This window comes from Labrus bergylta, chromosome 15, assembly GCF_963930695.1.
Source record: "Labrus bergylta chromosome 15, fLabBer1.1, whole genome shotgun sequence".
Classification (NCBI taxonomy): Eukaryota; Metazoa; Chordata; class Actinopteri; order Labriformes; family Labridae; genus Labrus; species Labrus bergylta.
In genome coordinates, this window is record NC_089209.1 from 7166027 (window position 1) to 7306954 (window position 140928).

General features: G+C 39.2%; 10 protein-coding genes and 1 long non-coding RNA gene across 16 annotated transcripts in view; 5 read left to right on the plus strand and 6 right to left on the minus strand.

Moving 5' to 3' along the window:
- Positions 1-6443: 6443 nt before the first annotated feature.
- knl1 (kinetochore scaffold 1) lies at positions 6444-20430 on the minus strand. 2 transcript variants are annotated; one of them, XM_029278465.2, is made up of 30 exons: positions 20278-20430; positions 20019-20044; positions 19588-19624; positions 19408-19467; positions 19148-19230; positions 19005-19060; positions 18892-18913; positions 18303-18346; positions 18156-18205; positions 17232-17979; positions 17049-17101; positions 16260-16788; positions 15958-16010; positions 13083-15674; positions 12291-12417; positions 11903-11961; positions 11539-11637; positions 11334-11449; positions 10644-10734; positions 10316-10432; positions 10152-10239; positions 9954-10016; positions 9826-9865; positions 9198-9302; positions 8876-8976; positions 8429-8494; positions 7841-7950; positions 7569-7690; positions 6905-7030; positions 6444-6732 (listed from the first exon to the last, which is right to left on the minus strand). In XM_029278465.2, the coding sequence occupies exons 2-30, from the start codon at positions 20036-20038 to the stop codon at positions 6636-6638; spliced, it is 5874 nt and encodes a 1957-aa protein (XP_029134298.2). In that variant the 5' UTR covers positions 20039-20044; positions 20278-20430; the 3' UTR covers positions 6444-6635. The 2 variants fall into 2 exon arrangements, with proteins under 2 accessions (XP_029134298.2, XP_020495552.2); XM_020639896.3 differs by having other exon boundaries at positions 12291-12426; positions 20278-20429.
- Positions 20431-20675: 245 nt separating this feature from the next.
- knstrn (kinetochore localized astrin (SPAG5) binding protein) lies at positions 20676-23810 on the plus strand. Of its 2 annotated transcripts, none has more exons than XM_020639939.3 (9): positions 20676-20769; positions 21105-21169; positions 21750-21864; positions 22191-22220; positions 22307-22406; positions 22505-22619; positions 22707-22768; positions 23377-23451; positions 23565-23810. In XM_020639939.3, the coding sequence occupies exons 2-9, from the start codon at positions 21148-21150 to the stop codon at positions 23691-23693; spliced, it is 648 nt and encodes a 215-aa protein (XP_020495595.1). In that variant the 5' UTR covers positions 20676-20769; positions 21105-21147; the 3' UTR covers positions 23694-23810. The 2 variants fall into 2 exon arrangements, with proteins under 2 accessions (XP_020495595.1, XP_020495596.1); XM_020639940.2 differs by having other exon boundaries at positions 20708-20769; positions 21758-21864.
- Positions 22760-38596, minus strand: LOC109988423 (adhesion G-protein coupled receptor G5-like). Its single transcript, XM_020639917.3, has 16 exons — positions 37461-38596; positions 37168-37275; positions 36192-36404; positions 35935-35964; positions 35583-35672; positions 33710-33878; positions 32874-33036; positions 30119-30253; positions 29924-30034; positions 29787-29823; positions 28742-28842; positions 28419-28540; positions 26747-27015; positions 26558-26651; positions 25775-26058; positions 22760-24671 (listed from the first exon to the last, which is right to left on the minus strand). Exons 1-16 carry the CDS (start codon positions 37501-37503, stop codon positions 24499-24501), a joined length of 2142 nt encoding a protein of 713 aa, XP_020495573.2. The 5' UTR covers positions 37504-38596; the 3' UTR covers positions 22760-24498.
- Positions 38571-40372, plus strand: LOC109988444 (uncharacterized). The gene is made up of 3 exons (XR_002278160.2): positions 38571-38643; positions 39976-40050; positions 40164-40372. It is a non-coding gene; the product is annotated as an uncharacterized lncRNA (long non-coding RNA).
- LOC109988442 (adhesion G-protein coupled receptor G5) lies at positions 39832-52905 on the minus strand. Its single transcript, XM_020639938.3, has 17 exons — positions 52589-52905; positions 52291-52413; positions 51477-51527; positions 51232-51387; positions 51006-51035; positions 50654-50743; positions 48244-48412; positions 47376-47538; positions 46953-47087; positions 46758-46868; positions 46621-46657; positions 45371-45471; positions 45048-45169; positions 43377-43645; positions 43188-43281; positions 42371-42654; positions 39832-41242 (listed from the first exon to the last, which is right to left on the minus strand). Exons 1-17 carry the CDS (start codon positions 52629-52631, stop codon positions 41070-41072), a joined length of 2151 nt encoding a protein of 716 aa, XP_020495594.2. The 5' UTR covers positions 52632-52905; the 3' UTR covers positions 39832-41069.
- A 753-nt stretch (positions 52906-53658) lies between these two features.
- Positions 53659-58722, plus strand: mtif3 (mitochondrial translational initiation factor 3). Its single transcript, XM_020639927.3, has 4 exons — positions 53659-53774; positions 54968-55427; positions 56695-56846; positions 57789-58722. Exons 2-4 carry the CDS (start codon positions 54971-54973, stop codon positions 58026-58028), a joined length of 849 nt encoding a protein of 282 aa, XP_020495583.1. The 5' UTR covers positions 53659-53774; positions 54968-54970; the 3' UTR covers positions 58029-58722.
- Positions 58723-59705: 983 nt separating this feature from the next.
- On the minus strand, positions 59706-69645 carry heca (hdc homolog, cell cycle regulator). Of its 2 annotated transcripts, none has more exons than XM_020639929.3 (5): positions 69228-69645; positions 65180-66215; positions 63534-63700; positions 61658-61812; positions 59706-60289 (listed from the first exon to the last, which is right to left on the minus strand). In XM_020639929.3, the coding sequence occupies exons 1-5, from the start codon at positions 69367-69369 to the stop codon at positions 60125-60127; spliced, it is 1665 nt and encodes a 554-aa protein (XP_020495585.1). In that variant the 5' UTR covers positions 69370-69645; the 3' UTR covers positions 59706-60124. The 2 variants fall into 2 exon arrangements, with proteins under 2 accessions (XP_020495585.1, XP_020495586.1); XM_020639930.3 differs by lacking the exon at positions 69228-69645 and adding an exon at positions 68974-69194.
- A 695-nt stretch (positions 69646-70340) lies between these two features.
- abracl (ABRA C-terminal like) lies at positions 70341-75637 on the minus strand. The gene is made up of 3 exons (XM_020639944.3): positions 75481-75637; positions 74483-74548; positions 70341-73087 (listed from the first exon to the last, which is right to left on the minus strand). The coding sequence occupies exons 2-3, from the start codon at positions 74541-74543 to the stop codon at positions 72903-72905; spliced, it is 246 nt and encodes an 81-aa protein (XP_020495600.1). The 5' UTR covers positions 74544-74548; positions 75481-75637; the 3' UTR covers positions 70341-72902.
- Positions 75638-79684: 4047 nt separating this feature from the next.
- On the plus strand, positions 79685-103037 carry reps1 (RALBP1 associated Eps domain containing 1). Of its 2 annotated transcripts, XM_020639950.3 has the most exons (19): positions 79685-80406; positions 84051-84174; positions 87188-87417; positions 88953-89115; positions 89598-89725; positions 91655-91817; positions 91915-91978; positions 92793-92947; positions 94663-94784; positions 95214-95294; positions 96213-96300; positions 97156-97257; positions 97887-97947; positions 98238-98439; positions 98527-98721; positions 99115-99204; positions 99608-99765; positions 99897-100002; positions 100089-103037. In XM_020639950.3, exons 1-19 carry the CDS (start codon positions 80254-80256, stop codon positions 100155-100157), a joined length of 2454 nt encoding a protein of 817 aa, XP_020495606.2. In that variant the 5' UTR covers positions 79685-80253; the 3' UTR covers positions 100158-103037. The 2 variants fall into 2 exon arrangements, with proteins under 2 accessions (XP_020495606.2, XP_029134295.2); XM_029278462.2 differs by lacking the exon at positions 95214-95294.
- A 524-nt stretch (positions 103038-103561) lies between these two features.
- Positions 103562-114022, minus strand: clu (clusterin). Its single transcript, XM_020639926.3, has 10 exons — positions 113877-114022; positions 109822-109982; positions 108889-109037; positions 108373-108543; positions 107985-108155; positions 107588-107789; positions 106831-106971; positions 106469-106689; positions 105166-105356; positions 103562-104172 (listed from the first exon to the last, which is right to left on the minus strand). Exons 2-10 carry the CDS (start codon positions 109934-109936, stop codon positions 104160-104162), a joined length of 1374 nt encoding a protein of 457 aa, XP_020495582.2. The 5' UTR covers positions 109937-109982; positions 113877-114022; the 3' UTR covers positions 103562-104159.
- An 8009-nt stretch (positions 114023-122031) lies between these two features.
- The window catches only part of scara3 (scavenger receptor class A, member 3), a 21782-nt gene continuing 2885 nt past the window's right edge, over positions 122032-140928 (plus strand). Inside the window, exons 1-11 of one of the 2 annotated variants that reach the window (XM_020639947.3) lie at positions 122032-122331; positions 122415-122535; positions 132224-132259; positions 132967-133008; positions 133324-133443; positions 135902-135982; positions 136956-137074; positions 137678-137922; positions 138881-139100; positions 139317-139405; positions 140415-140607. In XM_020639947.3, coding sequence (XP_020495603.1) covers positions 122529-122535; positions 132224-132259; positions 132967-133008; positions 133324-133443; positions 135902-135982; positions 136956-137074; positions 137678-137922; positions 138881-139100; positions 139317-139405; positions 140415-140607 — 1152 coding nt within the window. In that variant the 5' untranslated portion in view covers positions 122032-122331; positions 122415-122528. Of the gene's footprint in view, positions 122536-132223; positions 132260-132966; positions 133009-133323; positions 133444-135901; positions 135983-136955; positions 137075-137677; positions 137923-138880; positions 139101-139316; positions 139406-140414; positions 140608-140928 lie in introns of both variants that reach the window. The other variant, XM_020639946.3, reaches the window with a different exon arrangement.

Consider the following 140928-nt stretch of genomic DNA (forward strand, 5'->3'; position numbering starts at 1 on the left):
CACACAGCAGTTTAAAAAAATGAATAAACCTGGTGAGGATGTTTAGTGAGGCTGCAGGGACCATTGGAGCTTGATGCTATAGGACAGCTGCTGTGGCTCCTGTGTCCTCCTGCTGAGAGGGAGCCTATTTTAACAACCAGACCTATTGTCTTTTCCCAAGAATGACCAGAGAATGTGGCAACTCATAGGGTCACAAAGCCTTTAGTTTTGTGAGAGAGAGTGTGTATGTGCGTGTGTGTGTGTGTGTGTGTGTGTGTGTGTGTGTTATTGGGGTGAGGGGTGAGACTTGGTTGTGTCCCCGTCATTCGCATCACTATGGGAGCACATGCCATCCGAGCTAATTACCTGCCTGGAAGGACCAATTAAGACGTCCTTTGATGCCCCCTCAAGAGCTGATAAACAGAGAGCTTACAGTGGGGAGGGACTAATGCGTTTCAGGACAGCAGCATGAACACTGATATTTGAAGTCAGCTGTGTGGGCACATGGCTCCCTGTGTCTATGTTTTAGGATGTGCACAAACACAAACGTTTAATCACTTTAGCCGTTTCCACATATGCACTCCTGAACATTTGTGGAAAATTTCAGGAGGACTGCCCCTGAAACCCTCCTGAGTTGGTTGTTCACATGCACCTCACAGCAGGAGACTATCCCTGCTGGACAAGGGGTGGGGGTGGGGGGGGGGGCTACCCCTGAGGCATATGTAACATAATGAAGCAGCTTCATTAAATACACAGAAATCACACCGCTATATAGGATATACATGTAGGTTTCATCACCGATTTTCTGGATATAACGTGTTACATTCACACATTGGCTCACTCTGACATCTTGTCGAAATGTTGCCGGGAGGCTGGTGAATTTCTGGACATTTTCAGGAGAGCAGTGCATGTGTGAAAGGGGCTGCAGAATAATTTAACAAGTGAAACAGGCCGAATGGAGATGTGGACCAGATGCATTTGTTAAACATGAGCTTGTAGATTTGACTAGATCCCAGGATATATATGAAGAACTGACCTTATACACGTTCACTTTAAGTTTGCATCCTTAGCCTTTTTGATACTAATCACAATTAAAACAGGCATATATCTAACACATATCTAATGAACAGGAGTCTTCAACCGCATCAGCACAACCAGACTGTTCTCATCCTCAGACTAAAACCTCTTGGTGAGAGTATTCTGCATTGTGAATGTAAAGTATTGCCTTCATGATGGATCCATTGTGTTTTGGCTTCAATACAACCATTTCCTCAGGACCGGCCGTAAGAGAAAAAAAAAAAGAACACAGCACTTTGTTTCAACTGTGCTGCCCTTATCTTTTTCTAACTGTACGAGTGAAGCTGTCGCAACACTGTGAGATAGTCGTGATAAGAAAATGTCTGAGTCGTGCTATGAATAATCATGGCCACCAAGAGGAAGGGGTCAGAACAATAGAGGTGTTTCAGTCTGTCATTATATGAACAGCTATGGTTGTTGCTTTATTGCAAATGAGCTCACTGTTGACCGCTGATCTTTTTTAAAGAGTGTGATTCAGGGAATTGTTGCTTACAAAAAAAGAAGTCATGTGGCAAATAAAAGCAAGAAGTGACCGCTGGAGTTAAAAAAAAAACAATGAAGCAAATGCCAAATGGGAAAAAAACAAAACGGAAATTACTTGAGTAGTCACTTGAGGCTGGCTCCAAAAATCAGGAAATCCCCAGATTTTAAAATGCCCATTTTTACAGTTCAAATTAGCATGCTTACAGCCTTCCACAAACACAACAAAACCTTACAACATGCTATCCCTTTCTTTTGTGTCTGCGTGAAGATAAAAACATACATAAAGAAATGAAAAATATAGATTTTTCTTTTATCATAACCACATTTCTCTTTGAAAGGCTAGTAGAAGATTGTGACCACATTTTCTAGAAGTAGAAATAAAATAAAAAAGTATTTTCCACGTGAATAAAATGCTTATGGCTCCATTCTCCTTACATTTCAATCTTAGACAAAGAGGCTTTGTGTCGGGCCAGGTTGTGCCTGACTTTAATACAAAGGGAACCATTTTCAGAAAACGAATTCTCCCACCTTAAATGTCCCTCCCTGTCGATGTTGGGACATGTGTAAGACAGTGATGAGGTTACTGAGCTGAAATACTGCTCCTGGATGTGTGGATAACCAGATTTTAATCAGGTTGCTCCGGGCCAAATGTTCCCCTTTTACAGAATTAGACATGTGGAGTGTTGACAGTATGCTGCCCTCTAACTCTAAATCCCAATAACTGCTGTACATTTGTCACTTGGAAAGGAGATTTATGGCTCTTCATATATGTAATGCTGCATTTATTGTCAAGTAAGAAAGAACCATAGCATTTTTTACCTCTATTTGATGTTGTACCATTGTATATTTCATACATTTAATGCAATAAATCATGTTTTAATTGTAAGGGTTTTGGATCCAACTTCTTAATTAAAAATGACCAATGCTCTTATCTAGGTAATACACTTTTTTAATATAATGTATGGTTTTCCTTCTGTTTTATAACATCAAGTAATTATTTCAAAGGATAAAGATTTTTTTAGATTTTTAATCACATAGCAGGACAGGTTTGACTAAATAAAAATGGGTCTATCTCTTTGGTCCTGACTGAAACACCTACCATGGATAGATGGTGCAGACATTTATTTTGCTTTATTAACAAATTAGACCGACTTGTTTCAGCTTGTGTCCTTTATCAGGGTTGTCCATGTTGGATCATCATCATTTGGATGACCCCGATGAAGGGCACAAGCCGAAACGCGTCAGTCTAATTTGTTAATAAAGTTTATCTTCTTAAGTGTTGCTGGAGCATTTTGATTTCTTCAAGCCTTTCACTTTTCATGCACCTTGCTAGGTGGTGAAGTTGTGCCAGAAAATCCCACTTTGCAGACATTTATTTTCCCTACAGGATGACTAATGCTGCCTTTGGTTATCCCCTGACATTTCCCAAAGCTCCTTTATGAGGCAAACATTTGTGGGCTTTTAGTGTCTTGACAACTAGCCTATTGCATGGACCACAACAGAATCATATTGTTTTGTAAAACTGGATGCAAATGACTTGAAATAACTTTTGAAACTCCCTCATTTTCAACCAGACGCATTTTCAACTCCAAAATTTGTCAAATTTGGTCCTACAAACACACATTACTGGCAAATATATCTTGTAAAATTCCAATCAGGTTCACATGCTTTAGCGTCAATCAGAAAATGGAAGCTTCTAAAATGGTGAATTTGGCAAAGGTAAACATCATGAATTCTTTTTGCAGCCAACAAAGCATCAAATATTTTGGCTTCTTCTGAGACATGTTCTGGCAAGTGAAATTTTCTGGTTTTATCAAAATTTGCCTTCTTGTAAAACCAAGTGTTATCCTAGATTGTTTATACACTCTGTAATTTGTCTTCTAAATGTTCAATGGGTTTTAATGTTCCTCACAATGATCCTTTCATTGTGCTGTTAAGGTCATCTATTTAACAGGCATATTATGAGCATCAACTTTTACAATCTAAGTTTCATCTTTGGCTGTTTGTATGTGTTGAAATATTTCCTCTAATAGGATTAATAAAGATAAATCAAAGTCAGCATGTTAGCATGTTGATGTTAGCATTTAGCTAACATTTCAAACTTTAATAGAGCGGCTAAGAAGGCTAGCATAACTGCTGTACTTGTTTAAAATATGCAGTTGCGTAACAAAGGCAGCACCCACTGATTTGGCAATTTCATGTGGTTTAATCAACATTAAATTGCTCTTCAGTCCAATTAGCCAAAATGCTAGTTTGACATTTACTTCTCTGAGGAGTCGACTCTGAAATTATAGTGATTACAAATGTAGAAAATTGCCACCGTTATAAACAAAGCTCACTTTATAAGGCGGTGTCTCAAAACATGTTTATTACCTGGGCCAGGCTAGGTTCATTTAGCATGATATCTTGTTGTCTGCACACCCTACAGAGGTTAAAAACCAAACCAAAACCAATATCAATACAATTAACGGCATTAGGATCTGGCTTTTTTCGGAACGAATGATAAAGCGTTTCTTAAATGGGGAAGATAATTGATCGGCCATGTTGTAGGTTATTTGCTCAGAAACATGAATTAAATCAGAAACCGAGAACGACACATGAAATCACTTTATATTTACTTAACTGGAGTAGAAAACCTAATAGCTATTTGTCTAGTTGTATTACGGTCTAATGAGAGATTCAGTTTCCCATGTGAGAATAATGAAAAACCCTTCAATAGATCGATTGAAATGAAATTGAGTTGATCTCACGGCTGAGGTCAGCAGACCCAAATGTGGCTTCGGCCAAACTTAACCCCTGCCCGGACCTCTGGGTGTCCTCTATCTGCTTTGACAGCAGCCGTTGTTTCTGGGGGAGGGACGGAGGAACTCGTGTCCCCCGACGGCTCACTCGAGGGTGACGGTTTGGAAAGTCCACTTTGACCTTTGACGTCAGGGGCTTCAGGAGCGGACAGTCGGTGCCTCCCCCTCTCCGCCATCCTCTCAGAGGCTTGTCTCTGGTTGTTTGACCCTTCAAACGACCTCTGGACACTGTCCATGTCAGTCATGTCCTGGCTGTTGGCAGTGGGCTTTAAAGAGCAAACACTAACACCGGCTTTAACAAAAGAGAGCCTAAGCAGAAGACTTTCTTTGTTTAATATTGTGATGTATCTGCTTTATGGTCAGTGATGACAACATTTTTGATTTTGAAGTTGTTTTCATATGTAGAACTTTTCTTGACGAGCTTCTCATGCTCTTAAACAATCCAGTGGATCCCAACCTCAGGACCAGGACCCAGGAAAGGGTCCCAAATTAATCTGAGGGGTCACAATGTGATTAAAAAAATGTTTATATTTTCTAACCGTTTGTTAACTTTTCTTTTTCCTATAAATAAAACCGGTCTCATAGTGACCACAGATTTGAACGCACTAATAAACTCTGAAAGGATCAGACAAATATATAAACATATAACTGTCAGGAAAAAAACTGCTGACTAATTAGAAGCTTGTCATGCATTGAAAATAACACATTAGTAATACTTTGTGATGAGACAAGGCTGCACTAAAAGGCTTATAGCGCCCTCCGAAGCCTTAACACAGTACGGCAGGAACAGTATACTGAGGTTCACACAATGACAGCTGATGTTTGATTTTTTGAATCTCCCTTAAAGATAATGTTCATGTGATCACAAATACTCATGTTTGGGTTTAATTATATGTCGGTGCGGTACCATAAGTGTCAAACTGTTTGCTGTTTGTTTGGTTTCATCTTTTGTCACAGGATAAAGATTCAAAACCAGAAACTACCAAAATAATTCAAGTCATAAGCTATATGTAGGATTGGTTATTATCTCAGGAAAGAGTAGCAGAAAACTAATGACATGGGGAAAAAAAGGAAAGGAGACCAAAAGAATGTGTTTTGAAGGAGTTGGGAGTGACAGATGACAATGTTTGACGTCTCAGCTGTTCAAATTTTCTTGCCAAACACAAACACACCAACGTACAGAAACCCTAAGCAGACCCTAAGCATCCATACACTTTATTAACTCCAATTTTCCAGGGCGCCAGAAGGCCTAGTGGTTATGTTACGTGCTGCATGTATGTGCATGGTCCTCAGCACAGCGGCCGTGGTTTCGAATCCCCCCCCTCCCTCTCCTCCCAACATTTCCTGTCTCTCCTCAGCTGTCCTATCTGATGAAGACAAAGAGGCCCAAAAAATAACTTCAGCCTATCAAGTTAATGAGTAAGCAAAGATAACAAGTCACTCAATTGAAATAACTCTCTTGAATACTTGATTTTTTTTGTTGCTGATCAACCATATATGCATTGAAATATCACATGTATTCTTTAAATCTTTACCATAAATACTTTTTTTTCCAATCTGTCTGCTGTTGTATGCAAGCAGGTCGAGCCTGAGACTACATCAGTGTGCAGTAAGCTTCACAGAAGACGATGTGCAAAGACAATGCATCCAAGCAACAAATATCACAATCATGAGGACTTTGAAATAAACACAGAGGCACTGCTCGTCAACAGGCAACACAGGAGACTGCTTTGGGCCCCTGGCATGGGAGCCCCTTAACAGTTTTTAAAAAGCACACACACACACTAGAGTGAACTCAAGCCATGCTCGCCATCTGGAGGAGACTCTGGGAAATACACAGGAGTCACTGCAAGAATTAAACTTCAAATGGCTGATGTAATCACAAGGAAAATATAATCTAAAGAAGAAATGACAAAAGTATGTATTGTATATTGAAGTACTTTTCTTAAAAACTAAAATGTCAGTGATTGTATTTTTCTGATTAGAAAAGGGCTGCTGCAGTTAGGACTGATCCATTTTCATGTTTAAGCAGTTCGATCACTGATGTCGTCCTTTTCTCGGTGTGTTGCCAAAGTTGGAAAACCAAACAAAACACAACAACTGTTTTTTTACAAAATGATTAAAATTGTTTATTTGTTTACAGGCTGAAGGAAGGAAACAAAATATGAAAACTATTTACATACAAGGTGAGAAAAACAAAAATTTGTACACTACATCTTTTTTTTTTTTTTCAAAATAAAAGCCCATTAATATATTGTTTTTTTTTCCTGAACATTTTTATTTTACATCCTAGTCTCAGCAGAGCAGATTTTCATGAATCTTTTTGACAATCTTTGTCAAGAGTTTCCTGGTTGGACTGAACGATGCCACAATCTCTTCAATCTGTTCAATCCTGCAAGTTAAAGAAAACATTTAATTTGATTATTTTGAAGGAGTCTCTGAAAAGTAATGACTGAGAATATCAACGAGCTACCTTTACGAAACATTTTCTCATTCATTTTAAAGTTTTATATCACAACACCGACAGCCCCAAAAAACAGAGTGCCATCTGAAGAGGAACTTACGTCGTGCTTCCGATCAGGTTTTTAAAGCTCTGCACTCCAAGGACACAGAGTTGGTTGCTCAGGCTGACGGAGAAGATCACCTCAAACTTGGAAAACTTCTTGAGACTGCTGAAGACAATGTGCACTCTAGAAGATGGAGGAAAGAAATGTTTATTATATAATGTAGCTCAGTTATTTAAAAGAAAAAGATGTTCTGGTTAGGGTATATAAGCCTCTTGTGATGCGTTTAAAGTCAATTAATTCAATACCAGTGAGTAAAGCTTTGAGGGCCTTATGACCTCCTAATAACCATTTGAAGGAGTTTATGTTGTTTGCCTTTAATGCATCATTTCAGGTCACTTGTTTGGCTTCATACAGGAAACATTAGGGAGCCTGTTGTGTCATGGAGGGAAGGGTATGTTGGTGCTTTAAATGAAGATGTACATTCAGATCTTATTGCAGTTTCACGTCCTTTATAATCAAACTGATATGTATGCTTTAGAAAAGCTAAATACATTTAAAAACTCAAAACCGATCTGTTTGTTCTTAAAGCAAAGAGCTGTTGAGGGATAGACCGATGCTTTGCGTCTATCAGAATCAAATATTTCACAAAGCGGTGTCATTAAAAAATTGTAAAATGTTGGGCTACAATCAACTCTGACAAGCTGTGTTCAGGAGTACTTACTGAGTGTCCACACAGCTGATGTCAAGAATATCAAGCCTCAGACCCCCCCACATTTTGAGCAGACGCAGCTCCTCCCCCAGCAGGCGACAGTGACTCACAACGTGACTCACATCGTGGAGCAGCTACACACAAGTGGAAACACAAAACATTGGTTAAAAGGTTCGGTGTAACCGGAAAAGGTTATCTCAAACTATGAACAGAGTGTACGGTAATTTAATAACAAAATATTCTAAGATAGTGAAAGAACTGCTGGTGTCTCTCTCCACACCAACCTTTGGAACGTGTTTGCTCGTCGGATACTTCTCCACCCAGGAAGTTTCTCCTTCGATGTACCCAGAGAGCAGTTTGTGGACGAGGCGAGCGTGGTCATGGGACTTCTCATCTAGTTGGAGAAAAATGGTAAGAGGTTATTTTTAAAAGATACGAGTATAGAGAATGTCCCTCATGCTCAAAGAGAATAAATGGCCTGTATTAAGTAGAACTCACAGCTACAGAGGAAGCACCATAGATTATAGTAACTCATTTCACATGTCATGTAATATAATGGGGCGGCTGTGGCTCATTGTTTGAATCAGTTCTCTTAACTGGAAGGTCAGGGGTTCGATTCCGAGCTCCTGTAGCCACATGTGCGATGTGTCCTTGGGGAAGACACTTAACCCCAAGTTGCTCCCGCTGCTTCGGTGCGGCGTATGAATGGGATTAGTTATTTCTGACAGTAACCTCTGCCATCAGCGTGTGAATATAATGAAGTAGATTAGAAACAACTTTGAACCCGAAGAAACAATGTGAAAAATAAATATTCCAATCGACCAAAGTGAAACACCATCATTCCATCATCTCCACTTGCTGTGTCCTCTTACCATCGAGGTGAAGGTTGAACACGATGTGGGATATCTTCCTCTCCGATTGATTTTGAGCTTCATCTTCTTCAAAAACGATAGAAAAGGAAATTCATTATTAAATGAAAGACATCGCTTCTTCACAAAAAAAAAAAGGAGCTCAAGTTGTGCTCTTATATAAATAGATAAGATAAGTGGGCAAATACACTTTTACCCACTGACTGATGGGCACACAGACAAAAACCTCTAAAGATCGGGTGTCGTTTGGTCTTAAATGCAAAACAGATTCTAACATTACTGAAGCCAGAAGTGCTACAAGTCTCAAATATGAGCCGTGTCAAGCAGCAAGTCAAAGTGGATAGACAGCTCCATTTAAGACAAAGAGAATACAGTAGAAGGTAGAGGGGCTGTCAACAATGTAAAGCATTATTTCTGAAAAAAGAACCAACACCCTGCTGACAGTCTTACCGTTGGATTTGTCATACAGCAGCTCGAGATGGAAGGTGTCATGAAGAAACGTGAAGACTGTATAATCGTCTCTCCTCTCTCCAAACTTCCATTCATTCAACCTGAACAAAGGATGTAAACTTTAATACATTTGTAGGCAAACGCCATTAACTGTCAAGACCAATTAAAAAGCAAACAAATGGACAAAACTGTAGTGAATCAAATAACACCTACAAACAGTACATGAGCGAGTCAGAGTGCAGGTGTTTTGTTAATGACTTCCTACTGGCAGTGAAAGTAACAGTACAGAAGAAGTGAAAACACATTGAAATGATATACTGACGTCTTCAGAGCGTCCACGTGGCTCTCAAGGTTCCTCGTCTCAGCGATCAGCCTGTTCAGTTTACTTGAGTTCTGCGTGTTCTGCATCTCCAGCTCTGATATTAGTCTGTGGCAGAAAGAGAGAAGGAGGATGAGACACTGGAAAGAAGTCCGAGAGGATGAAATGTTTTAATCATTCAAGCCATCATCGAATTACAATCCTGATCGGAGATACACACTGACTGTTTAAAAGAAAGCAGGATGAATTTAAAAACAAACTTACAGAAAACACTAATTGCACACATCTGAGACATTGTTTTAAACGGCCTACTACTGTACATACTACTACTAAACATAGTAAGCCGTATGTACTGCATATTATGTTTGACTGTAGTATGACTGCCAGTCGGTGGTTACACAAACCAAAGGTTCCTCACAGGAGCTGAAATGAATCCAGTATTTATTTATTTGAATGTTTTTTGTAGCTGGTTCGATGTGCCTATTTGTTCTATGTTTAATTTTTTGCCTAGCTCCAAAAACACATTCCCCCCATGGAGAGAATAAAAGCTGAAGTTGAAGAAAACACTGTAAGTGCATAAACCTGAATATGATTATTATGTCTGTTCTGTTTATTTATATTTAAGACTCACCTATCTTTATCTGCCATCGTGTCAGTGACAACCTGCAGCTCTGTAAAAAAAGAAAAAGTAAATAAATACAAATGAATAAATCATTCAATTTAAAATGAATAACACATTCATTCAATATAACAACTAACCTTCCTGGATTGACCTCAAACTTGGTGTGTCTTCCGTTCCCTTTTCTTCGACTGCAGACATTTCTGAAGAAGGGAAACAGAAGATTTTACAGCAATGACTTGAATAACACATCCACACTGACCCTATTTGTGTTGGCATTGCCCTCAGTCTATTTTATCAGAGAGCCCTGCATAATAATCAGCCCATAGCAGACTTACCTGTTTCTAACTCATGAATGCAGTCATCCAGACTTTGTATCATCTCGTCTGCTTTCTCGATCCGTCCTCTCAACTTCTGCTGCTCCTCCTGAAAACAAGAACCCTGTTATTGGCCTTCCATGATCTTAGGTTGTAAATTAGAGTATCACTGTGAAAGCTCTTACCAGATTTGCCTGCACAAGTTGCGAGTACAAGACCTCCTTCATCTCATGTGACTTGGCTTTGCTCGTCTTTCTGAACAGGTTGTTTCTCTCTTTCAGTTTGGCACCAAAAGATTTGAGCTTTGAATTAAAAAAGGACGCACACCAAGTGTAAGAATTCATTCATTTTACAACTACAATAATGGACATCAATTAAAACTAAATAACAGATAAATTCATACTTTTAATAAACAGATCATTCTAATTAAAAAGATTAGTTAGAGTTCAGTCAGAAAAAGAGATATCTGCATTAAAGAAGAGCAGTTTGAAATTAAAAGGTATCCAGTCATACCTCCTTCTCTGAAACGTTTCTCATTGCTTCCCATAAAGCTTCATTAACGATCCGCAGTGGTTTGTCCAGGTCCCGCATTCGCCCCTTCAACCTGGAGACCCGACAAAAGTTGTTTCATCAGAATTATTTAAAGACACTTATTTAGAGCTTCTCATAAAAATATTTATCTCTGACATCTCCTATGTATTCTGTAATTCAGTGGTTCTCAACTCGTCCAGGTTCAGGAGGATCCACCATCAATTACTCACTGAAAAATTGCCACCCACAATTCTGATAACTTTAATCCAATCAGATTTATTTCATGAAAAATTGTGCAGTTTGCGGCTTCTGCCAGATGTTTTGTACCTCTGACGGAAACTGAACAAATCTAACGTGTTTAAAAAAGCACTTCACAGACTCTTTGACACCAGGTTTTTTCCAGGCACATGCTCTGATAACACTTCGACGACCCACTTTTGGGTCCCGAACCCACCAGTTGAGAAGCCCTGCTCTAATTCATGACCAACTTTCAAACAATTGCGAGCTTTTACAAAACTCCTCTTGAGTGTTTTTTTTTTTAAGATGTTCTAAGATGTTTCCTTAAACCAAGTTTAAATGATACTCTAAATATGGAAGGTTAAATGTGACAGAATACTGCAGGTATACAATCTTCTAATAAACGAATGTGTTATCAGCATTAACTGTACTTACTCTTCCACTTTTCCTGTTAGTTCAAGGACGTTGGTCTCGTACACACTCTGTTTAGGACGGTTGATATGCCTGTCTTTGAGTAAATCAATCGGTGTGCGATCTGTGTCTGTCAAAAGCTGAAAAACAAAAGAAAAAGCTTCATCACTTCTTCTGCCGTTAACTCCAGAGATTTTGATCTCAAATATGTTGATGAGGGTTGACCTACTCTGCCAGGGAGGACACTTTGCCGAGGATTATGGATGACAAAGTCGATGTTGAAGAGTTTGAAGAACTCTAACACCGTTATGGAGCCATCATCGAACTTCTGTAAACAGAGCATTAAAATCAATAAACAACAAGCTTCAAAATATTAGGATGTTATATCAAATGTATGTACTTAAATTTAAAAGTATAGAATAGAATAGAATTACTTTATTGATCCCAAACTGGGAAATTATGGATTCCCAGTTTGGGATCAATAAAGTAATTCTATTCTATTCTATTCTTTTACATTTAAGTACATACATTTTATATCACATACATTACAACATTAAATTTAAAAGTGCCACTGAAATACTAAAAGAAGATACCCTCTGTACATCGTTGGCGTAGTCTTCAAGCTGTGATTCAAACATGCTGTGTTTGAAAGCTGAAAAGAAATACAAAAAACAGTTGATGTCCAGAATAAAGAGAAATCAGACTCTTTAAAAGCATCACCACTTCATGACTCATATCAATAATGCTACACACTGTGTGTGTTTTTAATAATAATTATAACTATTTCCACAAGTGGAAGTGTACATGTTCTATTATTCTATTATTGTATTTTTTCTCCCTTTATTTAACTGATGTACATATGTTTGATTTTGAACTTCTTGTTATTTTGATAATTATATTCCTGTTTCTTGAGCTGTTATCTATAAATAACAACAAGAAAACAGGGATCTTTACGACAGTATGTTATGGAAAACCTCTTACTTGATTCAAAAGTAGCTTCACATCTGCTGGCTGTGTGACTGCTGTTGGAGAAATCCGTGTGCTGTGTTGTCATGCTTGGAGCTGTAGTCATGTTACCGTCACTCTCTGCAGCTACGTCTACATGAGACTGATATACCTGGCAACAAAGAAAAAAAAGGGTCAAAACAGAAAATTGAATAAAGAAACACTGAAAGAACCAAAACAAAATACTGGTATCTCATTTTATAATCAGATCAAATAATGGTGATTGTTAGGCTCAGTGGTCGAGGTAGTCGTCCAACGTGATTCTTTAATAATGATGGGTATTTAACATAAGCATCCTCTGCCATCAGTGCTTGAATGTGACATGTTGAGTAAAAGCACTATGATGATTTTGAAGACTAGAAAAGAGTTATATAAGTACAGTCCATTTACTATTTTACCAGTCACATACGGTATCAAATTATGAAAGAAAGGCAGTATTCAGCATCATGTATTTCCATAGTCACCAAACTGCTGCAATGAGTTTCTCTTTTTCAGTATAAATACAGTTTTTTCCATCAGGCGGATATTGGGCAGCCCTACTTTTCAACAGAACTAGCAGCAGAGTAGTAATTCTGAAAAGACTGAGGTTTTGTACTAAGGGATTTCAGTGTTGTAAAAATGTACGTTATTATGGAAAAATGATAATGCCAGGTAATCATGGAGGCAGTGTTAAAATGTCAGGATCAGTAATGCCTCTTACTTAAATATGAACTAGTTTTCTACTAGTTAATAAATGTTAAGATAAAGGCCGACAGTATTTTCACCTACCTCTTCAACATCAGCGAGCGTCTCAGTGGATGCTTTCATCCTCTTCTCATACTCCTCCGCATTATTCTCATCTACTGGCAAAGGTCGCTTGTTTCCACAGACGGGACTAATAGAGTCTTGTTCGAACACATCATCCTCTAAAGGTTCCTCCATGTTTGACTTCTGAGAGAAACTGCCTTTTTCGGTGACTTTCTGAGGAGTCCTTGTGTCGATCATTTCTGACATGTCTTCGCAGCTACCAAGTTCCTCATCGTTGATGTCACTCACATCAGCGTCGAAGTTGCTCAGTTGATTAGTGACATTTACGGTCATTGTCCTCGTATGCTCTTCAACAGAATTGACCTTCTTTGATTCATCAGGTTTGGTTCTTTGGGGGAGTTTCGCCTTAAAGCCTCCGACTGAGAGTCTTGACATGAGTTGTTTAGTCTTCAGGTTGAATGGAGTTGCAGCAGAAGAGGGCTGTTCTTGCAGAAGACGCTGAGCTTGTGTATTTTCATCTGCATTTATCAGATCACATTCCAGTTCAGACTCCATAACCTCTAGGGATTTTGTTTTGTCTTTTGGGCTTTGTTCCAAGCTGTGCTCTGGCAAAGGCAAAGGGGCAGTAGAGCTTTCCATGGTAACAGCATCAGGATTTGTATTTATCAAATGGCTCAAACGTCTTAGTTTTGATTGAAGATCAGCTATGCTCCTCCTTCTAGACTTTCGTGAAGGCGCTGCATCAACATCATGGTCAATAGCAGCAGGCGAACTTTCAATCTTCTCTGACAAAGAGCAAGTTTGATTTCTTGGTTCATCTTCTTTCCATGTGTCACTTTCATTGGAATCAAGAGGAGTTGGACGGTTTGTGATGTTCACACTATCAGCGTTGGATGATCCTGGTGCGTCATTGGTCTGGAAAGTCATTTCTGTTTTCCTGAAATGGTCAGAGTCAGGGTTAAAGTCCTGAGTGGATGAAAAGCCTGGAGGTGATTCATCTGTACATGTTTGTCTTAGAATGTTGCCTGTTTGAGCCTCAGTCATATCCATGTTTCCATCTTCTTCTCTCATGGTTTCATTTACTTGCTTCTCAATAGTAACTGAATTAAAAGCCACTATTTCTGTACCCACATCATTTTTCTGGGTTTTGCATTGGTGTGGGAAACCATCTGGGGTCTCAGTTTCTTGAGAGGCCACCTTGGTTATGTCAGTATAAGCTGAGGAGCCCCTGGTTTTGGACAGGGACTTTTTAAATCCTTGATCCAAAGTGTGTGTTGTTAGAGAACTCTTTCTGCGCTGCTGACATGGTTCAATTTCATTACTCTTAAAGTCCTTGTTTTCCTGAGTGGAAACAATGTTGGATTCTTTGTTTAAAAGAACTGGATGTGGAAGTGAAATGCTTGCAATATTTCCGGTAATGCACTGGGTTACATCCATGGCTGCATCGTCTGCGGCAAACGTCAGTGTTTTCTCTCCAAAATTTGGCAAAACATCCACATATTGGTGGGACTGTGTTTCAAAACTGGTGGCAATATTTGCTGTGTGGCATTGTGTGACATCCATGGTTGCATCAGTTTCAAACCGCAATGTATTCTCTCCAGAAGTCGGTAAGAAGCCCACTTTTTGTTGTAGTTGTGGTTCCACATTGGTGGAAATATTTACAGTGAGGCACTTGGTTACATCCATGGCTGCATCATACGCAGAGAACCTCAATGTCTTCTCATCAGAAGGTAAGATGTCCACTTTTTGTTGGAGTTCTGGTTCCGAATTGGTGGCAAAATTGACTGTGTGGCTTCTTCTTACATTCATTGCCGCTTCATTAGCAGGCAACCTCAGTGTCATCTTTCCAGAAGAACGTAAGAGGTCAACTTTTTGTTGAAGGTACGGTTCCAGATTGGCAGCGATATTTACAGTGTGACTTCTCGTCACATCCATAGCTGCATCGTCTGCAGTAAACCTCAACGTCTTCTCCCCACAAGTAGGTAAGAAGTCTGCTTTTTGTTGTTGTTCTGGTTGCAAATTAGCTGCAATATTTACAGTGTGGCTTCTTGTTTCATCCATGGCCGCATCATTTGCAGTAAACCTCAATGTCTTCTCTCCACAATTAGGTAAGGAGTCCACTCTTTTGTGCGGTTCCAAACTAGCTGCAATATTTACAGTGTGGCTTCTTGTTTCATCCATGGCCGCATCATTTGCAGTAAACCTCAATGTCTTCTCTCCACAATTAGGTAAGGAGTCCACTCTTTTGTGCGGTTCCAAACTAGCTGCAATATTTACAGTGTGGCTTCTTGTTTCATCCATGGCCGCATCATTTGCAGTAAACCTCAATGTCTTCTCTCCACAATTAGGTAAGGAGTCCACTCTTTTGTGCAGTTCCAAACTAGCTGCAATATTTACAGTGTGGCTTCTTGTCTCATCCATGGCTGCTTCATTAGCAGTGAACCTTACTGTTTTCTCTCCACAGGCAGGTGAATAGTCCACATGTTGGTGTGGTTGCTGGATAACATCATTGGCAATGTTCACTGTGTGACTTCTTGTCACATCCATAGCTGCATCATCAGCAGTAAACCTCACTGTTTTCTCCCCGCCGTCATCTTCAAAATCCACTCTGACCTGTGGAAGGGAAAATCCAGAAAGTTAAATTAGCATTACTATGATTATTATTATAACATTTAAAAACTTTAGAGGCACCTTAGAAAGAGCGTATGTTAGAAATTTGTAAGACAGAAATACAATCGGTACAAGCTTGTTAAATGCTTTTTTCAGTTGAATAGATACGTTACATGGCAGTGCAGAGTAAGTACAGCTCTAAAAGTTTAATAATTGTAGTTTATAGTGCTAGAAGAAAAAATGTGAATCTTCAAATAATAATAATGATGATCATTTTTATGCTTACCTGATTTCTTTGACCCTTTGTCTTTAAAGATGGCTCCAATGAAGTACCCATACCTAATGTGTAGAGAGGGAATAAAATATGAAAGTCATTAGCAAAAGCATACAGATCCAAATTTCTCCCATTTAAAACTTAATTTATTGAAATAAACCTGAGGTCTGCATTGTTGTTTAACATGTTCGTTCATACATCACTTTTTACAATATAGTTTTTATTCAAGCCTTATTATGGGAGATTTTAGATATTGACCTTCTTTTTTTATACATGGGAAACAAACTTGTAACAAGAGTTTGTGTTTGCCATACCTGCATGATTAAATGATCCTTGTACTTTACTGTTCTTCCGTCCTGAGGTCATCTTTGCACTATGCAGACTGTCACTGTTCGGCTGCATGTCTTTAGTGGGTAAAAGAAATTGAAAAGGGTCATCTGAGTCCACCGGTCCCATGATGGGGCTGGTCTGAACTTCCATTCCACGGATTGCATCTCCTCTAAATGTTTCTCCAAAGCTCTTGGAGGCTGCTGCCGTAGGAGGAACCATCCTGGCGTTCACAGGGTTGGCACTGGCGCCGCTTGGTTTGGAGAGACTTGCTAGGAAGCTTTTAAGTCCTACGTCCACACCATTGGTTGACGAGCCGTCAGTTTTTCTCTCCTTCAGTGATAAAGAATGGTCTACTTTTCTACCAGTCTGAAGCACGACCACATTTTTATTCTGCGGGGGAAATGAACCACTGGCGATGTTTACAGTCTGACTCTGAGTCATGTCCATAAAGTCATCACCTGCAGTGAACACAATGGTTTTCTCTCTGTGTTCATCTTTTGAGTCAAGGTTGACCTGAGGAAGAAAAAACAGTGAGTTATGACACAGTCACTAAAAATATAACTGTGTGCAATCTTTAGCTAGCATTTTAAGGCAACGTATGGAAATAGTGACGCTAACAGCAACTCATTCTTGAACTATTTTCCGAGCACATTATGTGACATACATCTCGTTCTCATCATGCCGTTATTAGTTCACTTGTCAACTTAGTATAATGGGATGTCAGAGTTAGGAAAAGATGAAAATAGCAAAGTAAAACCAATTATAAAACTCACCCGTTGCCCTGGAAGAGAAGCACGTAGAGAAGAATTCCTCAGGGACGTCATATCTTAATTTGAAAAATAAATGCAATCAAATTTACTTAAAACTGTAATCAATCATAAGACCATCTTCATAAAAACACAAAGTTAAACATCTAGTCTAAAAATCTAATTGTTTGCTATCAGAATTTTCACTACCTGTAGAGTTGGATGATGGCAGTGTTTTCCTGCTCTGCTGTTGTTTACTCTTCACTGTCGTCTGTGACGCTCTGTTGTCAAGGTGGGAGTACATTTCTTGTGAGGGAAAAAGGCACTGGAATGGATCATCATCATCATCAGTGAAAGCCTGAATACGGCCTGTCTGAGCTCCCGTCATATCCATGCTCACGTCATCCTCTGGATAGAGTACACTGGGCATATTTAACGTCTTCTCCATAACCGCTGAAACAGAAGAAGGAACTTGGTTTTCTTTATCCACATCAGATTGCTGTGTGTTGATCCGGGAAAGGGAGATGTTCGACTGTCCAGAAGATGCTCCAGCTGGAGGCGCTGTTCTGGTAATTGCAGGGTTTACGATGGGGCGACTTGGCTTGGAGAGATTTGCAAGGAAGTTTTCAAATTCAGGATCCACAGAAGGCACAGCTGATGATGTGTTTTTCTTCTCTGCTCTTGTATCCACGTTTCTGCTGGTGGGCAGAGTTGCTGAGCCACTTGGCATGTTAACTGGATGATTTACGGTCATATCCATGGATCCACCGTTCACAGATATCACCGTCTTCTCTCCTCCGGTTGGTAAAATATGGTAGTTTTGCAGGGAGATATCTGCAAGTAAGTCCTCATCCCTGGCTATGTTTATAGTGTGACTGTGGGTCATGTCCATGAGTGCATCATCCGTAGAAAACAACACCGTTTTCTCCCCAAATCCAAGCCCAGCATCAAAGTTGACCTAGTGACGATAAGTAGCTTCATGTTAGTGAATGATCTTATATCTACGTATTTCTTATACAGATTATGTAGAAGCATAATTATGATACCATAATTAATACAATTAAATCAAATGCATCTAATTATTGGTTACTGTGACAGTAGTTAGGATAGAAAACATTCATTCATAAAGCTCACCGTATCCCTTTGTCGAGTATGTAGAGGAGCATTCAACAGGGTGTCCATTCCTAGATGTGAAGACTTTCATTAAATCTCTTATCGTTTGACAGACAATAAAAGCACTTTTCAAAAGGAGGCTGAATTTAGAAAAGATTCTACCCATACCTGTGATTTGTTGAATCCCATCTTCTGTGACAACATACTGGACCCTTTGAAAGAAAAACAACACTTATTTTAAGACAAAAAAAATCTCCTGGTGTGGTAAGTAGTGAGTTTTGGTGGTGGTCTGAGAGGAATGCTGCATTCATGTGCTGCTCGGTCCGTCCAAGTTTCCGAGTTGGGAAGTCGTGCTTACGACTTCGGTGTGTTCACGTGATTTCAGTTCGGAAAAGTTGTCGTGAAATGTTGTAACAAGAGCAAAAAACAGCATTGATGATGCTACAAAAAGGATCTGTGGAATGTCTCTGTTACAAGTTATATTTGAGCAAAAAGTTGATGTACATTGTGTGAATTAATAAAAAAAAGTATGTGAACATTAACAAAACATGTTTTTTCCCCCATGTGATGAGAATTCTGACATCAAGTAGGGATGTCGGGCACCTAATTCTTTTCAGAGTTGTTGTTTTGACTTGAGCAGGTGTACATGTGCATTTTACAACTCGGAAACTCGTTTTTCCGATGTGTCCGACACCACATGAATGCATCATCACATCTGAAATGCAGGTAAATGGGCAGAGATGGAAGGTCACCTTACCTATTTTGTGTGTCTGCCGCTGCTGTTGGAATAACACATAACAAATTAAACTAAGTGACTTCAAATGTATGTAAAAAAAAAAAGCATGTAACTATACATCATTACATACGAACCTGTTGTCATTAAGTCTTGTAAAGGACTTCGAGCAGGAGAGACATTTTTTACATCCCTGTAAAAAAAGAAAAATAGTTAAGTTAGGTTGAAGTGTCAGCATCATTGTGGAAAAAGAAGCCGGGCCTTGATTGTAGTTTCTCACTTTGAAAACAGAAGAACATCGTTCGCAGGGGCAAAACTGACTCTTCTTGAATTTCTCTTTTCCACAGGTTTGGCACACTCCACCTTGGTCAAATAAAAATAATAAAGTAAGTCAAATAAAAAAACAAATGATAAAACTGATACTGATATTCCTGCTATGGTGAGATTGTATATTTCATTTATATATATTTTTTGGCTTTAGTGCCAATTAATCAAATCAGAATACGTCTGAGGAGATATTAAAGCAGGCCATCTTTTTACCACATTTTTCTGTTGCTCTGGGTCAGGTAACCTAATCGATTTACGAGGCGCCTTTAAAATCTGAAAAATGAAAAAACAACAGACAATACGAGTCAGTCAATAATTTACTCACAAAAAAAAAAAAAAGGAAAAGCATAACATAAACTTCTTTCATGAAACGTATTGTAGTAGGCTGCTGACCGAGGAAATGCGCCGCTTGGAGAATCCACTGCTTCCCCTGCAACCAAATAGACACAACAGTGTGGAGATGGTTATTATTTGTGAATAAAACTGCTGTCAGCTGTTAATCAGAATCAAAAACAATACTTTATTAATCCCAGAGGGAAATTCGGTCGTTACAGTTGCTCCAAAAATATACAATATAGCAGTAGAAATATAGTAATACAAATGTTAATCAAATAGAATAGGAATAAAAGTAAAGCTTCACCTTACGAATAACAGTAAGGTGGAATATATACACACATGTTCAAGATTATTGCACTGTGTTATTATGAACATATTATTATTATTATTATATTGCAGTTTTAATGAAGCTGGCCTTTATGTAATGTGTAGACTTGTGTATAGATAGCACAATTACTGCTTTTATTAAAATAATAGTTTTCACTCACTCAGGATCTGAAGGCTCCATTTTGTACTACAAGAAAATGACAACAAACAGAGCTTGAAACACACACATTGATTAGACATTACCTTTTTAATGACGTGATACATTTACCTGAGCTTTTATTACTTAAATAAATTGGATTATCCCCGTTAGGAAAAACATTAAACAACTAAACATGTGATCTTTTACAACAACGCTCCTCTGGTGGTGATTAATGAATGAACTGATGAAAAGAAAAGTCAAAGAAATGGTGCAGCGCATACCTTGTAGTTGTGATGATTATTCCCCACGGTTACAACAGGTATGTGTAGTTAACACCTGTAGACTGAATCAGTTTTCATATCGCTTATTTTTTTTTTGTCTCGGTCGTTGTGCAAAACTGCAAAACAGCAGCTAACGTCAACGAGCCCTGACGCTAACGTCTTCAGTTTTGAATTTAGCCGCCTAAACGCATGCGCAGTGGAGTCTAGCCATCGGGTAGTGTCTTCACTCGATTTATCCGCTTATTTTTTTTAAAATTTTTAATAAACTAAAAAAAAATAAGCTTGTTAACAATATTTTTGCACCGCCTTTGGGTGTGATAAATCGTGAAATACAAACATTTTGACTGAGATAATTGTCAGAATGCTGTTTTTAATTCTCACAGGAAATAGCGTAAACAAACCGGAAATGACGACAGAGGACGAGACGTTTTTGAATTTGTGTGGTTTTGTATTTTGATTGTTGACTGGTCTGATATCCATCGCATCTAAAAGGTAGGACGAAAAGGCATGGTTTTTTTTTTTGTTTGTTTTTTTTAAATCTGTAGCACACTTTGTTGTGTTTCGGGAGTGTTGAATGCTTGACCTAATGACCTAACGACACGATTGTTATGCCACTGTTCTGTCCTCCTGAGAAATTACACAAACAGATACTCAATGATTTGGTTTTATGTAAGCAAAATGCTTGTGGTAGAATTTCAAGTATTTAATCTCTGGAAGAAACTCTTTACTTGAAAGGTGTCGTTTTGGGTAAATTATAGCTTATACACTGTTGCCATGAAATGTTCATACAGTTAATGTGCTAATCACATCTTTACAAATCCATCCAGGTGCTTCTGTTGTACAGGCATCCCATTTATTGCAGACGTAACCATGGCTTCCAAAATACCAAGAGGTGAGCAGTTGTTTTGGGATTTGGTTGGTTACTTCAAAAATGTAGGCTGTATCTTTACTGTATTATGACAACAACAAAAAACAGATGTCTTATTTACTATATCTATATATCTGCACCTTTAAGAAAAAGCTAAAGACCCAGCTCTTTCATGAATACCTACTAACTTAATGATGATGGTCTCTATATCATTGATGATGATGATGATGGTTGTAACGATGATTTTTGTTTGATAACGATGACTTATAAGATGGTTTCTATACTGATTAGAGCTCTCAAGAACTGCCCTCAATGTTGTGCTTTGCCTCTGGTCACTTCCTGTCAGCACCTGTGTGTCCAATCAGACTCAAAGCTGATCGTTTGCTCTTACTGACGTGGTTCCCTTTTTTCTAGATCCTTGCTTGTGTTGTTCTTACTCTCTGATATTGTCTAATATCTAATGAATGATGATTGTCCTGATGACGGTATTTATTCGCTTTTTGACTTCTGTCCCCTGTTCTTGAAAAGCAGCAGATTCCTTTTTCCTTTTTTGATCCGCTTCAGCTTTTTTTTTCTTCTGTTATCTCTATTGTTTTTTTTTAAGGCGCACAGGTACAAGCTGAAATGAAGAAGACCGGTCATAAGGTTGATACCGCAACAACAAATGCCAACCATAAAGCAGATGGTGTCCTTAAGGCTCAGAAAGAAAACCTGCCAAGGTAAAAATAATAATAATAATAGTTATAATCAACAGGCGGAAAAAAAATGACTGCGCTTATTACATATAAGAAGAATAAGGTCAACTGTGGGAGATACTCCTTACAAAAACAAGATAGGCATTTTTAACATCCTACAACGCACTCCCTGACATGGATTGAATGAATTGAAGGGAAATTTCAGTCAGGAGGCTATACAAATCATTGACAAATCCTTTAAGTCTTTACCCTTTCTTACAACCCCTTCATGTTTATCTATATTATATACCAAGCTCTATTTATTTGCTCCACAGACACTAAGTTCAGTTCTCTTCACTCTTGTCTTACAGGAAAAATGTTGCTCCCAAAATTCACAAAGGGTAGGTCAAATGTCATTCTGCATACCCAAGACACTGGGATTCTGCCTTTTTTTATCCCCTTAACTTCATGATGTACCTCTCCATAGGATTTCCACCAGGTATGGGCAACAGGCAGAGCTCAAGGAGCAAAATCAGCAGTTGATCGCGACCAATGAGGAGCTGCAGAAAAACCTTGTGGAGACACAGGTACAGAAGTGTAGCAGCTTTACATTATTAAGGCTCCTGGTAGACTACATGTGGGTTTGTTTTCTTATGCCATTAGAATTGTCCTTGTTTTATTGCAGCAAAGAGTAGCTGAGTTAGAGCTGCAGTTCTACAACCTTGAAAAGGAAAATTCAGAGGTGCAGAGAAACCTGAAGGACTGTCATGTGCTCCTTGTTGCTGCTGAAATAGATCCAGGTAACTATGCATCTTAACTTTTCAAAATGGTCTTAGTCAACCTCTTCTTTGTCGCTTGGTGAAAACAACAAACTCTTTGCGTTTTAGTTTTAGGAGAACGGGTCGGAGAAGCTGCACAACAAAAGGAAGATCAAAGAAAAGAAGTTATGGTATGTATTTTATTTGAGTTTGAAACATGTTTATATGCACATTTTTGTTTTTATCTGCTATGCGTGTGATCAGAACAAGCGCATATTGATCTTACAGTGCTTTCTCACACATGCACAAAACTCCTGAAAACTTCTGGAAAATCCTGGATGAGCTGCATATGTGACCTCAGACAGTCCAATTTTACACTCAAACTGTACTATGACTTTTTCCGGCCAGTACATTTTTGATGTGAAATCGAGCTCAGCAGGGTGTATACAGGAAAATAAGAGAAATCACCACGGGTGGGAGGCGGCAATGACTTTAAAATCTTGCTCACAAGCATAGACTGTGCTCACGTCTGGTGAAATCTCCAGGCATGCAATGAAACTACTTTAGTATCTTTTCTTGATACTGTTAATATGTGGAACCCTTTTTACTCTTCTGAATTTTCTGTAAATTTTCAGGAGTGCATGTGAAACGCAAGTAATCACAAACTGGAAATTTAGTAAAGAATAAATAGAAATATGCACTTTAAACATGACAGAAATACACCTGTTTGTTTAAACTTAAGTCTTAGACCACACTTATACTGAACACATGAAAAACATCTTTATTGCCTGCTTATCAGAGCGTCTCCGCTGACCTGCTGCATGAATTAAAAGCATTTGGAGACATTGCATCCCAGCAACAGGCTCAACTAGAGGTGAGTTAAACTCTTCCGAGTCCTTTTATTGACTTTTTTTTTCTAATATTGTTGTAGTTGAACTAAGGGCTGATTAACGTTTACTGAAATTCTTTCATGTTTTTAACACTCAGGAAATCCAAACGACAATGACAGACCTGGCTAAAGCACGGGAACATATGATGCAGGAGAGGGAAAACTTCTCCCTGGAGGCCGCTGAAATGGAACAAGCTCTCAAGGAAGCAGAAGCTCTCTTGTTGTAAATGTGTCAAATCATTTCCCACCTTCAAACATTGAAAATAAAAGATAATATTAATGTATTTTTTTTAATGTGAGTGTGACTGAAACTGAATAAAAGATTCAATATTTCAATATTTCAATATTTGAATGTTGCAAAATATTTTTGACACTTTATCCACAGCTGGGACATTTTATCTGTGCCCATATGCTGCCAGTGACTTTTTTATTTGTGAGCCAACATGCATGCAAATTAGTCGCTTTTTGGCGACTCTCGATTTTTTAACATTAACTTAGATGACTTGTGCAATTCTTGGAGAGCCAAGCGTACTAGCACAGGCCTTCGTCAGATGGTAGATTAGACTGTTTTTGTTTTTTTTTGTCATTTTTTTACTTCGGATATCTCTCTTTTTTTGTGTTTCCATCCCTGAGCCAAGAATAATTACATTTCATAGTTACATATAAACATTTCATAGTTACATATAAACATTTCATAGTTACATATAAGTCATTAACTGCAGGAACCCTTCACCCTCTCTGATTCTCACTAAAAGAAGTTGTGCAAACCAAAAGAACAAACTTATTATAAACTAAACAACTCTTGTGGAAAAGATAAATAATGAAGACAAGATGGTCACTCAAATGGAAAGTCACTGCACACGTATGTCACTAAAGTAGCCGATATGATAGTCACTGGATATGCTATTATTGACTGTTTTTTTTTCACACATATCTATGTTTTGAAAACGCCTGTAACATTATACTTCTTTACAGTTTTCAGTTATTTCTTTGTACTTTCTTGTAGTCTGCACTTCAGTCCCACACTGACGCCTACTTTATACTTTCCTGTCCTTGAATCTTCGCAGGGTTTATCTTTTGTCCGTAGGGGTTCTCCCAGGGGACCAGTGTGCCTAGAGTGCTGCTGCTGTCGGTGGAACTGCTCGAGTCAGCGTTTGTGTTTCCTACTTGGCTGGTTTTGTAGTAGTAGATGAACAGGAAAAAACCTGCAAGACAAAGAAAGACAGGAAGAGTCTTGTGTTGTTGTTGTTGTTTCTTTTAGTTTATCCCTTCTTTAAACTCATTGCTTGTCATACATAAGGTACGGTCACATAATTAAAGGAGAAAGGGTTGGAGACGATAAAAAGGAATGTTAATATTTTAATAACCGCTGAAAGAAAAGCAGCAAAATCTTACATTTAAGAGGCAGGAACCAACAATTATTTTACAATCATTATTATTTGCTTGCACGATTAAGTTGTTTGTCATGGAGTTGGCAATTAATTGTCTTTAAATCTGAAAAATAACTCTTTTACTTTTTCAAGCATTTGTTGGCATTTGGCCTAATGGACCAAAGACTGTATAAAACATGGACGTAGGCTCAGGGAGCCACCTATTGGTTTCTGGAGAGACAACATGAAGCTCATGGATGATGCTCGCCATGTTTGAAATGCTATCTTAGACTCATTGTTGGTCAATCAAAGAGGTGGAGCTGAGGTGGGTCTTAAGTCTCTTGGCAAACAGCTAAAACACGCCCACCTGTAAGTCAACTCACTCACGCCCCTAAACTTTGCAAGTGTATAAATAACTCTCGGGCTTTATAAAATAAAACAGACGATTTGCACACAAACATTACGTTGAGTACCAATTAAGAGAAGACGGTACAGAGGACATTCAGTACATTCAGATAAAAGGCGAAACGACAGTCCGAATAGAACTTAGTTAATGGCGCTTCCTCAGTTTTAGCAGCCAGCCTCTAGTGGACACTGGGGGAACTGCAGTTCTGTGCAGTTCTGCATTGGCTTTATTTTTCAAGTTGAGTTTTCCACTTTTAATAGACCTACTTTTTTCACAATGTTTTGACCACATGGTTAAATCAGGAAAAATAATCTGCAGAGTCATCAACAATGGGAAAAAACCTCCAGTTACAACCCAAGCCTTGACCCCTTTTCACATGAAACATAGGTTATTCATCACGTGTTGTAAAATCAACAATCAAGGACATATTTGAAAACAACATGAGCTGACAGTGTAAAAAATATGATGAAGGTAAATTATTTCAAATGTCACAAAGGGATACATATTACAACCCAGATCATATTCAGGATACCTTGAAAAGAATTGAGGACTGTGAAGATGTAGTAAGAGGGGATCAGGAGGGCGCCATAGGCGAAGAAGGCAAAGCCCCACGTGATACCCAGCATGGAGCACAGTCCCAGGATGATTAAAATATTTCTGCCACTTGTTCCAGTTGGGCTGTTTCCTGATTTGGGCCTCCTGAGACAACAAAGCCAGGACAGTATGATGACGAAGGTGGTGAAGGTGAAGACGAAGACCAACGCGTAATAGCCTATGTTGACGATGTAGTGGGCTTCACTGTCTGTTATCCAGCACCTTGGAACAGAAAGAGTAAAGAGTCAGTAAAGTGAAGACAGAATTAAGCTTCCTTGAGCTATTCTGCAACCTCATTTAACACTCTAAGATCTTTGTTATGTTCTCTTTTGAACCACTTCTGTGATAAAGCGTAAAAACAGGTAACCCTGTTCTTTTCTTGGAGACTGTGTATGGTGACTTACTGGTTTTAAAGCAGCCCTCTAAAATATTTAGAGGGCAAAACTAAGCCATGCAAGGCTTAAAGGATAATCTCTCTCCTGGTAAGTATTTCTAAATATCATGGGAGTATTTCTAAATATCATGGGTTAGCCTTTCAGCTAACTCGGGAACATTTACATCCTTCTGAATGTTGATTAATGTGCACTGTCCCTTTTCAAGTAAAGAAAGAAAGAAAGAAAGGGATATACTTCAGCAACAATCATTTAAAGGAAAGGTTAAGATTATTGCTTTTAATATTTGATCAATTATTTTTGACCTTCAAAAATAACTGCAAACTCACATGGCAACGTTTTCTTCTGGGTCGTTGGTGTAGATGACTTGTTCACCATATTTCCCTTTGATAAGCAGGACAATCCCAGGGAAACTTGGTAGAACTGGAAAAAGAGAAAGAACACCAATGTGGCATGCACAAGTCCAGTCCACTGTCAGGTCAAACAGCAGAATATATAAAGACGTTTAGTGTGCTTACCCCAGCTGATGATAGAGACTTTGAGTATGTAGTGACTGATGACTATTTTGCCCCCCATGTACAGCTGCAAACAAAGATGGAAGGCCTTCACTGCAAACCATGTGAACGTAGCTAACATGAAGTAGTGCATGGCAGCTGCCATGATCACACAGCCCACTGAGCTGTTGAGTTTTGCTATGTAGTGGTTGGTCAGGAACGTGAGGTTGAGCAGGAACATGGCCGACACAAGGTGGATGAGAATCCTTGTGGATGTGCTGGCCTTTGTTCTCCTGTGATGAGACATGAACAGAACATGTCAGAAGCCTTGAGCAGACGTGCATCCATACATTTTATTGACTGCCTTTCCATTGATAAGGACTTTTTTTTTTCTCAAGATATTGACTTATTCTTCTTATATCCCCAGTTATAAACTGGGGATTTAAGGCAACAGGCTTAACTTACCTCACTAGTGTTGACAATGGCTGCTTGGCATACTATGGTCTGGTCATTCACAACAACCAGCCTAATGCTTTGATTTTCAGATTGCCAGAAAATGATCTGGTTATCATGAGAAACAATTTTTGTCTTGAAATATTGAGATAAATAAATAAGTTAAAACAGGAAAAAAATTGGCATTGTTATCTCGTGATAACAAGACATATAGGAAAAGGAATAAATGGAAATAAGTTGTTACTACAGGAAATTGGAGTAAATCAAATGTATGAATGAATGTCCCCTCAGGGCCTCCATAGAAAACTCTGGCCATGAAATCTATTCAAAATATGAATTATATCGGTGATATATTTTCATTTGATGTAACATAGGCTTTTTTTCCATTATTTTGGTCGTCATACAAAGGGAGGAAATGGAAAAATATTTGGTAGGTATCCCAGTTGTTTCCAAAGCACCACCACAGTGACACGTCTTTTCAACAGTCTAATTTCCCTACTGCAAACATATTCAAATAATCTCAAAAGTACAGCATTGTGCTGTTCAGTAAAGCCGGACATATTTAAATAAACATTCACCTTAGCAGCCCATCTATCAGGGTTTCTTTTATGTACTTAATGTTTTCCACATTTGCACTCTTTTATGCTTGTTTTTTTCACCTTATAACGAGTAATGATAAATAATTAGGCACCTGTGTCAGGAAATTAGATCTTTTGCTTGACTTTGCAATGAGAAAACTCAGCAGGCAAAGCAGTGATATGCGGATATGTCTGCATGACCTCAGCGATGTTTAAATAATCATTTTTAAGAACCTGGATGAGCTCGAGGTAGGATTCTGCACAACATACATATTTAACATGTCATTTGGCAAACTGTTTAGGATTAGACCAATACAACACATCACTTAAAAGATACATTGTTGATTAATCCTTCACTGGAATATCATAATATGATAAAAAAAAAAAAAAAGTAAGTAACAAGTAACAAGACCTTTACAAACGCAGAAAAATAAAACAGGCAGGTCATACAAATGCAAAAGCAAACATTCAGAAACAAGAAATATTTAAAAAGATTTAAAAAAGGTCACATCTCCTTCCTACTCATTTGGTGAAGTCTTTTGAACAAACCTTTATTTCAAAAAGATCATGTTCTTGTCATTTTTCATTCTATTTTGCTATAATTGTGTTTGGAAGATTGTTTAAAACAACTTAATATGTACAGAGGCAAGTTATATGATCATTACCTGAGAAGGAAGTGCATGAACAGGATTATGCTGATGAAGAATATTGACAAGCTGCAGCCAATTTGTGTGATGATGGTGAGATTATTCAGGTCAGAGCTTGAAATGGTTTCATTAAGAGGAGTCTGCAAAGAGCAAAAGATGAACACTTTAAGTAGATGTCACAGGCACTGGCATTGATTATCACAGTGGTTTATAATGAATTTAAGTACAGACATTATTATTTTTTGGACAATATTCAAACAAGGCAGCTTTACAGGGCAATGAGATGTATGACTTGACCACTTGAGAACCACTGGTCTTTAGCATGAAAATATTTTACGCACCAATAATATAGCAAAGAATGTCAAGTGGGAACACTCGCATGTGATGTTTTCTCCATCTTGTATAGTTAAACATCCATCGGCGGTCCAATTTGGTCGGCTTCCTAACAGAAAACAGAACATGCAAACAATAAAGAGCTCTTGCAAGTCTGGTAACTTGTGTGTTTTTCAGGGGAACTCACAGTGTCTTGTAGATATTTTTACATTTCTGCTTGTAAATAAGCCTGAGAGGTATTGGAAAACACGTATCCATTGACCCATCCATCCATCCAACCATCCATCCATCTATCCATCCATCTATCCATCTATCCATCATCTATCCATCTATCCATCCATCTATCCATCTATCCATCTATCCATCATCTATCCATCTATCCATCCATCTATCCATCTATCCATCTATCCATCCATCCATCCATCCATCCATCTATCCATCTATCCATCTATCCATCCAACCATCCATCCATCCATCTATCCATCTATCCATCTATCCATCCATCCACCATCCATCCATCTATCCATCCAACCATCCATCCATCCACCATCCATCCATCTATCCATCCATCCACCATCCATCCATCTATCCATCCAACCATCCATCCATCCACCATCCATCCACCATCCATCCATCCATCCCTCTATCCATCCATCCCTCTATCATCCAACCATCCATCCATCCATCCATCCATCTATCATCTATCCATCCATCCATCCATCCCTCTATCCATCCAACCATCCATCCATCTATCCATCCATCCATCCATCCATCCATCCACCCATCCATCCATCCATCTATCCATCTATCCATCTATCCACCCATCCATCCATCCATCCATTCATCCATCTATCATCTATCCATTATCCAGTCTAATTCTAAACTAATCCACAGTAGGAGCATTTTTTTTAAACAACAGTATTTTTGTACATAACAGTATAAATAACAAAAGACACTGATTGGTCTAAAACCAAACCAAATTTTAACAATGCATTTCTTTGCAGCAATATGTTCAATTTAACATTAAAATAAGTGATGGAGAAATGAAATTACCATCACCGTTCCATGATCGACAACTTGCATTTCCTTCCTGTAATCAAAACAACATCACAGCATTTCAAAACTTCTCTTGGGTGGTAAACAAACGTTAAGACGAAATGATATATTTTTGATGCAGTTTTTCCACTTACATATGTCGCATTCCAAAAACGGATGGATATTTTGTCTGTGAGATTGCAGATATTTGCTCCCATGTCGACTGCTAAAACCTCATTACCTAAAATGGTGCTGTTCAACTCATCCTGAAAAAAAAACAATTAGAGGATTTTTTTATTAAAGGTGTTTCTTCTTTTTGATCAAAAGAGAAACTGAGAGGATTTTCATACCTTAGACAGATTGTTGAATCTGAAAATAGCAGCAAAAGGGACACTGACTTTCAAATTGATAGCTTGTTCAAACGCTTCTTTCGACACCGTAATAGATCTGGAAAACTGAGCCAGAGAATCTCTGTTTTCTATGATCTGCAGAAAAGAGCACATGTGAGTGTAAGGGTCATGAACACAGCAGTTTTACGTCCTAAGAGTTATCACACATTTCACTTTAACTTTGTTTTCTACAGTCCAGGCAGTAACTGAATATTGAGGACATCAATATTGAGTGTGATTTATTTAGATTTTTAAAAAAGTGTCAGGGAATGGCCTTGACAATAAGGGAGACAAAGAGCGTATGTTGCAGATTTCTTTGACATTTTTCCTGCAGGCATATCTCAAAACTGACAAAATAATGGATTACCACCAGTCTTATCATTCAGGCTGCTTTTTGAGTTCTTCAGTGAATCTGATCAGTTAAAGAAATACATCTACAGTTTGTAAAATAATATGTGATTTTATAGGGAGATGAATATCGATATGTGGCTTGGGCCACTGATTCGGTCCAGACTTAAATTTCTCACAAACTATTTGATTGGCTGTCATTAACCTTCACATATCAATGATCCCCACAGGATAATCATACTGACTTTGTTTATCCTTAGTTTTTTTCTTCTAAACTTTTGTCTATTTGACCTAATAGGTGGAGTCCATAGGTGTTTTTTTATTAAACAACTTTTCTTTTATTGGGTCTAATTATCAATTCACCCTTTAATTTGTATGCCCAAATACAGTAAAAAGTGTAGAGATGAGTAAAAATCTAATGACATTCCCATCAACCTCAGCTTTATCCTTCTTTGTGTAAGTGCTAACTAGCAAACACGTTAGCAAACATTTTACTCTCGTGTAAAACTGATTTCAAATATGACACGACATATCAACAGAGATAATGTGTTCCTATGGCTACAGTCTTTGTGCTATGCTAGGCTATTTATTCTAGTTTTTTTTTTCAGGTGGGATGAATGAGGATTTTTCAATCAACAAGTTCCTATGATGTTTTTATGGTTTTATGCTCTTCTAATATTTTGCATTGTTTGGTATATACATTTTTAAACATATTGTAAGATTCTTTTAATTCCTTTTTAAATCCTTTTTTGTATTTGTCTTGTGACAAAAGTCTCCTCAGTGTTCTTCGACCTCTTCTTACTCTTTTTGTTAGAAGCATTCTAAATGACTCTTGTGCAGGCTTTTAACCAACCCCTTTAACCATCCCCTTGATCCCTAACTGTTGACCAGTTGGGATGTCAGCCTTGTTTTTGTTAGACACGCCTTTCACCTCCATGTTACCTGGGCCGTATCCGAATTGCCAAGTACATACTCAGTCTTTTAGTATGCAGTAGGCAGTAGGCAGTACGTACTATCCGTGCTGCATACTTTAATACCTACTATTCAGTATGCACACACAGTAGGCAGATATTTGTGCCTACTTCTTCTGATTCATTCAGTATGGAAGTGACGTCATTTACGTTTCTCGAACCGGCCGCATTCACCCGTTTTTATTTTATTTTATTTTTTTTAGCTTTATTCAAGAAGAGTAATGCGCATATACAGTCAGGTAAACAAAAAACAATATCATAATGTAAATCAAGTAAGAGACAGATTAAATAACTAAATAACATACAGTACATAAAGAAAAGTACAAATGAAAGACAGTAATATACAGAATATAAAATAAACCAATAAAGACACATTTAAATAGTTAAATTTAAATTATTTAAATAGAGGGGGAAAGGTTTTATAATAATGCAGACATTTGTTATATTGTCTGTTGTTAATTTAAATGAGTGATTTCAGTTGGGACTTTAAATTAAGATTAAAAATTGATTAAATTAATCCACGCTCGTTTGTTTTGATTTGGAGGCGGACGTGACGATTTACGTTTAATTTCGCACAGCATTGTGGGTGGTAAAACACAATTCATTTCCTGAAAGCACGCATCCGATCCATACTGCATAAAACCCGGAAGTTAGTATCCATACTGAAATGTTCAGTGTACTGCGTGGACCCAAAAAATGCATACTGAATGACCACAAGAGTTCAGTATACTGAAACTCCATACTGAATAGTACGTACTGCATACTGAACTGTGACAATTCGGAAAGGGCCCGGGCCAACAAACCAGCCCACCTTGCATGTGCCCGATTGGCTCGTGGAGGCATTTGATTGGTTGTCCCTACCTTTTTGAATTTTTTTTTACCTTTCCTTCAATTGTGTACCTACCCTATTTAAATGATGTTTGTTAATCTGTTTCCTGATGACCCTGACGAGCCGAAACGAGCCCCCAGCCAGCATATCACCTGTTCACTCTTTTGCCATCAGGGAAGAGGTACAGAAGCATCCCCAGCAGAAAATCACGCTTCAGAGATAGCACCTACCACCAAGCCATACGTCACTTAAATATGGCTTAACGTTTGTTTTTGTTTTGTTTTTTCCCCTGTTACGTACAGTATGTGCTGCATTTCTGTACTGTCTGTTACCATTATTATGCTACTATGTACCTATGGACTGCCCCCCCTGCACTATGGTTACTGCTTGACTCAAATAGTCAAAAAAAGAGATAATGCTTCCCAACATCAAGGATTATGTGTCCTTCATGTTTGAAATAAACTTCTTATTTCATCACTTAAGTTTGCAGGTAGCTGAGTCAGTTAACCCAAAATAAACTGCAGCTATGTTGACATGTGCAAAAGTCAAATTGAAGCGGTGTACTCACGTATATGTCGTCGTTTAGAGACTCATATGCAAAGGAGACTTCGTCCACATATTCCTCATTAGTTTCTCTCACTATGATCCCTGTGACTCCTTCTGCCATATTCAGTGCTGCTGAAGCTGTATCGATAGAGGTGGCCAGTTTGCCCATTTTCTTCATGACGTTACTGTTGATGTAGATGAGATAGCCTTTTATGTTTGCAAATTTGTAATAGTCTACTTTAATTTAAAAAGATTTTACCGACAAGTTTTTCAAGTCAAAGCTTGAATATAAACATACAGTTATTATTTCAGAATAGCTTTGAACATTGTTCCTGTTTCAAATACATTCATATCAGAAATGCCAGCAATATTGTGTGAATACACCTTAAATATAATCCTTTGTCATGCTGAAATCGTGTGTTTTGAGCTAGCAGGAGGCATTTTGTGGTGATTTGGTCCCTCCATCATTTGTGGTTTTCAGAGTATGATGTGTTGAACTTTGTCTCTTAACAACGTACATGTATTAGATGACAAGTACCACTTGGGACAATGCACTAAGACCCTTCACTACTTACAAGAATCAAAACTGAAACTTTACTCTATCAGAGAGAATCAAACTGAAACTTTACTCCATCAGAGAGAATCAAACTGAAACTTTACTCCATCAGAGAGAGCTTACGAGTGCCCCAATGTTAAGCTGTTCAGATCTTAACGTCCATTTATTAGCAGTAAGCCTACAGCGTTTTCAAAGCATTGTGAAGTGTTTGTTTAAGTTCAGTTTAGTTTATTTCATTAGTTTATCAGAGACAATGAACACCAACATTTTTCTCTCTAATTAATGAATGTAGCATGGCTTACCTAGCTTGAACAGGGTCCAGATCTTCTCCTCGTGTTACGTTAATTGATACACCTTCCTTTCTGAGTTCATCACAACTGTATGCCTTCTTTGGATGTTTCACTGGATTATTACAATTGACACAGGTTGCATGTGTCCCTGTTATGTTGACGATGTACTTGTCCTGTCGACCTGTGAGGAGACATCTTGTTTTATCTGTAGCTTTAGTGTTTTTTAACAACTTTAGAAAAATGTAACTTCAATAAATGTAACTTTTCCACTTTTTTATTCTTTTTATAAATTCTCTGGACTTTCAGTATAAACATCATTATGTAATATATACCGTTATATGTAAGGAAAAAAGGGCAACTTGTATAATTATTAAGCTGTAGTGGTGAAGTTTGTGATTACCATTTTCATCTCCAACCCTCCATTTACTAGACAGAGGCAGCTATACTAGTAACTTCAGTATTATGCAGGTGAAATGATTGTTTTTGTCAATGGAGTCTGGTGTCTTTAAACGGACAATGTACGGCTGATTCAAGATCTTTGTGTAACCCTTCTGATATGTTGACAGACATTGCAAATAACAATATGAGCCAAGTGCAATAATGTTTCAAGGGGACATTCATATTTGGGTAACCTGAGTGTCTACCGACCCACAAAATGTGAAATAAACCCATCCAGTCCTTTGTTTGTGGTCTGCATAAGTCTTACAACACAGAGAAAAATGCTCTGTTTCAGAATTTGCTCTCCTTGTGACATCACAGTGGGATTGTTGTAAAAAAAACAATACCCTCTCCTCCCCTAATATCTCCACCCATGGACTCCACCCCCATCCTAGAGCAAAACTTTTGCGCAGGTCTGCCATTTTTATTCTAACTAAAGACTACGGGGAAAACTCAGGGGGAGGTTTATTGCATTTAAAGAGACACACACACCAAAACGGAGCGTTCAGAGAGAGCTGGTTTATACAGGATCACAATCCTTCTCTGGTGCTTGATTTATGCTATATTTTGACCAAAGCACAGCACAGATGTTTCATTTCAACCACAGGAGACTGTTTTAAAAGTGGTATAATATGTCCTCTTTAAAGGCTTTATATGCGATTTTTTGATCCAGCAGATGCACCAGCATGAAACCAAAACAACTTGCGCCGCATCGGCAGTCACTGCGATGTAAACAAACTGAAGATAGGACTCGGAAAACTCGGAAAGCATCACAGACAGTGGGACTCTGGTGTCACACTCATTGTAGACAGTCATGACTCACAGAGTTCTTTTCAGAGGATATTCTTGATTTCTATTATATTTAAGTGTGAAAAATCGCATATAAAGCCTTTAATTGAATAATGTTCCTTTTTTTAATGGTTTCAATATTGTCTGACAGTGTTGTAAAGGCAAGTTGCAACTTCTCAGTGTGATTGCCAATTTTCTTATTGAGGGTTGATAAAGTGATTACAATTCTATAATTCTACAATTCACTTAGCAGACGCTTTTATCCAAAGCGACGTACATCAGAGAGTAAGTACAACACAAGCAAGGATCGAGAAAAAAGAGAACAATGTCTGTCAGAGCAAACAATCAGATTAGATGGGAGAAGACAGGCAAAGACATTTTAGCCTATGCTCAAAGATATCAGTTCATAAACAAAGCGGTTTTTGTGAAATTGCAGGTAAATTACTTTTGGAACAATTGGACAATTGGAACAACAGGTTATTTTACACTAACAAAAACAAAAACTCCTAACAAATATATTTATGTCTGCCAGTAGAGCCCCTTTAAGCTCACATGCTGGTCTTTGAGAAAAAAAAGTCACACACAGAGCTGGTTGACGTTTGTAGAGCTGCAGAAGCAACATTCATACGTTTATTATTTGGGTATGGAGGAAACTAACCTTCAATGCAGACATTTTCATCAAATGATTCTCCCTTACAAACCTCGTCTGTTTGTACGCATTTAACCTCGCAACTTTCTTCTGATGAAGCTATGTAAAGATTCAGAGAAAAAGAAGTGTAAGTCTTTTGTGACAGAGCTCAAGGCACAACACATGTAAAGAGCTAGAATATTTCAACAATTTCTGTTAACTCTAAATTTTAGAGTGTAATGAAAGTAGATTTTGAAAAAATTTAAGAATAATAGACTTAGGCCTATTTGTTGGAAATAGAAATATTTTGTAAGTGGAGTAAAGATTACATGTTTTCATTTCGTTTTGTCATTTTGTTTTATTATGAAAGAAATTGTCGTACCTGATGTCGGATTGGAGTTGCACAGCAAATCTGGATTGCAAGAGAAATCCATATCAGCAAATACAAAACTTTTGTGTATGTATATTTTATATTTATGTTATTAAAGAAGAACTTTTTTGAAATATTTTAAAGGGCCTGTCCACCTTTAAAAAAACAAGCAAACATAATGTTTGAAACGTGCAAACAGATATATATATATATATATATATATATATATATATATATAAAGAATGTGAAACACAGTGTTGTAAAAGCACCTTGGATTTTGCCGGACGGTTCTCTACAGCAATTCTCCCCGAGCAGGACAGTGAGAGAAAGATTCTGCTTGATGTGCCATTTCGTAATGCGTAATAGGGAAGTATCGTTCTTTGTCTCCAGTTGAAGCCCCTCTTGATTGCACCATTCTGTTTGATCTTCTGTTTGAAGTGCTGTAGGGTTTTTCTGCAGAAATATTATGCAGTCATGTCCCTCTGAAAGATAAAGAATGCAGTGTTGTGGTAATGTCATACAATTTGATATATTTTGCATATTTCTGCAGCAGTTTTTGTTTAATGCAGAATTAAAGAAAAACTACTGTGACTTGTGAAAGTATACCAACCTTCGCACAATGTTCACATCATATTGCATAATCATTTTGAATTGAAATGCACTTATTGGATGCACAAGTGAACATTTGCAACTGATTTTTTTGGTTTCAGAGCAGAAACATTTCTCAATTTTCTTTGTGAATAATTAAAGAAAGATGATATTACCAGAGATCAATTAACAGATCAAAAGAACGACTATCAACACAACAACATTTAGGACATTTCAAGGGGTTAAATACTTACAAACGGGAATTGTAGTTTGAGAAAAATAAAGAATAAATTTGGATTATGTAAAGTTTAAGTTGTTCACAGTGGATTTGACCGGATAATTTTATTGGTTTATGAGGCTATAAAGAGCCTCAATCCCAGCATGCACTGAGACACAGGTACACCAAGGGTTGGTCAGATGATGCTTGAAACAAAATCCTGCATTTTTAAAAAGTATGATCTCAAAAATCAATCATCTGAAGCAATAATTGTTAGCTTATTCCTTTGATTACAACCTTGAAATTATAGAGCACGTATTTTGTAATGATACCAATAAGATTATTACTGTTTAAATATGTAAGGGGATACAGAGACATTAGAACTTTGTGATTAATTAATAGTACAACATTTGTTGTTTTTTTAGATAGTTTTGACTCACTTGTCTCACAGTCGGGTTGATCTCTGATGTCATTATAAACACACGTTTTTTTTCCCCTTTTCAAACAATCCTTCAGTTTCTTACATTCGTCTTTGCTCTGTCCTGAGGCTGAAATACAAGAAAAACAAATCAGATAAAAAAGGTCACACACAAAAAAAAGCCAGAAAACAACATATTTAATCTAAGTTATGAATCCTGGAGTTTGTCAAGACTCGACAGTTTCTCGTTTTCTCAAGAAAAATGTAATTTTAAGCTCTAGAGATTTTTTTTCTTCTTGAAGAGTGTTTACTTACAGGTCCACAGAAGAGCAGCAACAACCAGAGCAAACCATTTCATGTTGGGTCGATGGCATTAAGTCTCAGTCAGGATGACACAACAATTTTAGATAAAAACTAACCCTTTTAAAAACTATAAATTTGATCTCTTCTCTGGTAACAGTAACACCACAGCTCTGAGCAGCAGCAGCACTTCACAAGAGATAATGAACCTTCTTTTCTATGAAACTGTCAGACTTTGCATATAGCTGCTCGCATCATATTTTGATTTGCAAATTCTTAAGCCCTTGAAGTTCTCATAAGATGAACACAGACGTTATGCCTGCTATGCAAAATAAAAATAAAATAAACACGTAAACTCACGTTATGTTAGGATGAACGTGTGCCGGAATGAATGGTGGTTGGTTATGTGCAAAAAAAGCATAATTTGTTTGGGTTAAAAGATGTAAATCAATATGTAAACCAGTGATGAAGAACATCTCCGTTGACACTGACTTGCTTGCATAATGATTATTTTATTGACAAACAAGATACAGCATCTCCAGGCTCGCCATGGTTCGGCCTGGCGAGAGACACAAAGCCAAAAGTGATCTCATCCATATTTGGCAATTCTCTTACACAACGCCTTAAGGTAAACATTCAACCGGAGGGGGCTCCTATACCAGTCTCAGATACAAATTCTTTCCAGATGTGTATTACGCAATATTAAAGGAGCAGTATATTACCGCTGTCCTAGAAATTTCAGACACCTCACCAGCTTTTTGGAATGAAACACAATAAGTTTGAGGGAAATCTAACTCAAAAATATTGGCTTATATTACAGAGAAGGCTCATGTCTAATAATTGTTATTGATTTATTTATTATATTTCAGTATTTATAGAAAATTGTTGCAACTGAAAGTGTTTAACAAGATGAAATATTATCTTCATTTGGGGAGGCAGTTGCTCAGTCTGTAGGGACATGAGTCAGGAACCGGAGTGTCAGTGGGTAAGTCAATTGAGAAATTAAATAAACATAGACTGTAAATATTAATATCAACATGCTTTTCCTGCAGTGTCCAGCAGGGGGCAGCATCGTAGTTAAGTCACTTCAATTCTCACCCAGTTTAAACGAAGAAGAATAGGACGGAAGAAGAAGAAGACACACAGCAGTCACCCTGCAACAACAGAGAGGAACATGATTTCACGACATTGAAGTAAAGTGAGTAAACAGCTTAAAATCATAAGACACATTTGGGGAGTTTACTAACAGGCGAGGTGCGCTCATTTTTTAATTTAGCCTCCTGTGCCTTCATTACTGTCGATAACACAGAAACTCACTGTGTCTGCAATGTCAGAAGAAGCTTTTACTTCTCGGACAGCTTGTCCATGTTTTATATTCAAGTTACATTTGTATCCATGACCAGGCAATTGAAGCAGAATTTAATTGATGTTGCTTCACCATACTGAAGTTTGACAACTCCAGACTCCTATCTGATTTAACCGGGGTGAAGATAGTTTCATATTTGACATTCGCCTGTTTTCACGTCGATTACCTTCAATCGCTCCGTGTCAAAGCCTCGATTTCTCACAGTTTGGGGATATGTTGGAGAGCAGATTAAGGCAGACGTTTCACAGTTTTGATAAACTTCAAATAACAAAAAATGACGATGCAGCTGGGAGCGCAAAGAACTGAATGTCTGTCCAACGCGCCGGTGACTATAGGCGGAGCTAGTGCTCGTTGTAAAAGTGCAATACAGCTCATTTCAATATTCAATAACTTCTTTGTTTTTCAACATAGACGTCTCAATCCACTGCAATTATAGAAGGTGACAGCCCTTAACATTTCACACAAATTAATACAAAATAAAAATAAATAAAACAAAAATTAACTCTGCAAATCACCATTATCAATGACATGACTTAAATAAGCACATTTCAAGGTTATAATCTCAATAAGATCAAAAGATTTCTCATTTTTGATTTTATTGACATCAAATCACCTCTCACAACTTTCACAGCTCATACTTTGTGAAGAAGGCCATTAACAAATGCTTTAATACCATTATCAAGGGATTAACGCTTTAAATAGGCAATTTTCAAGGTTGGAATTTCAATAGCTTTCTCATTTTTGATTTTATTGACATCAAATCACCTCTCATGTGTCCTGGACATCCTCTCACAACTTTCACAGCTCTTAGTTAGTATAGAAGGCCATTAACAAATGCTTTAATACCATTATCAAGGGCCTGTCGCTTTAAATGTGCAATTTTCAAGGTTAAATCTCCAGGCATGTAATAAAAGTGCTTCAGTATCTTTTGTTGATACTGTTAATATGTGGAACCCTTTTTCCTGTTATGAATTTTCTGTAAATTTTTAGGAGTGCATGTGAAAACAGCTTTTACACAAGTAACCACAAACTGGAAATTTATTAAAGAATAAATAGAAATATGCACTTTAAACATGACAGAAATACACCTGTTTGTTTATACTTAAGTCTTAGACCACACTTATACTGAACACATGAAAAACATCTTTATTGCCTGCTTATCAGAGCGTCTCCGCTGACCTGCTGCATGAATTAAAAGCATTTGGAGACATTGCATCCCAGCAACAGGCTCAACTAGAGGTGAGTTAAACTCTTCCGAGTCCTTTTATTGACTTTTTTTTTCTAATATTGTTGTAGTTGAACTAAGGGCTGATTAACGTTTACTGAAATTCTTTCATGTTTTTAACACTCAGGAAATCCAAACGACTATGACAGACCTGGCTAAAGCACGGGAACATATGATGCAGGAGAGGGAAAACTTCTCCCTGGAGAGCAGAAGCTCTCTTGTTGTAAATGTGTCAAATCATTTCCCACCTTCAAACATTGAAAATAAAAGATAATATTAATGTATTTTTTTTAATGTGAGTGTGACTGAAGCTGAATAAAAGATTCCTATTTCTCATCTCTTTCAATATTTGAATGTTGCAAAATATTTTTGACACTTTATCCACAGCTGGGACATTTTATCTGTGCCCATATGCTGCCAGTGACTTTTTTATTTGTGAGCCAACATGCATGCAAATTAGTCGCTTTTTGGCGACTCTCGATTTTTTTACATTAACTTAGGTGACTTGTGCAATTCTTGGAGAGCCAAGCGTACTAGCACAGGCCTTCGTCAGATGGTAGATTAGACTGTTTTTGGTTTTTTTGTCATTTCTTTACTTCGGATATCTCTCTTTTTTTGTGTTTCCATCCCTGAGCCAAGAATAATTACATTTCATAGTTACATATAAACATTTCATAGTTACATATAAACATTTCATAGTTACATATAAGTCATTAACTGCAGGAACCCTTCACCCTCTCTGATTCTCACTAAAGGAAGTTGTGCAAACCAAAATAACAAAGTTATTATAAACTAAACAACTCTTGTGGAAAAGATAAATAATGAAGACAAGATGGTCACTCAAATGGAAAGTCACTGCACACGTATGTCACTAAAGTAGCCGATATGATAGTCACTGGATATGCTATTATTGACTGTTTTTTTTTCACACATATCTATGTTTTGAAAACGCCTGTAACATTATACTTCTTTACAGTTTTCAGTTATTTCTTTGTACTTTCTTGTAGTCTGCACTTCAGTCCCACACTGACGCCTACTTTATACTTTCCTGTCCTTGAATCTTCGCAGGGTTTATCTTTTGTCCGTAGGGGTTCTCCCAGGGGACCAGTGTGCCTAGAGTGCTGCTGCTGTCGGTGGAACTGCTCGAGTCAGCGTTTGTGTTTCCTACTTGGCTGGTTTTGTAGTAGTAGATGAACAGGAAAAAACCTGCAAGACAAAGAAAGACAAGAAGAGTCTTTGAAATGTTTCTTTTAGTTTATCCCTTCTTTAAACTCATTGCTTGTCATACATAAGGTACGGTCACATAATTAAAGGAGAAAGGGTTGGAGACAATAAAAAGGAATGTTAATATTTTAATAACCGCTGAAAGAAAAGCAGCAAAATCTTACATTTAAGAGGCAGGAACCAACAATTATTTTACAATCATTATTATTTGCTTGCACGATTAAGTTGTTTGTCATGGAGTTGGCAATTAATTGTCTTTAAATTTGAAAAATAACTCTTTTACTTTTTCAAGCATTTGTTGGCATTTGGCCTAATGGACCAAAGACTGTATAAAACATGGACGTAGGCTCAGGGAGTCACATATTGGTTTCTGGAGAGACAACATGAAGCTCATGGATGATGCTCGCCATGTTTGAAATGCTATCTTAGACTCATTGTTGGTCAATCAAAGAGGTGGAGCTGAGGTGGGTCTTAAGTCTCTTGGCAAACAGCTAAAACACGCCCACCTGTAAGTCAACTCACTCACGCCCCTAAACTTTGCAAGTGTATAAATAACTCTCGGGCTTTATAAAATAAAACAGACGATTTGCACACAAACATTACGTTGAGTACCAATTAAGAGAAGACGGTACAGAGGACATTCAGTACATTCAGATAAAAGGCGAAAAAGTCACAAGGGCATAAATATCGCCACTTGAAACGACAGTCCGAATAGAACTTAGTTAATGGCGCTTCCTCAGTTTTAGCAGCCAGCCTCTAGTGGACACTGGGGGAACTGCAGTTCTGTGCACTTCTGCATTGGCTTTATTTTTCAAGTTGAGTTTTCCACTTTTAATAGACCTACTTTTTTCACAATGTTTTGACCACATGGTTAAATCAGGAAAAATAATCTGCAGAGTCATCAACAATGGGAAAAAACCTCCAGTTACAACCCAAGCCTTGACCCCTTTTCACATGAAACATAGGTTATTCATCACGTGTTGTAAAATCAACAATCAAGGACATATTTGAAAACAACATGAGCTGACAGTGTAAAAAATATGATAAAGGTAAATTATTTCAAATGTCACAAAGGGATACATATTACAACCCAGATCATATTCAGGATACCTTGAAAAGAATTGAGGACTGTGAAGATGTAGTAAGAGGGGATCAGGAGGGCGCCATAGGCGAAGAAGGCAAAGCCCCACGTGATACCCAGCATGGAGCACAGTCCCAGGATGATTAAAATATTTCTGCCACTTGTTCCAGTTGGGCTGTTTCCTGATTTGGGCCTCCTGAGACAACAAAGCCAGGACAGTATGATGACGAAGGTGGTGAAGGTGAAGACGAAGACCAACGCGTAATAGCCTATGTTGACGATGTAGTGGGCTTCACTGTCTGTTATCCAGCACCTTGGAACAGAAAGAGTAAAGAGTCAGTAAAGTGAAGACAGAATTAAGCTTCCTTGAGCTATTCTGCAACCTCATTTAACACTCTAAGATCTTTGTTATGTTCTCTTTTGAACCACTTCTGTGATAAAGCGTAAAAACAGGTAACCCTGTTCTTTTCTTGGAGACTGTGTATGGTGACTTACTGGTTTTAAAGCAGAATGAGTTTGAGTTGTCAGATTTGATTTGTAAAAATATTTAGAGGGCAAAACTAAGCCATGCAAGGCTTAAAGGATAATCTCTCTCCTGGTTATTTAATGAAGTATTTCTAAATATCATGGGAGTATTTCTAAATATCATGGGTTAGCCTTTCAGCTAACTCGGGAACATTTACATCCTTCTGAATGTTGATTAATGTGCACTGTCCCTTTTCAAGTAAAGAAAGAAAGAAAGAAAGGGATATACTTCAGCAACAATCATTTAAAGGAAAGGTTAAGATTATTGCTTTTAATATTTGATCAATTATTTTTGACCTTCAAAAATAACTGCAAACTCACATGGCAACGTTTTCTTCTGGGTCGTTGGTGTAGATGACTTGTTCACCATATTTCCCTTTGATAAGCAGGACAATCCCAGGGAAACTTGGTAGAACTGGAAAAAGAGAAAGAACACCAATGTGGCATGCACAAGTCCAGTCCACTGTCAGGTCAAACAGCAGAATATATAAAGACGTTTAGTGTGCTTACCCCAGCTGATGATAGAGACTTTGAGTATGTAGTGACTGATGACTATTTTGCCCCCCATGTACAGCTGCAAACAAAGATGGAAGGCCTTCACTGCAAACCATGTGAACGTAGCTAACATGAAGTAGTGCATGGCAGCTGCCATGATCACACAGCCCACTGAGCTGTTGAGTTTTGCTATGTAGTGGTTGGTCAGGAACGTGAGGTTGAGCAGGAACATGGCCGACACAAGGTGGATGAGAATCCTTGTGGATGTGCTGGCCTTTGTTCTCCTGTGATGAGACATGAACAGAACATGTCAGAAGCCTTGAGCAGACGTGCATCCATACATTTTATTGACTGCCTTTCCATTGATAAGGACTTTTTTTTTTCTGAAGATATTGACTTATTCTTCTTATATCCCCAGTTATAAACTGGGGATTTAAGGCAACAGGCTTAACTTACCTCACTAGTGTTGACAATGGCTGCTTGGCATACTATGGTCTGGTCATTCACAACAACCAGCCTAATGCTTTGATTTTCAGATTGCCAGAAAATGATCTGGTTATCATGAGAAACAATTTTTGTCTTGAAATATTGAGATAAATAAATAAGTTAAAACAGGAAAAAAATTGGCATTGTTATCTCGTGATAACAAGACATATAGGAAAAGGAATAAATGGAAATAAGTTGTTACTACAGGAAATTGGAGTAAATCAAATGTATGAATGAATGTCCCCTCAGGGCCTCCATAGAAAACTCTGGCCATGAAATCTATTCAAAATATGAATTATATCGGTGATATATTTTCATTTGATGTAACATAGGCTTTTTTTTCCATTATTTTGGTCGTCATACAAAGGGAGGAAATGGAAAAATATTTGGTAGGTATCCCAGTTGTTTCCAAAGCACCACCACAGTGACACGTCTTTTCAACAGTCTAATTTCCCTACTGCAAACATATTCAAATAATCTCAAAAGTACAGCATTGTGCTGTTCAGTAAAGCCGGACATATTTAAATAAACATTCACCTTAGCAGCCCTATCAGGGTTTCTTTTATGTACTTAATGTTTTCCACATTTGCACTCTTTTATGCTTGTTTTTTTCACCTTATAACGAGTAATGATAAATAATTAGGCACCTGTGTCAGGAAATTAGATCTTTTGCTTGACTTTGCAATGAGAAAACTCAGCAGGCAAAGCAGTGATATGCGGATATTTCTGCATGACCTCAGCGATGTTTAAATAATCATTTTTAAGAACCTGGATGAGCTCGAGGTATGATTCTGCACAACATACATATTTAACATGTCATTTGGCAAACTGTTTAGGATTAGACCAATACAACACATCACTTAAAAGATACATTGTTGATTAATCCTTCACTGGAATATCATAATATGATAAAAAAAAAAAAAAAAGTAAGTAACAAGTAACAAGACCTTTACAAACGCAGAAAAATAAAACAGGCAGGTCATACAAATGCAAAAGCAAACATTCAGAAACAAGAAATATTTAAAAAGATTTAAAAAAGGTCACATCTCCTTCCTACTCATTTGGTGAAGTCTTTTGAACAAACCTTTATTTCAAAAAGATCATGTTCTTGTCATTTTTCATTCTATTTTGCTATAATTGTGTTTGGAAGATTGTTTAAAACAACTTAATATGTACAGAGGCAAGTTATATGATCATTACCTGAGAAGGAAGTGCATGAACAGGATTATGCTGATGAAGAATATTGACAAGCTACAGCCAATTTGTGTGATGATGGTGAGATTATTCAGGTCAGAGCTTGAAATGGTTTCATTAAGAGGAGTCTGCAAAGAGCAAAAGATGAACACTTTAAGTAGATGTCACAGGCACTGGCATTGATTATCACAGTGGTTTATAATGAATTTAAGTACAGACATTATTATTTTTTGGACAATATTCAAACAAGGCAGCTTTACAGGGCAATGAGATGTATGACTTGACCACTTGAGAACCACTGGTCTTTAGCATGAAAATATTTTACGCACCAATAATATAGCAAAGAATGTCAAGTGGGAACACTCGCATGTGATGTTTTCTCCATCTTGTATAGTTAAACATCCATCGGCGGTCCAATTTGGTCGGCTTCCTAACAGAAAACAGAACATGCAAACAATAAAGAGCTCTTGCAAGTCTGGTAACTTGTGTGTTTTTCAGGGGAACTCACAGTGTCTTGTAGATATTTTTACATTTCTGCTTGTAAATAAGCATGAGAGGTATTGGAAAACACGTATCCATTGACCCATCCATCCATCCATCCATCCATCCATCTATCCACCATCCATCCATCCATCTATCCATCCATCTATCCATCTATCCATCATCTATCCATCTATCCATCCATCTATCCATCTATCCATCTATCCATCTATCCATCCACCATCCATCCATCCATCCATCTATCCATCCATCTATCCATCCATCCATCCATCTATCCATCCATCTATCCATCTATCCATCTATCCATCTATCCATCCATCCATCCACCATCCATCCATCCATCCATCTATCCATCTATCCATCCATCCATCCACCATCCAACCATCCATCCATCCATCCATCCATCCATCTATCCATCCATCTATCATCTATCATCTATCCATCTATCCATCTATCCATCCATCTATCCATCCATCCACCATCCATCCATCCATCCATCCATCTATCCATCCAACCATCCATCCATCCATCCATCCATCCATCCATCGTTCCATCCATCCATCCATCCATCCATCCATCGTTCCATCCATCCATCCATCCATCCATCTATCCATCTATCCATCCAACCATCCATCCATCCATCCATCTATCCATCCATCGTTCCATCCATCCATCCATCCATCCATCCATCCATCTATCCATCTATCCATCCAACCATCCATCCATCCATCTATCCATCCATCCATCCATCGTTCCATCCATCCATCCATCCATCCATCTATCCATCTATCCATCCAACCATCCATCCATCCATCTATCCATCTATCCATCTATCCATCCATCCACCCATCCATCCATCCATCCATTCATCCATCTATCATCTATCCATTATCCAGTCTAATTCTAAACTAATCCACAGTAGGAGCATTTTTTTTAAACAACAGTATTTTTGTACATAACAGTATAAATAACAAAAGACACTGATTGGTCTAAAACCAAACCAAATTTTAACAATGCATTTCTTTGCAGCAATATGTTCAATTTAACATTAAAATAAGTGATGGAGAAATGAAATTACCATCACCGTTCCATGATCGACAACTTGCATTTCCTTCCTGTAATCAAAACAACATCACAGCATTTCAAAACTTCTCTTGGGTGGTAAACAAACGTTAAGACGAAATGATATATTTTTGATGCAGTTTTTCCACTTACATATGTCGCATTCCAAAAATGGATGGATATTGTGTCTGTGAGATTGCAGATTTTTGCTCCCATGTCGACTGCTAAAACCTCATTACCTAAAATGGTGCTGTTCAACTCATCCTGAAAAAAAAACAATTAGAGGATTTTTTTATTAAAGGTGTTTCTTCTTTTTGATCAAAAGGGAAACTGAGAGGATTTTCATACCTTAGACAGATTGTTGAATCTGATCATAGCAGCAAAAGGTACACTGACATTCAAATTGATAGCTTGTTCAAACGCTTCTTTCGACACCGTAACAGATCTGGAAAACTGAGCCAGAGAATCTCTGTTTTCTATGATCTGCAGAAAAGAGCACATGTGAGTGTAAGGGTCATGAACACAGCAGTTTTACGTCCTAAGAGTTATCACACATTTCACTTTAACTTTGTTTTCTACAGTCCAGGCAGTAACTCAATATTCAGGATCAAAGGATTATGTATCCCAAGGATTATGTGTCCTTGATGTTTGAAATAAACTTCTTATTTTATCACTTAAGTTTGCAGGTAGCTGAGTCAGTTAACCCAAAATAAACTGCAGCCATGTTGACATTGAACATGTGCAAAAGTCAAGTTGAAGCAGTGTACTCACGTTTATGTCGTTGTTTGGAGACTCATATGCAAAGGAGACTTCGTCCACATATTCCTCATTAGTTTCTCTCACTATGATCCCTGTGACTCCTTCTCCCATATTCAGTGCTGCTGAAGGTGTATTGATAGAGGTGGCCAGTTTGCCCATTTTCTTCATGACGTTACTGTTGATGTAGATGAGATAGCCTTTTATGTTTGCAAATTTGTAATAGTCTACTTTAATTTAAAAAGATTTTACCGACAGGTTTTTCAAGTCAAAGCTTGAATATAAACATACAGTTATTATTTCAGAATAGCTTTGAACATTGTTCCTGTTTCAAATACATTCATATCAGAAATGCCAGCAATATTGTGTGAATACACCTTAAATATAATCCTTTGTCATGCTGAAATCGTGTGTTTTGAGCTAGCAGGAGGCATTTTGTGGTGATTTGGTCCCTCCATCATTTGTGGTTTTCAGAGTATGATGTGTTGAACTTTGTCTCTTAACAACGTACATGTATTAGATGACAAGTACCACTTGGGACAATGCACTAAGACCCTTCACTACTTACAAGAATCAAAACTGAAACTTTACTCCATCAGAGAGAATCAAACTGAAACTTTACTCCATCAGAGAGAATCAAACTGAAACTTTACTCCATCAGAGAGAATCAAACTGAAACTTTACTCCATCAGAGAGAGCTTACGAGTGCCCCAATGTTAAGCTGTTCAGATCTTAACGTCCATTTATTTGCAGTAAGCCTACAGCGTTTTCAAAGCATTGTGAAGTGTTTGTTTAAGTTCAATTTAGTTTATTTCATTAGTTTATCAGAGACAATGAACAACTAACATTTCTCTCTCTAATTAATGAATGTAGCATGTCTTACCTAGCTTGAACAGGGTCCAGATCTTCTCCTCGTGTTACGTTAATTGTTAGACCTTCCTTTCTGAGTTCATCAGGACTGTATGCCTTTTCTGGATGTTTCACTGGATTATTACAATTGACACAGGTTGCATGTGTCCTTGTTATGTTGACGATGTACTTGTTCTGTCGACCTGTGAGGAGACATCTTGTTTTATCTGTAGCTTTAGTGTTTTTTAACAACTTTAGAAAAATGTAACTTCAATAAATGTAACTTTTCCACTTTTCTATTCTTTTTATAAATTCTCTGGACTTTCAGTATAAACATCATTATGTAATATATACCGTTATATGTAAAGAAAAAAGGGCAACTTGTATAATTATTAAGCTGTAGTGGTGAAGTTTGTGATTACCATTTTACCCTCCCCTCCCCTAATATCTCCACCCATGGACTCCACCCCCAGCCTAGAGCAAAACTTTTGCACGGATTGGCCATTTTTATTCTAACTAAAGACTAACTCAGGGGGAGGCTCATTGCATTTAAAGAGACACACACACCAAAACGGAGCGTTCAGAGAGAGCTGGTTTATACAAGGTCACAAACCTCCTCTGGTGCTTGAGTCATGTTATATTTTGATCAAAGCACAGCACAGATGTTTCATTTCGACCACAGGAGACTGTTTTAAAAGTGGTATAATATGTCCTCTTTCAAGGCTTTACATGCAATTTTTTGATCCAGCAGATGTCGCCCTTGAGCACCAGCATGAAACCAAAACAACTTGCGCCGCATCGGCAGTCATTGCGATGTAAACAAACTGAAGATAGGACTCATAAAACTCGGAAAGCATCACAGACAGTGGGACTCGGGTGTCACACTCATTGTAGACAGTCATGACTCACAGAGTTCTTTTCAGAGGATATTCTTGATTTCTATTATATTTAAGTGTGAAAAAAAATCGCATATAAAGCCTTTAATTGAATAATGTTCTTTTTTTTAATGGTTTCAATATTGTCTGACAGTGTTGTAAAGGCAAGTTGCAACTTCTCAGTGTGATTGCCAATTTTCTTATTGAGGGTTGATAAAGCGATTACAATTCTACAATTCTACAATTCACTGAGCAGACGCTTTTATCCAAAACGACGTATATCCGTAAGGAAGCGTATTGCATTCTTGTGGGGAATTTTTTTTTTTGCCTGGTTTCTTGTTATTACGAGATCTTTATCTCGTTATAACGAGAAAAGATCTCGTTATTACGAGATAAAGATCTTGTTATGACGAGAAAAGACACACATTACAAAGACTAAAAAGATACTACAGGGTTAATTAAGTTTGCATTGTGGCAGGCAGAGGAGGGAGGAAGATCAAAAGGCAACGATGACCAGGGTTATTGATTTGATTGTGTTTTATTTTCATCTTGGTTTCAGGCATTGGGAAATATTATCATCTTTGAGTAATACAGATGGTATTCTCATGAGCTTGTCGACTTAGCGCAGGCATCTGACGGCGTTAAGGTTGTGCAGACGGAAAGCAAAGCACAATCTGACCTACTTGACATAGTGTTGTTTTTCCAGCATCAGTTAAATAGATATGGTATGCTTCACCGATATAAAGTCATGCATCTGAATTGTATTCAAGCTGGCTACGTGGTGTCTCAAGATACGCTTAGGCATTTACTGAAAATAGTTTAACCCCATGAAACACAACTGCGGCGCCGGAATCGCCTGCTACGGTGTTTATACTGAAATGTTGAAATGAGCTGCCACTGGTGTACTGTACACTCCCAAACAAACCCGCGCCTCCTCATCGCCACCACCCTCATGCTTTTCTCGTTATTAAGAGATCTTTTAAACCGCTTTGTTTATGAACGGATGTCTTTGAGCACAGGCTTATTTCTTATTCCCTCTTTTTGTGCATTAACCAGGTACAGGAGACTCTAAAGTATTGAAGCTGGATCACCTGGTGACTTCCTTTTCAACCTCTGATGTTTCACTCAGTTTATATTTTATACTCGTTATAACAAGATAAAGATCTCGTTATAACTGTCTTCTAATGGACTCCTGAGTCTGGCAATAAAGATGATGATGATGATGATATCCGTTCATAAACAAAGCGGTTTTTGTGAAATTGCAGGTAAATTACTTTTGGAACAATTGGACAATTGGAACAACACTGACAGTGTTCTTCATGGAAGCTCACTGTGGTGTTTGTTTTTCCACCTTTTAAGCTAACAGAAACACATTCTTTTTTCCCCAAGTTATTTTACACTAACAAAAACAAAAACTCCTAACAAATATATTTATGTCTGCCAGTAGAGCCCCTTTAAGTTAACATGCTGGTCTTTGAGAAAAAAAGTCACACACAGAGCTGGTTGACGTTTGTAGAGCTGCAGAAGCAACATTCATACGTTTATTATTTGGGTATGGAGGAAACTAACCTTCAATGCAGACATTTTCATCAAATGATTCTCCCTTACAAACCTCGTCTGTTTGTACAGATCTAACCCTGCAACTTTCTGGTGATGAATCTATGTAAAGATTCAGAGAAAAAGAAGTGTAAGTCTTTTGTGACAGAGCTCAAGGCACAACACATGTAAAGAGCTAGAATATTTCAACAATTTCTGTTAACTCTAAATTTTAGAGTGTAATGAAAGTAGATTATGAAGAAATTTAAGAATAGTAGACTTAGGCCTATTTGTTGGAAATAGAAATATTTTGTAAGTGGATTAAAGATTACATGTTTTCATTTCGTTTTGTCATTTTGTTTTATTATGAAAGAAATTGTCGTACCTGATGTATGATTGGAGTTGCACAGCAAATCTGGATTGCAAGAGAAATCCATATCAGCAAATACAAAACTTTTGTGTATGTATATTTTATATTTATGTTATTAAAGAAGAACACAAAACACATTTACAAAAACAAGCAAACATAATGAAGTTGTGCAAACAGATATATATATATATATATATATATATATATATTAAGAATGTGAAACACAGTGTTGTAAAAGCACCTTGGTCTTTGCCGGACAGTTCTCTACAGTAATTCTCCCCGAGCAGGACAGTGAGAGAAAGATTCCGCTTGATGTGCCATTTCGTAATGCGTAATAGGGAAGTATCGTTCTTTGTCTCCAGTTGAGGCCACTCTTGATTGCACCATTCTGTTTGATCTAAACAGCAAAATCATTCAACTCTTATGTTGCTGCGATGTATCCATGTAAAACAAATCTAGTTTATTGTGCTCAAATATTGTACTTACTTGGTCGTGTTGTAGGGTTTTTCTTCAGAAATATTATGCAGTCATGTCCCTCTGAAAGATAAAGAATGCAGTGTTGTGGTAATGTTATACAATTTGATATATTTTGCATATTTCTGCAGCAGTTTTTGTTTAATGCAGAATTAAAGAAAAACTACTGTGACTTGTGAAAGTATACCAACCTTCACACAATGTTTACATCATATTGCATAATCATTTTGAATTGAAATGCACTTATTGGATGCACAAGTGAACATTTGCAACTGATTTTTTTGGTTTCGTAGCAGAAACATTTCTCAATTTTATTTGCGAATAATTAAAGAAAGATGATATTACCAGAGATCAATTAACAGATCAAAAGAACGACTATCAACACAACAACATTTAGGACATTTCAAGGGGTTAAATACTTACAAAGGGCAATTGTAGTTTGAGAAAAATAAAGAATAAATTTGGATTATGTAAAGTTCAAGTTGTTTACAGTGGATTTGACCGGATAATTTTATTGGTTTATGAGGCTATAAAGAGCCTCAATCCCAGCATGCACTGAGACACAGGTACACCAAGGGTTGGTCAGATGATGCTTGAAACAAAATCCTGCATTTTTAAAAAGTATGATCTCAAAAATCAATCTTCTGAAGCAATAATTGTTAGCTTATTCCTTTGATTACAACCTTGAAATTATAGAGCACGTATTTTGTAATGATACCAATAAGATTATTACTGTTTAAATATGTAAGGGGATACAGAGACATTAGAACTTTGTGATTAATTAATAGTACAACATTTGTTGTTTTTTTAGATAGTTTTGACTCACTTGTCTCCCATTTGGGTTTAACTTTGATGACGTCGTTGAAGTTGTCAGAAACAACATACGCTTTGTTTCCCTTTTCCAAACAATCGCTCAGTTCCTTACATTTGTCATTGCTCTCTCCTCGGGCTGAAGAAAAATCAGATAAAAAAGGTCACACACAAAAAAAAGCCAGAAAACAACATATTTAATCTAAGTTATGAATCCTGGAGTTTGTCAAGACTCGACAGTTTCTTGTTTTCTCAAGAAAAATGTAATTTTAAGCTCTAGAGATTTTTTTTCTTCTTGAAGAGTGTTTACTTACAGGTCCACAGAAGAGCAGCAACAACCAGAGCAAACCAGTTCATGTTGGGTCGATGGCATTAAGTCTCAGTCAGGATGACACAACAATTTTAGATAAAAACTAACCCTTTTAAAAACTATAAATTTGATCTCTTCTCTGGTAACAGTAACACCACAGCTCTGAGCAGCAGCAGCACTTAACAAGAGATAATGAACCTTCTTTTCTATGAAACTGTCAGACTTTGCATATAGCTGCTCGCATCATATTTTGATTTGCAAATTCTTAAGCCCTTAAAGTTCACAGATGAACACAGACGTTATGCCTGCTATGCAAAATAAAAATAAAATTATAACAAACTCATATTATGTTAGGATGAACGTGTGCCGGAATGAATTGTGGTTGGTTATTGGTTGGTAATGTTTTTGGGTTAAAAGATGTAAATCAATATGTAAACCAGCTTTTTGGAATGAAACTCGATACGTTTGAGGGAAAACTAACTCAAAAATATTGGCTTATATGACAGAGAAGGCTCATGTCTAATAATTGTTATTGATTTATTTATTATATTTCAGTATTTAGAGAAAATTGTTGCAACTGAAAGTGTTTAACAAGATGAAATATTATCTTCATTTGGGGAGGCAGTTGCTCAGTCTGTAGGGACATGAGTCAGGAACCGGAGTGTCAGTGGGTAAGTCCTGGTACGGACCTGCAGGTTACAGAAATATTCTTCAAAAATATGTATTGTTTTCATTTAGAAATATGAACCACCTGAAAAGTGAGATTATTTGGGTCGAATATGAGTACCATGTGGTTAAACCAACTCTTTATCACAATGGTTCTTAGGGTCCCAAATCCCTGCAAAAAACAATATTGTCAAAAAGTCTAGAAGCGCTTTTTAAAGAGCCTAAATAAATCTGATTTGGTTGTGGGTCGGCCCCATAGGTCGGTCCTACCGAGGTTAGATCAATTGAGAAATTAAATAGACATAGACTGTAAATATTACTGTTGAGAACCACAGCCTCGCCTACAGATGCATGTAGTCCTGCATCTGTATCCTGCAGTGTCCAGCAGGGGGCAGCATCGTAGTTAAGTCGCGTCAATTCTCACCCAGTTCAAACGAAGAAGAATAGGACGGAAGAAGAAGAAGACACACAGCAGTCACCCTGCAACAACAGAGAGGAACATGATTTCACGACATTGAAGTAAAGTGAGTAAACAGCTTAAAATCATAAGACACATTTGGGGAGTTTACTAACAGGCGAGGTGCGCTCATTTTTTAATTTAGCCTCCTGTGCCTTCATTACTGTCGATAACACAGAAACTCACTGTGTCTGCAATGTCAGAAGAAGCTTTTACTTCTAGGACAACTTGCACATGTTTTAAATTCAAGTTACATTTGTATCCATGACCAGGCAGTTGAAGCAGAATTGAATTGTTGCTGCTTCACCATACTGAAGTTTGACAACTCCAGACTCCCATCTGATTTATACCAATAAAGTGTGAACATGTAAAATACACATTCAGTGAATCATGATGCTCTTACTGAAACAATGCCATCGATGAGGAAGGTTTCCTGGTCAGTTCGGCACATTTATTGATTAACTTCATGATGCATTATAGCTTTTACATTCGTGCTAAATGCCTCCTCAAACTGCTCTGCACTGGACAGTCACACCAACATCACTGGATGTAATGCTTCAAGAAGTTAGTGTGGTGTATCCCGAATGACACAGTGGATCCTGAAATGTTGAGGAAAATACTTATTTCGATACATCGAGTGTGTGCAGTGACAAGAAAGCTCTAATACACTTTAATCAGCAGGTGTTTTAGTGGAGTCTGGCCTGCAGAGCTGCAGGAGATACTGGAAACAAAAAACAACTGGCTGTCAAAGCATTGTGTGTGTTTTATTTCTGATTCAAAGGAGGTGCTTCCAATGATCTCACACTCACACTGCTTCCATTAAACTAAACACACAACACTAATAATATTCATTGATGGTAAACTTTCTCACACACTTCAGTCAAACATCTCTGGTTTTTGATTGTGTTAATCATCTGCATTACAGATGTTTTAGTCAGCCAGATGTTTTCAGGTTTTTTAAAAAAAAAAAAAACCTTTGATAAAAGAGTCAAGTGTGTCTATTTTGTCTTAATTTACCTTAAATAATGTTTGTTTTTCTTTTTGTTAACACTCATTGTTGCTGTAATTTTTTAGTCTTCCAGAATGATTTTCTTGTGAATGTTGTTTTTTTTTCCATCTGTTTCTTTGTTAATATTAAATCAAGCTCTTTGGGCAGCATGCTTGAATCACATATGCTGTATGCATAAAGTGAATTTTAGTGGAGTGGAGTGAAACGATGTCCTTACATCTGTGTCCTCTCTCTCTGTTTTTTTTCTGCAGGTCATGTCTGCAGGTTGTGTGAGGTGGGTGCTGAGCCGTACACTGAGAGCCGTGTGTGGCCAACACCCTGCCTACAGGACCCCGGCGTCAAGATTTACAATATGCAGCGGAAGATACAACATCGCTGCTTCTTCATGGAGATGTTCTCCATTCTCCACCGCCGTGGACGACACAGATCAGACTCCTGCCGTGAAAAAAAAAAAGCAGAATCCGAGAGCGAATGCCACCATGACCTCAGTCGGGCGCAAGATCCCTCAGCGGGAGATACAGGTGATAAGTGAGACAGGCGAGAATCTAGGCACCATGCACCGGGCAAATGTGATTAAAATGATGGACGTGCAGGGCCTCAAACTGGTGCTGCTCAGCGAGAACAAAGATCCTCCCGTTTACAAGCTGATGAGCGGCAAACAGATCCACGAAGAGCAGCTGAAACTGCGGGAGAAACAGAAAGCAAAAGCAGGTTTGTGGGGCTTCTTTCCTTCTTTTTATCCATTTTGTTTCAAACAGCCGTTCCCAACCTTTGATGGTGAGGTCACAAGATGATGTCGGAACATCAGCCCCTTTCACACACGCACTCCTGAAACGTCTAGAAAATGAAACACTGCGGAAGTCTGTAATGTTTGCACGCAGCCAAGATGACAGACGAGGCAGCGGAGTCCAGCGCTGTGGTGACAGTTTCTGCCTTCATGTCAGTCGAATGAGATGCATTCACAGTATGAGCGAGAGAGTGCAAAAGAACAAGATGGCGAGCAGAGAAGAGGATCGAAGCAGCTTCTTTACGTGCATGAAGATTGAACCGGTCGCTCGATATAAACATCATCGGTGGTGAATTTCTTTCCTGCTGTGTTCTCAAATCCTCTTAACCCCCGACTTCATTCGGGACATATTACTCGGGGGGGGGCTGGCAGGGAAAATGTCACGCATGAAAAATTTGGCCCGTTTCAGTTCACACGTGCAACTCACCGCTTAAAATGTGGGTAAAGATTTGTGTATGTGTGGAAACACCTTCAGGTATTTCTCTCGTTTTCTTTTTTCCTGTTAAAACAGGGAAGTTGGGCCGCCTGTTCACAGAGGCTGTAGTCGCTACAGGCGGACAGCGAGGGTTTCGAGTCCAACCTGCGGCTTCTTTCCAAAATCTCTCCCAAATCCCCTCTTCCTGATATCCTACTCTGTTCAACGTCTTATCAGCTAAAGGCATAAAAAGCCCTCAGTCAAGGAATCAAAGGAAGGTTACGTCTTTTGGGGCTTTGAAAAATATTTTAAATCCCATAAACTTTTGACGATTTATGCTGTAACGTTACCCTCAAAGAATCAAGACAATTGAGGAGTGCATATTAAAAAAAAAGTGTCATCTTGTCCCTCTCTCTCGAAGCAGAAGATCTGTAGTTGCACGGTTCAGAGCTTGTGTTTGGTCTGAGTTCATCAGTGTTCAGCTGAGTGATGCTGCTTGAGTTGACCGTGAGACTGTTATGTTCTATACAAAAGAAAAAGACACACAAGACTAATATTCCCTGAAACTGCTCCACTTCTTTAGTGACCTTTGGGCGGCAGGTTGACTTTATTATTGTGATCGAGGCTCCACATTAGGAGCTGCTTAAACACACTTATCTATCAAAGACTAAATACGCTTTAACCGTTGCAACATGCAAACATTGTACACACGGTTTGTTCACTCGCTCCTTTTTTGTTTTTTTTAAATTGCACTCGACTCTTTCTTTTCTCCGCAGCCCCTGTGCAGGTGAAAGAGCTCACCTTCTCCTCCGGCATCGCGGCTCACGACCTCGCCACCAAGCTGAAGCAGGCGGAGAGCATGCTGGAGAAGAAGCACCACGTTCGAATCACTCTGCGGTCGGGACGAGGGCAGCCTGCAGGCGACATGGTGAGGGATGGACCGACACATGAATACTCACAGACGACCTGTGGTCATGTTTCATTCACCTTTTGTTAGAGAGAGAGAGGTCAGGTGGAGAGGGAGGAGAAAGATGTCCAATGTCAGTGTAAGGGAATCGCGAGAAAACTCAGGATATGATACGATGCCGATAACATCCCGATGCAAAGATTCTGCAATAATTGATTATATTGACAGAAAAGCGTGGAATGATATATCAAGATATCTGACTAACTTAATAAAGCCCTGTTTCCACCAAGCGGTCCGGTTCAGTTCAGATCCATACTGTACCGATTTATTGTCAGTTTCCACTGCCAAAGTTGGGAATGGTACCAAAATAAGGGATCCATACAGTCCTACTTTTTTGGTACCGATCCAACCTTAAAGGTTACCCTTTGTTTACTATGTCCCTGTTCTTCTTCTTGAACACTTAACTGAACTGTACTGAAGCAAACGGCACTGCTCGGTGGAAACGGGGCTTTAGGAATATGACATACCCCTTAAAAGGTCAAACGTGGGTCTATTTTAATCACCGCAGTGTGGTTTCCCCCTCTTATCATGCTTCATCGCTTCAACTTCCTTTCACCTCTGTCTGACATTTTTTTTTCTTGCTGTCTTCTTCTTCTCCTTTTATCCGGCTGCCTTTTTGTCATTCCATGGCCAAGTAACCTCCTTCATATAACCTTCGTTCATGGCCACCGGTGAGGAGTCATGACGGCGAGAGGAATTGGCAGGAAAAATCTATAAGGAGCGCTGCGTTTTCTCCTTAATTTATTCGATTATCAATATTTGGCACCGGTGATTCAAAAACCTTGTCACAGGAGTCAAGATGGGCGTTATGTTGCTGTATCGATATTTTGCACCAACGCCAGTATTCACCATTTTAGTGAATGTGCTGACATTTACTTTGTGTTTGACTTTTTTTTTCCACAGGAGGCAACTCTGGAGCAAATGGTCCGACAAATGGAGGTGTTGGTGGGATTTGTTAACAAGCCGAAAGCCATACGGGACGGTCAAGCAGCCACGTGCACCCTGCGACCGCCTTCAGCCAAGGAACTGTCCCAACTTGAGAAAAGTAAAGGTGCGGCCTCGCAGTCCGACGACTCGAGTCCGAGCGCCACGCAGAGCAACACGGCGCCTGTAGACAACGCAGAGGACTCTGTGCAGAAGTGACCTCATGGAAGTCAAACATTTTCACTTTAAATTAAGTGAATACTGAGCATCTGGGTCAGTTCGGTTAAAAATCATTCTCCGCTGCTCACGGTGTATCGTGTGGATATGTAACAAAGCACAATGATGCATCCAGCAATAAGGGAAAGGTCCATCTGTCCTGAGTTACACTGACTGCCTCGGTCTTTTGGACGAAAGGAGCCTCATGTTAGAACATCTGTAATAGAAAAGATCTCAGCCGATCATGAGCTAAACATCTGGATAGCTCACTTTTCATATGCTTGTACTTTAAATGTTTGCTTATTGTTAGCTCTAAGCTAACTTTTTAAGTTCATGTCACAACGACAACCTGAGGCAAAACCTTCTCAAGTTCCCGTCTGAAGGCTTCATCTTTGTTTCACCGTTACGTCAAGTAACAGAGTCATTCCCAAACACTTTTACTACTTTACTTTTAAGAAGGTTCTTTGATTAATGTTAAAGAGGTTAAGCTGTCTTTGTATTTATTACATGAGCATGGGTATCCATCCGAAGAAGGAACAACCAGGGCGGGAAAAAATGCAGCAAATATGGGAGTGACAACAAACTGCAGTTCCTCTAATGGCCACTTGAGGCTGGTTGTAAAAGTGAGGAAACCCATATAAAGGCCGGTATTGAAATAAACGGTACAACAGAAATAAAATAAAAGGTTTCAATCATGCTCCAAATAACTGTTTTGGTCTCTATATCTCCAACACCGCATCTTCACGTGTGACCGCTGTAGAGGGCGTTCATTTTTATATAACTCACTGTTGAGGCTTAAAGTTAGTCTCATAGTTAAGAGTGAAAGTTGTGTCTGCTTGTTGTCACCCAAGCGTCACTTCAACTTAATCGACTGATGTCACTTGAGCTTTTTTTTTTTTAATAAACCTACCCGTCCAAATATGGTCACTTCTGGCTCAAAGAAAACTAAAACAAGATGGTCTTCTAGTCTTCTGACTGAAGTGTTTTTTTACACCACAGGTCACACCTACTAATCCCATTAATACACATTCATACGCCGCCGACGAAGCAGCAAGAGCAATTCAGGGTTAAGCGTCTTGCCCAGCGACACATTTGACACGTTGATGCAGGAGCTGGGCATCGAACCCTCGATCTTCCGGTTGAGAGACTCCGACTCTACCAACTGAGCCACAGCCGAAAAAGCCTAATCTTGCGAACGTGTGGTTTCAACGGCATTAATCCACAAACCTACAGTGACATCATGTTGGGTACATCCACTCCTCAAATGACGCAGTCTTTGGTTTAACTTCAACCTTTAACTTAACATTACCACAGCCTTTAAATACAAATAAATATATATGGCCGATAAAGAGTGTTGAAGTAATAAGTGTCACTCCACAAACAGATGTGTGATATCGAGCTGTGTGCACGTACATGAAGAATGAACGACATTTGATTCGTCCCCTTCCTGACCCGTCAAGACTACAAGACTTACTTCACAGCACAAGGGATTTACTTTTCATTCTTTTTTTTTTTCCTCTACTTGTGTCTGGAGACTTCAGACCAGCTTGTGGAAGAGTTATGATCAAGTTATTCAGACTTCATGTCCACTGATTAATAACCTTGTGTCACAACAGCAAAGGTGGAACAGTGCTTCTTATCAAACAGTGTTTTAGATTAAATGAAAACAAACTCGACCGCTTATCTTTCTCTGCTTTATTTCGAGATTCATCTTTATGTTTTTTTGGTAAAAAATAAAAAAAATAAAAGCAAATTTGGCGTACGGATACATTCAATCGTCACAGATAAACGTGTTGGTTGGACATCACATGTCACTTCCACACTTTTATCAACACCTGTCTCTAACAGAAGAGATACTGTCTTGGAACTTTTTTTTTTTGTTTGTTTTTCTTCTTTTTTTTTTTTTTTTTAACTAGAATCATACTTTTCCTATACATTACAAAACAAAAAATCCAAAGAGAGAGAACTGGGAAACATAAAAGCACCTGAAGCCCCCTCCCCCCCCTTTCCCCCAAAATAAAATATTTTCCTAGATTGTGTTAGAAAACAAAATGGAACAAAAGCAGCTTACGGTAACTAGCACGCACGAGGAGCATTTGTCAATAAGCTTCGAGTACTTTGTAGGAGGAGAAGGGTTTAACAAAGTGATAGTCCAGGTTGCCACAGTGGGGGCACTGCTGGACGTTGCTGTACTCTGAGAAATACTGCATCCCGACCCGGACGTCCACCACCGGCTTCCCGCAGTGCTTACAGTTGAGGCGAGCCTGAGGAGACACGGGGGGGGGGGGAGAGGGGGGCGAGGGTCAGTGAACAGGACGCTCAATCAAAAGATCAGAAGACAAGGGACAAGAGTACCCATTTGAGGAAAAGATACATTATACATTTAGTATTATATGAAACTATTTACATGTGGTGTTAAACACTGGAAAACAAATGTTAATGGAAGATAGTGAGTAGGGAAAAAAATAAAGCTGCTGAGAGGCTGAGATTGGGCGTAGCACCTTGTTGGACGTGCTCACCAAAACAATCACTCTGATACGAAAAACAAGTTTGACTTTTTCTATATATTTCTATGGCTCTTTCAAGTGCCGAGAGCTTCCAAAAACAGACAAATATTCACGTTTAATTTATATTTGACACTCCTGTAAAATGGTCGATTGTAAATCTTTTGTCTCGTCTTTTCCCCGTCGTGTTTACATTTCAGACATCTTTTTGGCCACCTGATGAACTGAAGTCAAGTTTTCACCCAGCTCTGTTTTTGTAGATCTTAGAGTCCATTTTAAAATTCTATTACTTGTTTTTAAGTCACTGCATTGTCTGCCCCCCCCCCCCCCCGTATTTAACAGAACTTGTAACCCCCTACACCCCATCACGCCCACTTAGGTCCTCTGAACAGTCGCTCCTTGTAGTCCCTCAAGCTCAACGACCGTGCCTTCTCAGTGGCCGGCCCCCGTCTGTGGAATCAACTGCCTCCCTCCATCAGACAAATCAACTCCTTAAATCCATTCAAATCAAAACTCAAAACTCACCTCTTTTCCCTGGCATTTAAAACAAGTTGAAACAGACCCCATATATTCAGCTTAGGTATGTATCTGTGTGTATGCATGTACATGTAGGTATGAGGGTATGTATGTGTTTGTGATATGTATGTATGCTACATGTATATATGTATATGCATATATATATATATATATATATATATATATGTTTGTGTGTGTGTATTATGTATATATATATATATATATATATATATATACGTATATGTACATGTATATATATATGTATGTATGTATATGAATATGTATAGATTTTTTTTTTTTTTTCTTGCTTTTATGCATTGCCTGTAAAGCACTTTGGTCAGATGAAGCTGTTTTTAAATGTGCTATACAAATAAACTTGATTTGATTTGTTCTATAATAACTACTCGGGTGGATATTTGTCTCTCAATTTGTTCAAGGATCTTCACAATCACAATTGAACCTGGATGCTAAACAGAAAATCCCCCCCCCCCCCCCCCCCGTCGCCCCCTCCGATTACAGCTCTCATTCTTGCAAATAACAGGACAGAAAAAAATACCTTTCAGTAACTATAAAGTTTTATTAAACTAGTTCTCAGTGTCAAAGTGTTTCTACCTGGCAGCAGGGTGAAGCAGCCAGTATATCGTAGGTGTACATGGTGCCCAGTTGATGCCAGCTGCCGTCCCAGCGTGACTTGCACTTGATGCAGACGATCTTGTGGACGCCTTCTAAACAGTCCACACAGATGGCGTACAGGTGCATTAACCTGCCTGTTGGGAAAAGAGAACATACATTATTATGATTAAATATATGACATTTATTGCATGACAAAATCAGTGGGATTGCTACAAACAAATTACAGTAATTGCTCTGTGTCCAATCAGACTGGAGCTAGTGGACAGGGAGCAAGCTAATAAAACTGTCACTGTTTACTATCATGACTGTAACTGAGTTAAAAATAACATGTCAGCGTATCATCCCCGATCCCTGTGAAGACGAACACATTCACAGTCAGACGCATAGTGAAGAAGATTCATGATCATGTCGATCTGGTGTCCCCTTGTGGACCTGAGTTGTAAAATGCATCTGCAGACTTTGCTCTAAAAAAATATATTCACACACACTTTCATTTATTCTCAAACAAAAGTAAAATCCAAATGTTCTTTTGTTTTTTACCGTACAGCATGGTCTCCTTTAAGATCCATTTCTCTCCTTTTCCCACATTTATATTCAGGCTGTCACAAAAGCATGAAGAGGGAATAACTTATCCTTTCTCACTGATGCATATCGAGGAGCATACACATATCAAAGCTTGTGGGCAACAACATCAAAGGAGCTTCATGCAGCCGCTGTGCTAATGCTCATTCATGTTGGACAGAGCCGTATCCAGCAGGAAACCTTTCATGTCCCCACACACAAACACAAGCGGGCTTATGGATTTATGATGAAGTTGTACAAAAGCAAAGCTAACGTTGTTAAAAAAAAAAGAAGGTTTTTAGGTAGTCAATATCTAATGGAGAAAAAATAACATGCTGTTGATTGGAATTAATTAAAACACTAATGTGTCATTTTTCCCCACAGGCAACTGAGCCTCCTAACACGTCACAGTATTTTTTTCAGATTAACCCTGTAAACAAATGACACGTGTTGACTCGTTTATCTTGTTTTTAAACTCTTAATTGAAGTGCTCTGCGAGGCTAAACATGGTCTTAGTGGAGCTTCAGGCTAAATGCTCACAACAGTGTGATAACATGCTCATATTGACAATAATCTCTATTTACAGATTCAATAAAAAATGTAAAAATCTGTAATCTGGATTTTCAAACATGGGGAATGTTCTTGTTTTTGTGTTTGTAGTCCTTGTCTTGAACATTTATCCAAGCTTCTGCTAATTTCATTTCTAGTAAATGTGATCTTGATAGTTTTTTTGGGGGCTGCATGGTGGTGCAGTGGTCAGCGCTGTTGCCTCACAGTGAGGACGTTCCTGGTTCAAATCCCTGTATATGTAATCCCTTCTGTGTGGAGTTTGCATGTTCTCTCTGTACATGGGTGGGTTTTCTCTGCGTAATCCATCTTCCTCCCACAGTCCAAAAACATGTTTGTTAGGTTAACTGGTGACCATAAATTTCCCGTAGGTGTGAATGTGAGTGTGGCAGGTTGTCTGTCTCTACATGTCCGCCCTGTGATTGACTGGCGACCAGTCCAGGGTGTATCCCGCCTCTCGCACAATGATAGCTGGTATCGGCTCCAGCACCCAAGGACCCCGAACGGGAAAAGCTATATGTATTGACGGTTTTTGGTAAAGCATTTGAATGCATTAAGTTGTTTGACCCTGTACTGATTGACTTTTATTTTGACATTTGTCTCGTCATTTATTTCAAATGTATGAATCAAAATGCTGCACTCTCCCAGCGATGTTAACTCCGTACATGTCGCATCAGTGTGATGTAATGTCGGCTCTCGCGCTGTGATCATCAAAAACAGTGCTGACCTTGAAGGTGGCAGGGGACGTCGTACTCAATCTCGTCGTGGCGTGAAGGGCTGAGAAACAGAGTCCCGTCCACCAGAGGAAACTGCTCGAACACGGGCAGCGTTCTGTGGCACAGCGCACAGTTCACCACGTTTCTCTGACTCGCACTGAGGGCTGACAGGATGAACCTACAGAAAGACAAGAGCAGACTCAGAGTTTGGCCGAGACAAGGCCTCACCTGTAGGTATATTGTAGTAGAGCCCCTGTGAGGACCGTTTGTGTTGGTCTTGGTGACCCCTGTGAACAAAGCAGTACTTTTTAAAGTTGCTGATCTTGTCCAGTAAATTCATGTGGTGAAATTTAACAAGAAAAAGTCTCATTCTGCTTTCTTTTGGCAGGTATGACTTGGCCCTAGCTTGTCTACAAACCCCCCCAGTTATGAGAAAAGTCCATCCTCTCCCGTCTTTTCCCTGCTCCACTTTTCAGAAAATGTGTGCTCAAACAGGCCGTTTGGAGAGCTTCCCTTTGTGACATCACAAGGGGCAGTAACCCCTCCCCCCAGGTGGGTGACACTCCCACAGCTGTGTGTTGCTCTGCCATCTGAATCTGCCTATTCCCCGTAAACAATTGCGCTCAGTGCAAGAAAGCACAAGCCACCAAAACCCATCCAGAGGGGCGTGGTCAGACAAAGCTCATTTGCATTTAAAGCTACAGACACAGAAACAGCCTGTTCTAATCAGGGCTGAAATAGAGGGCTTTATAGGCATGATAAAATACAAGATCAGAGCGGATTTTTGATACTTTACCGACATGTATTTGGGACCTCTGGAACTTATTTAAGCTTGTTGAAAAGGAGGATAATATGTGACCTTTAAAGCAACATTACGCAGGAATTTAGTTTGGTGTGCTTTGGCACCCAACGAAGGTCTTTGAGTGCAACTACACTGTTGTAAAACACACATACTGATAATGCCTCCCACTCTCAGACAAGCAGAGCGTCAGTGCATGTGAATGTGCATGATTCATAGCGTCTACAGCCTGTTGTTTTCAAACAGTTAGCACGTCGAGTATGTGTATGTGTTCTCTACTGTTACCATGACAACTACAGGCTGGGGCTAAATGGCTACAGGATGATTTATTAAAAGCGACTTGAGATAGGTTTTTAAGGTTCCAAATGTATAAAGCTAACTTGCAGATAGACAAGGAAAGAGACAACTTTCTGACATAGGATGGATTCATTTTTGTATTTAAGCCTGAGACTTCACTTTGGTTGGAGGACTTTCTGCACCCAGCCTAATGTTATGTTGCAATCTTTTATGAACAATATCTGCAGGGATGTACATTCCCCCGTCAGACTGTTTTGTTCCCATTAGCTGTGAGACAGATCATAATACCTACTTTCACGGCAATAGTTTTACCAGTTTGAAACCGTCCAACAGCAGCATAGCCAGCTCAGCATCGGGCTTGCAGCCTCCTGCAAAGCTCCTGCCAAAGACAGACTTCTTTCTTCCCAAAGTATTCTTTAATTGATATTTCCTTATGCAACAAACATTAAAAATCTATTCTTTTTGTCGTGCACATTTAACTTTTTTCTGTTCTTGTCTTTGGTTTATTCAAATTTGATGATTGCCAATTTCTCGAGATCTTAAAAACATTTCACAGTGTACCTGCGCAGCTCTTCTCCCTGGCCTGCCTGGGCGTCGTCCTCCATGCGGACATGGTAGGTGTTGAGTTTGTGTCGGGGGATGTGGGTGAGGAGCTCCGAGAGGTCCAGCCTCCTCAGGAACTGCACTGGGTGGGAGTGGGTGCCGTCGGCCACACTGCCGGAGGTGAGGCGATGGTGGAGCGGGAGGGCGAAGGAGAGAGGCAGGGGGAGAACAGACCCGGGGTCGAGGTGGGATGCACCCCCCGAGGCTCCCATCGAGCAGCTGCCACCCCGACTGAGAGCTCCCCCGACCAGGAGGTGCTTCCTCTGCGGGTCCATGTGGACGGCCGATTTGAGGAACTCCCCCAGCGGACGGGAACCTCGCATTGCTGCTGCTGCTGCTCCGCCTCCCATTCCGAGGGGACCGGTGGGAGAGAAAGGGAAACCCGCTGGAGGAGACTGTCCCGGGGAGCCACAGGGAGACTTCTGAGGAGGTCCCAGACAAAAGGCACCTCCTGCTGCTCCTCTCTCTGTGGAGTTCTGACGATCCACTGATTGTCTGCGAGGTAAATCCTGACTAGAAGCTCTGTGTAGGAGTTTACCTCCTCCCACTGCTCCTCCCGGCGTTTTGCTTTTCTTGGGCTCCTCAAAGAAGCCGTCCCCTGGCACCGCCGCTCCTCCGCTGGCCCCGTTCCTCCCCATGCTCCTCTCTGATGGCTTCTTCTTGCGCTCGTCGTGCGCGCGCTTCACCTGGTACCAGTCGGTGTCTTTCTTCAGGTGGCCCTGGCCGCAGCGGCACGAGCAGAACCTGAAGGCCAGGTCGTAGCCCTTCTTCGTCCACATGTTCTGCCGGCACTGCTTCTCGTTCCAGGAGCGGGCCCGGCCGATGCAGTTGAACTGGACCAGGATGGAGCTCTCCCACTCGTAGAAACACTGCAGGTGCATCCAGTTGCCGTACGGGCAGATCTCACTGTTGCAGAGCACCCGCTGGTAGTCGTCCTTGTCCAGGTTGATCGGGCGACCCAGGCTGCAGCCGAGAGGCGTCGCACACTGGACCTCTGGGTGAGTAAAACAAGAGGGGGGAAGAGAGAGGATGAATCTGTTGAGCCCTCGTTGTAAACCTGATTTAGTCACTTGATTTGATTATTCACTTTGCTGATTTAATAATAAACAAAAAGCATCTTTAAACTGCTCATTGTAACCCAAACATAATAATACTCAGGAATGAAACTACTGTTTATTCTCATATTAATCTGCCATTTTCCCCCCTCAATCAATCTTTTCACCTGTTGTTGGATGATTAAACTAAACAAGCAGTCGAAGGCTTCACTTTTAATTCTCAGAAATTGTGAAAAATTGTGATTCTTATTAAGAAAATGATCTTGAAAATGAATCAGTTGCTGTTTGTCATCAATATCCATTTTTATGAAGATTAATTTCACTTTAAACTGATTAATAGTCTTTACATGTAAAAATGAGTGTGGGAAAATGTTGTATAAATTGCTTCTATTTTTAAGTCTAACCCAAAGTTAAACCCAAAGAATCCTTATTTTCTTTCCTAAATAACAAGAAGATAATCATTGCATTGCATCCACTGGAACGACCACATGTGTGACCCTTTTGCATGAAAAAAATCAACTGCCGATCAAGGTTCTTTTAATCCACCGTCTGAATCAAAGATGATCATCACGCATGGACAGCACCACCTGAGGTGAAAATGTTTACAGAGACATTTCAGTGTAAACTTGCTGCCATTGGTTTTAGGAAATTCAACCAGGCCACCGAAGCCTGAGAGCGGCTCTATTCAAACCCTGCCAACTGTCAAGTCTGGATGTGAATCAACCAAATGTGGGCTCACAGTCTGTAACAGAGGAAGCTCATGATAAAACGCTGTGGGTGTATGGGGGGGAGGGGGGGAGGGGGGGGGTCGTTTCCGCTTTCCTTTTCCGACACACTGTCAAAGCTTCTTTTTAAAAACCACGATGTCTTTCTCAAGTCACCACAAAGTAATTAAAAATAAATGTTTCTTCACATTTTTAGCCCTTTGTATCATCTTAGTAGACAACTGCACTCTCAGCTCTCAGACAGAAATCTGGGAGTACACAAAAGAGGTTTCTGTGCTGACTTAGAAATACACATTTCTTTTCATTCTGGGCTACAATGTGCTGGTTTTCTTGCTCGTTGTTCACTTAATTCATCAAATCCTTCTCATGAACATAAAGTTGTGACAAACTGAAATCAGGGCCTGCCAGATAAATTGGTCTCCAACAGTATTGGCTGATTTAAGCCTGAGTGCAGCCGATCACAGGTATTTTCAGAATTGGTGTAAACGCAATCCCACATGTGCCAATATCCAAACTTAATTACCGACCGTATGATGGAGACAACAATGCTCGGAGTTCATGATTTACGCTTAAAAACAAGTGAAAGGCTTTTCAAACGCCATGTTTGTGAAGCTTAATCCTTACACTGTAATGTTTCCTTTTGTTGTTAATTGTTTTCTTTTAATTCAGTCGACTATTAAATCATAGACTCATTCTATTTATTTAAAAAAATAATGAAAAACACTTGCTGCTGGGAAAATGAATACAAACAGTCAATAAAATGGACATATTAAAGTTCTGTGTAATGTGTTTTGAGGGACTGCTTGTCAACAGGCAAGGAGGCAGGCAACTGCTTGGGGACCCAGACCAGTAGGGGGGCCCCAACCGAGGTCTGACAAACTTTGAAACCATATGTAGCAGTGACTCAGAATTGATTAATGACAGTAGAAAACCTCCCTAAAGGGGGTCCCATCTGACAGTACTCACTGGTGTTGCACCACTAGCTCGTCCCAATAAAAGCGTGTCTGTTAAAGTTGCAGATGGTGTCAGATTATTTTTATAACGTAAAGATGATGAATGCTAGTTGGAGGGGCCCCCAGGGAATTTTGCTAAGGGCCCCCAGCAGACTCTACAATCTCCCTTGGAGTTATAAAACAAGTAGACTGAGTTGAATCACTGATGTTAAACACAAATGTACACTAGCTCCAACGCCTATTTTTTAATCCTCTACTATTTTTCAAATCAAAGTTTTTCAAACGCATTTGTTTCCCCCCCTTCCCCTTTTTTTTTTTTTTTTTAAGTGTACATGCAGCCAAGCAGGGTGACTTTTTCAAGCAACTCAAAGTCTGTGCGCACACAAGCGGCGAGGTGTCAGTACTACTCTTTAAGGAAGGCCACATCCAAAAAAACTGTGGACTTTGAGGTGCGCGTCAGGCACAGACAGCTGAGGCCTGCAGAAAAGCACACACACACACACACACACACACACACACACACTGCCATGTAACACCACCGATCACCCATTTGAATGTGATAACATTGAAACGATTGCTGCATTGTTTCATTAGGACCCCATAGAGGCTACATTTGACAACAACGCCACATTAGTAGTTCAAAATCGTTTTCCAGAGGAGCTTCTTTTCACCCGCCAAAATCCATTCACAAATCTGACAATTTGAGGATCTGCTGCCTCTCGGCTCCTACTGAAACCTGTAAAAATATGACTAATGACTATTTTCGAAAATTCAACAACCACTCTTCAATTCTGCTACCGTTCAACCCACCAAGCAGCACCTGCTTCAATAATAATCCAACTTCTGTGCCTCCTGTGGCTACAACCCTCGCACCAAAACAAACCAAACATGCCCCGTGAATATCAGCGCAAAGAAATAAAAACAAGCCCTTGTTTCAGTGCCGTTGAGTACGAGATACTTGCTGGATCACACACAAACCATCAACCTCCCCCCCCCACAAAAAAAAAAAAAAACCTCACTCCATTCATGCGAGGCCTCAAGTCGTGATCGCCCAGCGTGGCGTATATTTACCGACATTCGGGGAACCGTGTAATTGATGCATTTTTAAATAGAAGTTTTGCGAGGTGTGGAGAGGACGTGCAAGTGGGGTGGTTCGAGACACTGGCAACGTCGCAGTGCATGCATGTCACAGTCGCACAGACAAGACAGGGCTTCCCCTGGCAGGAAGACAGCATCACCAAACTTCTACATCTGTGTCCGTTTCCTCTCTTACCACTTGAGCGATCGTTTCTGGGTGCAGCCGACGCCGCGGCCGCGCCTCCTGCTGGGGCCGCACAGGCTCCATTTTCCTGCTCATCTCCGCTGCTGTTCGTGCGTTTGCTTTTCTTTCCCTTGTTGTTCTTCTGGTTGGGCATTTTACGCGATTCGGCCGCCAAGTGTTATTTACGACCTCTATCAGCGGCTGCTGTCACCGCCGTCTGACATTTCTGTGGACTCCATTCCTGCAGTGTTTTCTCTTTGTGTTGTTGTTTTGGTGGTGGTGGGGGGGGGGGCTCCTCGTGGACGGTAGGCGGGTTAGTGTGCAGCTCTTGACAGCAGCAGCTATAAGGAATAAGCTGCTATAACCTTTAAGAGCGAAGGCGTGTCCGTCTCTTGTTTTGATTCCTGCTCCGCTGTTTTCTTCCACCCCCTGACGTCACAGGACCACGCCCCCCCCCCGCCCCCCAAGTTGGCAGTCAACTGTTTTGTGCTGCATTCCGGGTCCTGTGGGAAACCTCGGACTTTCACCACCTCGGATCCCTCGGGTGGCCCACAAACAAAAATTGAAAAATATTTCACATACAAGAACCGACTGGGTTTACTGGGAACCTTAAAAACACACTTGTAATAAAGCCAAATATTAACTTAAAAAAAAAAAAAAATTTAGGATAATAAAAAAAAAAACGCTAACGATTAAAGATTTTGTGGCGGTAAATGTTGATTTATGTGTTTGTTTTTTTGTTGTTGTTGCAGGATGTCTCCCGTCTTAAAATGCACAAAAAAAGCTATTAATTTGTAACTTCCAACAAAGAGCTTGATTATAACTAAACATTTAAATTATATATTTTCCTTTGATTTAAAAGACTGGGAATGACAATAATAAACTACTTCAAAGAAAAAATATTCACTTTTATCAACTTTAACTTTTATAGCATTATTAATTTTGGCATAAAATGCATACAGATTATTGCAGTCAACCTTTATGTTGTGTGAAATGTATTTGTAAAAAAAAATAATTAAAGCTGCGATTAACACAGAAACAATACTGTAAAGTGGTGAGGAAACAATTGACACTTTGGAAAAAAAATCAGATATAGCTACAAAAAAAAGTACGCAGCAAAGCAGGTTCAAGGCTTCAAGTGTAAAGATTTTATTCCTCGGTGGATAACAGAAAACTCTGGTCTGTATTATTGCCAATACAAAAGACAGTAATGACGCACTTGAACACATCATGCAGGCATTCCACTGGGTCACAGAAATGGCTCGAGGTATTGGCACTGCTCCGATCATAACGTTCTCCTCTTGCTAAATGTTGACTTTTACTGTTCTCTCTGCATTTATGTTCTTCGAGGCCTTCTGAAAAAAAAATCTCTCCAGAGCAACGACAGCAGGATAATCCAACATAACAGTGATGAAAACAGCATGTTTCTCCCTCTCTTCCTATATCCATAACTCTCAGCCTATTGTTTGTATTTTATCTCAGCTAGGCAGTATTTCAGTTGATTTCATGATTTGGATACCTTGACCGTGAAAACGGATTGATCAGTCTTTGCAATCAGAGGTGTTCGGAGTACAATCCAGTGGAGAGTGAATTAGTCTTTGATTTAGAAAAACAAACATAACAAATAATTCAAGTCAAGCCGGAAAAAAAAACAAAAACCTGAACCTGTAAGATTTAGCTAGGTCGACAAAACAGCAGAGAATGTGAGATTGGTCTTTGAAACACTTGCAGATAAGATGTGGTGACACATGGTTGACAACATGCCTTATTTTTTTTTTTAAATGATATTAGCATTTTGTGTGGGTGATATGGAGGGCAAATATGTAATGAGAAGAAGAGAAAAATCATTACAAAATGCAGAAAGGCACAACAGTTGCCAAGGGGAACACCGAGGGATCCTGGTGTTTATCCATAACAAATCTTTGCTCTCACTATCACTGGGATGCAGCCATCTAACCCAAGCTATGGAGACCCAAAGATGTCAAATTTAAATCAACAAATATGATTTAGCTTTTTTTTCCCCACAATAACAATGAGGATTATTTTTTTGTAATAACACAAACATTTTGTGTCAGTAAGTCTTTTTTTTTTCTTCAAAAATATATTTAATTTCATAATGCATGTTTCATAACCAGGTAGAAACAGACGCATGGCCAGCTGTTGCTTTGGTCAAAATTGGTCAGGCCAACTTATTTGTGATGATCAGGCATTGGCATTTTGAATTAAACTTTGAACTGATCTGGGCCTGGTGTAATGAAATCATTGGACTGTTGTGCTGCGTTATGTCTTCACTGTTTTTGCCCATCAAATTATACATTTCAGAATTTCTTTCTTTGCCTTATTGTTTGACTCCTCTTGGCCTCCATACAAACCCGATGTGAGCTGTATGGAGGCTAGAAGGAGTCAAATTTACATCGATGATATTGAATCAATATTCAATCACAAATTGAACCCCTTCTTCAACAAACATAATAAATCACCCACACATTAAGATCTGATCCGGGGGATCAAGCTCGTCAGCCTTGTCTGATCTGCAAGTATCCGTTGACCTACAGTACAAAACAAAGACTGAGAAAATTAAATTAAACTATAAATGCACATCTTCCAAGACACCTTACAGGACAATTATTAAACATAGTTTGGTAGGTTTTGGTCCTGAGAAACATTACAAATTCATCTGCATTTGGCACCAATCACCCTGTAATTAAACACTAATAGAAATTGCACACGGAATACTTTAGGCATTCGCTCACCAACCATTTCTTACGAAAGGCAAACAGATTTGGAGATTTTTTTTTCTTTTTAAGCAGAGAAAAAGTCATTATTGACCACTCGTAAAAAAGATGGAATAAAAACTACACTAGCAGTTTGCAGTAAGTACAAAAAGGTGCAAAAATCTTTCTTGAAATGCACTTTGTCGTTGTAATTTCTAAGAGGGAATCGTTCTTAGATTTCACTTAGCACTGGTGTTATAATGTCTTTTTGCAAAGTCCACAAGAGGTAGTCTTAATAGCTCATGTAAACAATAAATGGGACCGCCACTTGGGTGGACACGCGCTCTAGTTGTTGTTTTTAAAGCTGCACTGACATTTGCCAAGTGCAGCTTTAAAAAACGAATGTCCCTGACGGAAACAAACAGTCAGTCGGTTCTCCAGCCTAGATGTGTGGAAGTTGCTAAATCTAGCCAGTATTATTACCACTGTGTCTTTTATCCTGACACAGTACAATCAAGAGAGGCATTTTGGCGCCTAAAAATGAACGAAACACCCAAATAAATTGCATTAAAGAAATGAATACAATTCTGATTTGTGCGTTTGAAGTGTTAAAAGTGTATCAAAATGACATGTCTGATCCGTGGTTGATAAAAGCAGCGCCTGAGAATGAGAGAACCGTCCCTCGAACATCTGAAACTATAGATGCAGGTGTTGTTCTGCCCATGGTAAAATCTAAAATATTCAACACCTTGGTGTGATTCTGTTAGCGACAGTAAGCCGGCTTGGTCCGTAAGTGTACTGTTTGATCGAATGGGTTTGGTCACAATGTTAAAATTAAAATACTGAGTCTTGTGCATGAAGAGAAATGACTGGAAACAGAAGCTCAGGGATAAGCCGGTACACTGCGGAAACTCAGTATTTGGAGAAATTACCAACAGCAGCTAGAAGCCCATGAGGTCCGACATCTTTGGCCTCATTGTTGGAGCAGGACGATGTCGACATTGTCGTGGACGCCCTGCAGGAGCAACTCGCCCTCGAACTGGACCACCTTCTTCCTCTTGGCGGCCCTCAGGGTGCCCACCAACGCCTCGAAGATGTTGGCACACTTGTCGTCGTTGAACAACACGCCAAACTTCACAGTGGTTTGACCATCAGCATCTGTAACAAGAGAGAGGTACAGATGAACATTGTTTATTTTGTTACACTTTATTGGCAGCAGATATGTTAAGGTTTTTTTTATTTTGGGGCTTTTTATGCCTTTATTTTAGAGATAGGACAGTGAAGGGAGTCAGAAATCAGGGAGAGAGAGAGAGAGAGAGAGAGAGAGAGAGTGGGGAATGACATGCGGTAAAAGAGCCACAGGTCGGTGGCCAAACACTGCAAGTGCAGCCAGTGCACTGATACACACACACATACTCTAAATGAACGGTGTGTGTGTGTGTGTGTGTGTGTGTGTGTGTGTGTGTGTGTGTGTGTGTGTGTGTGTGTGTGTGTGTGTGTGTGTGTCAAACACGATAATCACAGAAAGATTTCTACTTAGTGTCCATATGATGTTCATAACTGGGGGTAATAAATACTGGTATTGAAAGGATGCAGGTTTTTAAAATACAGTCAGTTGCAGTTTCTAAATAAAAAGGAGAGTTCATGTTTATCTAACTGCGTGTATTAATATTATTATTGGAACTGCAGCACTACATATATTGAAGAATAATGAGTGAGTGATATGTTTTTAAGATGCATGAAGAAGCATTTTGATTTCTATTTAAAAATGCAAAGTTTGAGTAATGGCTAGCTGAGGAAGTTTAGACTTAGACTTTCTTTATTGTCATTCAAACTTGTACTTTACAGAGCAGATAAGAACACAATTTCGTTGCATTTGGCTCGTTGTAGTGCAGGATAAAAACAGCAGCATGTATTTACATATAAAAATAAAAATAAGGTGCAGATATAAATAGACATAAAAAGAAAAGCTATGAGTAAATAATAATTTAATAATTATAGATTAGTTTTGTTTATCTGGCTGATCCCAGAAACGTTCAGACCCATGACAAAAACGTGCGATTTGATCCGAACCGCGAGATTTGTGACACATTGCGTCACCAGCCACAATGTCAGAGAAGACAAATGGGAGCAATAAAGCCCTTCTACTACGTCGATGGTGTGTTGGCGGAATGTAATGAATGAATGAATGATGAAAACCACCTATTGTTCTGACACTCGGGGAAACATCGACCTAATGTGTTAGTCATGGAGTTGCACCAGATATAATGGAAAACTACTTACAGGGTAAAGCTCATTTTAAATAACATCTTATTAACACACGTTTTATAAATACACATTTGTGTTAATAACACTGTATTAAAGTGCAATGTAAGCCCTCGGGCTGCAAGGATAATACAAAATGACAAATGAAAGCAGCATCTTTATATCGCTGCAACTATTATATTGTTATCTTATCGACAAATATTGTTTATTTGTAAAAAAAACAGTAGGTTATGCAAGATTTAAAAAAGGTACAGCTATAGCAAAGCACTTCAATAAGAATGAACTCACTTTTAGAGCCGAGTCGCTCAATCTCCTGCACCAGCAGACTGACTTCATGAGAGACATTCATTGTTGCTGTAAGGGTGACAAAACAAAGGTTACAAGTTCAGCATGCTTTGGAGGCAGAAATGATCAACACTAATAACCCTTCATTTTGGACAGACCACAAACTCCATTCATTCAGATTTTAATTTTATGTTGCTTTTAAAAAGCACATGCAGTTGCTCTTCTTAGTTTAGCACCATGCTGATAAAAGTCCATCCCTCAATTCGGCATACATTTAAAGCCACAAAGAAGAGCTTATTACAAACATGTTACCATGGGAACCCACCAACTTGAACATAAGTGTGGCTCATTATCCCCAAAAAATATTAACAAAAAAAACAAGTTTTAGTAGTTTTCTTCATGCCGAATTATCAACACTGTGGTGGTTTTTCAGAATAAAAGGCTATTTTAATTCAACACCAGATTATTAATAAGATATTTAAATATCGACAGATTTGTGAAGGGAGTCCGGTTTTTTTTTTTTTTTTTAATTCTCCCTTTTGGATTTTTTTTTTTTTGTTGTTGTTGGAAGGTTAGTGAATAAATGCGTTTTTGTACGAATAAACAAAAACAAAAGCAATGATAAATTAAAAGGAAATGATTGCACTGACTGCATTTCAACATCAGAAGCTTCAACATGAACAGGGCGGATTATCATCAATGCGGAAATGGGGCGTTAGCACTCCCCAGCTAGCCATCACACGTCACAAAAGGCATGTTGTAACTCGTTCATTTCAGTGACATAAAGTCATTCGTAAATGCAGATGATGATTCACTATAAGGACGTGTTTTAATTAACTTCGGGGACAATGTAGAGTTTTCTGTAAAGCAGCAGAAACGAGCTCGCCGGTGTTGTTAGCTTCTACAAGTGATCCTGTGAAGGAGCTGGGAGAGTTTCAGACTCAAACACTGATTAAACATGTGGTGGGAAATGATTTCTATAAAGTCCAAGTCATATTTACCTTCTAAATCTCCTCGAGTTTTAGCAGATGATGGACGACTTTCTGATGAATCAGCACCGGGTGGATAATCTCGCTGCGTTCACTGTCTGCTCGGAAACGTCGCTTGTCGTGTATGTCGGTGATAGAGAGACCAAGCAGGAACATCCGGTTTTGAAAAATTCATCGAGTGTCCGCTTGAGGCTGAGCTGCAGAAGCACAGGAAGTCACGTACACACCCCATTCAAAAAAAAGAGACAGCTTTTACATAAAAAAAAAAAAAAAATAGCATGTTTACAGCCTCAAAAAACGAAATTGGTCTGATTAGCTCGTGTCTTGATCGGCACACACGGTACAGGGTGATTTAAAACATTTAAAAAAAGTAATCTGTTTTGATTTTATGAAGGATAATTTTATTCACAATAAGGCACGTAGCTGACCAAACTGTAAAGATATAAAGATTGTATAAATATATAAAATGTACATATAGTACATCAAATAGACAAATAGATATGTATATATAGATATATGGATTGTATAAATTATAAAAAATCATAGTGTATCAAGTTGTATATATGTATGGAAAATGGTTGGATTGTAAATATCAAATTTAGTATCATAAATATAGTGTAGCAAATTGTATATAGAGAGATTATAAGGAACACAGGAAGTTAATTTAATTTAATAAATATTAATTATTGAGCTGTGGTAAAAGGAGGGAGGATTAAATAAGTTTTATACTTCCTACTCCTTTTCAGGCATATCAGTTGAACATATGTAATTTTCTTTTTCTTTTTCTTTTTTTTTGTGAAATAATTTGAACATTGTTTTTTGTTTCTTGTGTTTTCATGCTTTTCATTTTGTTTTGTATTTTTGACATGTTTGATTTTATTTGATATGTCTGAAATAAATGTAATCAATCAATGAACAGCTGATGAACAGCTACCTGTTGGACAGGCTGGTGTGGTGAAGCTGTATGTTAAGTGGCTTCAAACCTGTTTTCAGCCTGTCCTTAGGCTGACTGAACGTTGGGGTGGGACAACATTTCCAGCACGGCGACATTACTCAAGTGTTGTCCATTAATATTTACAGTCTGTGGCATAGACAAGAATATATTTTTTTTCCATCTAGTTTGTGTGAAGATCAGTTGATAGATTATAAATGCATGTTTTTGTTTTATTTGCCCGACCACCTTGTATATGACAATGAGAAACAAAATATTCAAAGATATACCTTCAGACTGAGATCCATGTCACAAAAACATTACACATTGCCATATAGAGCTGCAATGATAAATCCATAAATGGCATACTGTCTGATAAATTGCCAACCATGTGGTAATGTAATAACTGAGCAATTTAAAAAAAAAAAGGAAAAAAAACATTTTACTTTTCCTTGACAGGGAAGAAAATATTTATATTGGTTTTGACAAAGAGAGCTATTTGTAAAAACAATATTGATCTTTTGGACACAATATTAAAACATATATATATATATATTTGCCATTTCATTAAAGATTAGATGTGCTTGTACACATGCCTACACTCCAAACAAGGAATTCCTCCCATTTTTCAGACAACACGTGATTGCTAAGTGAGTTACTACTTTCCCATCTACTACTGAAGATCATTTTAAATTGCTGCGCGATTCAGGAAATCTTTCATAAAATACATTATAGGAACAGTCATTTTCTCATAAGGATTCAAATTTCCCATCACCCCTGAAGGCCCCATGAAAGCTCATCTGACTTCATCGTGACACAATGCGATGCTTTTAGGACCACTGCTGCCCCATATAAGGCATGGTACAGTGATGTCTGAGTGTTGAGTCTGTGGTCTGCCTCCACAGACATGACGATACATTTTCTAGTCCCCCATGCAGGACTCATGGTCGGTTAACCAGGTGTGCTACTGACAAAGAGTCCACATCCAAAATACAAAATAAAAACGGCTAAAAAAAAAGTCCCTTTAAAGCAGTGACAATAAGCAGAGAAAAGTAGAACATTTCCTTACATCATCAAAATGAGCATGACAGTCCTGTGCAGAACATGCAAAAGCCATTTAATTACAGTATGGAAGTTCATTCATAAAAAAATAATAATAAATAAAGCCAATAGCCTTTTAACCCGTTAAATTCTGTTCACCATACACTTTTAAAAAAAAGTTTCCTCTATTTTTATCTTTACATCTGTATAGGCCTGTATATAAAAGCAAAGTTACCATTTTCAATTGGTATTTTTAAGTTATACACCAACTACTTCATTAACAAGTGGTCATAAAGTATCATGTACAGCTGTTTTTACATTTTTAGTTTTTACGTTATTATGTTATTGCAAGCTAGTTCATTTCGTGTATTTCCTTTACACTTGCTTTGTATGTTTAGTTGGTTTCCAATGCCAATAAAGCCCTTAATAATTGAATACAATTGAAATATGTTTTTTTTTTGTTTTGTTGTTTTCGTATGTGCAGACCATTTGTGCATGATTATTATTTAGAATTATATTGAAATATAAAAAGGACATCAGAAAAATAGAGACCAAAAACAGTTTCAGCTCTTGTTACTGTTTTTTATGGGCCAACTGTAACTTGTCCCGTCTCCATCATAAATCTCTGTAGCGGCTTTTATTTTGAAGTAGATTATCCGGGTCCCTACAGGCCAAGCCATCTCGCGCTGACTCGGACCGTAGCCTAGTGACGTCTCGAGACATCAAGCTAGTCATAAGAAAATAATGGAACTGACCGGAAAACTGCTAAACCAGCCTTCAGAACAAAAGCTTATTTTTATACAGCATGGTGTTTATTGGATAAATTCCACAATATTCACCTATTAGAAAGTTTCAATTTGTAGAATTGTTTTATTTTAGCATACCGGTATTCAGTAATTATGACTAAGTATGATTGATAATTAAAAGCTTAATGTTTAGTGGGATGGGGGACAATAGATATATATTGCACTGATAGTAGTCAGAATTTGTTTGTATCATGGCTGTGGAGCACTTGAATAACATTTCCAACTTTGCAACTATACCGTTAAAATTCAATTAATAGCCCAGGCTTTTATTCAGTATATGTATTGACCCTGCCTTTTAAACATGTTTTTGTATTTAACTTTTATTTAATTGGGTTGGTCCCATTGAAATCAAGAGCCTCTTTTACAAGGGAGACCTGGCCAAGACTAGTCATGGAAGAATGCAGGCTGGTTCAGGTTCAGGTTACTTTGGTTGCAGGTAGAGTAACTTAATACAACACAGACAATACATAAAACATACAAAGTGCAAATGCATGGTACATGAACAAAAGTTCTGAGGTGCCTATGTACCGTGCATTTGCACTTTGTAGGGCTGGGCGATATGGACCAAAACTCATATCTCGATATTGTTTAGCTGAATGGCGATACTCAATATATATCAATATGTATTTTATTAACAGTGAAAACACATGGAAAAATAAACTACCTGTTTGTGAATTTAAAAAATAATATTATAAAATAAAAATGTTCCTTAAATACAATAAAAGAGAGAGAGAGAGGAGGAGTGGGGTTAAGAGGGACAGACAGTCAGTCATCATCAGTGAGATGAGAAAAAGATAACCTGGCACCTCTATAACATTATTTTAATGCAACTTAAACTATATCGGTATTAACGATATTGTCTAACCCTATATCTTGTTTGAAAATATATCGATAAAATATCTTAAAAACTCGATATATTTCCCAGCCCTAGCACTTTGTATGTTTTATATATTGTCTGCGTTGTATTATTATTAATAATAATAATGATAATAATAATAATAATAATCATGATAATAATAATAATAATAATCATGATAATAATAATAATAATAAAGATAATGATAATAATAATGATAATGATAATGATAATGATAATAATAATAATAATAATAATAATAATGATAATGATAATAATAATAATAATAATAATAATCATGATAATAATAAAAATAATAATAATAAAGATAATGATAATAATAATAATGATAATAATAATAATAATAATAATAATAATAATAATAATGATAATGATAATGATAATGATAATAATAATAATTATTAATTGCTTTTAATGTTATTACCGATCCAGGGTCCAGATAAGAGAATACAAACGACATTAAAGCACATAGCACTGATTACTTGCTGCTGGTGAGCGCAGGTAGTTTTATTGTGAAAACCCGGACCGGATGTTTTGCTCAGACTCTGGTTGCCTTGACGCTGACGGCAGGAATGGCGGCTAAGATTACGAGAGGAAGGAGCCCAAAGACCATGAAACTTTACTTCTAACGGCCCAGCGGAGGAATTCATCTCCAGTGCAACACAGAAGGGGGGTCGGGGGGGGGAGGCCGCCGCCATCGCCGTCGCCGTCGCCATCGCCATCGCCATCCCACTTGCGGATTAAAAGAAGAAGAAGTGTCACACCGGCAGATTAAAGCGGGTTCTTCTCCCGGTTCAGCCTCCGTTAAGGTAGCTGTTAGCTCCTCTAGCCAGCTGTTTGCTACTTTGGGCTCGACTGGCCCAACAAGTTAACTAAACTGTATGAGAGCATCCCGTGTGTGATTTTTTTTTTTTGAATGGCGATCAACAACAGGTGTAAGTAAAGGTATCCACACAGACATTATCACTGCTAATCACAACGTTAGCACCGCTAAGCTAAGTTGGGATCCTGGAAGTCTCGCCCATTTTTTTTTTTTTTTTTTTTTGGATCCTGCCCCAGCCATTGGCTATAAAGGCTAATCAACAAGCCGAGTTAAGTCGGGGTTTTTTTCGGGGACGATAGGTGCCACGATGGAAAGTCTAACGCTGACTGATTTCGAGCAGAAATATTACTCCGATTTGTTCGTTTATTGCGACACGGACAACACCAAAAAAGTGGCTTCAAACGGGAGAGTTCTTGACCTTTTCCGGGCGGCCCAGCTACCCAGCGAAGTTGTCCTGCAGGTAAGCTAACGCAGGCTTGAGCCAGTTTAATTGTTTGGTTTTTGGGGGGGGTTTGAGGCTGGCAAAGGAAACTTAAGAAGGGGGGGTAATGTAGTATTTCTGGTGTTTCAGAGTTGACCTGTCATCCAGTGGAGAAGCTATGGTTAGCCTCGGTGGTTAGCAACGCTGCGCAGCAAAGAGACACACCTTCTTCTGGCTAATGGTTGCTTTCGCCTCAGAGAGAGAGAGAGAGAGGGCAGCCAAGTCACATATATATATATATATATATATATATATATAAACCTAAGAGAATATCCTGCTTCATGTCCACATCTTGAGTTGTTTGCCCTTTAGCTGTCTTTGTAAGGAATCAGTGCCCCGTAACAGTTTTCCCGTTCAGCCCCCCTTTGCCTCACATTAACTGCCCCCCTCTTTTCCTGTCTTGCCCCCCTCCATCAAAATCTGTCATGTTGAGCTGACATGGTGGAAATGCAGAGCCACTGTCACAGTTTTAGATCTGCAACTGTGATTGATTAAAGTTGCAATCAAGAGCTTCTGTACAAATACTGTAACTCAGATGTTAAAATCATGCAGTATCCCACAGGTACACTTGCTGCATGATGAATAGATGAATTCAACTGGGACATTGTGGCGTTACAGCAGCAGGTTGTACAAACACACAATATGAGTAAAAAAACACAATGTTAGCAAATCTAAACACAATATAATGTTAAATAAAAAGTAAATAAGTACTAAAAAAATATAAAAACTAAGAATGTGAATATATACAACCAGGATTTAACTAAGCATTACTAGTCTTAAATATGGAAGATTAAATGTAAATGTGCAAGTACTAAAAATAAATAATAATAATAAATAAATAAATAATAAATAAGTACTAAAAATATCAAAACTAAGAATGTGAATATATACAACCAGGATTTAACTAAACATTACTAGTCTTAAATAGGAAGATTAAATGTAAATTTCAACATAAGAATTAATTATTTTGGTATTTTATTGCATTTTCTGCTGAAATTCTCATTACCGCAACTCGTCCAGCTCTTACTGAATCTATGTTTTTTGTCATTTAAACAGAGTAAAATGAAAATATTCTGAAAAAGAATAATGTGCAAGAACAGAGTTGTAAATGGACAGTATTGACATGAGTATAATGTTTTTTCTTGTGGCCAGCATGATATATAAATCATAGTATATCAAGTTGTATATATGTATGGAAAATGGTTGGATTGTAAATATCAAATATAGTATCATAAATATAGTGTAGCAAATTGTATATATTGAGAGATTATAAGGAACACAGGAAGTTAATTTAATTTAATAAATATTAATTATTGAGCTGTGGTAAAAGGGGGTAGGATTAAATAAGTTTTATACGTCTTCCTACTCCTTTTCAGGCATATCAGTTGAATATATGTAATTTTCTTTTTCTTTGTGAAATAATTTGAACATTGTTTTTTGTTTGTTGTATTTTCGTGCTTTTCATTTTGTTTTGTATTTTTGATATGTTTGATTTTATTTGATATGTCTGAAATAAATGTAATCAATCAGTCAATCAATATGGAAAAAAGGAAACTATGTGCAATAACATTCTTACATATTTAAATAATGATACTCGTTACAATTGATAGACAAAAACTGTAGAAAGAGTTTTATTCTAAACCTGCAGTTGTTGTGCTTGCAGAACATATTAACACATTACCTGTGTTTGTAACATTTCTACTGAATCCTAAAGGTATCCAAATGCCAAAGTGCAGTCATTTCCCTCCCTTAAGGTCTTGATCAACCATGTTTTTCTTTATTTTCTCTCTTTCCTCAGCCATCACAATAGCTAACCTTGGCCTTGCAATCTGAGGGAAGCAAACAGATCAAGGACTGACACAGTTTTTCTCAATTATTGCAGTATATGCAGTCTTTTGTGGCGTTTATGCACATGCTCACATTGAGATGACAATGCATTTGTGATTTATTATTCAGCCCTAATAGTCACCCAGCAGTGACTGTCCCCCTTGTCTGCTAACTATGAGTTTTTGGTATCCAGTCCAACTGCAGCAGTCCAATCTTTAGAGACTCCAGGTCCCTCAGCAGGCTAATATTTGCAGTTTGTGAGTCAGAACCCCTTTCAAGGTCAACAAGGGGAGCTGTGTGGTGGGAGGATCAGGCAGTGTTGTCATCCTCTGCTTCCAAAATGTACACTGTGGAGATAGTAGCCTGTGAAATGCATAAAGCAGCTACAGTGTCGTGTTGTAACAGGCTGAGGAAAGTGACGGGGCTTTCTTTGTGTCCACGAACAGTCAGAAGAAGTCCTTTTGTCAGCAGGAGAGGGATCAGTCAGCTGTGGCGGGCTGTTTGTCCTGAAGGACTCACACTGGAGGAGTCATGCTAATGCTAAGAAGTTTGACTACATCAGTGTTAAACTGCCATTTAAAAAATGCATAATCTCCTACGTGTGACTCCATATTTGAAACCATCTGTAGCTTCAGCTTTTCTTCCCAGTCTCCTATTTAGTAAAAATCCTGCACAGCATGACGTGAATAACCACCAAAGAAATATGTGTATAATCAGGCTTATTAGTAGTCAGACGTGTTGAATGCAGCGCTAGTAAAACTTCTTCTATTTAGGCTGTAGGAAACTCTTAAAACACTAGAGCTTTGGGATTTATGTTTGTTATACCACAGACATAAACAAGACATAGAGTTCTGATTAAAATATAATAAAAGTTGTTGTTATTCTACTGATAAAGGAGATTGAAATTCCTTCCTTTGCTCCGAGTGTACACAACGTAATGCTGTGATGTCGAATGTTACAAGAACAGTGATTCAAACAAATGAAGGTATTATTGTTCTGACTGCATCAAAATGGAAAACTCTTGTTACCAGGGCTGGGAGTCGCAGGGTAACTCACTACAAGATACGGCATCACACCACACGATACCATACGTATGGATTTACTTCCATCGTGGTGGTTCTGAAAGTTTTGAGGCAGCGAGTCAAATTGGCAGGGAAATCTTATTATTGCTCTTTTACCTTTTTTTTTATTTAGAAAGGACAGTGGATAGAGTCGGAAATCAGAAATTGAGAGAGAGTGAGGAATGGCATGCGTGGAAGGAGTCACAGGTCAGACTTGGACACGGGCTGTCGCTTGGAGGACTAACGTTTCTGTACATGGGGGCGCGATTTAACTGTTAGGCTATTATCGACGTGTCCCACCTTTACTTTTCACACACATTTTGTGTATCTGAAAGTTTCCCCAAAATTAGATTAAAAAAAAAACACAATTTATTTACAGTATTTCTTTACAATACTTCAATTAAACAGTAACACCACTATCGGTAATTATTGGTTGCCAGATTCCTACCAGCAAGTCTTCGTATATTGTTGAACACAGTGTATCATTTTTTTCACAGTGTGTCTCATGACCACTGAGGGGAAGACAGTTCTACCTCTTGTTGAAGCAAAACTCTAAATGTCACTTATATATTGTTTATTGTGTTGTCCAGTTCGCACAGGTTGAATTCTCTAAGTTATACATTTTGTAAGAGGAAAGACTGACCTTCTCTTTTCTCTGTAATAGATCATATCAGACTTTTACATGAATACAATGTTGTTTACTGTTCCTCTGAATCCGTGTGTGTGTGGGTTTAGATCACAGAGCTGTGTGGAGCCACCAGGCTGGGTCACTTCGGGCGGAGCCAGTTCTACATCGCTTTGAAGCTCATCGCCATAGCCCAGTCAGGTCTGCCCCTGAGGGTGGAGAGCCTCAACTCAGGTGAGTTTGATCCTACTTCAGAAATACCTCTCGCACAATAAAGAACAGATTCCCACCCAGTACGCTCAGATAAAACATTCCCAGGCAAAAGACGTTCCTGTTTAACTGAAAGCTATTTGTGCCTCTATGGTATTCAACGCTTTTCTTTATCTCTTTGTTTTAGAATGACAGGTAATTGATGAAGGGAGGGCATGAGACAAGAATAGGGCCTCTATGTTTTCCAGATATTTTATTTCTTCCCAAATTTTTTCCATTTTAATTTTAATTGAATTCTGTGTTTTACCTCGTGTTCTATTGGATCAGATCACTGATTTAAGTCATGGGTCATTTTATCAGATCATTAAATTGAGAAATTTGTGCACTTTTAAAAAAAATAAAATAAAAGGTAGTAGTATCCAGGCAACCCCTGCAGAGCCCCTGCATATGATAGAAAAGAGGAAGTGTGCACTGTATCTTCAGTGTTTGGATTGAACACAGCGCTGTATAACTGAGTCTGTGTGGAGAAGTTCACAGACTACAGCAGGCTGTGAGATAATGTTACTATCATTGAGTTACTGATTGTTGATAAAGGCAGAAATGGTGAGAGTGAATGGAGAAAAGTCAAATCGCATCACATCATGCAGACAGCAGTGGAGCCGGAGAAAGACACTGAAGCATCCCTACACCTGCTGAAAACTCAGCAGATTTTTATAATAACACACAAAAAAAAAAAATTATAAATCACAGTCCACTTTTCAGTAAATTTTCCAGATTTTAAAGTTTAAAGTTGATTCCATTTTCATTCTCAAATTCCGTGATTTCCTCCGTGTTTTAGGGCCCTACAAGAAGCACAGAGGAGTATAAGAAACTTAAGTCCTGATGAATATAGTCTGTGTCCTCTAAAATATTACTGGCTCAAGATTAAGAAGATTGTAAAAAAAATGCTTGCAGTTCATCTGAGTCAGTTGTTAGAGAGGCTCAGCCATTGACATCACAGTGGGTGCTGATCCTGGCGTTTGTGGTCCAAGCGCTCGAGGGTACAACTGCAAAATTGCATTTTTCTGTTTGTCTTTGGTGTGACTCGTCTTGAAAAACACTGCGGAAGATTTCACCGTCTCCAGCAGCATGAAGTTACTTGTTAGACCTGAAATATTGCAACATGAAGCAGCTGCAAGGATTTCATAATTTGATGGAAATTGTCAGGACATTTAGACGGCACTTCCTCATAATGATATGGAAAACATGAACAAAGTAATGCTGGTTTTAGATTTGGGGATGTTTCAATCTTTCTGCCTGAGAAGAAGAAAGTGTTTCTTTTTCTAAACTACATCAGGAGCTTTTAGGGGTATAAAGTGAGCAGTTAGTTAGTAAACCATTGTGAGTATAGTGACAATCTAGTTGTTGTGTGCCTTTTTTTATGCATATATTAGTCAGCTCACAGCTCTCTAGGGGGAAGTAAAAGCTTTCTTGTGCATCTGAGGAAAAACAACAACTTTGAGTTGTGAATGTATCATTTAAATGGGTTGTAGGGCTGCAACTCATTATTAACTTCATTATTAACTAAGGGGGCAACAGATCACAAATCTCATGGTTCTGATCAGATCAGGGATTAAAAAAAAAAAATCCAATTAAATTTTACTTCTTTTCTCTTGAGCTTTGACAGTGTTGAACTTGTATCATTTGCCCAGCACCCAACTTCATCAAGCGTGTGTCTGTGTCTTTGTACTGGCTGCTCCTACAGCACACCTAATGTGTGAGTTAGACTAAACATCAATTGGGGAGCGTGCACTGTGGTCTACATCTTCAGTTCATGGACATAATACTGTGCTGTGTAACAGTTTGTATGATATGGCTAATTTCACAGCTAAACTCTACAGCAGGCTGTGGGATAGTGTTTCAAACGTTATGCTGCAACCACCAGCTGATACCTGCATGATGAACGCAGACACTGTGAGCGTGAGGAGAAAAGTTGAAGCATCAGCTGTTGAAAAGAAGCCGTACTTAAATGCCCGTTTGAGGCATGTTATTACAACCCTGTGCCGGCGTAGGTACCAGATGTGCTCGGGTGGTCACATCTGCTCGGGGGTCCTTCGCCTGCCTTTTGTATGACGATGTAGCACATTTGTGATTGGCTCGATGTCAGAGAGACGGAGAGAGATCAGTGTCGCCCCATGAAGGAGGAAGAACTCAAACACACAGCGTCCAAACTGGCTTAAACGTGACACGGTTGAGTCCCTTCATGAACATGTTTACGTGCCAATATTCAATGTTTGTAATGGCGCCACCTACTGGTATGAGACATGAAGCCTCGTGCAACATGTTTCACCCGTTTAACATCAAAATGTACACCGTGACCTCTAACTTCTTCCAGTTTTGACTGCTCTTGTATTTCGTGGTAAAAATTCTCCATAGATTCATAGCGTTCATACATACTCTCTTCACTAAACTCACCGAAAATCAGCCAATCACAATGTGCTATATCATCATGCAAATGTACAGTCAATCATATTGTGTAACGTCACTGGCAGACGGGGGATCCTGAGCAGGTGTGGTACGTACACCGGTCTTCTTCAATATGAATGTCGCAGAGGTTTAATGAGGGGAATAGTGATCCCCCCTGTGCCGCCATTGGGGGAAGTAACAGAGGTGTTACAGGGATGGGGAGAAAAGGGCTGCGTGTGTTGAGCTCCCACTGATTCTCCACCACGCCGTGACGCAATTTGAATTTATAGACCAAGACGCCAATATTACGGCTTTGCAAAATCAATACAAATGTACTAAGATGTAAAGACAGAGGTTTTTTTTTTTTTTTTTTTTTTTTTTTTTTTTTTTTTTTTACAGCATCCCACGTATTATAAAACGGAAATAGAACGCACTGTGTTAAAAATGTGACGCATTTGGGTAACAAGCAAAGACAAAACAGTTACACAACATGCCAGACTGATATTCTGATATTCTGTACATCCTTCCTGTCAGCAGCCCCTGTGTCCATTTGGACTTACAAAGCTTATTTGTTTGATTCCTGTCCCTCCAGTCAAAGACCTGCCGCTGCCCAGGTTCGTGGTGGGGAAGAACGAGGCGGAGGCGAGGCACGCGGCGCTCTATCAGGACACAGACAGTCAGGGCTTGTACCCGGCCTCTGCCACAGCAGTAATACCCAGACCACCGGGCCGCGGCCTCGTAACCAAGAAGGGTCCCCCATCAACCACTTCACATCCTGTCCACGAGGTCGCCCAGCCCCTGGCACCCAGCATAGAACCACAGGTTAGTTATTTCAGATTGATGGTGAAGTTTTTATTGTTAGAATCACCACATTTATACCTCTGAACTCCGTGTTTACACATCCACAGCTCCCCCTCCCTCTAAAGGGTTTTTATTATAATTTGGTTTATTCTTTTATTACTATTTAGTAGAATTTCTGTTTGTATATACTTCTATCGTCTTGTGCTAGAGAATAGTTCATCTCTTACTTCCGTTGCTAGAAATGACTATCTCAGGCTGCTCAGATAACCTGCTGCAGTACAACCACTTATCCAGTCATCTCAATATAAAGAGCTATTTATTTCTCTGCTCTAACCTCATCATTCAGTGTAAAAGAATATGTTTGTATTAGAACACAATCACTACCGGTCTGTTGATTCTACAATATGACACGACACCTCCCCATATGTTCAAACACGATACGTGAAAACGTTATCGTACTATTCAAGACGTTTGTCATGAACTGAAGTGCTTACCAATTAGCTGCCTCCATGGGAAAGTGGAGTGGTACGTGAAAGTTTTGTTAAAGTGTAACATCAGAGCTGAGCTGATGGTGTCAGTGCATTATTATGTTGCATATTCTTTAATGAAAACATTTTTTTTAAATCAGCTTTCTTAGTACATTTGCAGTGTCATACCTGTTAAAATGTGTATCTGGAGCGTCAATGGCTTGCGTGGTGCAACTCGTGTGCAGAGGCTATGGTTTTAGCAGCGGCTGTGAGTTTGAATCCGACCTCAGCCCTTTGCTGCATGTCATCCCCCAATCTCTCTCCCCAAACACTTCCTGTTTCTCTTCAGCTGTCATAACCAATTAAAAAAAAAAAAAAGTGCTATCTCGGCCACAGTAAGCATAATGAAGGTTTTTTCCCCCTCTCCAATGAGTATTTGTATAAACTTCTAAATTCAGTCTCTCTGTAGAATATGTGAGCATGGACCGTGGGTTTAAAGGAAAACAATACTCTTTTTTTTTTTTTTTTTTCCCCCAACAATTAATTCTGCAAAACTTGCTTTAAATATGTTCACAACTGCCTACACACAATTTATTTCCTCCTCAAGCGGTCAATACAGATATGCCACAGCGGGGTTTCCTGTGTTTGAGTGCTTCTCCCTCCAATTACTTTCTGACATTGCGGCTGCTGCTTTTCCTCCACTGAAACCAGCAGCAGTGTGTTTGCTGCATGTCAGTTACTTCCTCGACACTTATCTATTCAAATCTGTTGTGAAATGTTCACTCACCGGCTGCTCGAACTTGTATCTGTGATGAGCAGATTACAAAGAGCTTTGAAGAAGTGTTTATTAGCTGCTTTTTGGACTCAGTTGTGGCATGTTACAGATGGAAATCTCGGAAGTGTTTTGAGATGGCATCTGAAAGTTAACACCCATGACATGTGATGCCATAGCGGGAGAGTAACGACTTTGCCTCTGCATTGAATTAACATTTTCCAAAATCTCATTTCTGGAGAAGTTCATTCACATCCAATCTGCGGTCAATTACATGCTTAATTTATGTGTTTGATTGTCTTCATGTGTGTCACCAGCCCGAGCCGACGTCCCCGGTGGTCTCCCCTCACCAGTCCCCCCCGACCTCCCCTCCCTCGTGGAGGAAACACAAGCGGCAGCACAGCGGAGGAAACGCAGACAGACCGCCGGCGGTGGCTGCAGCTGGAGGAGTGTGGACGCAGTTCAGAGAACCGCAAGCAGGTAACATCCTCTCACCCGCTGCTGACTAATACTAGTTTGTCAAGAACAGTGGTGGTGGCAAGGTTTGACTTTTTGTGTGCCGCTTAGGGTTGTTAACTTCTGTAGCGTTGATGTGACAGTCGGTGTAGTCATGTGACAGTTTGGGCTGTTGTCAGCGCAGAGTAGACTGTGCTGTTTGCAGCTTGTACATACATGATGTTTGCTGAGTCTGTCAGTTATAGCAGTTAGTCATTAGGGGAACTAAAGGGATGTCATGTGATCTCTGCTATGCTTTCATCTGCAAAAAAAAAAAGAATGACATGACAAAAGACATTTCTAATTCCAGATTTAATACTTTAACACTTTCTTTGTCATATAGGATTATGTTATGGACAGGATTTCTTAGGTTTCTATGAAGAAAAATGTGTTTTAAAGTAATGACATTTGTGGTGTATTTGTCAGTGTAAATTGGGATTCCTGCTTTTCTCTCCTCCTCCCTCCAGCTCCAGTGTCAGGTGACGGCATGTGGTCCCACTCGCCCCCTCTACCCAGTCAGGAAAGCTGGGTCAGTTTCACAGCAGACACCCCGCCATCCAGCGCTATCCCAGCCATGCATCCCTCATCAGTCCAGGTAGAGCAGGATCACTCTTTTATCATCTCTGTTTTGTTTTTATACAACTCACTTTGCTGTTGTTTAAGTTCGTAAAAGCTTGCAAGTTGTTGATGCATCCATGTAGAGCTGCACCCAATGATGTACAGGAGCTAATACAACAAGTCATCAGTACACAATGAGAAAGTTATGAACATGAATATCTTACTTACAAAAACAAATCAGCGTTGCAGGGCTGAAACACAAACAGCCTGAATGACATTTGTAAGGCTTAGCTAAGTGCAAATGCCTCTGAGCCAGGAGGCTTATTTAAGACATTTCAGGCTTCATGCTGAGTTTTAGTTTCTTGTAGATTATTTAAGTTTTTTCCAACATAATTCTTTTGAGCAGAACAGTGTTATAAGCCAAGGTGCTTTTTGATGATGGGCTTTGGAAACTCCCACTTTGCAAAAAAAATCACTAAAGGTGCAAAATATCCAACATTGAAACTTTTTGAAAAGTTAATACATTATCAAGCCTAATTTTGGGTTGCATGAAGATAAATAAATAATTGAAAATATTCAAGGACTATGTCCATGTTGTTGTAAATAATGTCCCATTAAGAGCATGACGTGTATGTATACCTTTTTGTAAACATTACTGATTTATAAATAACAAAACACCATAATGGCAACTGTTATGCTGATTTGTTTGTTGTTGCTAAATTTAAAAACATCCCATTCTTAGATTTTGTGCCAAATTTTCATTGATGTGATTCTGCTCTGATGGCTGCTCTCTTAACTATTAAGATGATCTCAAAGTAGTAAGCAGTTTAGAGTGGAGACATGTATTAAACCTCTGAGGAGACCTCAGTCTGATCATCTGTGATGCTCTGCATATCATAACTGTCGCCGGTGCTGAGAGTTTTGTAAACAATGGAGATGGGTAAAGCTCATGGCAAACAACTTGATATTATTTATTAAAGCACTCCACCCATTTCCCCATGTGTTCGATGTTTTTTAAAATAAGTTTCAATGTCTTTAAAAAATGTAAACCTGCTTGAAATATCTTTGAATCGAGCGTATGAGCTCCATAGAGGTTGATAACTGAGTTCTATGTTTTGTGAGACAGAGTGTTGTAGTTGTTGTGATCTGGAGAGAGACAGTAATCCTGACTGAAAGAGAGATTTAACAGGGCTGAAATGGAGGCTGAAGCCACCGCTGCATCCCTGTGCCACTGCTCTACCTTTCTTCACTTTAAGGTTAATAAGTTGTGACATTTGATTGTCACAGGGAAGGAAGGATCTCCTGTGGCGTCTTGTCGTGTGTGCATCATGATGGTAATTTACTGCTTAAGATGCTCCTGTGTGTGAACAGCACTTCACAGATTTCACCAAGTTGTGTATTATTTTAGAGCAGGATTTTTTTTTTTTTTTTAAGAGGACATATTATCCCCCTTCTCCACCCTTTCAAACAGTCTCCTGTGGTCTAAATGAAACATCTGTGCTGTGCTTTGGTCAAAATATAACATGTATCAAGCACCAGAGGAGGTTTGTGACCCTGTATAAACCAGCTCTCTCAGAACGCTCCATTTTGGTGTGTGTGTCTCTTTAAATGCAATGAACCCCCCCCCCCCCCCCGAGTCACTGCTCTGTAGCGTGAATAAAAATGGCAGACCTGCGCAAAAGTTGTGCTCCAGGCATGGAGACCATGGGTGGCGATACCAGGGGAGGGGAGGGTATCATTTTTTTACCAGAATCCCACTGTGATGTCACAAGAAGAGCACATTTGAAATGGAGCATTTTTCTCTGACTTATGCAGACCACAAACAAAAAGACTTGATGGATATATTTCACATTTTGTGGGTCTGTAGACACTCCGGTTACCCAAATATATGTTCAAACACACTGCAAAAGTGGATTTTTCATAATATGTCCCCTTTAAGTAAAATGTCTCTCCTCATTTCCCGTAGGAAAGCACAACGATACGAACAGTGGCCTCAGCAGCAACGACCAATGAGATCCAGCGGCAGTCCAGCGGCTACGATGATCCATGGAAGATAACCGATGAGCAGAGACAGTATTATATTAACCAGTTCAAAACCATCCAGCCCGACCTCACAGGCTTCATACCTGGTAGGAAAAATGCAGATTTACACAAACACACACAAGTCGAATCGTCTAAAAGAGCATTTTTTGAATGATCTTCTGTTTTATTATATTTGTGTTTCAGGTTCAGCCGCTAAAGAGTTCTTCACCAAATCCAAACTACCCATTTTAGAGTTGTCACATATTTGGTGAGTTGTCCATCATCATGTCTGCTGTCTGAGCTGAACCACTTAGCCGCCGCCACTTAGCCGCCACTAAGACTGAACTTTGTAAAATCTTCTTTCATGTTCCGCTCACAGTTGACAGCGGAAAGTTGCTTCAGCACTGTCGTTAAGATCAGAGAACGTTTATTAACTTCCATATTTATTCCACTTCATGTAGAGAGCAATCAAAGGCAATAATAAAGTAGGCGGGAACAAATCACAACCACTTTAATTATTTTGTTTACTCTTCTTCATGTGGTGCTATTGATCTGGTGCTCTATGTTCCTTCTCAAGTGGAAGCAAAGCCATCAATCTGTGATATTAAATGGAGAAAATGTGCATTTATTTCAAGCAATTTAACAAGTAGTCAATCTTGGCTGTTAATTTGAAAGAGTACTTTTTGAATCAAGCAAATCAGCATCAAACCTACCGTGTCTTGAATGGGAATAAAACTTCCCTGGATCACTGCTTAGTGAGTTCCTGTAAATCACAAACCAGCTGTAAGCTCCTGTTAGGAGGGGTGCAGTCTTTAGTGGACAAAGGGAAGCCTTGATTTTGGTTTCTCATACTTGTTTTTATCAGGACATGCCATGTTAGAATGACTAACTCAAATGTTTCTTTATATATCACAAAGAGCTGTAATCAGATGTATTGTGACCGGGTCCATTGTTTGAGCTGCAAACTCATGCCCATAAGAGCATCTGAAGCAGCATCTGAACAAGCAAGAGCAGTCTTAACTTCGTAAAAGATGCAGGGAAGGAGGATGTGAGACTTACAAAAGTCTAATGTGTTCTTGAAGGGAGCTATCAGATTTTGATAAAGACGGAGCGCTGACCCTGGACGAGTTCTGCGCCGCCTTTCACCTCGTCGTGGCCAGGAAGAACGGATACGACCTCCCCGAAAAGCTGCCCGAGAGTCTGATGCCAAAGCTGATTGACCTGGATGACTCAGCAGGTACGCAGCCTCCCTCTGACACACACACACACACACACACACTCTCTTTCTCTCTTTCTGTCTGTAGCTCCCTCTCTTTATTCCCCTGCCTCAGGCCTCATAAAACCTGGAAGGTAGCAGCACTGCAGTGTGCAAACCCTGATTTGCAGTGGTTGTAGTTCATTTTTTATAGCTTTACTTGAGATGTACTTTCCAAAATGAAGCTACTGTTTGCCTCCACATCCACAAAGTCATCATGCTTTTTTAACTTTTTCATCGCATAGCATTCAAGGAAGATGAAGTTATTCACAACAGAGGCGATTGTTTTCTTCATTTTAACAGGAATTAGTTTTTAGACAATAGAAAAATATTTTTTGGATTTTTTTTTTTTGTCTTCAGTTCAGTGAGTTTCAGGTTTCATGTAAATCTTCTTAGCTCTGGCTTTGTAATCATTTTCAGTGTTTGACATTGTTATGTTACGTTCATGCCAAAAAAAACGTATTTATAAAAGTGCTGGTGTTCATTCTGATATTATATCCTTTGGAGATCAGGTTGTACCTTTGCTCTACATTTCATAAGAAACCAGCATGCACACTGGGAATTATCTTACAATCTTTAAAAGTAAATAAAACCAAACCCCCTGTTTTTGATGATTGTTTGCCAAACCTGTCCCTTGAATTTAACAGTAAGGGAATGAATGTGAGCAGAAAACTGTAACTCACCAGATAGGGGATGTCAATGACGCTGCAAGGTGTCTCAACTTACTAGCTTACATTAGCCACCTTTGACAACAAGCTCAGGTCACGTCTTATCAATTTCAACTCGCAGGAAAATGACCCAGTGAATTGAGCAAGGGTGGATTTCAAAAGAGGAAGACTTATTTCTGCTATTGAAATGTGCTCACACAGCAGGTACTTTGTGCTCGAAACAATGCTGCTTCCTACTCTTTTTCTGCTCTGTTTCTTTTCCAATCAATCACTGATACTGTGGATGCGTCCAAATCACACGTAGCCATGATTAAAATAATGGATATATTTGTTATATTTTGCCTCCTGAGACCCCCCAGTCCTCCTGCCCAACAGGTAAAATTTCATGCTGTAAGGGACATGTGTGAAAAAAAAAATATATATATTTTTTTTTTAAATATCTCTATTAATTTGACAGGTATCGTGATACAATAATCATTAAGGACCAATTTTGTCTTGGTAACATGTAACATATCCCCCTCCCCACCCATACATAAACACACGCAGACATGCACACACACAGACACATAAATTACAATAACATACCATACCAGGGAGGAAAAAGAAAAGGCAAGCACAAAACAAAAACAAACAAAAAACAACACAAAAATAATATAATAATACTTAAGAAAAATAATAATAATAATCAAAAAAAAAAAAAAAAAAAAAAAATTTCATGCTGTGAGGGACATGTGTGAAAAATAGCTTTAATAAAAATTTCAGGGGCTTTTAAAAAAAAAAAGCATTTTTATATAAGATTTTTTTTCAGGAGTGTGTGTTAAAAGAGCTCTAGTGTCACTTTAAACAACAGACATTGTTAGATAGTATTGTTTTCCACATACCGGTAATAAGAATAAACAAAACTTCCTGTAGCATTTTCTAAAGAAAAAATATATTTTCTACACTTTGTTTATCATTTGAACCCATTACTATTGCTTGTATGTTTTTTTTGAAGAACTAGCTAACCTGTGTTTAATGTTTCCTGTGCAGAGGCCTCAGAGGCGGCTGCTGATGTTGGATACTCGGGCTCCCCGGTGGAAGTCACACCCAACAAATCTCCCTCCATGCCTTCACTCAACCAGGCCTGGCCTGAGATGAACCAGAGCAACGAGGTTCCAACATGCACACCACACTCATTATCACTTTTTGTATTTCCCACATACTGTGAGCTCCTTTTTGTCTGCTTTTGCTGCGTTTGTTTCATCATGTTTAATTGATCAGGGTAAATTCTGGTGAAGTTGCTTTTTCTCCCTCCATCCATCATGATTCGACTTCATCCTCAAACATAATTTCTGATAATCCAGCACCTCTTCTCTCACTCCTCGGACTGTGGTGGTAGCCTGCTGTTCTGTATGAAAGTCAGCCATGTTTGTTTTTGTTTCCATGCTCGCTGATGATGTCGCATCGCCGCCTTTGTCGTCAGACTGAAGACCGGCGATGCTGCATCACGGTTGGAGGCTCAGGCTGATGATGTAAATGTGTGATGTCACTGCACTGGCTGACTGACATGTTTTTTCTCACTGTCTGTCTGTCTCCTGCAGCAGTGGGAGACGTTTAGCGAGCGCTCCTCCAGCTCACAAACTCTGACCCAATTTGACTCTAACATTGCACCAGCTGACCCTGTAAGTCAATCACTTAGTATGCATGGTTTCACCATTAATGGACAGACATTAACCCTCTCTCTGATCTCTCTCTCTCGCTCTCTCTCTCTCTCTCTCTGTGCATGATGTTCTTTCAAAGTGCTGTCTGCTGCATCAGCAGTGGTCAGTGTGTGTTGTGATTTGGCTGGCTTAGCTTCTATTGGACATCACCTTTTTTTTTCTACAGTGACATCCACCAATCACGAGTGCTTTTGCAGGTTGTGAGAAAAAACTAATGTTTACAAATATGGTAAATGTGGTCATTACTCAAAACTGTGGTTCTGAAAAGTGTAATGCTCAAAGTTTGTCCTGAATTTAGTTTTGTCACTAATGAGTTCTTCTCCTTCTCATGTACATCTCTGCGCCATTACTCTGTTTACTACCACATGATGCAGTCTGCACTCTACTTAGACAGTGCAAATATTGCTACAAATAGACATGTGCATGCATTGATATTTACATACGGTATGGTATATTTTATACCATAGTATTTTCCCTTTTTAGATAATTTTTTGACCTTTTTGCCGCTATTTGAAAGGACAGCTGAAGAGAGAGAAGACATGTGGGATGGACAGAGTTTGTGTAGACATCAATCACAGGGCCGAGTTCAGGAGTCCAACCTGCAAAGATATAACATGCACACTAGTTTGGGTGGTGGTGGTGGTGGAAGAAGTATCTAAATCTTTTTCTTTAGTTAATATGGCAATGATGCAGGAAAAACCAATCCATGTAAGGTGGGGTTGCTATGGAGACAATCAAATAAGCTGACGGAAAAATCAAGAAAACTGATTACAAAACGTCCTGGACTACAAACATGTCTCCTTCTGTGATACTCTCCCTCCAAGCACCAAGCATTATTCTACTTTTCTCTGACCTCCTGTCCCTCCGTCCGTCCTGCAGGACACAGCCATCGTTCACCCAGTCCCCATCCGGATGACACCCAGTAAGATCCACATGCAGGAGATGGAGCTGAAGAGGACCGGCAGCGGTGAGACGAACTCTGACTTCATCATTTATTATTGTGTTAATGACGGTGTAATCTGTTTACATTACGGTAATATTTAACCAGCAGCAAACTTTCTTTTCTCTTTTCTATTGACTCTTTTAACCGATATCATCATGATGGGATTTAAATCACTAATGAATTTGATTAAAGGCAAAACACAAACTATGTGCATAAGAGAAGATACCAGCACTGGGCTGCACCAGCTCTGTGTAAGCTGCTACTAACATTCATGGTGGTGCACAAGCTGAGATAGTTTGAACGTTGGTGTAAGTTACAACTTAAGCAAACTCCTGCACACCGTCCAAACTGCAGGAGACAACATGTTCGTACTAAAGGTGGGGTCTGTCTCTTTAACTGGTGCCAGCCTACAGTTAGCAATATGACTGATGTCATCCAGGTCATGGTACTGGACTGGTTGAAGATCTTGGAAGAACTAGTCTGGTTGCCTTTGGATCAAGCTTTGAAAATATGGCTGATGATCTGAATTTTATTTTAAAGCTTTGGTACTGTGTATTATTTTTGAAACATGGTATCGAAAAGGATCAGAGAACATTTTCACAACCCTGTAAAAAGACTGCGCTGTAAACAGTCCAGAGTGTTGTTGTACCCGTAACGTTTGCAGAGTGAGTGTGTTTATTGAGACTTACATCATTAAACAAAATGCGCCTCGTCTTATTATTTATTTACACACTATATAAATATCTGTGGCCACGCTCATCTACTGCTGAAGGTATTTTGTGCAGAATTAGAAGTTAGACTGCTCGCTGCTTTTCCTCTGTATAACTGACTAAAGTTGACTTAACTCAACGTTTTCTCTGTTCTTTTTCAAACCTTTAGACCACAACCATCCTACCAGTCCACTGCTGGCAAAGCCTCCTGAAATGCCTGAAGAAACCAAATTACCTGCCTCCATGAAGTTTGTAGCCGCCACCTCTGTAGGTGAGTAAAGGAAACGCTCTCAGAATAAAAATGGACATTTTACTCAAAAATAATTAAACCAGTGGAGCTGTGTCATAAATCTAATCTCACAAATCATTTTTAATTGTCAAAACATGCCCATTACCCACAATGCCACCCTACTGCTCAGAGTTTGGTCAGATTCAGATGATTTGAAGCAGATTTTGTTGGCCTTTGGCCCCAACCAATGCTGACCTGAGTGACATCACTTGAGGAAATTAAAGAGACCTTGCATACCTCCTTTTGGAGCCAACATGATGGCAATATGCTTTTTACGTATTTACTCACCTAGAGCGGTAAACAGACTTTGATTGTATAATCTCTACAGTTTGTCAGTATGTTTTCAGCAGCATGGTTAAAGTTTATCAAGTAACTTTATTTCATGATATTAACTTTGATTGCACATATTTAACTTCAGTGTGTTTACTTCACGGTGATTAAGAAATACAGTCCTATAAAAAAAGAGTTAGGGCCGCATGTGAAAAATGTATTTTATCCTGACTGGAGAAACTTTGAGTATCAAGTCAGAGCTGACCATCATTTTTAAATGTGGACATAATCCTGCGTTTACCCAATAATCAAGGACCTTTCTTTATTCTTCTGTTATGAAGGTGATGGCTACAGCAGTTCAGACTCCTACACCTCGGACCAGGAGCCAATCACAAGACAGAGGTCAGTTTTTTCAATGAGCTCTCTTCACATGTTTTTTTGTATTTATTATTTACTATTTGTCCCAATCATGTACAGCTCACTAACTGTTCTTTCCCCGTCACCAGTATGACTCAATCTTCTTGCACCCACATGTTGTTTGATGAATATTTAAAGTTATGAAGAGCGGACTTGTTTATCTTCAACTTTCTTTCCCTTTCTGTTTTAATGAATTGCGTTGTGGGAAGATGGATTTTTTTTATTTTTTAAATGATGTCATCCTTACTTCCATAATCCTTCATCTTTGTGTTCAGGTCTCATTCGGGTACGTCTCCAGAGGCTCTGAAGGTGGTTGCTGCACCTCCTCCACCCCCGCCCCGCCCCCACCCCTCCCACTCTCGCTCCTCGTCTCTCGACATGAACCGCACCTTCGCTGCCACAACTGCACCAGGACAACCACAATCCTCCGCCATAGCTTACCCTCCCGCCGTGCCTCCTCGACCTCTGCCTACTCAGGTAAGATAAAACTCTTCTTAACGTTCAGGTAGCGATCTTTAAATTCTACCTCGGTCCCCACTCATCCCCCTTTTTCTTTCTCCGCAGACATCGTTGCCACACACCGGGCTTCGTTCTGAGTCTGAGGCTGCACCGGGAGCGGGGCCGGTGCTCGCAGCCACCTCTCCCCAACAGATCCCCCAGCAGCCCAATTTTGCAGACTTCAGCCAGTTTCAGACATTCGCTGCGTCTGAACAGCCTTCTAGCCTGCCAGAGGTCGATATCCACAGTGAGCCCGGACAGGTAGGACTTTACGTGGATGTCATGCATCTCCTTTTTGTCTTTTCCCACCTTTCAGACAGTTTCACACACCACATTGAGATCTGCCATTTAATTGATGATGATGGCTTCCTACAGTCAAAGCTTCAAAACAAAAGCTCCTTTTACATTGCTGTTTGTGGCGGGACTTTTACACATCACCTTGAATGTAAATATCCCAGAGGCGGCATGGTGCATTAAAATCATTCTGCTCCTGATCTCCCGTCATTAGAGACATAACACGGGCAACATTGCATCAGTAGCCGTTTTCACATATGCACTCCTGAAAATGTCTAGAAAAGGAGTTACTCATTCACACTTGCTTTTCTTATTGATAGACTGTCCCCTCTAACAGATTCTTTGTTTTTGTCGCTTTAGGCGGAGAAGCCATCGGAGGGAGCCGGCCCTTTAAGAACAGTGAAGAGTGACGGCCAAGCAGACGAGAGAGCATCAGCTACTGTCAACTCTGTGAGTCAAAACATTTCTCTCACAGGAATAAAAGGAGTGTACTTGTACTCAAAGCAGTATCAGGAAAAAGCGAATAAAGATGTTTACCAGATGTTGTCACATCTTTAGTATCAGAAATAGTTTAGCGGTTGTATTAAGGCGACAAAGCTCGCAGTTAAACACTTCTGTCTGTCTGCATCCATTCAGCTGTAAATCATTTATTTAATATATTGAGTAATCTTTTGTCTATGGATCAAAAAGATGCAGAAATGAACAACCACACTTTTCCAGATGTTAAGCCTTCAAAAGGAGCAGTTTGAAGCACTGATAGTCTGAAACCAAAAATGATTCAATTTGATTTGTTTTGCCACTGTTGGAATTCAAGTTTGGTTTGATTTTCCTCCTTGTCTTGTTTCTCTTTAAGGGGGCCAAGGGTTCGTCTGGTCCGATAGCACCTCCTCCAAAACCTGTCCGACGAAGGTTGAAATCTGAAGACGAGCTCCGACCGGAGGACGAGCCACACGGCCAGCAGAAATCCAACGTCATAGCCGCTGTTCTGGCCACTCAGCCCTCCATTCCCAGGTACAAAACTCCACTGGTGTCTTTAAAAGATTCAGGAAGATCTTTTAAAAGTGACATTGATATCTTGGCATGCATGTCATTTTAGTTAAAAAAAAAAAAAAAAAAAAAAGCGTGTTCTTGTGCGTTTCCAGGTCAGTGGGAAAGGACAAAAAGGCGATTCAAGCTTCAATTAGAAGAAACAAGGAGACGAACACGGTGTTGGCACGACTCAACAGTGAACTGCAGCAGCAGCTGAAGGTACAAAAGATGTAAATGTTTTCCTTTTCTGACTCCTTCTCCTCTGTCCAAGCAAAGAGATCACCTTTTAATGTGTTATTTTGCAGGACCTGCTTGAAGAGAGGATATCCCTGGAAGTGCAGCTGGAGCAGCTCAGACCTTTCTCTCATCTTTAACCAACGTGAGGAGGGGAAACTCTGCTGTAGTTTTTTTTTTTTTTTTTTAATCTAAAGCAAACGCTGTGTGAATCCCTCTCTCCTTCATCCTTCAAACATCTTGGCTTTCCCTGGAGACATCGACCTGCTGCAGGGTGCTCTGTTAAAACTCGTACGGCTCAATCACACGTCTTATTAATCAGAAACCAGAAGGACCTGAGAGAGCATTCTCACCAAGAAGATGTGACTGGAGCGGAGCGCGGAGGGGGGATTATACTAACTGGCACTTTTCAATTTCCTCGAAGGAGAGGCGTTAAGTGTGAAGACATCAAACACCAGGACAACCACAAGTGGCTGACAAGAAGCTGCGAGTGCGATTTGAAGACAAACTGCTGGTGTCCGTTTATTTTACTCTCTGAATGACTGAAGAAGAAAGACGCTGTGTTCGTCATGTGTGACTGTTTTTTTTTTTTTTTTTTTGCTCGTGTTCAGTAACTTCCATGAGGTCAGCACCTTTATGATTTTTTTTTTTTTCTGTCTTGGGGGTGCAGACTCTGCCACACCAAACTCCCTTTAAAATCCGGCTAATTTAAAGAAGCACACAGTATTTTTTTTTAAACTCACTTTACTATTTCTATTTTGCATCTGAATGCTTATTCGTTTACAGACCATTTGTGGGATAAATGACTCTTAATGCATTTAAAAGCAATCTTAAATATCGTCAAAGATATGTCTTTCTACTGAACGTTACACCCTTTGAGTGCCGCTGTGTTGAAAAGTAGTTCGTAAAGGATCACAGAGTCATGCTTCAACGCACGTTACACCCTTTAAGGACATGAGCGAGTCTGGACTTGGAATCTACATCAGCTAGTTTGCAATAAATGTAAAATTGTGATTTTTTTTTTTTTTTGACTGGAGTTTGGTGTGGTCGATCGCCTCAAAACATTCTGGGCTTCCTCTAGACGGGAGTTTTTGGGCTTGAGGCTTGTGGGCAAAGCGTCAAAGTGAAGGCTTATTTTGACTCAAGTCCTTCTTCTCACTGCCCCTCGAAGTCGACATAAATGTGTGTGTGAGTGTGTGTGTGTGAGTGTGTGTGTGTGAGTGAACATGCGTTGTCTTCTTTTCTTCATGTTACACAGTGTTTGGGGTTTGATGTGACTGAATGGTTTAACTTAATGCCAAATGACTGAACTGTCACTCTGCTCTCTCACCTCTACTTGGGCTGTGTTTAAAAGAAAAAACAAAACAAGAACCTTTTACCTTCCTACAGGTTTCACTTGTGTACATCAAACATTTCAGCTTCCTGTTTTTTTTTTGTTTTTTTTTTAAGACTTCTTATTTCCAGTCTTCGACTTCACCTGGAGGAGAAAAAAAAAAAGCACGTTGTTCAAAAAAAAAAGACAGACTTGACGGGTTTGAAGATAATCCTGCTGCCTCGCTCCAGAAGGCGACATCCATGAAGAAGTGTTCCTGTGAAATTTTCCCAGCACAGATCCAAACTGAGGACGCAGAAACGAGTCGATGTTTGAGAATTTAGCTGTTTTTTTTTTTTTCCGATCGACTAGTCGGCACTATGCAAGTACGGGGCGATACATCTTCACACACCAACTATACTTAGCTGTTTGTACTATGATAGTAGCAACTGTGTGAGCAGTATACTCTGACTTTTTGTATCTTAGATCTTCCAAAAGAAAAAAAAAAAAACACCATTTACTGTATGTTTGTGAATCATCTTGCCTTTTTTTTTTTTTTTTTTTTTTTTTTTTTTTTTCTTTGGGCACTGACGAGCAGTCCATTTCCCTCCTCTTGAAGCGCCAGCCTGCTCCAGAGGGGGGGACTAAACTCCAGATCAGTGTTGTTGTTTTTTTTTTTTTTTTTAATTAGGGCACTTTCACCCTTAATCTGCAAGATACGACCCCTCGCTGGTTGTAGATGAAGCTGAACACGGAGAGCAGTCAGCAGAATGGGAGGCCTGAATGACCCAGCTGCACTTTGAACTAAACCCCTCCTTTTCCTCCTCACTTCTTCGTCCTCTTTGATGTGTCTTTTTTTCTTTTTTCTTTTTGCTTTCTTTTAACCCCGCATGGCGTTCTCGTCTGTCACGAGTATTTAAAGAAGATGCTTTAAGAAGAAAAGAAGGTGATGAACCACTTGAGTTTTATTTCTTCAGTTGAACCCCCAGGAAACGTTAGTGTCAGTACCCCGTCTCCTTTCTGATATTTTTTTGTTTTAAATCGTAATTTTTTGTCCCTGGAGCTTCCTGTGTGTTCCAAGAATCCTTCTTCTTCTAAAAGCCTTACTCCCCCCCCCTCCCCCTCCTCCCCCCTGACCGGCGTTCAGGTTTCCACAGCAGCTGACTGAGCCCTCTCTTCCTTGTCGTATCAAGGCTCGCCTTCTTTTTTCTGCTGTTAAGGACGATGATGTACTTGGTGTGTGTGTGTGTGTGTTTGCGCGTGTGTGTGTGAGAGTGTGTTCTGTTGTTACCAGACCTGGAACAAATACCATTGAAAACCCTGTTAAAAAACAAAAAACCTTCTCATGGGCTCGATTAATGTTTGCTAGCACAGCAGCTCCTGAACCCCCCCCCCCCTCCAAAAAAAAAAGGCAATCCAGGCAGGCAGAAGCAATCAATTGTCAACAAAAAGTCTTTGATGGGATTTTGAATGCTGTTTGCTCCCAGGTCTGAGTTGTATATTGTATATGAAAACACACTTTTTGGACTCATATGTAAATTTGCATTAATTGCTGACTAACAGCGAAAGAATATTCTATTTAATTCCTTCTCTCTTGGCTGTGGGATCCTAGATGTTTAACTGCATGGATGTACTGTATCTCTGCAGAGTCGACTAGCAGCTGTGTGATTTTTACACAAAAATAAAAACGGCACAATATTTTAAAACACTACGCTCTTTATTAAATTTTTGTTTTCAGCCGATCAAAACACTGAAATCAGGTTTTGACATCGAGAATTTGTTTTGTAGTCCTCTTGAATGTGTTTGTGTGTTGTTGTCTAGATGCTGTCTTTCTGTGTCTTTTTATTTGTTTTCAGGGTGGCTGTGGCTCAGTTGGTAGCCTCTCAATCAGAAGGTCGAGGGTTCGATTCCCGGCTTCTGCAGCCACATGTATGATGTGTCCTTGGGCAAGACACTCAACCTTGAATTTCTCCCGCTGCTTTGTCAGCGGTGTGTGATTGCGTATGAACAGATTAGTTAATTCTGCCAATGGGTGTGAATGTGTAGGTGTGACCTGAGGTGTAAAAGTGCTTCGAGCAGTCAGAAGACGAGAACAGAGCTATTCAAGTTAAGTCCATTTACCGTTTACAAGACTACACAAAGGTTTTAACCACTCTTACAATACAGTTCACCTTCAAAGGAAGTCCAGATTCATGAGAAAAGTTTGACTGAAAAGAACAAAAGACACTTCAGTGGGTTTGAGCAGGTTTTTATTTCATCTCTATGTATTGCTTCTTTGCTGTACAGAGGGGTTTAAAGCAATCGTGAACGTAATCCACTTCCTATTCCCCGACTGTAATCTACTTCCAATCAGTGCGTTTAACTCCAGCAAACAACCGTTTCAACCAACTCCGATAGCAGCTATCAGAGATCTGTAGAAGGGCAGCTCAGGTCGTTAACAGTCACTGAAGCAGACTCTTGAGGAAATATCTTTTCCATCTCAAATCTGTAAGCACGGCTGAATAAAGAATTTCAGAGACAGACACATACATTTTAGCTCTTATTGGAAAAGTCAAGCGTGACTCGTAAGTGCTTTGGAACTTGTTTTAAGAAAGCCCTGCAAGGTTTCGATGTTAGAGCTTCTACAGTCTACACGTGAGGAGGCCTTTTATCTACATTTAGTGAAAGTCTTCTCGGACAGCGGCACTAAGAGCTCTAATGTGACCACGACATCTGAGGTTAAACCGTGTTGTTTGCAAAAGCAGGACTTGGAGAGAAGAAGGTCTTCCAGGTGGGATTTGGGTGATGTTTCCAGAACATTCTCTTCGGTTGTGGGGGCGCAAGTCGGACTTTATTTGACCACACTGTGAAAACAAAAAGAAAACACGGTCCATTAGTCATTTATCTCCTAAGAATGTAAGTACATGTTCATTTTCCCTTCATATATTTATCGGCTTTTTCCCCTCAAATTAAAGACGAGAATTTTAAAGGAAGAATGTGCAACTTTTTGATCCAGAGTACATCCTGTACCTTTATGGGAGTGTTTGTGTCTGATCCAGTTCCCCGGTCTCAGAGGTAAAAGTCTAAAGAGTTAATATTGAGGACTGCAGGTCAGGAGTGGAATTAAAACAAAAGGAGACTGTGCCGTTAAGGTTGCAGCACCTAAACGTTGGAGAACTGTCTTCCTCAGGATCTGAGAGTAGTGAACTCTGTGGACATTTTTTTTTAGAAGTAGCTACAGGAGGAATGTGTGACTCCAGTAGGTGTCGCCCTTGAGCACCGGCATGAAACCAAAACAAACTGCTGTTTGCCGACACCAAGCCTCCGCTCTCCTCCAGCAGGACACCTCCAACCCCTCGTCACTCGCATCCGCACCGAGGAGTTATGAATAAGAACGCACCATTAAACACAAACGGCGGACAAAATTGTTGATTGGTCCAGTTGCTATTGCCTGTCGCCCACATTGTTGTGTTAGCATGCTAATGTTAGCACACTTTGGTTAACTCCTAGTAAAACATTTTCCATAAAAAACTGACACAGAATGACTCAAAGTGACCCTTAAGTGACATCCAAATGAGCAGTAAGACTTTGTTATTCTTCTTTTCTCCAGTCCATGACTAAAACAGCTTCATACACAGCGCCGTCCCGTCCATGTAAACACGTCCCGACAACAGTACAGCTGACGGGACAGTCATGACTCAGAGAGACATTTACAGAGGATTTACTTGATTTCTGCTGGATTTATGTCTAAAATGTCGCACAGTCTTCCTTGAAAGACACGAGAATGGTATGACTCCTCTCATGTTACTCTTTTGTTAATAATATATCTCCTGCGTGATGATCTGCTCGACACTCACACGGTGGTTTCCTTGTAGCGGTCCAGAGCCTCCTGAGCTACCACCTCAGAGAACTTGGGGTCGGACCAGGGGATGTCGCCCGGCACGTTGAAGTTCATGGGTGGCGAGTCGAAGAGCTGCACGGACACCTGAGTCTCTCCGGGCTGCTTCTCTGTCTCACCTGGCTTCTCCTCAGAGTCCCTGCTGATCACCTGAGGAACAGAGACGCTAAAGTTATCTCTTTATGACTTTTTATCTTATTTTCAACTTCACATCAGTTTTCTACATTTAATCTCGAAATGTCAAGATTATTTTTTATCATTATGACTTTTTTAACATACCTCAGTATATAGATCATCACTATGATTCTCTATGCTCTCAAACTTTGTCTTTCTGTTATTAAATTCTTCTTCCTTCTATTTCAATATTTTGAACTATCTTTTTTTTTTATTCGCATTACTTTGAATCTTATAATTCTGAATTTGATTATTTTACTATATTTAATTTCAACATTTTTACATCTTATCTCGTTTTTAACTCTTTTATTGTGACGGCCTTCTGGCCTGTGAAGAGTCGCTGCTGTGTTGTTGTCAGACACATTGTCCACTCACCCATCAGCAGATACTTTGATTTACTGATAAACACACCTCATCCTCTTTGCACATCCTTGCTTTTTGAATTATTTGTAATAAAACTTTTGTACAAATCAGTTGAATCGTGTATTTTCCTTGTTTTCGTCGTGTCTTGGGAGCCGGGTCGTGACATAATGATCGTCATGTTCCATTATTTAGACTTTCAATCTCACAACTAAGACTTGTTATCTCATGAAGCCAGACTGTCATGGGGAATTTTTGATTGTTAATTTAAGGTTTTCAATATTTTTCACACATAGAAGCCAAATGATGCTAGTTTGAAACTTTACTGTTGCTAGTTAGATGCAACCTATCCCTGATTGAATATTTGATTCAGAACGTTTTTTAAAAACTAAGTACAAAGAAGAGAAGTGACACACAGATCAGACACATGAATGAAACATTTCTGTTATTATTGCTTTCGCTGAAAAGAGCTGCTAAACTCTCTTTCGTTGCTTCTACCAAAGGCAGAAGCTATTTTAATGTAATAATGTTAGTGACATGCAATGATAAAAATGTATTTAACCAAACTTAAATTAAAACATGATGCATACTGCAGCTTTAAGATTATGTCTCCATCATGTTCTGTACCAGTCTAAAAAGCGTCACCAGTAAGTGCAGATAAAGAATGGATGCAGCGCCTCAGTGAAGTCGTTAAACAGCGCAGCAGAGCAGCGAGCGGGTCGACGTACCGTCTGAATCTTGAAGATGTCGTCCTTGGTGTTGTTTGCCAGAGACGACACCCAGCCGAACTGGCTGTTGAGGAGATCCACGATGGAGGAGGTGTTGAACATCTGCTCCTCGAACCTCTTCAGAAGGTTATTGTACTGCTGAGTGAAACGCTCGGTCATGGCCAGCGCCGCCTCCAGCTCCTCTTTCAGCGGCCCCTCCAGAGGTCTCTTACCGGAGCAGTCTGCGGGGGGGACGAGAGAGTGTGAGGTTAGACTGAGCTTCAATGATGTAAAGATGTTTTATTTGTTTTATTTTGGCAGCTAAAGAGACAGATGTTTCACTCATGTCTCCTCCTGATCTTAGAATAATGCCGCACACTTACCCACATGTTGGATCTCTTTGCATTTCTCACACTCGTCTCTGAACCTGATGCAGCCGGCTGAGTTGCGGCGGATCTCTCTGCAGGTCATCTGTCCGTTACCAAAAGGTTTGGTGATGACCACGTCTTCGTTCAGATCGCCGTCTGTGTCCAGAAACAATCACAGGGGTTGATGTTTTTTTTTCTTCCAGTTAACAACCTCCTAAACAAAGTTGACTTGCATGTCTTAAAACTGACTGAAAATCCTTCAGGGACGTTCACTCACCTGATGTCACAAAGTTTGAATTTCTCACAATTAGTAGTAAAACTATTCTACGTAATCGAGCCATGCTTTCTCACTCAGCATGTGCACATTTTATCTGGGCCCTGGGTATGACGGCGGTGCTTTGACAACATTTTGATGCAGTCAAATTAAGCCCAACATTAGATTTCGCTAAGGCCGGTTTTCTCTCTTTTTATTCTTTCACATGTCTTAGTAAGAAACTCATACTAGTCCGACATCTCACCTCAGAGCGCTGATCTTTTAAGCAGTTTTCAAAACTTGATTTAGTTACTTTGAGGACTTTTTTAAAATCATTTTTAAAGTCAATTTGTCTTCTTCTTCTTAATGTAAAAAATAAAATGTAAATGTTTGTTATTTTAGGATCTTTTTTTTTTTCAAATCAATGAGCAGGAAAGAGATCTGCTAAACTACAACAGATAGTTTTTTAGTTTCATTTAAAGACATCGTCACTGCTCATGGGAGTAGAGTGTGCTGTACCCTCATTAGGAGTCATGTCTGTGTCGAAGTCCATCATGGAGCCCATGGAGCTGAAGAAGTTCTTGCCCATTCCCATCATGGGCGAGAACAGACCCTGGAAGCCGTGGAAAGGATCGCGGAACAGAGAGCGAATGCTTCTGCTGTGGCGGGTGAACGGTCCCAGGAAGAACACGGGAGGGCTGTAGTGCACGTGATCAGCAACCTGAGAACAAAACAGACACTGAACTATAATACCTGTGACCCACTTTTAAGGATTTAGTCTATTCCTTATTCTAAAAGTGTCACAGTTTGAAAGATGGTTGACTGTGTTTCAGATCCTTTAGCTGTTTATCACTCTTAATTGTGTCCTGTAATTTAAGTCAATAAGAGTCTTTGTGTCCAGTGTTTCTGACTGTACCTTCATGCTGTCTGTAAATATGTTGTTCACGCCATCAGCCATCTCTATGTATTTGTCCTCCAGGTTCTTGAACTCTTTGCTCTGTCGTTGTCCCTCCCTCTCCAGGACGTCGATCTTCTCCCCGTTGATCCAGATGGAGAAGGGAGACGTTCTGTTCAGCACCTCCTCCAGCTGCAGACAGGAGGAGAATGAATCAAAACCTTCAACATTTAAACTACTGCCACCCGACCTCCCTGACGCCGAGCTTCCACCATCAGACTGCCTCGTCCCTCAACCACCATCGCCGTCCTCGAGTGAGTTCATAAGAGAGCGAAGGCACGAAAGCCTGACATCAGCCCCGCACTTTGTCTAGGATGAGTGTATGTGTGTATGAATGCGATGGTCTAACCTGACGTCCCACCAGTCCTGATCCGCTGCTGCATGATCTGGAGTAATATTTGACGCAGGTGTTCTTCAGACAGGGCTTACACTCCTCCCACAGAGCCTTCATGGTCTCGTTGCACACCTCCTCCTCCTGCTCCAGCTTGGTCTCCATCTCCTGAGCTGTGAGCATCGCCTCCTGCAGGGACAGACATCATTGCTGGATTGATAAATATTTTTATGTTGTTCGTCTGACGACTGCTTTGAATGAATTTAAAGAACCTTCTTTCTACAGCTGTTCAATCAGTCACATTCACAGAGTTTCTACCTGATAACATCCTGCTGCCCTTTTCGTTTTGTGGATGAAGAACTTGTCTTGTAACATCAATGTGATGAGAAGATGTATTGGCACTAATCAAGCCATTATGTGTTCCAGTAAATCTTAACTAAAATCATATTTATGAAGAGACATTTGAATCCATGAATTAATATATTTTTAAAAACGGTCTCAGTCTGTGTGAAAAGTTTGATGACATGTTTTGACCTCTTTCTGCTCCTTGGTCTTCTTCAGGGCATCCAAAAACCTCTTGTGCTCCTCTGAAGATTTCTGCATCACAGTCTTCATCTCCTTCACTCCGTTGACAGCGTTTTCGATCTGTTTCCCCAGGTACTCCTCGGCCAGAAGGGAAATCTCTGCAAAAACACGTTGATCACAACTTTTCTGCAGGTGTAACTTCTTCTTAAAGGTTCTTTAGTCCTACACTTTTTCGCTCATGTCATATTTTTTCCCCAGCACAATTTTTTTTAAAGGTTTCTTTTTGTCTTTTTGATGCCTTTATTGAGAGACGGGACAGTGGAAAGGGTCAGAAATCAGGAAGAGAGAGAGAGAGAGTGGGAAGTGACATGCAGGAAAGGAGTAACAGGTCGGATTCAAACCTGGGCCACCCACTTGACAGAGTACAGCTTCTGCACATGGTGCGCTCACTAACCACTAGGCTAGGCAATTCCCAAATATAACTTGGATTTTTTAAAAACTCTTTATTTGGTTATTAATTTTATTCAAATAAAAAAGGTTTTTATGAGAAAAAAATACAGAAACACTGAATTCAGTGTTTGTCCTTTTCATTGAAGCATGAATGAAGTAACAGAAATAACATATTTAAATGTTATGTTGAGCGCCCCATGTACAGAGGCTGTAATCCTCATTGCAGCGTCTGTGGGTTGGAATCTGACCTCAGACCTTTGCTTCATGCCCCCTCCCCTACTCTCTCCTCCCAACCCTTCCTGTCTCTCTTCATCTGTCCTATCCAATAAAGGCAAAAACCTCCCCCCCAAAAAAAAAAAGATGTAGTGGTAACTGTATAGTCTCGTCCAGTTATCTAATAAACTAATAACAAAGTGAAGAATACAAAATCAAATGGTTTATTTTATTATATGTGTGAAGAGACCCTTTAAAGTGTTCTTCAGTGAAACTTACGGCTAAGATCGTCCTTGGTTGGAGGAAGGACGCAGTTGGCAGAGGCCACAAGAAGAGCGAACAAGGCGAGACCCTTGGACCCCTTCTTCCTCATCATCATCATCATCATTAACATCCTCTCTGAGGTCCACGGGGCCAGCAGGCAAATATGACGATAAATCCTGGAGAAGAAGATTAAAAACACATCAGTCCAGCATTTTAAAAAGGTTCAGTTTTGCCCTCCTTCTGTTCTGTTCTGTTGTTGTAGTGCCGCTTTTTGTCCACTGGAGGGCAATAGAGGCCCTTTGAAAAACCAGACGGAGAGCTACGCAGTAAAAAAAAATGACCAAGCTCGCGCAGCAGTTCTCCACCCTTACACAGCATTACATAAAAATAACTGCATGGATCAATACTGATAAATAATTCAGACTCATGCCTGCTGAATGCATCGTTTCCTTCCTATGCCGTGTCGTTCACCAAACACCAGCATGGACCTTCCCTTCAAGCTGACCTCACGTCTTTATTTTTCATGTGACTTTGGTCAAACTGTGCCTTTCAATGAAAGAGAACAAACAGCCTCTTTCTGTTAACAACCTACTGGTGTGTGCCCGGTCAGCTGCCCACAATGACAATGTTAGCTTTTACAGAGAGTGATTGTAGCCCTTGATTGTCTTCCTTTACACTGACGCAGACAGTAAAGACAGAAAGAGACAGTCAGCAGACGGCTGGACAGTCATGCAGCTTTTCCCAGGCCGTGCAAATCTCTCTCACTGTTGATTATTTCTGCAGCCACAGATAATCCTCCCTTCTGTACTCTAAACTGTAATTGTAAAACAAAGAAATTATTATTTTTTTAAAGCACTTTTCCAAGCTATAAAAAGCCAAGTTGGGAAAAAAATGAAAATACAACCCTTATCATGGCATACAGGAATGCAGACCTGATAAGAAAGCATATCAACATCAATTGCAGACATTCAGTGTGTGACTCTTAAAACTCCCAAACCACAGGCATGGATCTGCTGCCTCCCCCATTCTGGATTTCGTAACCTGGCTGTAGGTAATACAGTGTTAGTGAGATCTAATACAGCAGCCTGGCTTTAAAGCTTGGGCCAACACTAAGGTTGAAGGCCATGTTTGAAGACAAACACCTTGCAAATGTAGCCTGGGAAACAGATGAAACTGCAAGCTTGTGTTATATTTGCTCGGGCAGATGGGCCATGGTTCCCCTCCCACTGAAAATAGATTTCCAAGCAGCCTGGTTGAGGTGGAGTCTTGGGGTGGGGACAGCTTGCAAAAAAAAACTGCAGTCCCTCGACTGTCCACTTGAGGCTGGCTCCAAAAGCCAAGAAATCCCCAATCGAGCCCATCTTCAAATGCCAATTTTTACAGCAGGAATTATTTACAGTCAGATAGAAATCTTTTTGATTTATGAAGGCTAAGAGTTTTGCGTAGATTTGAATACATTTGCATGAGTCGAGGTTGACTGACAGGTGGGTGCGTTGTAGCTCTTTGCCAGGAGAGGCTTAAGACCCACCTTCTTGCCATTTTCTAGACCGATTGAACGTTACATGGAGACAGCATTTTCAATATGGCGACCACCACCAATGGGCCTCAAAACACCTCATCCGACACCAATGATTGATGTCACCGGGACTACGTCCATGTTTTTTTATACAATCTATGGTTTAAACAGGAACCTTAATTTATTGGATACTAGAACTTACCTAACCTATCAGCCACCTCTAAATCTATATTTTGTTGTTTTTACTGATTATTGGTCCATCTATCTGCAAAAATGCTCGTTGTGTTTTCTTCCCGTCTTGTGACAAAGCTAGTAGCAACTCGTCAGTATAAAGAATGTTAAAGAAACTCTCTGGATGTCTCTTTAATCTTCTCTTCAGAACAAAATGTCACCGTCTCTCTGAGAGAACCAGCAGGACTGTAGACGCCCACCTGGGGGAAGAAAAGAAAAATGTCTGTCCCACTTTCTCGTCTCTGTATGAGCTCACCAGTTAAACACCTACACTGCAGCAAATTGCAGACGCTTACAAAACAAGGTCATTACTCAGTTTGCAACGAAGCATTTACTTAATTACAGCATGCAACTTCCTGGAAGGTTTGTCAACAGGGACCAAAAAGCTTTTTTTAATGGGGGGAAAAAGCAGAAGGAGTTTTAAACATTGACCTGCAGAGAGAGGAAATAATGATGAAAAAAAGCAGAGAAAACACAGACAAGGCCAGAGAGAGAGAGAGGAATACTGAGTAAGTTAAACAAACCAAGGGAAAAGAAGGCGACAGAGGAGGAATAATTTACTATGTTATTTGCAGAACTGAATCTGCAGGGATCCTGGTTACACAACTTAAAGAATGCAATCTGACCGCCCGTCCTCCCATCCAGATGTCGCCTCCACGTCCGTCCACTTAAGTTAGATTTTTATCTTTATGAAGTGAAATACAAGAAAAACATCTGTACATTTTACAGAACATGGTTTCTGAGGGGGATCACATCGGCACCAGATGCTCTGTTTGGTGTTTTTTTTATTGAGTCCACATCCAAAACAAGCAGTTCAGCTGAAACAGATACATCACTGTGAAATATTTCTACATAAATAGAACAAGTATTATGTGTCTGAAGTTCAATTTTTTGTATTTTGTACATTATATTAAAGTATTATTCTCTTCCAATTCATGCCAGTCTATATTTCCTACCGTCGTTATGTGACACAATATGATCGTATCAAATACAGTAAGAAGCTTGTTGTTCATTAATAATCCTTTTATTTAAACTAAATGTGTAAAGGCTCCAGCTTTCATAGAGGTTCCAAATGTGAATAATTTCCAGCTTTCTTAGTGTTTCATGTAAATCAGACACAATTCATCAACAATGGCAATAAACACAAGTTGAAGCTATATTTTAATATGTACCAGTAGGAAATGTTATTCTTATTATCGTGACTTAAACCTTAAATATACTTTACAGTGTCACATAATAGTGAATACTCACTGCTGATTGAATGCTGATTGCTTGATTTGAATTCTTTGCACAAGTTTTCACCACTTTCATATCATTTTTTTTAATATACTTTTATCCTTTTATATCATTTCAGTTCACTTTACTTTATCCTAAATTCTGTTTTCTCAACTAACAGCTGTACTGCTGTAGCATGTGAGGTTTCTATTAAGGGCTCAGTAAAGTCTCATCCATGCGTTTCTTCATCAGTATCCTTTTTGGTATTATTTTTAGATGAGCTAATAACTGCGAGGGAAGTTGCTGCTGCTCCTCCTCGTGTGAAGCCTGAACCTGCAGAAAAACGTGTTTCCCAGATCTAAAATAAGAAAGAACAATCCAATCTGGATCATCAGAGCTACATTTGAAATAAATGGGCCACCGGTACATATGGCCTCGTTCTGAGTGTTTGGGGATTTTTGCACTCATAGGATTCACTTGTCATATTTTGTGAAAATATTAAGGTCAGTTCCAGCTTTTCAGCAGCGTATGCAAATCTGGAGGATTATTACAATATGTGAATGATGTTTAAATGCTCTCTTTCCCCCCCATTATATTCCATCCTGCATGCAGGCTATACTTTCTTCATTACTTATTTATGCATACAGTTAATAAACAAGTTTAAATTCATAATAATAATAATAGCTTGAGCGCCTTTTGTCAAAAAACACTTTTGACAACACAAGCCGTCCAGCTTATTATTACTGCTGGGTGTGTTTACAGTGCATTAAAGTAATTCATCCCAATATGATGTCATCCTCCCTAATCCAGTTGTTTTCATCCAGAAATGGAGGTCACACCCATGAGTAGGCAATACAAACCACAGTCAGCACTTTAGCATGAGGAAAAACAACTCAAGGTAACATTATTTTATAATAGAAACTCGACAAATATTTATAATCTGACAATTCATGAAAAAAAAAAAATATACAGCTACTGTTTTGCACTTTTATTTTCTAATTTATCTTAACAACAACAGACATCAGGTTGCATTAGAGACAGTTTTCTGGGAGCATCTCTGAGCTGCAAACTCTCGTCATAATAAAAGATAAAAACATCTCTGACTCACCTCTGTTTGTTTCCTGAGACTCCAGACCGTCTGAAGCTGCTCGGGTCTCTCTGCTGCTTGTATTTATAGCAGCGGATAACGGGGACGGTGCAGACATGTGATTCACTGACCGGGCATGCTGCAGCCCGCTGCTGCTGCTGCTGCTGCTGCTGTCAAAACACCGAAAACACGAGTCAGCTTCCTGCTTTACCCTTCAAAATAAAGACCTTGCTTAATCTTTCATAAAGGCTTTGTTCCTAAACTGCTTCAAGGGAGAAAAAACAAACGTTTATTGTTGAGTATAAAAAAAAAATAAAAAAAATAGAGTGTCATTAAAGTCTGTCAAGTTAAAATATTAAAGTCAGGAAAGAGGTTAGCAAATGTTACAGTCGTGGAGCTCAAGGTTAAACTAGTTCAGCAAAAAACAACATGGAAACCAGCTGGTTAGCTATCTTTGTCCTGCAGTTAAAAAAAAAAACTATCAACAAACAACGCCCAAATTTTTAAAAATTACATAACACATTTTATTCGTGTTTGTTTAATGTATAAAAACGTTTTTTTTAAAGTGTAAAAACACAATTTTCTGCTTAAAGTGCCAGAAAACTCAGCAGATTTGAAGACAATTTCACAAAAGCCTATCATATGATGGCATAATAATGTAGATCTTTCCAAAATGTCTAACAGAAACACATCAATTCTGTATATTATTCAATAATTTGTGATTTTTACCCCCACACGCTTAACTGAGAAAACTTTGCTTTATTTTGAAATCCAAGTTAATTTTCCTGTCCTTGTGGCCTTTAACTCCAGCTGTCTTGACACTTCTGAGCCTGAGGACTTTTCCAGAAGTTCTGTAATATATTGGCAGCAGCCCTCAGATCTGCTGAACAGGAAGACAAACATTTTATTCATCCTAAGCGTGACTCAACATTTATTTTTTTAACAGATTTAAATGTAGGCCTTCAGCTCCATGACAGATAACAAAATCATAGTGAACAAAAACTCTCATTACCGACATCATCTATCAAACAAACAACCCAGAAGGTTATGTGAATTGATAGTAGGCCTATGCAAGCCTTAAAAACTATATTTTATGATATTCTAGTAAACACTTTTACAGACTAGTGGGCATATTTCTGTGTGCAGAGGTGTTTTGCAGCTTTACTAAATGTAACCATGCAGTTTTGCACCCACATGGTTTAGTAAGAAAAGATACCAATTCAATCTACATATTTTGAATGCCTTTTAAAAATATACATTAATTAAATCATTAATTGCTGCAATCTTAGTATCTTATTAATGATTCCTTACTCAATACAACCTCTCCATACGTGGTAGTTGTGAATTAAAGGTTTGATTGTAACTTTGCAGATAAAATAAATCATTTTTAAACCCTTGGACTCATTCTGAATAGAAAGCATTGTCTGAGACTTAAACTGTTTGCCTTTTCTCCTGAAATATATTAGATGAAAAAAACTGTTTTCATCGACAGAAATGCAATGCCCAGAACACAAACAGCTCCGATGTCAGAGATGAATCAGACTCTAAAAACCAACCTGCCCAAACAAGCCCTGAAACGTTCCATAAGTCTGCAGAGGCTTTTGGGAATTTAAATCAGCAAAAGAAGGGGCACAACGAAGGTCAGTAAACATAACCAAGCACCTCTCTATAAATATAAGTATGTTTAAGGCGTATGTTAAAGAAAACTAATCTTTAACTACTATCAAACAACAAGTGGAGATGTGTGAATTTAGGGGATGGATGTTCCAGTAAAACAAACGCACACAGATTCTTGAGCTCTGTGTCAGCTCATCTCTCTGCAGAGTTATGGTCTGCTGTTTAATGGATCACCGGCAGATGTTTGCGCTGTATTCATATAATACTTCTTTAAACACTTTTCTCTTTAGTGGCATGCAGCTGAGCAGTCCATCTGTCATCCAAGCTGCTCTTATGTAACCAAAAAACACTTCATAAATATCTCCGCTTCAACTTTATGCAAACACAGATACTATTTGTCTTCCAGCTGTAACACTAAACACACTAACCCTTTAATCTAGCTAAACACTAAAGAACTACAGCTATTTATGTCATGCATTACAAGAATCTACATATTCCCATAATGCCTTATATAGCATTATGCTAGACAACACACGTTTCTGCTTCATCACATTAATCCACATTTATTTAAATTCTGACATGTATCCAGTACACAAAGTCAAATAACACTTAACGATTACAACATTTTAGAAAAGGTGTCTTTAAAGTCTGCCTGTAGTCTGTTTCGCTGTTGCTTGCAGCTTAAGCTCATCTTCATTCACCTTTAAAAGGTTTAAGAGGGTCTTACTTTACTAAATACTAATATTTTAGCTTTTCAAAGCATATTTTTGAGGGATTATTTTATTGTCTTTTTCCTCCATGCAAATCCCAAAAGTGACACTAGGTGGCAGGACCTCCATTCTTATACAACGAATCCACTTCCCTAGAGATCCCTGAGTATTTTTAAGACCAAGGTTCGATTCCAAACATGAAAAACCTCAAATGCTTTGGGACAAAGGGACACTGTAAGCACAATTAATATTAGTTTAAGATGCGTAACACTTATTATTTCAACATGTTGTTTGAGCATAAAAACATACCACCAGCAAAATAAAAGTCCTTTTGATTTAGAGTTCAGAAACAGAAAACGTGTCCCAAACATAAAATATACATAGCTTTTTTATTTGGCTGTAAAGTCGGAGTTTAAAGTGATTATTTCAAAATCCATGTTTGCATAAAGCTACTTTTACTTCTTACTTCACCAAAAACACAAGTGATCGTTCCTATAAGAAACAACATTATATTTCCTTTTGTCTGATAAAGCGTACTATAATGATAAATACATCCCTGGGTAGAGATAAACATGCAAATAATGATTAACCTTTAAGGTGCTGGACCGCATTTTAACGTTCTGACTCAGCTCTTTGTGCACGGATTGACCTTGAACACAGGGTGGTTTTTTGTTTTGTTAAGATGACTAAAGGTTGAACTGGAGAAGAATCATTTAAGTTTAATATTAGATTTTTCAAAATCCCCCTTCCAAATGGGTAAAACTTAAAAAATGTCAAAAAACACAAATGTTTTAACATTTATTTTTGGGGCTTTCTGCCTTTATTCGACAGGACAGTGGATATAGCAAATCAGTGAGAGAGAATGAGGATAGACATGTGGAAAAGGAGTCAAAGGGTCAGCCACCACCCGTTTGGAGGACTATATAGCCTCGATAGGGCATGACCTAACAGCTATAGGCCACCTGTGCCCCTCCTGTACCTCCTTTTTAGTAAAGTCTGACAATACACAGTGAAATCTTCAAAAATCAAAAGCGTTTAAAGCAGGAGAGACAAGTAAATGAATTAAAGAAAACACCTTTACTTCACAAAAATGATGTGATATTGAATTATTGTCAGGGAGTCTTTGGTGCCTGATCTCTACAGAGAGATTGAGTAATCGTTGAAGGGTGTCTGCCCTGAAGTGGCAGCAAAACCAATCCCCCCCCAGTGGAGTCCAGACTGAGGTGGTGGAGGTGTTAGCTGATGATGTCGTCTGAAGCTGATGATGAAAATGTGAAGACTGGCCGATGATGGGGAGGGGGATGTAGAGGGTTGCACGTGACGATGCCATGAATGAACTGGAGGTGGAGAGAGTCATAATTTAAGACAGTAGCAATAGAATGAGAGAGGAGTGAGCAGCACTATTGATGAGTAGCAAGTGTGGTTGTGGTTATCAAGTGTGTGTAGGAGTACATGCAACATAGTGTGAGAATTGGCATCAAAACCAGCATGCAAAATAAAGTCATGAAGACTAAACTTTTGATGCAGAGCTTCAGTTTCTGTTTTCTATGAAGCATAAAGACTGTTCTGTAATGTGAATCAGTTGACACATAATTCATCACACTGTGAGAATTTAAATCCAAAAAAAAACAACAATAGGGACCACATTATCTTTGTAAAGATATCAAGGACGGAGAGAGTACACTGTGAGGGAGACGCTGGAAAAAATATGTCCTCTATTCTTTGTCCAACATGGCTCCCACGTGTGAAATTCCAGCCAGCCGTCGCTCATTTTTGCGTAAATTTAGTTGATTTAGCCTTCAAATGCAGTTGATATCCCTGTAAAAAAAAAAAAAACACGGCATGGGCATGTGACAGTGTTTAAATCGCAGTAACTCTGTAGTGAGGAGTAACTTATTATCCTGCATTCAGATCCAGATGTTCATTCTGAAAGTTTTCCAATCACTCTGCCACTGACATTTCTTGTTTCTTTATTTCCCTCAAGAGCTGTCTCTATTTATGAATACTTATTCCCTTCACAGCGTTCTCCGAAAAAGAGAGATTCATCAAATCATGCCATCAGCTTTGATAAATTGCGATCGGATTGCTTTAAGACAGCCGTTGAGAGATGCCTCCTTTGAGCATCTTGCTCTGTTTATCCTGCGTCCCTCACAGAGTTCAGTCGCACATTGACAGCATGATGCATTCCTTAGTAATGCCACTCGTCACATGTGAAACATCACAAATAGACTTCTTTTGATATATTGTTTGCATACACTGGAACTGAAAGCAACACATTTTTCAGGATTTAGCAACAGGATGACCGCAGTTTCTTATAAACAGGTCTGGATAACACATGCACAATTTATGTAGGCCAACTAATTTAAAAAATGATAAGCGAGACAATGAAGTATAATAACGGGAAAAAAAAAAAAAGGGTTTTAAACACAACTGTGCAACAACGGGCCCTCGATGCCTGGCAAATAATGACAATGACATGTGTTTTTGTAGCGTAGTAAGAGAGTATGAAGTGTTACACTTACAGTATAACCAACTGGCTTGGTTGCTAACTTTGTGCAAGATTGTTATTATACCCACATGCTTCCCTCTAAAACTGGTGGAGACCAAAACAGAGTTTAAATGTTGGACTTAGCAGCAACAAGAATGGAGAAATCATTGTTGGTGCCATGATGTGTCGACTAACAGGGTTTATTTTGTGTGCCCGGTTTCTATACAAAACCAAACGCAGTTCAGTATTTCCTGTCGCTGCGCTCACAGGACTCTCAGTTGAAAAAAAAAAAAAAATGTTCAACTTTTGGAACACAGCTGCGCTCGTCAATGTCACCTCTCCGTAACTGACCAATCAGACTGAAGAGACTTCTGATATCAAGGGTACAATCTTTTAGGTCTTGAGCTGCTGCTAATGCCAGGACAACATTCCTTTACATCTTTTTATATTTTCTAGGTGAAATCTAGGTTGATTAAATCAATCAAATATTAAGCACACAGAGCTATCTTAAAACTCATCTCAAACTCACTACCAAGGGAATTAGGCTAGAAGTTAACTTATGTAACCTAGCAACAGTAAGTGCCAGTGAGACGCGCTCTGAAACTGAGGTCGTGTGCGCTGCTGGACCAAAAAGCACCGTTAATGGACACAGGCCCTGATTTCTACTGAAGCCCTATTGGCTGCTGTAATCACCAAATAAGTTTGTTGTGCACAGTAATAGAATCAAAAGACATTCTGTAATCGTAGTACATTAGGCTACATACAGAAGGAATCAGAGGAAAACACCAGCTGTGGCTCCAGCAGTCCCTTTGAATGTGAGATAAAGATCACGAACAACCAAGCTCTACTTTCTTTGTTTCAGTGGTCCCCAGTCTGACAACAACAGAAAACCGCTACAAGGAAGAAACTTACATAAGTTAGGCTTCAAATGGACCAGCTGTCCACATGTGGAGCCAAGACTCACTTGGCCTGCAGCAGTGTTCAGATTATTGCTCATAGTTGACGGTTTACCAGCAGCAGATCCTGTGTGACTAATGTGCTAATTATCTGTTGCATGACACTTGTGTTTTGCTTTACTTTTCATCCCTGTGTGTGTGTGTGTGTGTGTGTGTGTGTGTGTGTGTGTGTGTGTGTGTGTGTGCCCTGATACCTTCCAGCATATAATTTGCCAAGTAGAGGATTTGGGTGCAACAGTAAATCTTCATCTCGTGGCATGGATCACAACGTCAGCACAGAAGAAAAGAGAGCGAGCTCTGAATGAGTCGCTCTGCTGGCTTTTAACACAAAACATAGTTACCACCAGGCATAACTAGCTCCATTAGTGGTGAAGAGTGACCTTTGGCTGTCACATTGCACTCGAACAACTTCAAACATTAGTACATTTCTGGTACTAATTTAGGGGGAATTTGTATTTCTGTGTCCCTGTTGATGAATGTACGAGTATGTTGGAATGTGCACATGAACCGAGCTGATTAAAGAAACTCCACATTTTGATCAAAGTTGGCTTGGTGATCAAAGACCAGTGCACTGATGCTGGCCATTATATCCTCATTTTTACAAACTGTTACAGCCAAGCCAGCAATAGCCCATAAAGGGTAAGAGGGTAGAGATGACAGAGCTTCAAAGCTTTTCAGGGAAGTCAAATGAATCCTCAAAAGGGAATTTTTCTCGGATCACAGTTGAGATGGTGAAATGCCGTGATAGGAGTTTCTGCAAAAGTCATTATTTCAATGAATGTCTCTTGGGCCTTGGGGTATTTGGTTCTGGTACTCTAGGAGTGTATTTTGATATGTTTTTCTAAATTGATTGACCTGCATGTCAACTTCATCACTTTTGCCATATTGACCTTGCTCCACAGGCTGTAAAAGTGTCCAGTTAATAGAGTTAAGAGCTGTCATCCAGTGCTTTTTCTCCCCTTTGTCCTAAAGTACCTCTTTCTGATGCTCTATTCAAAGGGTCAACAGGTCATATTTTATGGTTAAAAACACTTTGACAACCCTTTTGCTCAAATCATGCCACATTTAACCTAAGCATCAAAGACTGTATGAAGTACATAGTATCAGTTACATCAACAATTGGTATGTCATAGATGTAAACACGTATACTGTCCGCCATCTTGGAATTGGCAGAGTTGCTGCAGCACCTAATGAATCTTAATAAATGATGACAGAAGGTCTATGACAATCAGTGGTAGAGTCGGTCGTCTCTCAACCAGAAGGTCAGGGCTTCGATCCCCATCTCCTGCCTCTACTTGTCTGATGTGTCCTTGGGCAAGACACTTAAAGGCAGCGTTGGTTATTTTCGAAAACTAGCATGTGTTTGAAAAGTAGCATTCCCTTAGTGCTCCGTCTGCACCCAACCCCTCCCCTCTGTGCCCCCTCAAAAGCCACGCCCCCTCTCTTACATGCGCAAGAGCCGTGGGTCCAGAAGCAGACCTCAGCTCGTGCTTTGATTGTGGGCTTGTGTAAAGAACGAGGGAGGCGTGATTGGTTCATCAGATCGGTATCGCCTGGCAGACATCGGTCGAAGTTTTTACAGGCGTACAACTGCTACAGATGACGGATTTTCTGGTAGGACCTAAAGACCTAGTGTATCTCCAGAAAAAAGACCAACCCTGCCTTTAAGCATTGAATAAAGTGAAAACAGCACCATTTAAATCTCTGAAAAATACAGCAGCTCAGATGGACTGACATTAGTATAATTTAATGCCGTTTAATAGTAATGAAACACATCCATCAGTTCACTATATAACTGCTTTTCAGTGTCCTATGCTGAGGAGAGGAAATAAATCGCTGAGAAACCAAACCACAGACGGCCAATGGAGCTGCCTTGTCAGCTTGAAGAGCGGATGTGGGTGTTAGTGAGAGTGTTACACCTGTTGATCTTGCACAGTGGTGGCAGTCGAGGTTAGCCGGAGTGAGCTGAGGAGATGAAAGTTGGTGCCAGATAGGGATTATAGCTTGGACCTGTGTGTGTGTGTGTGTGTGTGTGTGTGTGTGTGTGTGTGTGTGTGTGTGTTATAGTGTGTATAAGAGTCTGAAGGTGTGTGTTCATAAAAGCTATTTTCCCCTCTTGCAGACCGAGGTCACAGATATCCAAGGTGCTTGCTCCACAGTGTTCAAACATTTGTTAGCAATTAGCTTCAGCCACAAAACTGACTTCCAACAGAACACATGGACCCTCCCTCCCTCTCTGTTTTCATTTTTCTCAGTCCCTCCCTCCATCGTTTTCCAGTCTCTTTGTTCCACTCCCACCTCCTCTCTCTCTCTCTCTCTCTCTCTCTCTCTCTCTCTCCCTTTACCTCCCCCGCTCCTTTCTCTTCATCCCCTCTTGCTCCATTTCCTCCCTCCCTCCCTCTCTCACTCTCTAAAGTTGCACATGGTTTCTGTCCGAGGAGGTTTAGTTTCCTCAGGCTCTGGATTGGAGAGGGATGATGCCAGAGAGCTGCAGGCAAACACACATGTTCAAAACCTAATGGAAGCTTTAACCAGCTCTAAATTTCCTTCCTTGATGTACTTTTCAAGAATATTTCATATAGTCTAGAAATTGGATTGTTTTAAGCTGCAAAACTGCATATTTTTTTTGCCTATATGGAATAGCTTTTTGGCGACTAGATGACCTAAAGTTTTTTTGCTTGTTTTGAGTTTTCAAATCTGTGGAAGTAAGACATTTTTGGGACTTTTTGGCACACTTCTTTTTTTGTAAATTGCTGACTAATATTGCTCTTCCTGGACATTTATTTAGAGGGGGAAAAAGGTGAAGAGGACCAAACGTCACCACCAAATAGTGTGGCAAGCATCATCAAGCATCAGCAAGTCAAGAACAAGTTGTCTAATAAGGATTCTTCAAAGAGGAAACATGAAAGGTATAATAATTTCTCTGGTTTCTTCTGCTTGAATCTCCTATATCATTTGATGCAAACATGCAAAAATGTAGAGCGTATGCTGAGAGTAATATAAATACTGAAAATGTATACAGGAACAATATCTGTCATTTTGGCATGCATGCATACACCTGCACAAGGCTGCAGCGACCACATATGCTTCTCATCTGCTGTAAAACTTTGCAGTGTGGATCCTGAGAAAGTACCAGTTTGTTGTTCTTGGACGTGAAACTGTGATCAGTCAGCTTTAAATCTCTATGTGTGTGTGTATGGGTGTGTGTGTGTGTGTGTGTGTGTGTGTGTGTGTGTGTGTGCAAACCACAGTCCACATTTCATGAAACATAAAATGTTCTGCAGCCCGGGCCAGTCTGCCGCAGATTGACTTAATATCCCCCTTTAAAGAAGGGTGAGGGAAAACACAACATTTAAATTTGAGCTTTTTCACAACATGCCATGAAAGGAGAGCTGCCACCAGCTTTGAAGAGGGCAGGGGCTCGTACATGTTTCCCAGACGTACAATATGAGGAGTGGAAGGCTTACAGAGAGGGGCGGTTGCAGAGAGAAACAGAGGACAACAGAGGGGGAGCTTGGGGGGGGAGAAACAGTCCCACATGTAGGGTAGCAGCTTAAAAAGATGTGCTGACACTTTCATTTCCAGCTCTAATTGGCAAATGATGAATTCATGCATGAATGTTTTATAGTTCACTGAAGTCTTGGAGTATTCTTCGCTCTTGTTAGACCGTTTAAAACTTGGAGGTTTCTCCTTTCTTAAATTGTTATTTAAGTATTTTTTTTGTGATTTTTAAATGGCTTATTATGACTTTGCTGATAGGACAATGGATATTCTAAAACAGGGATGAGAGAGTGCGGGAACACATGCAGGTTGGAGTCATACCCGGGCTTCCCACTTGGAGGACGATATCCTTCAAACATGGGTAGTGCATAGGGTGACCATAAGTCCTGATTTGACTGGGTACATCCCATTTTTAAGTTCCCTGTCTCGAGTCCTTACAAATATCTATAAAACACTAACACACTTTTTAACACTTTTAAGGCAGTCCTAGTTTTAACCGACCAAAACAATACACATACTTGCAACACTGACTTGTCTTTAGCTATGCTAATCAATGTCGTTAACCAATAGAAAAACATCGCTAAAGCGCCACGATTCAAAATTCAATACTGATTTGTCTGTACATGTGTCAATCAATCTTGGGGATGCAGCTGTCTCTTAGCTAGCCTAGCTTATCATACAAAGAGGAACCGTTGCATCGCGACAGGTATGCTAGCTGTCAAGTTGAAAAGGAAGTCAGTATTTTCATATATTAAGAGCTCCAGAAGAGTTACAACTTCCTTTGAAAGAGCACAGGCAATAACTATGCTGCGTTTGGCACACATTGCAAGGTCAATTTTTCATTTGCCCATGGTTGAAATGTCGACATACAATGCCATATTAAAACAAGCAAATGCAAACAGGGGGTTCCAGCTGTGAGTAGCACTGTTACGATCTACTTCAGTGAGGCAAACATCGGAGACAACCAACTTTATGTGCTGCTCAGGAGGGCACCTTTGTCCAAAACTTTTCTGTTACCAGTGCAGGTCACCAATCTGTGTATGGATCAAGAGGGTTTGTGGTAACATTTAAGCTTGTCAATTTGGAGGTTTTAAAATAGGTGTGCAACCCAACAGCCTGGCTATCTGATGCCTCATAAAACAAGGATCATGGAAGTATAAACTTTGAGTATTTAATCTGGTCAAAACACTCTGCAGAAGGGCAAAACAGTCTTTAGCCTCATCTAATGAGTATCGCCCTGACAAAATAAACTTTCACTACACCATCGAAAACATTACAAAAAGTGAGTATTGCATGGTATTGGTTCTTAAAAATAGGTTTTTGAATTGGTGCTCTGACATTGTGTCTACTTTTCAAATAAATACGATTCTTAAATAAACTTAGAACAATTAATTAATGTGTTGAAAGACCATTGCATAATTACAGTCTAAATTGAGTATTACAATTGCCAAATGTAGTTTCTATTTTCTTTTTGTCTTGGTTGGGTTCTTATTTGTCATTCCTTTTTTGTAGTTTTTATGGTAGTTATTTACCATAAAACGTTAAATCACTTTTTATGGTAAATTGGGATTTGTGAAAGATGCACATCAAAGTGTGTTATGATTGTACATGTAATTTAAAAGTCAGCTCAATCTCAACGACCACGAGACGAAACAGCTCCTTAACTCCATTAACGTACAGTTCTCACCTCTCAGCGAAACAGTACAGGAGGTCTGTTAATGTGGTTTCCAGGTCCAGCCCTGTCCAACCAGAACAAAACATGCTGCCTCATTCATTTTTTTACGGCGCTCGAGAGCTGAGGAAAGTCAGAGGAGGTGAGGGGAGAGGAGGGGGGGGGGGGGGGGGGGGGGGGGGGGAGGGGGGGGAGTAGACAGGTGTATGTCTGGCAAAGGAAAAGGAAAGAGTGAGAAACTTGGGAGGGAAAGACGAAAGCAGATTTCAGTGCCATTTTTGCTGTGGCAGCTCTATAAACTTTCAGTCAAAACATTTTATTGGATTGAAGGAGAAAAAGTAGGCTACATATAATAACTGATGATTATATTGACTTATTCTCTCTGGATGCAATGTGAAACGTTCTCATTTATTTGTGCTCACAGGATTAATTACTTGACTGTTTCTGCTGGACTTCTTCACATTTTTAATTTAAACTGCATACCACTTTAAACTGAACCAGGCTTCTCTTTTGTTTCTCAAGCCTGACTGTCAAAAGCGATTTTCTCCTGAGAAAACACGATGCATTCATGGCATCGTGTTTATTGAATTTCTGAATTTCTCCTATTTCACTGCCAAACCACAATAAAAGAGCATACTCATGTAATGGCTCGTCCATAACTTCGGCTCGCAACACATTCCAGGCGTTTATAGTCTTGCAAGGAGACCACACGTTCCAGTCAGAGGGCACCTAAACGACTTGGATGTCGACAGAGGTTAGGAAAGAGGCTGATTTGGCTTTACGAGATGTGGTCAAGACCCCCACCCCTATCAGGAGCAGGGAACATCTTGTGACTCCTGGTTTCACTTAAAGCTGGGGTTTTTGCCGAGGTTCTTGAGGGGAATTTTCTGGTCAAATTAACTGAAACCAAGTAATGAGGGCGAAGAACAGATAAGCATGTTGAATCCTCTTATGTGGAGATGGCATTTCTATTTGCATGTTAAATTTCCTTAAGGAGGGATATGGTGAGCATACGGGACAAGAGAAGTTTCAGAATAAAAAAAGGGAGGGGGAGGTGGGAGGATAAGGGCCAGAAAGTCAAAGATCCACAGGGAGGACCAACCTCTGAGGAACAACAAACATGAGGTCATGTTTTATTGTTGGCTGACTCAGAAACGGCGCTGTGTTCACAAACACCTAAGGTCATTTAGTAAAAGAGGATGGAGGCAGGAGGGAAGTGACTCCATGTGGGTGGAGATGATCCTGATCCCTATGGCTAAATCTGTAAGTAATACTCACATCCACTTCTTTCATACCAAAGACTGAATGTAAGAAGTACTTAAGGCTTTCGGTTTTAAAAACAAGGCCCATTTGAAGGTACTGTAATACGCATTCTCTCTAAAGACCAGCCGGGGGCAACTGCACCAGTTGCATAGAGAAGTCGGATTGTATGGAGCCAGATGTGAGAATAACCATACTTTTCACTTGATTGATTCCCTCAGTAAACATTTTCCAGATACATTTATGATCTAAACGACTTTTTATATGTCTCCTTGAATACAGCGTTATGCTTATTTGTGCCAATGCATTCAGTAAAATTACTCAATCCTGTGATTCCAACAATTTGAGAATTACATTACTGTGCCAACCAGGACCAATCTGGGGTTTAAAATTTGGCCCACACAGAGCCTTGATCTTAACCTGGTCCAAGATCTTTGGGATAAACTGTAATACAGATAGTGACCGAGGCGTTGTAACCTTACATCAGCGTTGGATCTTGCTAATGCCCCAAAAGCTATAAGACCAAAATCTTAACTCAAATCCAGAAGAGTGGAGTCTGTAATAGTTGAAGATTGGTTTGAAATCTTCAACTGGTTTTGGATTGAGATGTAGTTAAACAATCACATATGAAGTTTCTGTTGCTATAGCAGCAGAATACAAGTTATATTTTCAGTTCAGTCTCTGAATAAAGCAGCTGCTTTCCAGGTTGACTACAACATCTAGAACCAGGTGTGAACTTCAAAGTGGTGTTATACAACTTGTCACAAAAACTGTTCCTGGCAGAATATAGAAAAATATCGTCTCTTTCCTGACCTTGTAGAACTTCTATTAAATTATCCGCTGATCAGTACTACATCCTTTGGAAAAAAAAACTTTTGGAAACACAATTTTCTTTCCCACACTTTTCAAGTCGCTCCATGCCGATCAAACAACCTTGGAGCATATTTTCTTCTTCTCTCAGTGAAAGGGCGCTCTCTCAGCTCTGAATGTGTATTCAAACTGCAAGTCAATTTTTCCCTCTTCAGTGTGCCTCACTGTCTACATAAACAACCAAGAAAACATGGCTTGTTTGGTCCTGTTTTGCACGAATCTACGCAGCAAATAAATCCAAGTTTTGTTTAATTCCACTGAGTAGTTCAAGAACAGGCTTCTATAAAGAATCAATTTCTCAGCTTGTGAATGGGAAAGTTTAAATATTGTGGCAACTGTTAGAATCTGTTTTCACTGTAAGCTTCCTGACACTGTTCTCTAATAAATTTGAGGAGAATAGTCTTGGAATTCTGCTCAATGCATAGACATCTGTGATTCATCTACTATTCATCATACTGCTTGTTTGCACATACACTCTGGATTCAGAAATCTTGTGGACATATACACAGGACTGAAACATCACCTAGTTGGCTACCGCTATCCTATTTTTTAGCCTGAACCTTTCTCTTTCCTTAACGCCCCACCATATGATCTTTGTTCTTTGCAAATGAGATAAAAAAAAAAAAAAGAATTTGCAACTAGCATAGACCCCAATTCTGAAAAATAAAAAGTCTCCATCAATGGTAGGATTTAGATTTGCATCTTAGCTGCTAGGACAAAAACATGTTTAGAATATAAAAGTAAGTAAGATAGAGTAGTTGCAATGTTTGTCAGTGGTGCATCCCAGTAGTTCCAAACGATTGTGAGTAGGAGAGGGCGAATTGATATTGTTATTGTTGGGAGTAATTGTTGGTACACAGTGACAAAACTGAAAGTTTTACAACGTTTCTGCTCGCGGAGCTTATTAGAAAATGCTGAGGCTTTTCAAGTCGGGTAGAATCAGTTATATCTGAAGCAGTTTTCTTGCCCGCTTCCATCGATGCAACACCTGCTGGTTTATCGTGATCACTGGTCTCAAATTTGGCAAAACTAGGGGGTGTCCAAAACGGCTATGTGGGTGTTCCTTAAAACCACCTACCTTCTCTTGTCCAAACAAATCCAGAGCATTCAGGACCAGAATGGAAACTTAGAAGGAGAACATACTGGCTTCACTTCAACATAGCATGTTTCTTTTTTGTCTGATGATACAGTAAGGTCATTTTCTGATTGAATTTAATAGATATCTTAATGATTGCTCCTTCAAGGGTGTTTTCGTCCCTTCATAAACTTTGTTTAGAGATAGAAGAACACAATATTCTTAATTATTAGGACTGGAATCTTGTTGTGTTGGTGGTTTGGAGTAATCTGATCCCACTTCAGGAAAGAAAAGCATGTTGCGGAAGCACCATGTTTGTTTACACCATGTGGATTTCGCTGCAATTATCCTACCAATGGGATTGTTGAAGGAAAATGACTCACAACTTTTAATCATAACTAAACCAATGTTTAACTTTGAGAAATAAAAATCTTTCCAATTGATTTGAGCTCAACCAAATAAAGGTTTCAGTAGTTCCAATGTTTCCCCATTGCATGGCCATGTAGGTGTGACCTGGTAATGGCGTGTTGTGCTGCTGTCAGTTAAGTTCTGCTCTGTGTGTGTTGGACTGGTCCACTTCCTCACTAACGAGACAGACATGAGGTTTTTTTCCACAGAGAGCAGGGAAAACATGAGGAGAGAAAAAAAGGAGCGGGAGGGAGGTGAAGGAGGAGAAACATGACTGAGGAGCAGGCAGATTTTTTTGTGGGTGGGTTCTGATTTGAGTTATTTAGAAATTTCAGCTTCCAAAAGCAAAGGATGTGCTGACATCCAGACATTTGAATCTGGACATTTTCAAGCCACAGATGTTCGAAAAATGACAAGAATTTGATTTGCCCAAAGAAATGTACTCTAATCAGGGTGGGAAAGTCTGAAACAGGATTTAGACCAGTAAGGGGCATGATAAACTCTACTCAAACTCCTGGATAATAATCTAGTCTTAGTCTGTCTGCAACTACTGTCTGGAAAATGAAGCTATGAGTTTACCATTACCATTTATATCTCTGAAAACTTCAGACTACATACATAAACTACATTTATTTTTCTGTGATTCAAACTTGTAAGCACTAAAAGCTCCTGTGAAGAACTTTCAGTTTGTGTCAATTCTGGTGCCCTCTGTGGACAAAGAGGTACCTCTTATCTCTTATAGCTGATCTTGTCCTGTACAAGTAAAAGTTGTTTTTTAAAATCTTATACTGCTCTCTTTAAAATGATCAAACATAAAACTCATTGAAAGTCTTTGCAGCAGAAAATGTCAAGAAGAGGCTGTACCTATGCCTGACACCTACCCCATAGCAATCAGTTTCATGCATGAAAAAAACAACATAGAAATAGTCAATCTTCACACTGATGGTCTTAGTTACTTTTGTAGCTCATATAGAGGCAAGTATATAGATTACAGTCTGTTTCAAGAACCAGCTCAGAACTCATCAAAGTAGCTTTAAGCTTTTTTGGGGAACCTTGGGTCATCAGAAGTGAATATAAACACATCATCTGCATATCAAGTTTCTAAACAGGCTAGCAAGTAGTGGCCTATTGACTCATCCAGGAGAAAAAGAGCAGGTGTTAGTAATCTTTATTTTTTAAAGCTAATTAGGGTCTTAAGGGGATCTTTCAAACTAACCTTTTACGGTATAATACTGTATTCACTCTGTTTAGCTCTTTGATGTTTTCTCTTTTCTTTTGCAGTAATTGCTCCACTGTGTTCACAAAGCTTTTATTTAGTCACTATGCTGACTCCAGTGTATTGGACATGACCTCATTCCTAAACAACAAATGAGATATATTGCAAATGACTCCCATACATGTAAGAGCACACCAGAAAAACACCAAAAAAGTGGTTAACATCGTTAAATCGTTGCCCTCAAATCAACTTATTTAGATATAAGAAGCTATGACTGGTTGGGGTAAAAGTTGGGTTGTTCAGTTTATTATAAAAATGAGCCAACTAAAGGGTGTAATTTGAGTTAACTCCACAACATTAAAATAAGTTCATACTGTAAAAACTGTAGCTGTAACAAACTTCTTCTTATCCTTTAGAACTGCAGAGTAACAAAAATGCTTTGAGTTTTTTCAGTAGGTTGAAGCCTCTAGCTCTCCAACTGTTTTCCTCCCCCTCTCCCCTCCCTCCATCATTATGTCAGCATCAGTGTTTTGTGACTCGTCCACCCAGACCTGACCTCAGCTGTTCCACCTCCGGATGACATAAACACTCACCTCATCGTGGCGTCTGCAAAGTGCCATTTGGTTTAAGCTATATTTAAACAAGCAAATTTGTGGGAAACCAAACATTAGAGTTCCCCTTGTTTGTGTCATCACCTATCCAATTATGTTACATTTAGCTTGGTTCTTATAGACAGGGAGTGAAGGAACTGGTTTTCCATTTAGTACATTTTAAATGAATTAAGGTTTTTAGTAACTGGTTTCAGATATTTTTTAAGGTATTGTTTTTGCATGAGAAATGGAATCAAATACATTTTAAATTTTTCACTTACATTAAAAATAGAAATGCGTCGTGGTTATACCGATGATGATGATGATGCTCTTCAAGGGAGGTCAGTCTCACATGAAGATTTTGAAGTTGTTAAGACTGTGAGCATTCACATTAGGGATGCAACAATACCGCCTGCCCATGGCCCATATACGTACCTCGGTATTTGGTCACGGTTTTTGGACTGTCTGGTTTTGACGGCACGTTTTTTTTTTTTTGGTATTCCAGTCTTTGTAGTTTTAGTCCATTTTTACCAGATTTTTACCCCAGCGAGAGGTTGAGGAAAAAAAACGTTGAAATTCCCAAAACATTTCTTTATTCACAGAAATGTCATCGTACAGCGTTGATATTTCATTATGTATGGTAACTTTGTTTCAAATGCTACTTCATCTTAACTGGTTAAAGAAGTTTCCCAGTTGACCCCGTGGATGTGTTGGCTCTTGCTGTCCAGCTGGTTTCACGGTTGAGTTGTGGGGGGGCAGTAGGGGCTTTATGGTAGGGTAAAGAGGTCACTACCTGGAGTTTACATGAATGGAGCCTTGACCTGCTGAAGGTTGGAATGCTGTCTGGGTTTTCGATGCCACCTACGTAGGTCCATGTGTAGGGTATTTAACTTATCAGTAGATGAAAAGCATTGTAGCACAAGTATTTTGTGTATATTTCAAAACAGTTATATCTTTACTTCATGCGCACAGAAGTTATCAAAACCAGCAGCAAACAGCTCTGGAGCCTTCTTGTACTGTGGGCATTGCCTCTCAGACTCCCTTTACTCTGCCATTTCTTAGTAAACATGGTTTTGAACACATTATGTATCACGCACACAGCTTGATGTGCCATAAGTTTTTTTGATTGAATTTTGGATGACATCATTTTGGATGAAAAATTCCTTTAAAATGTCATCACATCCGTATTCGTCAACCCCCTTTTCCACATTTCTGCAATCTTCAAGAACATGTTTGACCAAACAGATGGCTTCATACTGTAATATTTTCACAGTCTGACAGCTCAGTCTGACACTGTGTTGGTTTTTAAGGCCAGCTCCTCTGGCTGTATCAACACGGCACCATGGTAAAGTGTCCCACAGTCTGTCCTCAGCTACTCAACAAACCTGCCAAACCTTCCCCCTGTGTGTGAGTGTATATCTGTGTGTTTCCTGAAATTACAGCCTCCCCGACAGCTCCACTGAGTGTTCCTAAACATCGAGTACCACACCTGCAGCACCTCAAGTGTGGGATTGGGAACAAGTTTTGGGTGGTGTTCAGTTAATGACGTGTTGTATGAAGTCCCATGCTGTTACTTACAGTTATGAATGATGTTGAATTCTGGGAAAGTAAACTGCCCTCTGTGGTATAAAGGCCCTCTGGTTACATTGTGTACAGTATGTCCTGCTTCTTACTCAAGATCTTCCTATAGCATTAGTGTGATGATGGTCTGCCATGAATTTGAACACACAACCAGAAACAAAACACACAAAACTAAGAACTGTTTAAAACTTTTCAGCTTAGAGAAAAACTATGAGAAGAACAAAAACCCTCCCTCTTTCTTGTGCAGAGAAAGTATCCTCACAACTTAAGGGGTTTATGGTTTGTGGAGGACTGTGAGGCAGCTGTTTGGTATGATTTATCACAACGGTGATAAAACTTGTCTGAGGCTCCAGTAGAATTAATGTGTGTCAGCTTCATTTTCAAAAAATGTCTGTTTTGTTTCCCTTTCTCTCTCTTTTTGCAGACAACTATGGTGGTTACGAGAACCAGCTTTTCAAAGGTATGTTCCTCAGCTAAATAACACAATGTTCCTTTTGATGTGATTTACAGCAGCATGTGTATATGGTGCTGTCATTTGAGTTCGATATGTGCAGCTAAATAAAGGAGCGATGCATGACATGAAGCTTGGACACTTTAATGTTGTGCACGGCTTGTATTCAGCTGTCTTAACTAGATTCTTTCTTTGTAAGGTTTCAAATTCATCTTAAAGGCAAAGAAAATTTTAAAATAAATTTTGTTTGGGTGTCTTGCCAGGACATTATCTCAAAAACTCACGCCCCCCTCAGGTCCATTCTTTATTTCATCATTGTACAGCCAGAGCTAAATTAGCACTAATAATATAAGCTAGCCAGTTGAAACATACACCCATCATTACTACTGTATGAAAACATACATTTTCACATGTTGTGTCTTGTCTTTTAATATAAATTATTAGACAATAAATATAACTAATAAGAAATACTGTAAAAAAAAAAAAAACAAAGGTCATTTTTAGGAGGAATACTTTGGAGACAGTGTAGGTACCAGATCTGCTCAAGGTCCTTGGCCTGCGTTTGAATGATATGATGATGTCGCACATTGTGATTGGCTGTACGTCAGAGAGTCAGATAGAGAGATCGATGTCTCCTCATGACAGATAAAAAGATTCAAATTTAAGTGAACCTATATTTTTTAACCACTAGGTATTTTCCTTGTCTTGTTTTTCAGAGGAGGATTTCACTGGAGAGGAGGAAATGCCTTCATTTAGAGGTGAATGCCAAGAACAAATAAACACAAATGTCTAACAAAAAAACCAACATTCATTGGTATTTTCCAACATCTATGACTGTGTACACATGGCTCATGTGTCTGTATGCACGGCTTGTGAATGAAGACCATATTTTAACTTCCATGGTGTACTTTTGCCATGTAAAATTCACTTAATGTAATGTTATTAGTGAATGCTTTTACTTAATCTTTGCAAAGATAAATGATCAAAATAAATGTGGTTTATCTGATTTTTAATTTTTGCATTAAAGTCATTAACCCCTACAAATGAAATGTATCTGTACATTGTTCCTCCAGGTCGTAGCAGAGGAGGATGTATGAGGTGTCAGCAGGGCCACTCTCTACAGCTGGCTGTAAAAGTCCTCTATGTGTTTGTTGCATTCCTCATCATCACTGTGGCAGTGCTGGCATCACTCGGTGAGACACATTTATTCAGTCTCAGTGCTTCCTCTTAACTAGATTCTATTGTTCAGCTCTTTATATCAAGTTGGAGTCAATGAATCTTCAGTTAACAGCATCAACAGCCCTGGGATTGGTTACGTAATTCAACTCATTAATGCTGACACTAGACATAAAATACTCTCTACTGTTCTTCAACGGTGTGTGTCTTAATAGAACACAGACTATTAAAACTCCCATAAATCAAACAACTCTGTTCCTGGGTCCTGCGTGCCATGTTGATCCTGACAGCTGCTCAGCACAAACAGATGGTTTTCAAATTAACAATCACATTTTATTGGGCTTCAAAGCTGTAAATCTTTGTCTTTTACAACAGTTAGGGGGTCTCAGGGAGAAGAAAGGGGCGAGGCTTGGTAGAGTGATTTAAAATCCCACAACACACATACAAACTTGTATTCAGGTACACATGTACAGAAACATGCGTTGTAATGTTGTTGGTCTGTGCGTGTGTGTGTGTGTGGGGGGGGGCATTTAATAAATTCACTTGTACGGGAAAGAAGTAGACACAGTGTGCATGATCACCCAACTTTGTCTTCTGCAACCAACAACTGACCGATTCACATGGTGCCCATTTTCATCTGACGTCACTCTCAGGCCCAAATACTGCGGTGAGGTCAAACTGCTGTGGGTCATATAGATTCAGGGTTTCTGACAATCCACTTCCACTTTATCAGCAACTGAAAACACAATGCACAGTGCAAATTCTACCATTTGATATCCATGATTAATACAGAAGAAAAGGTTAAAACTCCAAGAAAATGTTAGCCTGGAATCCATAACATTTATTCAGTGTAGGCTAATGTAATGTCATGTAGGTAGTGTTTGAATGCTAGCTGCAGTTTAAAGGTAGCAGGTAGGTAAGGTAACAGATTATCAAATTACCCTTTCGCTTTTTTCTGCAGTTAAAACTTTTTGTTTTGTCCTGCACCCGATGCACTTTTGCTTGGATGTGTGCACTCTAGTTTCCACACTTTTCCATCCACAACATCTGTAAAACATCTTTAGTGAATGCTAAACATTCAACTAGTTACTTCATGCTCACAGTAGTTTGGAAAACTAGCAGCAAGTTCAGTTCTGGAGCCTTTTTGGTACCCTGGGTATAACCTCTCAGACTGCCTTTACTATGCTGTACAATACCTTTTTGATAAAGGTAATACCAGCAGATAGATGCTAGAAGATCTTTGCAATAATAATAACATGATGTGTTTAGCTGCATATTTATTTATCTGATTGATAAATTCATTCAGCATTGATTGCACTTGTAATGTGTGCCATCACAAATACAAATTTGCACACCACGCACACTGAATCCCTGCTATTTTATAACGATTTAAACACAGAAACAAAGTTTGTTTGTTCCAACTTCTAGCACAGCTGTGCAGCACCAAAGCCTAGAAACTTCAGAATATAAACAGAAAACATATTGAACTTGGCTGCAGCTCCCAACTATGCGTGTGTTTAAGGAAAAACAGAAAACAGTAACCTTTGATTTCTTGTTCTCGGCCCAACATCTGAAAAAATCAAAACAGATTCTTCAGCCAACATTAGTGGAGGAACACAATTGAAATGAACACTTTAAAGGTCATTATTTAAGCTTGCTTCATGTAAAAATATATATTATTTGGATGATAATATTTTGCACTTTTAAAGGAAATAAAAACATATACTGCTGGTAATAGATTTGTAGGAATCTCTTGCGACTGATTTACAGTCTATACAGATGTTTTATGAAGTTCAGTTATTCCGAGTCTTAAGCTGAGCACAAGCCATGTTCAGCATCACTGTCACAGCAGCTAATACAGTAGAGCAGGTGGTATGTGAAGCACGCATGTGGGAGCACTTATATATGCAAACACAGCACGGACCAGCAGCCCAGCATTAATCCCCAGAGTCAGGCCTGCGGACGCTGAAAAAGTTTGCAACCCAAACTATATGAACTTACACCTTACACGTATACACAAATATACACAGGAAAAACTCACACTCGCACACAGTAAATTATTATAGCTCTCTTGGGAAATCTACATGTACATGGAGTGAAGAACCTGGCCAGCTGGCTAAACCATCACTCATCAGGGTTTTTGTTTTATTTGTTAGCAAAAGAAAACTTTACATGTTTTGTCTGTGCTTAAATTACAATTCCTGTTAACACCAAATTATTGCTCATGTTAATCATTCCTATATCGACTCAATCAAAACCATCCACCCTTTTTTTCTCTATTAAAAGACCAGTAGTGGTGGAAACGTGTTTCTGTTAACATTTTATAGTTAATAGCTAATAGTGTAACTCCACATTTATTTACACTAACTAACAAAACTCTGGCATGGCTTTGACAGCAGCTGGCAATGTGCTTACATCCTATAACACAAATCCTTCAACACTGTTGCACAACTTGCAACTTCCTTGTCTCTCTAGTGTTCAAGAAAGTTGACAACCTGTCTGAGGAGGAGTCCGTATACAGCAAGAAGATCAACAGCGTTCAGCAAGGAATAGAAGGTAAACTAGCTAAATGGGTCATATAGAAATAGTAGTGAGTGTTATTATATTGAGTCAGTTTGGGAAGGTTGATGTGAACATGACAATGGAAAGACTTATGGACACAGAAAAAAAGTTCTTTCAGGATTTATTTGTGCATTAGTTCAAACACTTTTTAGTGGTTAGCTTGCGCACCCCATTTAAAGAGGCTGTAGTCCTTGAAGCGGATGGCCCGGGTTTGAATCGGAACAGTGACTTCTTTTCCTGCATGTCATTCCCCACACACTCTCTCTCCCTGATTTACAACTCTAACCACTCCAGTAAAGGCACAAAAACCCCAAAATAAGTTGTAGAAGAAAAAAAAAAATAGGTAGATTGTGTTATGTTAAAGTATAAAAAATACTTTTGATTGTTTCATTACACAGCTCTTAAACAGCAATTTATATGCCATTATATTATATTAAAAATAATATGGTTTGTAGGTCTTAGAGATCAGAGACCAAATATTGCCTGTCTTTCAGGGATTTTTTAACAATGCAAAAAAAATGTGAAGGTCTTCCGACATTTTGACAGACTAGATTGATGAGGGCAATTCATATCATTTAGTAAATCTGAGTTTAAGAGAATGCTGCTATTTATCGCAAACTTTTCTGTCTCAGCTGCTCGGTGATGTTATTGAAATAATGCTCAAGCGAGCTAAAGCTGCAGAACTTAGGTTAAGCAAGACTGCTTAACAATATCACGCCAAATGACAGGTAATAACACATTACAACAACATGTTCACAACCTTTTTTGTGACAATGACAGCCAGCGAGTAAGCCAGTTTAAAGGTCATTTAATTATCGTGACTAGCGAGGATGATTGATGTTAGCGAAAGGTCAAAGATCGTCTTATCTCTCCTCAAACACACAGATGGCTACCAGACGTTTTGATACTCATATGCAGGGATCTAGAACTGTTTTTTTAATCCCTTTCGTCTGACTTCACCAATCAGATCTGAGCTCCACCTCCAATTGTTCAGGCTGTCTGGATGTGACTCTGTACAGCAAGGAGATCAGCAGGCTGAAGCGAGAGTTTGAAGACATCCAGAGAATGATTTTAGGACAAGAGCAGGTAATGAATGGTTAAACCTTGAACCCATTATCCATCGACTGAGTTTGTTATAATTTAGTTTCTGGGCGCACACTTTTTTGGGGCTTTGGTGTAGCCAGCGGTTAGTGGAAGGACAGGACTTCAGGCCAAGACTTTCTGCTCCGTGCAGTACATTATCTGTAATCTGACTACAGCAACTTGAGGAGCAAATATAGTTATTGTTGAATTAAAACATCTAAACGGGGAATGTAATTGGCTGCATTCATAGGCAGATATTAATTCAAGCTAAATCACTGTTAAATGACTGGATAGGTTGCTAGATTGCATTCTGCAGTTTTCACTAGTGGTCAATACTTCTGCTACTACAATCAGAAACCTACAAAATTCTGATCCTAAAATCTAAAGGTTTTGCAGAATGTGTAAATATAATGTACATATGTTTTATCTTGAAAAATAGTATCTTAATAACCCTGAATTTGTTTAGGTCTGTCAGTCTATAACTCAAAGATATTTAATGGGTAAAGCTGAAAAATAGGTAAAAGCAACAAATTGTCACATTTGATCTTATAACGGAGAACTGTCTAAAACCTTAGTCCCTCCTTCTTCATTATCTACACCCTTCAGGTCCTGGACCAGGCCTCCCAGACACAGACCACCCTAAAGACCACCAGCAGCCGTCTAACACGTGACATACAAAACCACCTGATGTCCATTAAACTTCTCAACCAGTCACTGGAAAGATACCTGGAACGTGTTGAGGGCTGGAAGGACGTGATCGAAGAAACTCAGGAGAAAATGAAAACTCTGACTGAAGATCAGTACGACATCAAAGCTACAGCATATCAAGTCAACACCACGGTGTCGCTCAGGTGATAAAACAATGCAGGGAAGAGACGGATACTGGATAGTTTGTGAACTTCTTTTATACTGAAACACTGATATTGACTTTTCTCCTTAATATGGAAGTAAAGATAAAGCTGCATTATCGGTTGTGGAAAGTAAGGAATATAGTTAGGAAACTCAGATTTTCCAAACACTTATAACAACAGTTATATTTAACTTCCTCATATTTCAAGAATTAGTTTAAGTCCTAAAATCTGAAGTCAGTCATTTCTGAATCCAGCTCTTTTTTTCAGTGTCTTGTTTTCATATTGGAAACAGTTTTTTGATGAAAATGTTTAAACAGGTATGCATTGAAGACATTAACACTCCTACAGTATACGTTTCTATTAACCTCGAGCTATGATATTATCATGATTGTTAGATTGTTGAGATTGTTGTACATGTGTCGGGGACCTTTATGTGACCTTGCTTTTTAAAGACTTAATCAGCAGCTGACAGGAGAAAAAAAGCCACAGTCTTTGCCAGAACTGCAAACATTTGACAATCCTTGTAATTCCATATGAAGGGAAAGTACAGTAAGAAAAACAATTGGGATTCCCCATTTGGAAAAGGCACAGCTGTAACACATTACGCTTATGTAAACGTACGGTAGAATGTGACCAATGGAGATTATCATCCATCTTTTTTGGAGTTGTTTTGAAATTACACCATACAATTTGATTTCTTTCGCAATGTAATCAAAGCTTATTTTTTTTTAGCAAATCTTGTTTATGCATAGAAGAGGCATGCAAGTAAAATATTAACATAGATGTTAAAGAACTGGTGGATAAAGTAACTTCTCACACCGATGCTTCTTGAGTGCTTCTTAATTTATAAGTAGAAAGATATAGCAAACAGATAAAAAAAAAAGGCTAAAGTATGTGAACAACTTAAAAGTTGAATCCACTTAATTTAATGTTTTCTGTGTTTGCGTCTGCTCTCCAGCACCATGTGGATTGACGCCCTGCAGAGAAAAGCAGATGAGGAGACTCTGGTCCTCCAGAAGTTAACCAGCGACTGGCAGAACTACAGCCGAGTGCTGACCTCCATCAAGTCGAACACAAGCAGCACCACACAAAACATGCGATTCCTCCAAAACAACATCGTAGCAGATCACCAGAGAATCGCCACGTCCAATGAGGTGTACTATGACCTCACTCAGCAGGTGAGTTCAAACATTGTGTTCAAGTGAAATTTAGATAAACAGATGTCAAATCTATTGAATAATAGATTTATTTTCCTTTTGTCATCACCAGCCATTTATTAACGACAAGCCTTCATATAAAGATTCTCACATGCTCTTACTACCAGCATGTCAAATACGACATTATAGTCACATAAGAAATGTTAAAGTAAATCCAACATACTTTATTTTCTTCAGGTGATGAACCTGCAGATGCAGCTTGACAATGTGACATCTTTCATGGATGAACATGAGGAAAACATGCATGACCTTCACTACCATTCCAGGTAAGCTTTTCTGTCACGGCACATAACGAGAACAATGTGTTGACTTGCATTTAGTTACTACTATTACAGTGACTTTTTCATTCATTTATTTTTTTATGCTGTAGCAAGGGTAACAGTCCCATTGTTGCACAAAATCTCCTATTCCAGGAAGTCCTGAAATGTGTCACGTTAGATCACATACAACAGACCAAAGCAACTCAAAATAAATAGGGGAACAGGATACACCAGCCATGTCCATTATCCTTTCCAACTGAGGTCAAAGGTCATGTAAAACTCTAGCAGGTTTACATGATCCTACACTGTTTTCCTTCAGGGCAGTTTATAAAAAGATCTTTAAAAGTATTCATAGAAAAGATTAATCTTACATAATAGATTTTTTTCTGCCCTAACAATGGAATAAAAGAAGAAGCATTTTAATCAAAGTATGACCAAGTTCAAAAGATTTCCATTAGTAGAGGTAGTCACTGTTGCAGTAGCACTACCATAAACCAACAGTATATGCTGTTATCTAATGAAAATAAGCTTGTATTGCTATGCATTTCCCTGAGGAACACATGTACTATATTTACTGCTATGGTATAGTCAGAGCTGCATGATGGTCATTCAGTGTTTAGTGGTTAGCGCTGTCACCTTCAACTACTGTAGAAGGTATCTGGTTTGAATCCCCGGCCAGTTGGCTGCCTTTCTGTGTGGAGTTTGCACGTTCTCATGCATTTACAGTATTCCTTTGCCTTGTACAAGCTGGGATCAGCTGCGACCCCCCAAAACCCAAAATGGAATAAACAATATGGATAATAGATAGATGGATTGTTTAGATTGAAACAAACTAATAATGACCAAAACTGCAATCAAATTCTAATTTTAACCATAAGAGCAATTCTCAAAACACAGTGAACTATGTTGGAACTCAATGTTTAATCTCAGATAGGAGGCGAAACCCCAAACATGACAGATGTCCGCACAACGAATATAAACAAACTCAAACACATTTCCTCAATGTCTTCTTTAGGTACTATGAGAACCGGACAGGTGAGCGTTTCTCAGCTTTGGATGGTCGACTAAACTCGATCGCAATGGAGATTGATACAATTTCCTCTAGCATCAATGCCACTGTCAACCACGTGCAGAGCATGTACAAGTACATCAACATTGAGAGCTCGTCCTGCCAGGGTCGCCTGAGCAGACACACAGAAGATCTACAGGTAATCACATAATGGTGGCGTTTCCTCACGGACTAGGATAATTTGGTGGAACCAATGGTGCTTTCACAGGGTTCAGGTTCTTAATTAGAGATTTTTTTCTTTTACCTCCCAAAGAGTCTCTCATTGGAGGTTTTATTTAGCTTAAAGGTTAGCCTAGCTTAGTGTGGTGGAAATCTGAAAAAATAGAGATCCTACAATGACAAATTTGTCTCTGAGTATTTTTGGAGAAACTTTTTCAAGACACACACACACAACAGGGATAAACACATAGGTCTGCACAGGATACAACCTTAGAGTGTTTATTGTTATTTACAGCACCTT

What these genes read in the sequence shown, in the direction of transcription:
- knl1 (XM_020639896.3), bottom strand. Translation starts at nt 20,038, where the DNA reads ATGGAGCCTTCAGATCCTGA. An exon ending in CAAAGGGTCAAAGAAATCAG is followed by an intron (nt 15,675 to 15,957) that starts GTAAGCATAAAA and finishes TCCCTTCCACAG; the next exon opens with GTCAGAGTGGATTTTGAAGA. An exon ending in CTAACAGGAAAAGTGGAAGA is followed by an intron (nt 10,735 to 11,333) that starts GTAAGTACAGTT and finishes TCGGGTCTCCAG; the next exon opens with GTTGAAGGGGCGAATGCGGG.
- knstrn (XM_020639939.3), top strand. Translation starts at nt 21,148, where the DNA reads ATGGCTTCCAAAATACCAAGAG. An exon ending in CAGAAAGAAAACCTGCCAAG is followed by an intron (nt 21,865 to 22,190) that starts GTAAAAATAATA and finishes CTTGTCTTACAG; the next exon opens with GAAAAATGTTGCTCCCAAAA. An exon ending in TGCTGCTGAAATAGATCCAG is followed by an intron (nt 22,620 to 22,706) that starts GTAACTATGCAT and finishes TTTGCGTTTTAG; the next exon opens with TTTTAGGAGAACGGGTCGGA.
- LOC109988423 (XM_020639917.3), bottom strand. Translation starts at nt 37,503, where the DNA reads ATGAAATGGTTTGCTCTGGTTGTTGCTGCTCTTCTGTGGACCT. An exon ending in CAACTCCAATCCGACATCAG is followed by an intron (nt 35,673 to 35,934) that starts GTACGACAATTT and finishes ATCTTTACATAG; the next exon opens with CTTCATCAGAAGAAAGTTGC. An exon ending in AGTCCTCAATTCTTTTCAAG is followed by an intron (nt 24,672 to 25,774) that starts GTATCCTGAATA and finishes TTTGTCTTGCAG; the next exon opens with GTTTTTTCCTGTTCATCTAC.
- LOC109988442 (XM_020639938.3), bottom strand. Translation starts at nt 52,631, where the DNA reads ATGAACTGGTTTGCTCTGGTTGTTGCTGCTCTTCTGTGGACCT. An exon ending in CTGGACCCTGTTCAAGCTAG is followed by an intron (nt 47,539 to 48,243) that starts GTAAGACATGCT and finishes CTACATCAACAG; the next exon opens with TAACGTCATGAAGAAAATGG. An exon ending in ATTTTTGGAATGCGACATAT is followed by an intron (nt 46,658 to 46,757) that starts GTAAGTGGAAAA and finishes TTTTGATTACAG; the next exon opens with GAAGGAAATGCAAGTTGTCG.
- mtif3 (XM_020639927.3), top strand. Translation starts at nt 54,971, where the DNA reads ATGTCTGCAGGTTGTGTGAGGTGGGTGCTGAGCCGTACACTGAGAGCC. An exon ending in GAAACAGAAAGCAAAAGCAG is followed by an intron (nt 55,428 to 56,694) that starts GTTTGTGGGGCT and finishes TTTTCTCCGCAG; the next exon opens with CCCCTGTGCAGGTGAAAGAG. An exon ending in GGCAGCCTGCAGGCGACATG is followed by an intron (nt 56,847 to 57,788) that starts GTGAGGGATGGA and finishes TTTTTTCCACAG; the next exon opens with GAGGCAACTCTGGAGCAAAT.
- heca (XM_020639929.3), bottom strand. Translation starts at nt 69,369, where the DNA reads ATGCCCAACCAGAAGAACAACAAGGGAAAGAAAAGCAAACGCACGAAC. An exon ending in CAGAAACGATCGCTCAAGTG is followed by an intron (nt 66,216 to 69,227) that starts GTAAGAGAGGAA and finishes TTACTCACCCAG; the next exon opens with AGGTCCAGTGTGCGACGCCT. An exon ending in CTGCTTCACCCTGCTGCCAG is followed by an intron (nt 60,290 to 61,657) that starts GTAGAAACACTT and finishes GTGTCTCCTCAG; the next exon opens with GCTCGCCTCAACTGTAAGCA.
- abracl (XM_020639944.3), bottom strand. Translation starts at nt 74,543, where the DNA reads ATGAATGTCTCTCATGAAGTCAGTCTGCTGGTGCAGGAGATTGAGCGA. An exon ending in TGAGCGACTCGGCTCTAAAA is followed by an intron (nt 73,088 to 74,482) that starts GTGAGTTCATTC and finishes CTCTTGTTACAG; the next exon opens with ATGCTGATGGTCAAACCACT.
- reps1 (XM_020639950.3), top strand. Translation starts at nt 80,254, where the DNA reads ATGGAAAGTCTAACGCTGACTGATTTCGAGCAGAAATATTACTCCGAT. An exon ending in GCTGAAGAGGACCGGCAGCG is followed by an intron (nt 96,301 to 97,155) that starts GTGAGACGAACT and finishes TCAAACCTTTAG; the next exon opens with ACCACAACCATCCTACCAGT. An exon ending in GAGCCAATCACAAGACAGAG is followed by an intron (nt 97,948 to 98,237) that starts GTCAGTTTTTTC and finishes CTTTGTGTTCAG; the next exon opens with GTCTCATTCGGGTACGTCTC.
- clu (XM_020639926.3), bottom strand. Translation starts at nt 109,936, where the DNA reads ATGTTAATGATGATGATGATGATGAGGAAGAAGGGGTCCAAGGGTCTC. An exon ending in CAGGACTGGTGGGACGTCAG is followed by an intron (nt 108,156 to 108,372) that starts GTTAGACCATCG and finishes TCCTGTCTGCAG; the next exon opens with CTGGAGGAGGTGCTGAACAG. An exon ending in CAAAGAGATCCAACATGTGG is followed by an intron (nt 106,690 to 106,830) that starts GTAAGTGTGCGG and finishes TCCCCCCCGCAG; the next exon opens with ACTGCTCCGGTAAGAGACCT.